At 43.5% G+C, this 115,482-nt stretch overlaps 1 protein-coding gene across 2 annotated transcripts; it reads left to right on the top strand.

The window, feature by feature from the left end:
- The first annotated feature begins 33,598 nt into the window (after window positions 1-33,598).
- Window positions 33,599-113,476, top strand: SEMA3G (semaphorin 3G). 2 transcript variants are annotated; one of them, XM_079968047.1, is made up of 16 exons: window positions 33,599-34,093; window positions 67,120-67,280; window positions 73,576-73,638; window positions 85,878-85,997; window positions 89,990-90,080; window positions 91,799-91,915; window positions 92,369-92,511; window positions 100,552-100,666; window positions 101,864-101,933; window positions 102,693-102,837; window positions 104,136-104,367; window positions 105,291-105,382; window positions 106,031-106,072; window positions 107,353-107,578; window positions 109,076-109,215; window positions 111,551-113,476. In XM_079968047.1, the coding sequence occupies exons 1-16, from the start codon at window positions 33,976-33,978 to the stop codon at window positions 112,004-112,006; spliced, it is 2,331 nt and encodes a 776-aa protein (XP_079824173.1). In that variant the 5' UTR covers window positions 33,599-33,975; the 3' UTR covers window positions 112,007-113,476. The 2 variants fall into 2 exon arrangements, with proteins under 2 accessions (XP_079824173.1, XP_079824174.1); XM_079968048.1 differs by lacking the exon at window positions 33,599-34,093 and having other exon boundaries at window positions 67,139-67,280; window positions 85,882-85,997.
- Window positions 113,477-115,482: the final 2,006 nt, after the last annotated feature.

Raw genomic sequence — 115,482 nt, forward strand, 5'->3', positions numbered from 1 at the left:
ATACAACTCCATTCCTAAGGTATCAGTAAATCTCTGAAAGATTTTTGATTTCTAGTCCCATGGTTCTCTTAATGGGATGCAGGCTCCTTTAAAAGCCCCAGAAAAAGTCAGGGGCAACAGTTTCCCTCCCATGAACCCTCCCAGGCCGACTACCTCAGACTTGAATTTTCTGATTAAGAATTTCAGGGTTACTAATTCAACCTCTTTTTTGGAATAGAATGTTTTGTTTTTGTTTTGTTTTTTGCAAAGACCTCTGGATTTCAGTGACATTTTGCCCTTTTGGGGGAGCAAAATAAAGACTGCTTCCCCCTCTTATTTTAAGATTTGGGAAATGGAACAAGTACCAAAAAGGCAGGTCCTGAAATAACAGTTTAATTTTTCAAAATAATCATATTTAGTATGGAAGAGGAACATGATGGAAACAAAGTATTGTGTGTGTGTGTATTTGTGTGCATGCGTGTGTGTGCACACACGTACAGTAGCATGTCATATACTATGGTGAAATCTACATACATACAAACATATAAAAAATGTTCTGGAAATGTTTTTTAAAGCGTTTTTAAAAACTTTGAATTTTCCATAAGGCTCACCATTACCATCTAGTGTCCCATTGTATACTGCACTTAAAACACACTTAAAACATTTTATTCACAGCTGTATAGCTGAGTCCTATGTCTTTGGGGATAATAAAGGCTGTGGACAGTATTCAACTACCGCATTCCATCAGTGCAAGGATTTCCACTTGTGCAACAGGACTCTCTCATTGTGTGTCCTGTGTCCTCCCCAAATATGCTCCAGAGGTTTGATGGGATAAAGCAGATTTAGGATGGACAGAGGGAGGAGAGATGGAGAAGCAGAAATTCTTGCACTGATGGAACATTCACTTAGCGTTACGTTGGATACAATTCCATTGGATCTCATAAAGCCTCATTCCCCATAATGTAAGCTTATGCCTTGATTTTCACTACAGTTCGGTTTGGAGCATGTGAAGCAACAGGAAGAAAGAGAAAGCCCCATAGCATTTACAGTGTGGCTTTTTCTCACAATTGAGGAAACACAACCAGTTGACAAAATTGTATAGGTTATTGGGTGATAGAATATTGAGCCTTTGCAAACATCTTCCCCCTGATATAAATGCTGTGTTTGAAATCTCACATTGGTTATATGGTTTTGATTAAAATTTATAAAGTGACATTTCCGGGAGAATTAAAAAAATTGGTTTTGCAAAATTGTAAACACATTTTATAAAACACCAGACTAGCTGTTTTTATTTATTTATAAAAAACCCAAACAATTTTGGAATTTAAAGAGTGGGGGAATGTCCATTCTGTGTTAAAATACAAGAGGGATTGTATTAACATTGCATCAGTCTGTTGAACTGAATGTTTGACAACCTGTTTGCTTTTGTCTAGAACTTCACAACCTCTCCTCAACCCCGTAAAGTATGAGTCATCCATAAACTGTAGCTGCATGTGTTAGAATTTCTTTAACACACCATTTCAGTGGCACTGTGCTCAGAAACCTTTTGGCAATTACCAGCATGGGATCAAATGCAACACATGTACCACTGTTTTCTTTTTGTTTTAAAGTACAGTATCTTGGCTTTATTTGAACTTGAGGGTTCAAATTTCTCCCAAGAAAATTGACCCAGCTGATCCTATGCATGCTTACTCAAAAGTGAAGGCTATGGAGTTCAACGAAACTCATTCTCAAGGATTGCAGCAGGTCTGAAATATCAAATCTGTCTCTACTTTTAGCTTTTAAAATCTTGGCTCTTAAATTACCCATATTTATGAAGAAGAAAAAACCCAAACCTCACATATGCTAGAAAGGCAAGGAACAGAAAGTTTAAATTGATTCAACCTTGAAACGTTTATGGATGCAAATTAGATCAGGAAAAATGTAATCTTGTTACAATTATCTTGTTTGTTCCCAATTTCATTATTACATACAAAGGGGACCATAGCTAGTGAAATTTCTTTTGCTATGATAACCAATAAAAGAAAGCAAAAAAAATCCCCGCAACATTAACTCCTTCAGTGCTGTTTTTTGCTGTAATACCTGAGAAATAAGGAGTTATGACTTACAAAAGGTCATCGTAGCTGTGGAGAACTCCCCCCCCCCCCATGGGCAATGTGAAGGGTGTTAAACAACTTCATAACACTCCTCACTATAATTTACTGTCTAGAGCAGAGGTTGTCAATCTTTTGGGGCCCTATTTTGAATTTTGAGAAAGTTTTGTAGGTGCCTGCTACAAAATGGCTGCCATGGGAGCATATAACTCAAAATGTCTGCTGTGTGGGTGTGGCATAACAAAAAATGGCTACCATATCTAAAACAGTAGAAAAAGAGATGGGGCTATAAAATGGTGAAGGCATACCCAGTGGCAGAGCAACATGCTGCAACCCCGGAGTGGAGAACAGGGGGGCATGGTGCGCATCCGGGGTTGTGCTGTGTGTGGTGTGCGTCCCAGGGATGTGTGTGTGTGGCTGTGATGGCACCCTTTCCCCAAATGGTGCCGGGGGTGGTGCGCTCCCCCACCCCCTTCATACGCCAGTGGGCATACCCCCCCCACACCATTAAGCTCCCTATCAGTCCTACCCCCATCAATGGGGAAAAGGCACCTGCGTCAGCCATCATTGCACTCACTCACAGAGAGAAGCTCTTTGCACCTTTCCTTTGTTCAGGATGAAAAGTTTGGTGGGTGTCCAGTCCTGACATCCAATGAAATGTGAGCATGTTGAACGGAGCATGTTCCGTGTAGAAGCCAAGCCAGTGCAAACAAGATGTGAGCAGGAGCAGCAAAGAGTCTCTCACACATTGTGGATTTTTGATAAGTTATTTAATGGGAGCATTCACGGGTGCCATACAAGGTACTGGGCAGGCACACTGGTGCCCATGGGCACCACAGCGGGCACCCTTGGTCTACAGCTATCATTGTCCTGCTCATTAAAGTTGTTAGCTTCAGAAATTGATCAAGTTCTTGTACCTGTTAAGGGCGGCACAAAATGGAGAATTCTGCCAAACTAAGAATGGTTGTGGTTCTGATGACATCACTTTGATTCCAAAGGGTTTACCTGGAAAAAGTGTGCTAGGCCACTCCTATCTGTGTGCTGACAGGGCACAAGAAGTATGCCAGAGTCTCTTGCTTGCCTGAAGAGGGAGAGAGGTGTGTTTGTGTGTAGAAACTTCTGACTCTGCCTGGCCAGATTGCGCCAACTGTAATGTTCTGTTGTGGGTGCTGTGTATGTAGGCAGACCCTCCATGTGTCCCTATTTTCCAGGGGTGCCCCTGATTTAGAGAAGCTGTCCCAGTTTCTGGTTTGACCCTGGAATGTCCCACTTTTCCTTAGGATGTCCCTATGCTCATTGGAGAAATGTTGGAGGGTATGTGAAGGAGCAGAGAGAATAACAGATAACACTTTGCTTTCTTTGGCAGATCTTGTATACCTCTAATATCACTAGTGCTGCCAATGACATTGATTGTAAAGCCATTTCCCTTCTCGGGGTAGTGGAGTTGCAGGCTGGACACGAACCCACCCCATGTGCGGGGTTGTGGCTAGCCCCCTCGTCATAGGGAATCCCCTCCGCATCACGCCCCAAGCCGACCAATCCAGTCGGCCAGGGGGCGTGGTGTGCTCTATTTAAGCAGCCTGCAGGGTGGGAACTCGCCCCTTTTTCTGGTTCCTGCTATTTCAAGGGTATTCCATTAAAGGAATCTGGGGGCATGGCCCCATCGGAAGCCCAGGCGGGGACTATGGCCATGGCACGACCCCTATTGGTGACCCTGGGGGAGTTCCTAATTGATGTGCATCAACTGGGCTCCCCCTATTGGTGGTTAACCCTTCTGAGACTTCCTGCAGGTGGGCAGGAGTCAGATATAGTCAGTTCGGTTCCAATGCCTAAGCCATGGGTAGGCAAACTAAGGCCCGAGGGCAGGATCCGGCCCAATCGCCTTCTAAATCTGGCCCATGGACAGTCCGGGAATTAGCATGTTTTTACATGAGTAGAATGTGTTCTTTTATTAAAAAGGCATCTCTGGGTTATTTGTGGGGCATAGGAATTCGTTCATTGTTATTTTTTCAAAATATAGTCCGGCCCCCCACAAGGTCTGAGGGGCAGTGGACCGGCCCCCTGCTAAAAAGTTTGTTGACCCCTGCCTTAAGCCAATGCCACTTACATTCTGTAACCAATTAAGTTGTGGCCTTTTTTAGCCCATTAACCTAAAATACTGGTGTCAAGTGTCTTTATTCCAACAAAGGGAAAGGTTTGGGGCCTTGCCTTGCAACTGCGCTTACTTTACAACCGCCAGATCCCATATATTGCACACAGCTGCACCAAAACTTCCCCATGGGGGAATTTGGCCCTTGGACTGCAAAAAGTTTCCTCACCCTTAATGTTCAGAATCAAGTACCTAGCGTCACATCTAAATTGGGTCACTGGTTTTTGCAGCTGCAGTGTGAGCATGCCAGCTCAAGGCCGTACCTTGCTGAGCCAGGAATCCTTGCACAGTCGCAGGTCAGACTAGATGTGGCACAGGTGCATGGGATGCTGCTGCAGGGGCAAGCTTTTGACACATGGCTGGAATCATGTTCAAAGTGAGCCTTAGCTGTACAGGTTTGATGGGGTTGAGTACTAGTGGGCAGAGCCGAAGCGGAATGGGTAGGAGGGTCACATTCTTGCTGGAAGTGGGGAGAGCAGGGAGGCATTTTGTCTCTGGGGCCCGGCTGGTACCGTCTGCGCAGCATTGGCAGTGCGTGAATGTTGCTCTAAATGAAGAGGCCCTTTCCTCTCTCGCTGTGATTCATTTCCAGCTGGAGTTCAAGCCTAAGAAACATTATCCAGAGATAACTCTGTTAGTGTGTGATTTATGGGGCTCCATTCTCTTCACTGACCTGCCTTTGAGCACCTAGATGGAGTTGAGTGTATTGGTTGGGAAGCTGCTGCGCTTAGAGGAATTCTGCATATGTTTGCACTGATAGGCTCGAGGGAAGGAGCCTAGGAGCAATGGACTCATTTCTTGGACTGCTGCAATTTGTTCTATGCCTGTAGGATGACAGCCAAGAAAGTTCCCCCTCTCCTCGACCTTAGCCAAGATGCAGATGAAAAGCTCGTGCACCTCCCAGCTGAGAGCTATGGAGTGGAAAATCTTAGGAGGAAAAATGTGCCCCCCCCCCGGCAGCTTGCTCCAGTGTTCAGGTGGGCACCCAGGAGCTGGCTCAAAGGCCTCTTGTTACCCATCCTACTGGTCCCTATACCTAATGCAGTGAGAATGGGTTGACCTTTTGACAAGCTTCTGACTTGGGCCAGTGTGTAACAAAAACCACCAACCAAAACATTACTATCAGTTCCAGCTAGCCTAGCTACCAAACAACATCTGGAGGACATCAGGTTGCAGAAGGCAGTGTGGTGCAATGGTTAGACTAGTACTTGAGAGACAAGGGTTCAAATCCCCACTCAGCCATGAAGCTTACTGGGTGACCTTGAGCCAACCCACAGTCTCTCAGTCTAACCTACTTCACAGGGTTGTTGCGGGGATTAAATGAGGGGGAGAACTATGTTTGCTTCCTTGAACTCCTTAGAGAAAAATGGGGAGGGGTCTATAAATGCAACAAACAAACACAACAAGCAATGCTGGGAATTCTTATTTTAGTGCTTAGAATCTTTTGTTAGAAGAAATTAACCTGGGGTGAATTTATTTTTATTTTTTAATCCAGTTCTTCACATTTAAATGGTTGTTAACCTGGTCTACATTTGTTCTGTAGATAGGCCTAGAGAATAGCACTTGGCTCTCAAATGTCATGTCTCCTTCTATATATAACCTGTGTGTGAGAATGAGGGTGCCACTCCTATTTACATTTGATAGTCATACTGAATTATAGCATGAACAAAACCAGCTTGGAGAAAAATACCTCATCAGGTTGACTTAAAACATATTCCTTTTTTTGGCCATCCTTAAGCCATTAAACCCCTAAATTAAATATATTGAAAGCTATGGAAAATTTAATGCACTCTGGAAATATTATAAAAGTATAGCCAAATCAGGGCTCTGATCGTTTTTATGTTTCTGAAAGAGTAACCAGCACCAGGAAGAGACATACTTTATAATCTAGATACGTGATTGATCTGGAGTTGCTTGCTGAACAAAGGGATTTGAAGCCTTCGACAACCTAAACAGGAATGGAAAACCAACTGCTAACAAGAAATCACACACACATCCCTCATCCCCAACCATTTCTCTCTTTTAAGTTCTCTTCAAATCACAGTCCCCTGTCTCTTTTGAAACAGCCAGCCAGCCAGCCAGCAGGATCAGAGGCAGTTTTAGCTTGCTCTGTGCAGCTGGGAGAGCAGGATGGATTACAAAGGCAATATTAGGAAATTTGAGAGGAAGGTGGTGGCGTTAGGTGTGGAGAAAGCAGCCTCTTGGAAGGACGACTCAACTGGGGCATTGCTCCCTGCTTGGGAGGCTGACACACCATCACTCAGTGTCCATCTAAGATCTCACAAGCCAGACGTGAACCTCATGCTTTTGGCTTCTATTTTAATTAGGAATCTTGAAACCCTAGAGTGGGGAGCTTGGAAGGGGATCCTCTAGTATTAATGAGCCTTTCATGAAGTCAGTGGCCTGGAGAACTTGCCCCTAGAGAGAGGGAAAGGTCAGAGAAGCCTTGAGTGTTTTAGGGAAAGGGAAGCCTTTTGTTTTTCCCTTTGACCTTGCAGGCTGGAAGCTTTTAATTATGTCTCTGTTTCCCCTCCTGGGGCTCAGCCAGTTAGACATCTAGCTTGTCAGGCAAGCAACGCTGGCCACCTTCGATAACGGCACTGCCGCCTGATGGTTGGGCACAGCATCTGGGAGAAAGAAAATCCAATGCCGCGTGCAGCTGGTAGCTTGACAGAGAGATTTAGTGGGAAGGCTGGGGAACCATAATCATGGTTTTGTCCTGCCATGGCCTCTGGTTAAACTAGGGTTGCCACATTTCAAGAAGTAAAAAATTGGGACACTAAAGAGTTGTTGAGCTTCAAAAACCCGGACATTGTACTGATTTTCCAAAATTTCCTCCGGACCTATGGCAACCCTTGCTAAACGGGTTTTGATGTTTTTTAGCTGAACTCTGCAAAAGGTGAAGCTGGCTCCCAGCAGTATCACTGCAGACATTTTGCTGCAGACAGCATCACTCCCTGAGTGACTGAAAAGTTTGCAGACTTTCTGTGGATAATGCATCAGTTCAGTCAGAGGTCTCCCTGCAACAAACACAGTACAGTACAGTACAGTACTGTATAGCAATTGCTACATCCACCCTATTTATACCAGTGGTGTGAAGTTCCAAGGACACAGTGCTTGCTTACTTACTAGGTTTAATTTCCTTTGGAAAGAGGTCACTGGATGTTTATTCTGTTTTGTAATATCTGAGTTTACTTACTCAAATGGGTAAGTACCCAGAGTTTACCCTTCAATAAGTTGGGGGAAAACCAGGCTCCAAACTGTCCACTCAGGGTTGCAGATTATTTGTTCTAGTGTTTTTGGGTGAGTAGCTCAGTTGATACTTTTTGCTACCTTGGGTTAAGAACTTAAATCGTTCTGGAGGTCCGTTCTTAACCTGAAACTGTTCTTAACCTGAGGTATCACTTTAGCTAATGGGGCCTCCAGCTGCCGCTGCACCGCCACCCGATTTCTGTTCTCATTCTGAAGCAAAGTTCTTAACCTGAGCGGAGTCTGTAACCTGAAGCGTCTGTAACCTGAAGTGTCTGTAACCCAAGGTACCACTGTGCTTTCTCAATGATTTAATCCCCCCAGTGCTCATAACTATTTCCAGTGTGCTCCTGAAATGCACACAAACATACAAACAAACACATTTCTTTTGATCCATCAGATTTGCACAAAATCAGAAAACTGTACAAGCAAACCACATTGAAAATTTCTACATTTGCAGCAATCTGAAAAGTGTGTAGTGAGAATTTACCATTACTTTCCTTTATTTTCTGGCTCTGCTTGTAACTATTTCCAGCTCCCAAAGGAAGGACTGTAGCCGTATATATTTTTGCCCTTTAAGCCCTCAGATAAGCACAAACCCGAAAACCTGCACAAGTAAATCTACAGCTGCCTGACTGTGTGTCTTTGCACATTTCTTGGGTGGGGAAAGCTATTTTTTTGAAACAGACATGCCTTATTGGTACATAATAAAATCAACAAATTGGAAGGCAGGAACAAACACAAAAGAGAATGCTGACTGGTATGAATGGGAAAGGCTGATGGTGCTCCTTGTATACAAATTCAAATACATGCAGGTGTGAACAGTTCCAGTCTAAGTAAAATACAAGGGATGGGAATGGATTAACAGCTAAATAATGCCCAAATGTGGGAAAGTCCTAGGCATGTAAAAACTGGGACCAGTGGGTCCCATTCTCCCCTCTTTACCCAGACATTTTCCAAAGTTACAGATAGGTAGCCGTGTTGGTCTGCCATAGTCAAAACAAAATAAAATTTTTTTTTCCTTCCAGTAGCACCTTAAAGACCAACTAAGTTAGTTCTTGGTATGAGCTTTCGTGTGCATGCACACTTCTTCAGATACGTATCTGAAGAAGTATGCATGCACACGAAAGCTCATACCAAGAACTAACTTAGTTGGTCTTTAAGGTGCTACTGGAAGGAAAAAAAATTTTATTTTATTTTCCAAAGTATCACTGTTTCCTGTGCCTGTCTTTAATAGCATTCTGTGTATCTTAGAAATCAAGCATTTTTATTTCTTCAAAGGTTTGTTGTTCAAACTGTGTTCGTTGTCTTGTACTCCCAGCTTGTTATATTCGAATTTGTTATGAATTTATGTAGCTGATATGTCATACTACTGATGTCATGTGTGGCCTTAATTCCTTAAACCTTATCCCTAAATTGCCATTCTGTTATTGGCTCATAATTTAACACAAAAATGGTCTAATCCCTTTTCTGTCCATTTTCTGCACAAGTCTTGTTTTCCAACGTTGCTAAATAATTGGTGACACATCAGGGGACTAAGCAATGCTATTGATGGCACTATAATACCCATTTGGACATTCCAAATCATTTTGGTAAGTTGGTGGTTCAGCTTATGCAGTTGTTTCTATTGCTTTCCACTCACAACCAGCTTGCCACCCAACCCCACCAGCTGGTAAGAGTAACAGGGATGAATCATCTTCTCCAGATATCTCCTAGCCTTCTTGGGCCATTGACCTGTAGTTTTCCTAACAAAAGGTGTGCCAGCAATTTCAGCACTGACTATTAGGGAACCTCTAGACAAACTTCCGGGTCTGTTAGCCTTCTCTTGTCCAAACACCCATTTGTACAACCATGAGCAAATTATGTTTAGCTCTTTATTAGACTGCCCTTAGAACAGGCCAACCTAGGAGACTAGCCAGGACTGTGTGTGCACAGGCAAGGCATGGACCTTGTCATTTATAAAGGTATTGATGGTATAACTAAACTCCACTTGCATTTTAGTTTTGAGGTTGTTTGTAATGTTGCCACGACGGTGAGATTGAGGTACTTTTAAACAAGTTTGCTGCAGGAATTGTGATGAAATCTGTTAATATAAAAAGGCATGGAGAAACTTGATTGGTATTCTATTTTTTCCCCCTTCCTTTACAGAACCCTAGCATTCTGTTTTCTGCTCTTCTGGGCCTTGTTGCCAGATAACTCACTGTGTCATCACCAGCCATGCATGGAAAAGTTAATCCAGCCCATTGGAAGGTTAAGCTCCAGAGCTATAGCTGTATTGGGGATAAAGATGTCAACATCAGTGACTTCACTTGATTCCCACCATTTGGCACCCATTCTCTTGGAGCGTTGCTCTTGGATTTGGCCAAGGCAGTAAAAAAAAACCTTCACTGACTCCTTCTCTCTGCCAACAGCTTCTAGAGAATAGGCCCCTGAGAAGACATTGGTAATGGAGTATGACACATGGCAGGGGGGACTAATAAACAGAATTTCCCACACTATTTATTTATTTAGATTTATAACTTTTGGGAAAGGTTTTTTAAAAAAAAATAAATGTAAGGCTTGGGCAGGTAGCATCATTTAAAACGAAAATGATTCCATCATGCTGTGTTCTAACTATTGAAAAACAGCCAAGCAAGGCAGTCTTGAAGGGCCGGTGAAAATTCTCAGTCTCCAGAGGACAGGAATTCCACAGCTATGAGAGCAATCATGAATATGTCCCTACATGTCCTGGTATTTTGAGTTGGTGCATGAATAGAATAGTCAAGGGGACACTCTCGACTGATCCTGGAGGGTGGTGTTTTGTTTTGTTGTGTCTTTTTGCAGGGATAGTGGAGAATAAGGGGTCTTTTAGATGTGGTTTAGTTTTTTAAATAGCAATGCCAGGGTCCAACCCTTCCCAAAGATCACATCTGCTTATCTGGAAACATATTATAGGGAATTGTACTTTGCGTAGGTGGCTCAGTGCGTCAGATTGTGATGCTGATGATGCCAAGGCATGGATTCAATCCCTGTATGGATCAGTTGTATATTCCTGGTTGCACTAGATGACCCTGCCAGCTCTACAGTTCTATGATTCTATGAGAAATGGGGCACATCCACACTTTCACCTGACCCATATTCTTTATTGTACTGTGTACTGATGAATTCCCTTGAGTCGGAGAGCTTTTCCACGGCTGTGCCTTGCAAAAAGCTGATCCTACTCACTGAATCAGATATTTAACAGAGGAGCAGAAAATCCAGAGACAGCTTTTGCTTTCTGATTCAGTGGGTAAGATAAGGTTTTTTGCAAGGCACAGCCGCAGAAAAGCTCTCAAACCTTGGAGAATTAATCAGAACACAATACAATCAAGATACAAGTCAAGCAGAAGTGTGCATGAGCACATTGTCTCATCTTTATTGCTGCTTTATATATTTCAGGGCTGAGCTTTCAGGGCTGAGCTTTAAAGGGTTGGTTGCTAGGGTATGACCTGGTAATACAGGTGGAGGTGAGCTGCCTGTGGCTTCTCCTACCCCAATCCCCTCTCAGTTTCTTCCTTGTCCCCTGCCAGCAGCAGGACAGGCCGCTTGCTTCAGCAGGTGGGGAAGCAGGAGAGAGATAAGGTGAGGAATGGTACAGCTGAAGCTATGCCTATATTGTTGCTCAATTTTTCAGGACTTTTAAAAGTATATGCAGCATCTGTGGGTTGTGACTTGGCTGTCCTAATACAGTGGTACCTCGGGTTACATACACTTCAGGTTACAGACTCTGCTAACCCAGAAATAGTGCTTCAGGTTAAGAACTTTGCTTCAGGATGAGAACAGAAATCGTGCTCCGGCAGCGCGGTGGCAGTAGGAGGCCCCATTAGCTAAAGTGGTGCTTCAGGTTAAGAACGGACCTCCGGAACGAATTAAGTACTTAACCTGAGGTACCATTGTACAGTATTGTGTGTGGTACAGGTTGACACTGGTACCTTGCCATTTGTTTGTAAAGTTACAGGGTGGTACCCTGTAGCCCTGTACAAGAACAGAATAGATCAGTGCTCTACACCAGCTTCAGTTTCTGAATTCAGTCATCAAGAGCAACCCCAATGTAGAGTGTGTTGCAGTAGTCTAGCTTTGAAACTAGGTATTTTTTGTGTGTAAAATTATTCGCCAGATCTATGTCTGATACATTATGGTTACTAAATAATTCACCTTCAAAGGTTGTTTTTACATTTAATTAGGTGCTTTAACATTTTTCTGCCTGTCAGTAGTGGTATTCCAATGAAAAGTTTTGTTTTAATTGGAAAGTGTGTTTGATCTGAAAATGGCCCTCTTCCACTTTCTCTTTCTACGGTGAATTAGTGATATTCCAAAGTGATACATTCCAGACTAAAAGGCATTCTTGTGCGATAAGCTTTCAGCTGGAGGGAGTTACCAGACTCTCCTGAGCCCAAAGAATGACTTCAGCTGATGAGTGGGCCATCGTGCTCTTAGTGCTTTGACAGAAACCACAAAAGTGGATTCAGCTTAGAGAGAGCTGTGGAAGCAGATCCCCAGTCCAGAAAGAAAAATAAGAAGCAACACTAGCTCTTCAGCAATGCCCTACAAGCAGAGCCGTAGTTGGGTGATCTTGCGCCCCTGGCAGAACCATCCAGATTGTGCCCCCTAGCCATGGGCAAATTAGCTCTTCTTTCCTCCTCTCCCCCAAACCCCTTTCCACCCATTCAATTCACCCTCTATTAAAAACCATTTCTTATAAGGAAATTATATTTATGGGCATATTTTTAGCTGATTTTGCGCCTCCTCCATCGCGGCGGCCCCTAGCGGGGGTCCACCTCACCACCCTCTAGCTATGGCCCTGCCTACAAGTGGGGCTCACTCACTTGCTTTCTCGATTTCTATGTCAGCAAGAGAGAGGAGGATATGGGAGAAGTGACCTGCTTACAATTTCTTTTATATGTTATTGGAATTGTCTTTTTTTTCTGGGAGGGCTCCTGTGTGGCAAGCAGATATCCAGCTTGTTGTTGTTGTTTTGTTGTTGCTCACATTATCTGTGCCTTTAACAGCTGTAAGGAAGGCTACAGATTTTCCCCACTCACTCCATCTTCACGTTGGAATGTCCTTTCTGCTGATTATATAGCACTGAAAGGCAGGTTTCCCGTAAGAAAGGATGATAGCACTACCGTGGTACCTCGGGTTAAGTACTTAATTCGTTCTGGAGGTCCGTTCTTAACCTGAAACTGTTCTTAACCTGAAGCACCACTTTAGCTAATGGGGCCTCCTTCTGCTGCTGCGCCGCTGGAGCACGATTTCTGTTCTCATCCTGAAGCAAAGTTCTTAACCTGAAGCACTATTTCTGGGTTAGCAGAGTCTGTAACCTGAAGTGTATATAACATGAAGCGTATATAACCTGAGGTACCACTGTAGTAGAGGAAGCACATTTCACTATTGTGGAATCTCTATTGAGAATGCTTCATTGCATTCCCTCGTAGCCCAAATTGTGCACAGTATACACAGTGCAGCAGATATGGAAAATGTCCTACACAGAGGACCTTGGCTGCATACACACCATACATTTAAAACACATCTAATGCACATCCCCACCCCCACCCCCCGCCAGGATCCTGGGAACTGCACTTTACTCACAGTGCTACAATTCCCAGAACCCTTAAGAAACTACAGTTCTCATGATTCTTGGGGGAGGAGTGCTTTAAAAGCATGGTGTTTACACAGTTCTTCTCTGTTCATTCCAGAGATTGTAATGAAACACAACTTTCTTTTTTTAATAGTCCTTGCTTCTGTGTCTTTGGCTGCAGTGTGATCTGCAAATTTAGCAGGTGTTGCTAATCTCCATTTTACTGACAGCTTCACTGCTGATAAAGGCTCAGGATCTGACAGTCCTTGTTAGCTGGCAACTGCTAAACCAGAGGTCAGCAAACTTTTTCAGCAGGGGGCCGGTCCACTGTCCCTCAGACCTTGTGGGGGACCGGACTATATTTTGGAAAAAAATAATGAACGAATTCCTATGCTCCACAAATAACCCAGAGATGCATTTTAAATAAAAGGACACATTCTACTACTACTACTACTACTACTACTACTAATAATAATAATAATAATAATTTATTTATATCCCACCCATCTGGCTAGGCTTCCCCAGCCACTCTGGGTGGCTTCCAACAAAATATTAAAATACAGTGGCCCAAACATTAAAAGCTTCCCTAAACAGGGCTGTCTTCAGATGTCTTCTAAAAGTCTGATAGTTATTGTTCTCTTTGACATCTGATGGGAGGGAGTTCCATAGGGTGGGTGCCACTACCGAGAAGGCCCTCTGCCTGGTTCCCTGTAACTTGGCTTTTCACAGTGAGGGAACCACCAGAATTCCCTCGGCGCTGGACCTCAGTGTCCGGGTAAAGGTAAAGGTAAAGGGACACCTGACCATTAGGTCCAGTCGTGACCGACTCTGGGGTTGCGGCGCTCATCTCACTATATTGGCCAAGGGAGCCGGAAACATGTAAAAATGTAAAAACACGGTGATTCCTGAACCATCCGCAGGCTGGATTTAGAAGGCGATTGAGCCGGATCTGGCCCCCGGGCCTTAGTTTGTCTACCCATGTGCTAAACTGAACAACAAAAGTGGTCAACCCTCGATGCTTCAACTTGTGCTCTTATCAAATGCTTACCCCGTGGACATCCCAGCCAAATCAGCCTGAGCTGCTGTTATAGATGCTGAAATGTTCTGGGGTTTTTTTCTGGGTTTGGAAAAGCCGAGAACCCTGGCTTCCAAGACAGCACCAAAGCATGCTGCCCGAGTGGGTGAGACACTTGGAATCCTGGTGGGCGGGGGGCAAAATGTGCAATTATATTTTATCAAAACTTGCAATTGCATGCAGTCCAGCACTTTGAAGGAAGCAAGTTGTTGGGAACTGCCTACCCTGTCTGTGCAAGCACTGAGTAGCCTCCTTGTGAACTCTGGGTAGATGTAACTAATGTCCAAAGAGACGGAATGAAAGATGTTGGGATTGTTTAACTATCTTGGTTTTATCTCGATTCTTTCCTGCAGTCTCTGGTCGAGGTCAGCATTCTAGTTAGCCCTGCGTTTTGCAAATATGTTTTATTTCTAATTTTCTGCAACATTCTATGACTATTAACTTTTTATAAACACATTTCCATCCTTCTCAGAATCCTTTCAGCCGGAGAAACTAATACTTTTGTTTTTGAAACAGCTGCATAGGTTAAGACCTCCCCCCTCCCGCTTCCTCTTAAAGGTTATTTATTTAGACTACGGCCCTGTAAGCAACAGGGGATAAAAGGCTTACACTGGCATTTTGGATTCTCACCATTCATTGTCATGGATGGATCTGGAGAACTTTGAGTGAGTGGGGGAGGGGAAGATAGGATGGCCTCCATCTTGGTAAAGAAGAGGTCGAGGTAGGCCTTCTTTGTTGCCATGACTTTTGCGTGTGTACTTTCAAGCTCTCACTGTGATGACACACAGGCTGCTGAAGTGAAGCAAATGAAGCAAAACACGCCACTGTTTCATTCAAGAAGCCAAATGAAGCATGCCTTCATTTAAAGAAAGCAAGTTCACGAGGGCTGCCAGTGTTATTTCCTCACAAGGTGATATGAGGATTGGCATAAGATTTTTTTTTTTGCCAGAGCCATAGCAGTAAATTGTGCCTCCTCCCCAGGAAAAGGTGCATAATATCTAAGGCTGGCTACTTTTTTTTTTTTACACCGGAGCAGAGGACCCCATAAACACTTCTCTCCCTCCTGGGAGAGAAACATTCAATAATTTGCTGCCCTTTCCTGACACTCCAAATCAGCTGCCTGAGGTGGCCACTCAGTCTACCTGTCTGTGTGTGTGGGTTTGAGTGAGAGTTATCCTGCAAGGTTGGAAGGACAAACACCCCCCCCACCCACTCCTCAGCAGTCTGGAGAGCTCACCACCCTTTCTGCCTTAGGAGTACACGGCTTGTAGTTGCCAGCCTCAGCTAGATTCCTCCTTGGATGTATGGACTGCCTATATGAATCTATATGTTTAAATCTGGTTTGGTGGACTATTTTTTTATGTTAATATCAACCGGCGAGTTCTTTCTTTTCTGTCTTCCTAGCTATCTTTTTGTTAAATTTAAAAATAACAATTATTTCAGAAAAAAAGAACCCAGTGTGTGAAATCTCTTGCCACCAAGAGTGCTGGATTTCTAGTAGTCACAAAGCGATTAAAAGCCCAGGAACCCTGCCATGAGAGGAGGAGAAAAATGCAACCCCCATGCTCTGGAATAGGCTTCTCCTGGATTAGGGATATGAAGTGGAAGCATATGGGCCATTTCTCTGCCTCCTGTGTGGTATTACTGTAGCAAATGCCCTGCAGAGTTTTCTCACTGCAGAATTTCCATTCAAGATGCTATTTTTGCCTATTCTAGTAGTCCAGGCTTTGCCAACCTGGTGCTCTCCAGATGGTTTGGACTACAGCTCCCATCAGCCTGCCCTAGCATGGTTGTGCCGGCTGGGGCTGATGAAAGCTGTTGTCCAAAACCTCTAGTGGGCACCAGGTTGACAAAGACTGGCCTAGCCATTCATAGAGGGGACTTTTAACTATATTTATAAGGGGGGTGTTTAGCGATAATTAACCTGTCAATGCAATGTCTAAGGAGAGAGTTGTTACAGGAAGCCACCTCTGCTCTTGTCGGAAGCAATAAAGACAGGCCCCATACATTCTGACAGTGCTCCCTTAGTTCAAGTTACTGAGACCTTAAATTGGTGGAGATGGGACTTGGTTTGAAAGAGTTGCCTGGCCCATAGAAACTCAAAAGAGAGGGGCGAGGTTACTTGATATAGCGTCCTGCTAAGTCACTGCTAATATTAGTTTCTCTTACCCAGCTTCCCTCACCCCTCACTTCCCAAGATAGAGATGACCAATGCAGTCAAACTCTTTTAAATTCATTTCGAAGCCTAACACATAAACATACCCAATGCTTGCTGCCTGCCAACTGATCATAAAGAAGAGCACACAACCAAGAATCAGTGGCAAATACAAGTACAAAATAGTATGCCCGTAAATCACTTGGACCTTGGACTCTTTAGTCTGCTAAGTCTCTCCAAAGGTTTTCGTGCGTTTTAGGCGGATGCTTTGTGTGGTCTTCATGGCACCTATAGGAAATAAATGGAGTAAAGAAAGAAAGTGGGCTCACCTTGAAGATGGCACCAGATTCTGTACTTTCTTCTCCTACTGCCTGCCTGTAGCTTTTAGATTGCCATTGGTTTAGTTTTGAACCAGTTTTGCCCTTTTAAAAAAAATGTTTCATTAGCCACATGCCCAGGGAAAATTCACCATAAAAGATACTGATTTGGGCTTTTTGCATAATTTGTAAGAATTTGCTCATGCTTATGCCTAGCAGCCACTTCTTCCTCCTGCTGCTTCTGTACCCAGGTGTGGAGAACTTTTGCCTTCCAGGTATCGCTGAACTACAACTCCCATCACCTCTGGCTATTGACTCTGCTTCCTGGGGCTGATGGGAGTTGTAGTTCAGCAACATCTGAATTGCCAAAGGTTCCCCACAACTGTTCTACACTATAGTGCAGCTGATGCAGTTAACTGGAACTGGAATTTGTGGGATGTGAGACACAAGAGCAGTCAAGTACAACATCCCTAGAGTGTACATAAAAGGGAATGTCTGGACCAGCCAGTTGGAATTTCCTGTTTCTCCTGTCTGGGACAGACTTCCTCTGCATGTGACTAGAGGTGGGCGTGGCCTCACCTGTGCAGGTAACAAAAGCATAGGACTGGTCAGCCATCTCTCTCTCTCTCTGACTACATTCGTCGAAGAAGCAACATCTGCTTAGCCAAAGATGCTCTCTTGGCTTCCTGCCAAGAGAGGACAAAGGGACTGTCTCCTTTTCAGTTTCCAGGTGTATGTTACTTTTCTAAGCTAAGTCTGCCTTCTGGGATCCAATTGTGAACAGAATGTGAGTGAGTAAACTCTTTTTATACTTTTATAGAAGACTGTGTCGTGTCTTATCTTTTATGAGGGAATAAGGGGGAAAAACCAGGACAGTTAGAGGCTTTAGCGATCCTGAGCAAACGCATCTGCTGTGTCAGTTTAAAAAGGGGAACATTACCCTGCTAAATTGTGGAACAAGGTAACACAAGTTGGAAAGGCTATAATCAAACAATATATCCTCTCCTACATCCCTGAACATTCCCACAGAATTAAAATAGAGTTTCTGCTTAAGCTACTTCCATCTGATTAGGAAAACGAAGCCATGGTTAAGCTGAGGTGCGTATGTTTCAAGTAACGGTTGTGCTTGCTCAGATGACAGCTTTAATGAATTGGAGTTAAACAATGTCAATGTCGGTTTCTGTTCCCACAGTGGGGGCAGGAAAACTTGAATTGCTGGTCCCTAGTCATGTATTATTATTATTGGCAACCACCACCATTGTTGAACCTTGCAGCACTCATCATTTTCAAAATTATTATTTAAGTACCAGCCTCCAGAAACTGGAGAGAGCAGAGATGGCAATCAGTGAAAACATGCACTTGGGGGTGGGGGTGGAATTGCTATTTAAAACCAATTTCATCAGGTTTGGGCTTCACGCTTTCATGATAGTTTAATGCAGGTAAAGTGATCTCTTTTACTAGACTGACATGGTTTGATTATATTTTGCCAGCTTTATTCCGCCGAAGCTGGTCTAATAAAAGGCATCATCTTTCCTGTTTTATGCTGAACCAGCACCATCTTCCAATGAATCACTCACAGGACGAAAGCTGAACTAGACATTACATGCAAATACGTATTATTTACTCCCAACAGCCCTCTTCCATCCATTCCTGGAAAGCAGCTTGAGAAGGATGATAGTTTGAAAAATGGGACAGGTTAAGAGTAGAAGAGGAAGCTTAACCTTTCCCCTGTCTACCAGTTGTGTTCTCCAGATATTCCCTTCCAGCTTTTCCCTGAATGGGCAAAATAACTGGGGTCAAGTATGTGTTGTTTATTTTTTTTATAATACATGGAAGATGGATCTCCCTCGGGAGGTTCTGGACTCTCCTTCCTTGGAGGTTTCTAAGCAGAGGTTGGGTGGCCCTATGATTCTATGTTTTTCTGCTTCAACAATATTTTATTATGTTCCTATCATTTTATAATTTTGCATAATGTTTTATTTACAAATATGTTTTATTTACAAACAAAACATTTAAATAGCTACCTTTCTGCCGGTAGGACAGGGTGAGGGCCACAGGAAGGAAACAAGGTCGGAAGGGGACCACAGTAGGAAAAAGGTTGGGAAACATTGCTTTACTGAACCAATCATAGCTATATTATAAAAGTTGGAAGAGCGGGTGGATAAGGGGCTGAGAAAGGACCTTTGTTTGGCATATCACCTTAAATGGATGAATGAAAAAGAAGCAGCTTGTGAACCAGGCCTCCTTTGAAGAGACAAGGCAAAAAGACAGGGATTAGAAGGGATTGCCTCTCGTCAGCAGATCAGTCATAGTAAAATCAGTTCTAGTCGCTGGTCTGTATGGATGGCCTCTGACTTACAGTGCCCTTGAGGTCAAAGTCTGGCAAATTAAGTGCTTTTTAATTCATAGAGTTATAGGATTTGGTAAAATCCCTTTCCAGGACTTCTGCATTTGAAGAGGTTCACACAACACACACTCAACTGGGGCACTTGGCCAAGTCTTCTTTTCCCTTTCTATGCCAGCACAGGAATGTGGGGATGCAGAAGCCACACAGAAGGTGGAGGCCCAGGTGGGAAGAACCACAGCCGGCTTATGTTGTTGACATGGTTCTTTGTGCACAATCTGCCTTTCTCTCATGGTTTCTGCATTACCAGAGAGCTGCATAGAATGGAGCTACCGTATTTTTTGCACCATTACACTCACTTTTTTCCTCCTGGAAAGTAAGGGGAAATGTCTGTGCGTGTTGTGGAGGGAATGCCTACAGGCGGCATGCCTACGGATTTTCCTCCTCTAAAAACTACGTGCGTGTTATGGTCGGGTGCGTGTTATAGAGTGAAAAATACGGTACTAGGAAATGGCAGCCAGGGCACTCTTGTAACTTAAGGGCTGGTCCTAAGAGAGTGTCTTAAGTGGAGAGTGAGTTATATTCCTACTGTGTGATTTTTCTTTGTACAAACACCATGGCTAAGCGTAGGTTCCTTAACATTGAGATGCATCACATCTGTCAAAATTGCAAGCATGCACTCTGGGGCAGGTGGGTCTCCTCCCATCTCCAAAGGCATTGCCTGTTTCTAGGTGACAAGGCTGTCCCCTTCTGGTACTGCTGGCTCCTGTTCAACCTTCCCATTCAACTGAACAAAGCCCTCCCTGTTATCCCCTGAGGCTCTCTGTTCTGCAGGAAGGTTGAAGAGGAGAGCCAGCATCCCTAAACCCCCTTCTAAAGTGGCTGAAGTCAGCTGAAAAGGGGAGATCCCCACTCCTGGCATCTCCAGGTTCTTACAATTCAGATTCCCCCTCTGTTTCTTCTTCTTTTTCCTCCTCCTCCTTTATTTGAGCCTGCTACTCCAAACCGGATTTTTAACAGTGCTCAGAGGCTCATGGCACTTTGTTGCACATTATACTGTACCCACTCATTAAATCCAACAGATCAGTCAGGCCAAATCAGGGTTTCCCAAACTTTGGTCTCCAGCTGTTTTTGAACTACAAGTCCCATCATCCCTGAGCACTGGTCCTGCTAGCCAGGGATGGTGAGAGTTGTTGTCCAAAAACAGCTGGAGACCCAAGTCTGGGAAACCCTGGACTAAATGGAGAGAGGATTACAGTTTCTTGGATTCTCCTAACTACTACAGTATGGATTGATTGTGCTTATAACTCGCCATTCACAAGATGATCCTATGGCAGATTAATTGTATTAAAAGAAGAAAATAAAAGCACAAAACAAGCAATGCCACAATAATTAAAAAGCCGGCAAGAACAACAGTGTACAGCAGTGCAGGATGAGTAAATGTAAGAGAAGAGAAGAGAGAGAATGTGTGTGTGTGTGTGTGTGTGTGTGTGTGTGTGTGTGTGTAGTTATGAGTTTCAGAGGTGGATGGAAGTTGAGACCCTTCTAGCCCCTGGACCTAGTAAATGTTAAAATATAAGCCAGACTAGCTTCCTGTGTTGAGGTGATTGCTTGGGTGATGGGCTATTAAGAGAACTAAGGATAGGGGACTCTGTGCAGGATGAAAAATGGGTGGGGGCTCTCCTCAGAGGTAATTAGAAAGACAAAACTTGAGTTTAGAGTTTAGAGTGATGTGACCTAGAAGAAAAGCAGGAGAGAGAGAGAGAGAGAGAGAGAGAGAGAGAGAGATGCCGAATCTCTGAATCCAAGGCTGTGGCTATGGGAGAAACAAGACCCTTTTGGGCCATTAATGCTGTGAAGCCCTCCATCGTAGGCTCAGGTTGCACATATGTTCAAATAAGCCACATATCATAAAGACACCACAGCCTCCACCGTGCCACATTTCCAAAAGGAAACACGAACCTCGGGTAAGTACCAGGAACCCCTGTCAGGAACTGTATAAAAGTTGGTTTCCTTTTATTTTTTTCTAATTCTATTTATTAACAGATATAAATGTTACTTGTAGTATGTAAGATTTTCAAATAGGCGACTCAGGATGTCTTGAATTGTCAGTCTCTGAGATTGGCTTTTTCTTTTTCTTTTTCTAGCAAGAGTCAAACAGATTAAAAAGTTATTGTCTAAAAAACAAACTTCATTGTGAGTTCCTCAGTGCAATCAACAATTGACCTCATGTTGCATGTTAACAGCTATATAGTAAACGGAAAACAAGATATGTTTTTGTGTAAGAGCATCAAGCCTCACTTTGCTATAAATGAACTGAATTGGTCTAGCATTGGGTAGTTATGAAGTAATTCCACTGCAGGGAGTTTGTGAAAGCTGACTTGGTGTGGCTGCTCCACTGCTACAGCCAATTATTGCGCCAGCTGCTTACCCAAGTCTTTCCTGGCTTGTTTCTCTGACCATATTCTCCTCCACTTGGCATTCAACTGAAGTCTGCTTAGGAAAAATCTGTGTTCGGGGAAGGCTGGATAAGCATCTCTCTAGAACAGCAGTGGGGAACCTCTAACGCATAGGCTTAATAAGACCCTCCGTTTGGCCCAGGAGGCCAAGCCACACCCACTTCTCTCGCATTGACATCATATATGACACTAGATGTGGGGCAGGTAAAAAGGCCTCCGTGCACAAGTTTGGTGTGAATAGGATGGGGCAGTGCTAGTGGATGTAATATCCCTCTCCCACCTAGAGTTGTTGGAGAATTCAGATGCAAACAGAAACGGGAGCGGAAACTGCCCATGCTTGCTTATTTGTCCCATGTCCAGAATGGAAATAATCCAGCAAATATGACCGCTATTCACTGTTGTTGCTTTCAGTCCACAAATGGTATGTAATTGATTATGTTCAACCCTCCCTGCCTTTGCCTTGTGCTGCTTTTGCATTGAAATAAATGCAAAAAGGGGTAGAAGAACATAGTTAATAATGCAAATTATGCAAGTTACATTGTTTTGCCACAGCAGACAGCAAGAGGAATAACATAGGTTTTAGTGTAAGGCAGAGGTGAAGTGTAGATGGGTTCCCACGAGGCAAGACACAGTGATAACAGCAAGAATCTTTATTGAACTAATAGAACTGGACAACAGGGGCAAAGCAACTGCTTATATACATTCCTGAAGGCCTGGGCCACTCGCAACATGATTGGCTGTCCAAACTTCCAAGATGCGAATCATGACTCAGATTTTAAGGGCCAATGGCAGAGGCTCAAATCCTGAAATGTTCTGTGATTGGATATCATGTATTGAATCAGAACACAGGGGCTGAGAATCCGTAGTCCAGACTCAAGCTCAGGCAAACACAGACCACTGAATACATGACGTTTTCAACCTTTTTGAGTCCATGGCTTTCTTGACAAATTACATTCTTTCTACGGCACTCCCGTGGGGCTCAGGAACCCAGTCACCCCTTGCCTGCAGAACTGGCAGTCTCTCACCCTTTTCCAAAAACCCTCCCTTCTGGAGTGTTCCCTCAGCCTCCTCTCCTCTTGCCTCTCTTTGGGAGTCCTCAGGGCAGCCGCAGCTGCCACCCCTGATCTCTGAGCTGCCCCACCCCACCCCACCGCAAAGAGAGGTGTCTCCTCACACTGCCCCACAGGGGCCTGAGAAGTACCTCGTGGCCAGCGCCAGAGGCACCATTCGTCTGGGGAGCTTGTAGCCAGGGCTGCTGCAACAAACAGCTGTGCAAGCCTTTGGGAGGCAGAAATACAAGAGGGCATCAGAGGAGGGAGGGAAGGAAAGGGGGACAGAGGCCAATGTTGCCAGTGGCACCCCTGACCATCAATCAAGTCACCCCAGGGTGCCACGGCACACTGGTTGAAAACCACTGGTGTAAGGTGAACTGCAGCAGAATAGACACATTGCTGCATGTGACAAATGCAGCGTGGAACAGAAAACATCTTATATCCCTTCTATCACCATCAATCTTTTCACTGTTTCTACAGTTTCCTCAGAGCTACTGTTGTCCTGCAGCATTCAGCACAATTTTTTGTAGAGTAGAATAATAGGATACAGGCAAAGTTGATGTCTGAAATCAGAGGCACCAGGACCTCTGTCTTTCTAGAAGCCTGATGCTCTGAGCTGGAAATTCAAATGTCTTGAATTAAAGACCAGGGAAGCAGTCTGTGGTTATTTGGTGGTGAGAGTAACCAGATTTTGGCAGGCACACCAGCTTTTTAAGAAGACATTCCAAGCATGATATTGCATTCCTGCTAGAGCACTTTGGTTAATTACTAGTGTTTTCCTCTCCCACTTCCCCAAGCTCTTAGAATTTAGACCTTTCTAAGGCCAGTTTCCTTGGGAGGAAAGAGCAGTGAAGGCTTACAACATACTTGAGAAAATCTGCTTATGCACATTGTGGAGACTGAAAAGGAATGGTTGGATTCAGGCCCCAACATTCAACAAATTCAGAGCACACCAGACTCCTCCTGACAAATATTTTACTATCTGCACTCCAGAGAACTTGTTCAGAATGACTTCCCCAGACCAGGATCGCATTATCAGTGCTTGTGCCTTCCAAGAAACCCATCCATTCAATACAGTAACTGACAAATGAGCCTGGAGGGAACATTTTTACCTTCCTGTGAAGGCAAGAAACTTAAGGGGATGGTTTTAGTCCAGTGGAAAGAATGACTCTGACATTCCTGGCCATAATTCAAGAAATTATGCATTCTTACTTGGAAGTAAGTGTACTTCCAGACCAGCCTTTCTCAAACTTGTGTCCTCAGATGTTGTTGGACTACAACACCCATCACCCACTGGTTCTGCTAGCTAGGGAAGATGGGTGTTGTAGTCCAACAACATCTGAGGACACAAGGTTGAGAAGGTCGCTCCAGACTATTTTGTGGGAGGGGTTCAAGTGCATACCTGAACTTTAGGTTTGCTATTAAAGCAGATTAAAGTGATCTGTGGCCCTAGCATGTGCCCATTTAAAAAAAGGTGGAAAGGTGATGGGCAAATGCATAGAGAAATGTGAGGTGAACAGGTGATTAATGGATACAACACCCTGCAAGCAAATCAGGATGAATGCTCGTTGTCATAAAACCACCCCCTACACAAATCAGAATGAATGCTCAATAATACACTATGCCTTTGAAACAAAGCACATTTTCCATCAAAGAATTTGGAGCACTGCAGTTCCCCCTTCACAGAGTTACAATTCAATTCCCAGAAACCCCAAACAAACTATAGCGCTTCAAATCTGTATTGAAGGTATAGTGTGTGCACAGCTGAAGTCTAACTACCACATAAACAACGTGCAAGCAAATTCCATTATGTTCAACTGGATTTTCTCCTACATAAAGGAACACAGGATTGTAGCCCTAGTCACACAGTCACACAGATAACTGAAGCTTGACTGATTTTCTCCATGGGACTTAGTGGTGAATAGATATCACTGGATTGTGCTCTCTTTTTGAAGGTTTTTTTGGGGGAGAATCCTGCTGGAGAGGGATACATATTCCTGTCCCACCCACATAAAGGGGGCATGCGGGTTTTGAGTTTCTGCTCATCATTTGTTGCAGCACCATCAGACTGATTTTTGCCTAGAATGAATTGGCTTGAGATCTCTCCCAATGCCACACTCACACATTTAATTTTTCTTTCTTTGCTTCTGTGAAGAGGAGCTCGGTTGCTTGAGCAACTCCTATCCCCCCTCTGTCCCAGAAATGCTTTAGAAGAGAAAATTAGTTTGAAAGAATGATGGCACAGGGTGCTGATGACAGGAGCCTGGTTAATTAAGGGAACCCATCAAATGCCCCAAAGGGGAGAGGGACAAAGGTCATATATTTTCTATATCCCAGGAGAAATATGATCCTCCTTGGTGATGTTGTTGTGGCATGGGTCTGGGCAACCTGGATGAGGTCATATACAGCTTTATGTGAGCAATGGAGTTCGGTGCTCAAAGCAAATGTAGGGAGGGAGGAGGATTATATGGGATTCGCAGAGCTTGGCAGGGATTCAGATTCAGCTGGTTATTGCTAACTAATGCTGCCTTTATTAAAAGGATTTGTGGGATGAGGGTTAAGAGCTTGGCCAAGAATATGCACATAAGCTAGAATGGAAAATAAACAATTCATGGAGAGCCCAAGTTAGAGAAAAAAAGTGTGAAAAAAAGGAGGTGAATGGCAGGATGTAAGAAGAGCAAGCTGAGAGTAGAATGGGAGCCAGGATATCAGGGCTGTCTCTGTGTTAGTGATACTATGTGATTGATTAAAGGGGAGACTGATCTCTTTAGGCCTGTTGGTGGCCAGTTCTGCGATCATCAGAGTCCCACAGGATGGCACGAAATGAACAGAGGGGGAATGTGAGGAAGAAGCTTGAGGTGAGGGGACAGCTTTGTTTAGATTAATTTAGGGCTGATAGGGGAGTTCTGAGGCTCCAATACTTTGGCCACCTCATGAGAAGAGAAGACTCCCTGGAAAAGACCCTGATATTGGGAAAGATGGAGGGCACAAGGAGAAGGGGATGACAGAGGACGAGATGGTTGGATGGTGTTCTCGAAGCTACCAGCATGAGTTTGACCAACCTGCGGGAGGCAGTGGAAGACAGAAGTGCCTGGCGTGCTCTGGTCCATGGGGTCATGAAGAGTCGGACACGACTAAACGACTAAACAACAACAACAGGGGAGTTCTGGATGAGGATCATTTTTAGTATGCAAAACATCTTAAATTTGTGACCCTAAAATTCTCACTATGCGTTAGAATTCATTTAGCACCAATGGTGTGCTAGATACCACACAAAACCTGGGGCCCCTTCCGTCGTAATTTTTATTGCGCATTCATGATGATTTCTGCACATGATGATACCGGAGTTGCCAAGCACGGTCCCACTTTCAATATTGTTTGAACTTCCAGAAGTTCTGGGGTGGTCACACTACTTCATTTCCAATCGGTTCATATCCCTTAATTCGCTGCTGAAAACCTGTAATTGTTTATATCACAGATCTATCGGTTTATTATTATTATTTTGTTTTCTCCGGACAGCAGCAATCTAGTAGCATTAGGAAGCAGAGCAAACCAAAGCTGAACAAATCCACAACTAATGCGCAGTTATTGTGTCAAGAACATGTTGCAGAAGACACCCGCAACCAAACACCAGACTGGAGTGACCTATAGTGTCATGTACCCTATAAGGTAAAGGTAAAGGACCCCATGGCGGTTAAGTCCCGTCAAAGGTGACTATGGGGTGCTCATTTTGCTTTCAGGCTGAGGGAGCCAGCGTTTGTCCACAGGCAGCTTTCTGGGTCATGTGGCCAGCATGACTAAACTGTTTCTGGCGCAACGGAACAGCGTGACAGAAACCAGAGCACACGGAAACATGTCAATAGCTTAATACAAAAGAAAAATGGAGGCAGAAGAGGACGGTGCTTGACAACAGTCCTGGGAATACTGGTTTAGGTTTGGATCAATATCACCAGTTAGCACGAAATACAGAAAAATAGGCAAGACTGTGGTGGACAAAGGAACCAAACACTGGGAGAGAGAGAGAAAGAGAGAGAGAGAGAGAGAGAGAGAGAGAGAGAGAGAGAGAGAGAGAGAGAGAGAGATTGGAAAGGATAGTCAAGTGCCTGGGAGTGAGGGGGTGAGGGATGGGGTGTGTTCCAGGCATAGGGTATGTCTGTAGCATCTGTCAATCAGCAGGGGATGTAGCATCTTGGGGTGTAGACGTGTCACTGCTTGCTACAGTAGAGATTTTAATGGCCTAGGATCATATAGTTGGAGGTGGTCTTGTATGACATCTAGTCCAAAAGCAGGAAGAGCCTGTTACAAAATGTTCCATGTCAGAGGTTCCCAAACTTTGTTCAGCAAGCTTTGTTCTGGTGGCCTGCAAAATGACCATAGATTTGTGCCTGAATAGAGGAGGTAGAACATCCATTCCATTGATTTGAATTGTAATTGTATTGCTGCTTTTATTTTTTATATGGTATTTTAAAACAATACAGTATATAAGAAATAAACGAAGAAGTCAAAATAGAATTAAAAAATGTACAACATATAGCACAGCAAATTACAGTTGCTACAGCAGGCAGAAAAATAATTAAGCACTTTTCAAGGGGTCTGTGGTAGAGGAAAAAGTTTGGGCTCCACAGTTCCATATGATTCTGAGGGGTCAGATTCAAAGGAGTTGGCCCTTTATGTCATTTGCACATAATCATCTGCTGCAACACACTGCCCCTTAGCTATATAAATTGGTATTGACTTGAGCAAAGGCAACTGGTGTTAAAAACAACATTCTCTTCTTTTGAAAGAAGTACTTGGGTATCCCTTTGGACTGTGAAAACTCTTTTAGGTTTTAGGGTCTTTGTTTTTTTATTTATTTTGTGAGCCTGGTCTTTTATTGTTGTCATTGTTTATTAAATTTATATACCACCCTTCATCCAAAGAGCTCAGGCCAGTTCACAAGATTTTAAAAAAAGAGTATTCTTCTTTGAGAAGTATTGGCATCAATGCCACTGCATCTTTATGTGCATGTGAGACACACATAAATAGTTTCTCTTGCCCCAAGGAAGTGCCAGTAGTGCATTATTTCCATTTGGCTGTTGCTACATAATGTACCAACCTGAGAGCTTCCACAGCCATAAAGGTGTTTTTTATTCCCCTCTCCTCCTTCCAATATGAATGGTGGAGCTGTGGATGGCCTCACTGCCCCATCAAGCTCCACTGCTGTTGGACAGGGGTTTAGATTGTACTCTTAAACCCCACCCCACCCTACTCCATTGACCTAACTAGAACTTACCACTGAGTAAATGTGCTTGAGGCACAGAATTAAGGATAAACATCAGAGTCACACGCACAAGCTTTTGTGAACTAGGGTCCACTTCATCAGATGCATGATGTGTTATCCTAAGCTGACAGGTATGTGTGTGTGTGGTTGGGGAGTCTGCAAGCAGTGAGGTCAGAGGGAAATGAAATGCCAAAATTACAGACCTGGACAATTACGTTAAAGTTTAAATGTGTGCAGAATTGGTACAGTGGACTATTCACAAAGCAGTGTTGGAGGTAATGCAAACATTCTGGCTTTGGTAAGCTGACCTCACTGCTTACAATTTGCCCCCAGCCCCTTACAACCCTACGGATATATATACCTGTCAACTTAGGTCCTAAGTCTTAGAACAACACTTCATCCATCTTAAGAAGTCGACTCTAATCCACGGAACTTTATGCTATAATAAATGTGCTGGCTATTAAGGTGCCACAAGATTCTTTTGCTGCAGGAGACTAACACAGCTGCCCAACAACAACAACAACTTGTATTTTATTGGCTGTATGCAGCCACGAGGACCAGCGAACAGTAGAAAAGCAGCATACACATGTTATAGATGTATGAAATTAAACATCAAGATTTATCCCACCAGATCTTGGTTAAGTACCAGCAAGATCACACAGTTGTTTTCCTCATTCACTTACTGTTTAATCTTGGCCAGGGAATATAAAGTAAAAGTTATCTGCCAGAGTCTTTACTGGGAACATTTACTAGCTATATTGGCAGACAGGAAGTTTCCTCTTTCGACTCATTTTCATACACTTACTCCAGGACAGCCTGTTTGTGTTTATTTGACAAGTACAAATATGTTAATTATCGGACTGTTCACTGCAAAAGCATACAGCTTGCTCCTTTTCTAGAAGGCCAAGGGCTACTGGCACACACTGAAGTTGTGCAGTTGTTAACATGGCTAAGGTCTCCCCCTTTCCACAAGCTTTGATGCCTCTCTATTGCTCCTCCTGTCTGGAATACAAATCCTTTACCTCTCTCTCCTTCCTAAACTCTTCCTTGGGGATCCTGGGGCAAGCCCCGAACTAATTGAATTCAATTAGCACTCCCTCCTCTATGACATGCTGTAATTGATTGCATGCTGGACCTCCAGTATTCCCTTGCCTGGTCCTGACATCTGTTTAAAGCCTTTTCCTTCCTTTAAAGCATCTATGTCTCCTAACATCTATGTAACGCAGAACAGAGAATTCATGCTTGGCTCCTAGTGCTTGCATGAACATCTCAAGTTATCATTTGAGACACAGGCCAATCCTTCTTTCATTATATATATATATATATATATATATATATAAAACAATTGCAGTTAAAATCTGACCCTTCTTGCAGGGAGTTCAGGTTGATGTAGATGGATCTTCCTTGCCCATTTTATTCTCACAGGTATTCTGTAAGGTGGCTAACCCCTTTCAGCCTAAGGGCCATATTTGCTCTTGGCCAATCCCTCAGGAGGTGCAAGCCATCAGATGGGGCCAAGACAAAAGTGGGTGTGGCCAAAGTGGGACAGAGAGACCAACGTTCCAATGCATGTGTGTGTGTGTGAATAAAGTATTTGAGGGGGCTGCCCCCCCCAAGGTTGATGGGCATTGCCATTCAAATGGTGTGTGTGTGCCATGCCATATGATTATGTGGGGCAGGGCTTATCTGCTCCACCCTCAATATTTTATTCAAGTTAGCACCCCTGCTGGAGGGTCAGTGGCTCCCCACTCCTGCCATATGGTAAGTTAAAAGGTAAAGGTTAAGGGACCCCTGACCATTAGGTCCAGTCGTGACCGACTCTGGGGTTGCAGCACTCATCTCGCTTTATTGGCCAAGGGAGCCGGCGTACAGCTTCCGGGTCATGTGGCCAGCATGACTAAGCCACTTCTGGTGAACCAGAGCAGCGCACGGAAACGCCGTTTACCAGCAACGAAAGCTCACCCTGTCACAGGGATTCGAACCGCCGACTTTCTGATCGGCAAGTCCTAGGCTCTGTGGTTTAACCCACAGCGCCACCCGTGTCCCTATATGATATGTTAGCTGAGAGCTAATGACTGCTTCAGGACACCCAGTGAGCTCTAGACTTGAGTGGGGTTATGGACCTGGATCTCCCCAGTCTTACTAATATTCTTAACCGCCGCATCAGACTGGTTCTCCGTATTCTTGCTGAAACTGAACTAGGGTCAAAGAGAAAATATGTCTTGGCAGAAAAAGTTTTTAATATATTCCACAATTATAAAGAGATGACCTGAACTTTTCCAACAGTTCCGAAGTCTTATTTAAAACTTTTCTTCCCTTGTCCATCCCCCCATCCCACCAGAATAGAAAGTGCAATGGATTTCCTCAGGCAACTTTAAAACTGGCTGGCCTGTTTCTCAACATTGTTCTGGTGTAGCCCTTCTAATTTCATTCTTATTTGGAGCCTGGCAGTGCAGATGTTGGACCCATGAATGTTAACATGGGGCCCAAGTCCAAATTTTATCTTAGTACCACATGGTGTCTAATGATATTTATAGTAACTTGAAACAATGGTAAGTATTGTCTCTTTTCTCCCTCCCCCAAATGGCAGCAAAGGGCTTTGTAGATTGCAATAAATTAACCAGTCCCACTGCTATATCAGATTGGCATGTTTACTCAGAAGTAAGTCCCACTGTATTAAACAGGGTTTGCTCCCAGGAAAGTGTGCATAGGATTGCAGCCATGTTCTCTGACAGATGGAATAAAAGAACCTGGTGGGCAGGGAGTTTTGTTCTGGGGTGACCAGATTCAATAGGGGGTCAAGATTTTTTTTGGCTATAGCAGTTATGCGACATGGACAATTTCTGGGGGTGTAGTTTCTTATGTCATTGCAGCATTAAGGCACATACCTTCCAAAATTCTTCCTTCTAAAAGAAAAAAACACACACACAAACCAAAACATTTCTAACAGCGCAAAAGACCTATTCTATATTAACCCAGGCAGTTGCAGATATCCCTCAAGCTGTATGATGAATATACAGGAAACTAAGAAGTACAATGCAAGAATCCTTAGACAATTTGCACAAGTGAACAATTTGCCCCTGAACTTTCCTTGCTATTAATGTGAATGTGTGACTACCGGTAATGCAGAACAGAGAATGCTTTAATCTGAGTGGGCATTCTGGCCAATTAAAGTTTAATGCCAGCAAAAGTATTAGAAGCATATTCAATCAAACTCTCTTAAAGCCACATAGTTGAAAATGCTCTTTGTTATAACTAGATGAATAATTTCAAAGATGCGCTGTGGCTCAAAAACATTTTATATAACTCCCTGTGCTCACAGAACCAAAATGTCTCAAGACCATAAGAAGAGCCCATCTTGGTCCAGTATCCTGTTCTCATAGCAGCCAATCAGCTGCCTATGAGAAGTCCGTAAGTTAGTAGCCATTGACAGACTTATCGTCCATGAGCTTATTTAAACTGCTTTCAAAGCCGTCCAAGTTGGTGGCCATTGGCACATCTTGTGTTAGTGTTTTCCATAGTTTAAATATGCACTGTGTGAATGAGTACTTCCTTTTGTCTGTCCTGACTCTTCCAACATTCAGCTTCACTGAATGACGCCAGGTTCTGTCATTATGGAAGCAGGGTGGGAAGTGTCTCTGTTCACTTTCTCTGCCACCATGAACAATTTTATACACATCTATCATTTTCCAGTTACCGGTACTTGTCATTTTTTCTAAACTAAAAAGAAAGCCCAAAATGTTTCAGTCTTTACTTGGGGTGGAATTGTTCCAGCGCCTTGACCATTTTTATTGTCCTTTTCTGAACCTTTTCCAGCTCTACAGTATCTTTTTTAAGGGGAGGCAACCAGAACTGTATACATCAGAGCTTTCCAAACTGTGTGTCGTGACATGTTAGTGTGCCAGCTGCAGTGTGTAGGTGTGTTGCACAAACACTCCTGGCACTCCTACTGGGGCCGGAAAGTGGTTAGCTTAACCTCCTGTTTGCTAGTAAGACTGAATTACTGTGTCGTTAAATGATGCATGTCTAAAAAGTGTGTCACCAACATGAAAAGTTTGGAAAAGCTCTTGTATACAGGGTATACAGTATTCCAAATGTAGTTGCATGTAGATCTGTCCAATGGCATGATGATACTGTCACTTTCATTCTCAAACCCTTTCCTAATTATTCCAAACAGGGAATTTACGTTTTTTTCATCGCTGCCACACACTGGGCTGACATTTTCATTGAATTGTCCATCACGGCTTCAAGATGTCTTTCCTGAACAGTCATCATCAGTACTGTATGCAAGTATATTTTTGACTCCATAAGCATACATGTGAAATTAGAGATTTACTTATTTATTTTGCTCAAATGTGCATCACTTCATGCTTGTTTCTACTGAGTTGCATTTGCCATTCTAATGCTCATTAGCCTGGTTTGGAGTAATACTTTTGAGCACCTCATAGTTCCTTTTTGTTCTTACCACCCTGAACAATATGGTGACATCAGCAAACCTGGCCATCTCACAGCCTAACACTTACTGGTAAGTCCAGACCATTTACAGGCAAGGCTTCAGTTTCCTGAAGGAAGCCTTCTTGCCTCTAACGCCTTCCTTGGCACTGCTTGTTAACCACACTGGCATCCTCTTGGCCTTAGTGGTACCTTCCCTGATCTTTGGTATAACTAAAACAATTTCAATAGACTTGGGTTCCTTTGGGAGAAAGGGTGGGATACCAATTCAATAGATAAAAGCAAATGTAGTATCTGTGGCTAATAGGTTAGGGTTAGAAGCTCAGGGTTTCTTTGTCGTTTTCCATGATCTAATGCTTTTAGAGGCTGAAGGAAATAATGAAGAAGATGCTGGAATGGAGTCTTCTGTTAGAAACCTATGCTGTTACAAAATCTTTAAGCGTCTGGGCTTGGCCAGTGTCAGAAAGAGGATGATAGTCTGCATGGGCCACTGGACCTGCAGTTCGTCATTTCTCCACAGTCACTTCCTTTAAAAAAAATTAATGTGTTCAAGGTAGTTTACACCATGCAGCTTCATCCTATGCAAAGTGGCGACTGGTGCTCATTGGGGCTGATGGGGAAGAAGGCAGTTTTGCTTCCATCCTCCTCCCTGATGCTACACACATGTAAATTGCAGGCAGGTGGGGCCCATCTGAGATGGTGGGGCAGGCCCCCATCTGCCCAAATGGACCAGCCTTTATTGACCAATGCATATTTACTTGGAAATAAGGCCAACTTGTGGTCAACGTATGAGTCAGGCATCCCTGGTAGTGGCTCCATGTTCTTCCATTCTGTTGCTTTGCTTTGGTGACCAGGCTGGTCAGGCTCAAAAATGGGTATCAATATGTTTTTTAAAGAGCAAGCCACTCTTAGGCATCCTATTTCTCTGCTCCGTTTTATCTGGAACAGGCGCCAGCGCCAGCTCAGGATGTGCGTAAAGTGAGATCAGTGCAAGAAACAAAAAGGAGCAGGTAACGGGGGCAGTTCAAATGGACACATCTGGCAGCAAGGAGAACCTGAGAGACACTGCTGGACTGTGTCCATTTGGCTAGAGTGGGGAATCAATATATTTATTTTTCAGATGGGGGAACGGGTGTGGGGAGTGCATTCTTTGGGATGGAAAAACCGTTGCAGGCATGGAGAGGAGGGTGTAGTAGGGAAATATTACAGGAGATTAGATCCCCAAACCCAGTTCCAGGTATCAACTCCATCCCCCTTTCGTGAGAATTGACAGAAGTCAGTCAGCTTGGAGCTACAGAAGGGGGACATTTAACTTGGCGGTTGCTTTCCCGTCTCAGCGGAAGGTGAGAGTGGGCAGCACTGAGGAGAAATGTAACACATGCACAAATACATCCACACCCTGAGGGGTGCCTCGCTCGGTGGGGCAGCTTAGTCGCCTCAGGCGCGTGCGGCTGGCGGGAAGTCCTTGAAGGCCGGCCTCCCTCCCGCGTCTTTTCCCCGCCTCAGCTCTCTGGGTCTCTGGCGATCGCCTTGCTGAGAAGCTGGGTGGAGCCCTGCCTGTATAAAACTTTTGCAGGAGACGCGCGGCCGGCTCGAACTCCTGAGGGCGCGTCGCGCTCGTTTAGTGTGTAGAGGGAGAAAGCGCGCGCTGCGGGAGCCGCCACTTCTAGCAAGCCGGCGGCGGCGCACTGAGGGGCGTCCCTGTCGCGAAGGGAGAAGCGGGGTCAGGGTGGCAACCCCTCTGAACTGACGGGAAGGAGCGGCTGCCTCCCTGCGAGAGGCAAAGCGAGGGACCATGAAAGGTGGATACATTTTGGCTGGCCTGGCGACTTGGTGGTGGCTCATCTGCAACCCCTTTGCCAGCTGCGGTGCCACGAAGGGCAGCGTGCCTCGACTTCGCCTCTCATCTAAAGGTAAGCTTATGATTACCTATTCTAGCACCTCACTCAGTAGAAAGCATTCCCCCCCCTTTGAAAAAAAAATCATATTTGATGCCCGCCTTCTTTTCTTATTTAGCCTCCAAATAATCTTTGGAGGTGGGACTTTAATGTTCCCATTTTACAGATGAGCAATGGAGGCTGAGAAACTGCGGCTCGAGCGAGTCGCATCCATGGGTCAGGAAGTCGAGGGAAGAGTTAGGCTTTGAACCCTGTTTTTCCAAAGAAAGCCAAGTCTGCCTCCACACCTGAAGCTTCTGTGTGTATGGGCGCTTTCAGAAGACCTGTTTCACTCATAGCGATTTGTTTGCAGGGGAATCAGGCAACAGGGGTGGTTTTAAGGAGCATTCATTCTGAAATGTTTGTGGGGAGGTTAGAAGATGTTGTATCATACCTGAAAATAATGGCAGTCTGGAAGCGCTGTGTGTATGTATGTGTATACGTGTTTCCAGCTTAAGTTGGTTAACAATGAGAATGTGAACACACAACCTTGGCCAGTATTTTTCTGCTGTGTGTTGGTCCTTCACCTGTACCACAGCAAGTACAGGAGAGGCTTAGAAGTACTTCTTTGTTTTCATACATGACACCAATCCAGCATGTTATCCTCTAGAACATGCTAACAGCTCTCTCTGTGTGTCTCAGTAGTTCAGGCTGGGATGGTGCCATGTGCACTTTTTTGTTTGCTGGGTACTTTATTGGCTCCCAGTTGCCACATGGAGATTCTTTGGACTGAGTTCCACATTCTTCAGAGAAGTGGCGGATGATAGAATCCATTGAAGAGCTTTGATCATGACTTATTTCCTGAGTTGAGTAAGAGAAGGTGTAAGAACAGGGATGGCAGGTGAGGGATCTTGGCATTGGGTGGGAAGCAATGCCTGGCTGGGTTGTCAAAGTGTGTAAGTGTCCTAGGGATCAAGAACAGGAAGCTTGTGAGAATGAAGTAATATAGGTGGTCGTGGAGAAATGGGGGCAAAGTTGCATACATGTCAGCATCCGTATTTTCTCCTCTGTGTGCTATCTCTTGCTATGTATGTAGCACACATTTGAACAGATCATTTCCAGGAACACTCATTTATGAAATGCAGCACATATAACGCATGCCAAATGTACATGAAAATCCAGCAGAACTGCCAACTGAATAGGAAGGAAAAACCAGCCAGCTTTGGTCTTGCGCCTTTAACAGCAGCTGCTTGTGCAGAAATCAGCAGGTGAAGCTTTTTACAGCATGACAATGAACATTATCTCTTGATAATAACTGCATAAAGTAGTTATTGCTAAAGGGATCAGCTAAACAATTGGAAACTCCACTGAATTCACCTGAGCAAGCCTAGGTGTAAAACTTGCTGCTGATTTTTGTTTGGCCTCTCTGCCCCTTTTCGCTATCAAAGACTACTATAATCACTTCCAGTATTAAATGCGATATGGTGAATACGAACTGCAGGAGCAGAGAGTGCTGTTGTGCTCATGTCCAGCTTTTGGGGTTCCCATAAGCACCAGGTAGGCCACTGTGGGAGCAGAATGCTGACTAAGATCCAGCTTTAGTCTGATCCAGCAGGGCTTTTCTTATGTTCACTTTGCCAAAGCACATTAGGCAGTTGACTATGTACTGGTGTACAGTATTTATTAGAAGTTTGCAACATTTTCTGATGTCATTGTGTGGCTTCCTTTTCTCTCTTGTGTTCTTTTTTCTTCTGTGTGATTTTTAAAAGAACTGTTAGGTGTGTTGTTTATGTTGCTTTATTGCTTTTACTGATTGAGATGTTTTGCTTTTAAATGTTGTAATGTTGAAGGGACCTCTCTTAAAAGATTGGGTATATATTTTTTTAAAATGAAATGAGATGAAAATAACAATATATGGTCCTCCCCCCCCCCAAGTAGCAACCTACCACTCTTACAGAACATTAAATGCAGCTCATGGCAGGTTAAAAACTATGGGTTGTAGCCAGCTAAGTTGTTCTCTTAGTGCAATGTCTTCTGTTTGCACAGCAGGACTTTTTTTCTCTCTCTCCTCCCTCTTTTGCCTCCCCCAAATCCTGTTCTGGGGGTTCCATCAATCCCCCAAAGCATATTTGGAGGGGGGGAGCTCAGGCAGAATTCTTTTTGCTTATGCAGCAGTGGGGAACCTATGGACCAACTTTGACAGGGAATGGGGAAACCCTCCCATCAATCACATGATGCCATTATAATGCAGGCTGCTTTGACAGGTGTGCCAAACTGGATCCCTTGGTGGCCAAGGTTAGCCCATGTGTCTAAGGTTTCTTACACTGTGCTAATGGGATGGCTCTGCTGGACACAGCCTGATGGTTCTCTTACTCCATCTAGCCAGTGCCTGCACTCACTTGCAGTGCCTCTTCAAGGTCTCAGCCAGGAAACAGCCCTGCTCTCTGAGAGCCTTCTGAACTGGAGATGCCAGGGTCCTTTTTTATGCAAAACATGCACTCTGCTGCTGGGCTATGAGCCCCCACCACCCACCCTCTCTGTGTTCCCAGGAGAAAGTTGTAACAACCATAGCCTGCTTTTTTTCAGCTGTCAAGGCTCTGTTTTCTTTAGCCAGCTTCGGGGCAGGATGATCATATCTCAGAGCAGGTAGCATGAATAAGAGCAAGGGAAGATGCTCCAGGTGTTCCATGTGCTTGTAATGTTGCCCAAACTGTCTCAACCAGGGCTAGCACTTCCAAGATACAGATTGCGTTGTTTCCTGTTGCTCTCACTCTCAACTGGGGTGATTCCGGTTGAATCTGTCAGGTCTGCAGAGCTTGAACTAGTAAGCTTAGGAGTGGCTAAAGCACATACATATTTGGAATGCCTGCTCTGCAAATGTCAATTCTGTTTCCTCAGCAGTGTAATGCTATATGGACTAGGGTCGATTGCATGTTAGAAATACACTCCCCACCTAGCCATTCACTTGCCATCTCTAATCCCCCAAAAGTTTGGCTACTGTCAGATCTACAGTGAACTACTGGATCCAATTCAAGTGTAAGCACACACAGCCATAAAAAGTACCTAAAATAGTGTCCCATCCTGTGTCAACCATCTTGCACGCTACAACCAATGTGGGATGCCCTGTAGGTGCTGCCACTGCTGGATGCCTCTCAGTTGCCAATTGATCTATCTCGAGCCCTCCTCTGTAGTGGTTACTCATTTGTAGAATGCATTGCCCTCCCCGATGAGGTGCATCTGTCTGCATCTTTACTAACATTCAAGAGAACTTTAAAAACCTACTTGCTTACTGAGGCATTTGATGGCTGAAATACACCGTTCCTGGAGACCCTGAGATTATTAGCTGGGAGGATATGTGATTGTTCTCCCATGTTTTAAATGTCTTTAATTTGCAAACAATTGTATTGAAGCCCTGCTAATGTGTTTTGTTGCATTACAAAGATGTGTACAAATGTGACATGAAGGCTGGCAACGTTACCGCTGCTGTGTGGGAATCCCTTTCAGAAGAACACAGGGCCTGAAGACAGGTTGTGCATCTATAGCAGTGGCCAGAGGAGGAATGACTGCTGGGAGGAACGTAGAGAGAAGGAGCACCATGGTGCATGTGCAGCAACACAACCAGACGCCTTAATCTGCCCCAGCTACAACAAAACATGTCTCTAACATACCAGTCTCTACAGTCACAGTAGGTGCTGTAACCTTCCAACAGTTTGATTTCCTCCATTGCCTCCCAAGACAGACGGTTGCTAACTTTGCAGCTCCTGGACAGGAATTCCTAGTGTTTTCTGACACCAAAAGCTTAGCAATGTTTTCACAAGAAAGAGGAAAACCCAAAGACTTGAGAACTGTAGTTTGGACAGCCCATATCACAAAGTCACTCAGTGTCAATATTATGGTTGGGAACCAAATGAGTCTTTCTTGAGAATGGAGACCTTTGTGTAAGAAGATGGGTAGGAAGAAAGTACAAAATGCAAGAATCAGAGACATACATTTGGACTTGCGTCTTAGCCAGAAGGTTTGTTCCTTTCTGCATTTATTTTGTTGCCTGGCTCCTATGGAAGCCAGGGGTCAAATCCACATTTGATTCTCATTGGAATATGCATAGAGGCCCATGCTTGTGGGTAGTTTTGGAGTATAGCATCTCATTGAGGTATTGATAAAATGGCAGCTGCACATACTTAGACATAAAATTTCTCTTTCTGACTGGATATTCGTTGCTTCAAGATCCAGCTGCATGCAATATGAGAGACTGTGGTCAGCAAGCAAAGTCTCCTTAGCCTCAAATAGGCTAAAGGAAATGGAGGAAAGTCTGCCTTTAGGAGCAGCTGAGGGAATGCAGGAAACACAAAACAGAAGAGTTGGGCTTGTGCTGCCTTAGATTGAATACTCATGCAGATTTTCACCAGAGGCAGATGCGGTACTGGCTGAAGCCCAGACTGATGTATCTAATGATCTGAGAGCCTCAGGACTGGAAATGGTAAAGACTCTGAATCCTCAGTTGAGTTATTCTTTAAGTACTTTGTAGTCATGGACATTTGCCTCATCATAGAAGGGAAGTAAAATGAATCACGCTAAAAAATAATGCAAGCATTCAATTTCTGACAGATTTGGTTTTCTAAACTTGCTTGTCAGACAGCATCCATCTACCATAGGGGGTGTTGTAAAACAAGGAAAATATAAATCTGAAAGTGTTCAAGCAGCTCCAAGCTAGGAGAGATTGTTTGAGAACAGTCCGCATCTTGGACTGCTTGAAAAAATAAACCAACCTAAATTTGATGTTTAAATATAGTTCCTCTTTCAACACCTCTCCAACAGTTGTCATAGCTGAATACCTATAATTTACATTGCAGCTTATGAATGCTTGCAGAAACATTAATAGGTGCTATTACTGAAAACTGGACTGCAAATTATTTCAGCGATAATCAAGGCACTTGGACCAATGCCTAAAAATGTGAATGAGTAGCTCAAGATAACAATGGGCACAGAATTCCAGAGGGGCAGCCATGTTTACCTGTTAACAGCAAACACACATCACACACACAAGTCTTTTGTTTAAGGTGCCACCAAGCTTATTAATGGGTAAGCAACACAACTGCAGGCTTGTACCCAAAAACTGGGCTGTTAGGGCCTGTGAGAATTCCAAGGAGGGGAGATTCCACAGCAAATAACAGAACCCACAAATATCCTGGTCTTGATTCTTGGCCTGCATTTGTTGAAAACTGGATAAAATTAAAAGCGTTGCTTTTTAGGGTATGAATAGGCCATGTCTGCACCTCCCTTAGCTTCTGGAATAGGAAACATAGAGGAGGCAGCCGCAAGATACACATCAGAATGCAGGAATGGTGTGGCATAGGGAGAATCCTGCTCCCCCCTTTCATTCCACTGTGGACCCCATGTCCAAATGGCATTGTGCCCATCTGATATCTAGATCTGTGCAGATCTTTAAAAAGGAAATGTACCACTTTGGAGAAAGCAAAATTGTTCCAGCCCTTCAAAATATCCTGCGTTTGTTTTTTGTTTTTTCAAGCCAAGTATTCAACTGAAGACTAATTCAAACATTACTTCAGTGGTATAGTTGGCAGCTGCCCTTGTGGATCTTTCTGTGTGGCTACAGTAGATTCAAAAGTTACCATAATTCATGGAGCCCAAACCAAAATATTTTCATGTTGACATCTAGCATGATTTCCCTCTATATTCAGTCTTCTGTTTCAGGGAGAGGAACAGTAATAACCATTAGAGATATTTTATAGAATAGCACGTGGCCTGTTCTAACCAACTGCTTTTCTCTAAAATGCAAGGCTTGGCTCACTAAAGGACCAAAAGTGTATGTTTTAAAGCTTCTCTTCAAAATCCATTCTCATTAAAATAACTTATGTTTATTAGGAAAACACCATAGAGATACAGCTGAATGAAAATATTCAACATATTAACATATGCCTGTGTAACTATTCAGCACTTTCACTGATTGTTAACAATAATCACTGTGGCAAACTCTGGAGATAAGCCACTTTTGGCTTACAACAATGGGAGCGAGGTAATGTGACTGGGTGCTTTAAAACTTAGATGCTCCCTGTCAGTAACACTTAAGAGGTCTATGTTGTAGTGTTTTCTAATATCCAGCAGCAAGGTTTCTTAATAATGTGAAAGGAAAAGCTTTGACCACTTATCCCTTAACCAGAGGATCAAAGTAAGGCTGAGGCACGTTGTAAAGAAAACTGGATTTTTATTTATGCACACTCAATGAGGGTTAAAGCTTTGTGGTTACTCTTCTAAGGCACAGCACTTTGTTTCAGTCAAAATCACTTTACAGAAGAAATTAAGAACCTTACTTAAAATGCCTACTTTAAACTTGTGCCTCCTAGAATGACCATTTGATCTACGAAGGTGGTCAAATGCCCCCAGCCCCTTCTAGAAACTTTTCCTACCCTTGAGGGAAATCATTTGGTTTGTCCTGCCCAGCAAGCCCCAATCTACCAAGGTAATTCCCTAGCCCAAACACCTTCCAAGCCTTGCCCAGGTTCTATCATTTAACTCTCTACCCCTTCCTGTTTGACTAACATTCCACCCAGCCCTGATTGGCTTCTAGGTCTCCAGGATGATGACCCAAAGTGTGCCCGCCACAATTCAAGGTTCGCCAGACATTTTGGGCTTAGGGGAAAAAATGTAAGAAACTTGTGGGCACCTCAGAATTCCCATTTTGCAAAATAAAAACTGGTGATGCTCAACAGTGCCCCCCCCAAAGCGAAACACTGACGTCCTCACTAAAGAAAGTAGATAACACCCCTCCAACCAACCAACCAACCAACCAACCCCCCATTTAGATTGGAGGAGGCCGGGCTCATGGAGTTTTTAGTACTGGGGTAGCCAGTGTGGTGCTCTACAGACATTTTGGACTACAACGCCCATCAGCCCCAGCCAGCATGGACAATGATCAAAGGTGATGGGAGGTGAAGAGGCAAAGAAATGCAAGCTATGAGCACAGGCGAACGCGCTGCTTACTGGTGGTGGTGGTGGATGGTGTCACATGAATAAGAAGCAAACCTGTATGTGAAGGACATGTTAAAGCTCTGGGTTTTGGTGGCATCTTCTTGAAATGTATCTGAGCACTTCTGATCTTTTTAAGGTGCAAACATACGTGCTTAATTTCAAATGTAACAGCTACCAATTTGAGTTAGACCCAAGGCTGAGACGAGAATTCTGAAGCCATGGTAATTTACCATGGAGAGAGGGACATGTGGAAGGGGCAAGATGTATCCCAAGCATATCCCAAAGGTCTCTGAGTCGTTTCTTTTCATTTCAGGTACGGGACTGGTGTTGAGCAAGGTTTAAATGGTGCATGCACAAATATCTCTGAAACCACAACAGATTTTAGATCAGACCTCTGCGGGGGTTATATGTATACAGTGGTACCTCAGGTTACATACGCTTCAGGTTACAGACTCTGCTAACCCAGAAATAGTGCTTCAGGTTAAGAACTTTGCTTCAGGATGAGAACAGAAATCGTGTTCCGGCGGCACGGCAGCAGCAGGAGGCCCCATTATCTAAAGTGGTACTTCAGGTTAAGAACAGTTTCAGGTTAAGTACGGACCTCCAGAATGAATTAAGTACTTAACCGGAGGTACTACTGTATCTGTTTCATTGCAAAGGCTACTGTCTTCTAGAGTTTTGAAAAAGCATGTCTGTGTATTAAAAGAGAAACCTGTGTAGCTTATTTCCTTTATCACACACTCATTGACCGATTGCTGGATGGCCCTCTGGTTTCTGGAAGTAAGTCTAATGTTTCATGGAACCATAAAAATCAAGAATATCCAGTCAAGCTGTGCATGAATTGGAGGGTGTTAGGCTTCAAGCACAAATTCACCTGAGTGCTTAGCATTGTCTCCAGTACCACACAAGCAGCGACTTCCTTCTCTCTGTCCCTCATGCACACTCAGAATCTCCCCTGTGGTATCCCCCAACCCCCTGGAGCAGATTTTGAGGGTGCGCAGGAGACTGCTGGGGGAAGGGGAGGAATGGAAAGCCCCAATGCAGAAGTCTGTTGCACAAGTGGAACAGCAGCACTGAGTACAGTCTTGACTCTCTCCAGTGCTAAGCTGTGGGGAGGCCTGTGCCAGACCCCACACTGAGCAGGAGGATGTTGAGTGGCTGTCTTTGGAGATGGTGTTGCATGGACCACTGTTTATCACATCTCACATTCAAGAAGACCTTTCCATTTTTCCTTCTTGCAAAGGAGCAGGACCAAAACATCGTTGTCATCTTCCTTTGACACAGTGAGGTGTCTTGCTCACCCCTCACCCTCTCAGTTTCCTTTCCCTTGTAGTTTATTTTTAAACAGGTCATCCTTTCATGCTTTAGTTTATTTGTTGAGTAAAAGACTCTCACGGTCAGGCTTGCAGCTCACTCCCAGCCCTAATTCGCCTGAAAGTGACACAGCAGATCTTGTGGAAGAGTGTCCAGGGTTTGCAAATGTAATCAGTGCCCAGATTTCTTTTAGCTAAGCAACATGAGCCTTCTCCATAGCAACATATATGTTCTTGAGATAGCTTTAGAAATAACCTTTCCTCTGTTCTGATTGTGTGGCTTGAAAGTTTCTTTCACTATCCAGGGTTGTTCTAGTGTAAAGTATAATGTGATGTGTTCTTTGGGAAAGGGCACAGAGGAAGCTGAACAAATGATTTCTTTTTAAAGGCTTACGGTTTGCAAATAGATTGTTTCATCTAAGGAGCTGACTCATTTTTGCACACATTTGAGGTGGCCCATCCCTACTGCAAAATATAATTCCATGTTTACATTTTACTCTTGCCTTTGGGAGCACACAGTGCACAAATGTTGTGATCACGCAGCAGTGATGGAGGGAGAGAATCAGGTTTGTGCCTTGGGAATAATGCAAGAGAGCCACCAGCTGCAATGCAGGAGGCAACCTGAGAGTAAGAGAAGCAGCAGAAGGAGAGAATTGGCTTAGGAGTTCTGTTTTGGAAGGCTGAGCTTGGATGGTGTAAGGAGGGATAATAAAATCCTCAAAGAGCAAGAGCTGGCTGTGTGACAATCCAGAGAGGTGCCAAGTGAGGCAAGTGTGTCAACAGCCAGGATTAACTGGAAAGAGGCAGAATCCTGTCCCGCCCTTTGGAGGTTTTTTTTTTTTTTAGTATTTCTGGATGTTATTTTCCACTTCCTGAGACCAGCTGCATCACATAGTTTCCTTCACAGTGTGTAGGTACATACAAGGAAGTAGTAAGCTTACTCTGATAAGAATAGTTACCTTTGCGGGGTGGGAACTCCTTGATGTTTGTTTTGCACATGAGAGACACCAAGGCTACATGCTTGTTTGGGAAAACTCTGCTATTTGAGGGGGTTCCTGCTTTAAGAGAAAACCAGCTAAGCAGTCCTTGCTGTATATGCAATAGAAGGTTGAGTCTTTTCAAAAGCAAATTTCACGTTGGATCTGGACCAAAACCTTAGGGAGCCACCAAAGAGAAAGTGCTGTTGTGTATCTCATAATCACTAGAGTGGGACTCTGCTAATAAAATACGCATATTATTATATGCTTATCTTGCCCTTCTGCCAAGGAGCTGAGATGCACATTTAGCTAAGTTATGCCAGGTGATGTGATTTGCACCTGTGTGTAGCACCTCCTGGTCAGCTATCACTTCAGTCACTGCTTTCCTTGTGCAGTTTTCCTAGAGGCATTTTTATTTATATTTATTTCACATTTAAAGTTGATGCCAGAGCATCCATTGCTGAATTACTAAGGACATGCTGAGTGCTTAGACATTGCTATCTTCACTGACTGTTTTAGGATAGCCTTCCCCAACTTTGTGCCTTCCAGTTCTTTGAACTGCAACTCACAACAGCCTCTGACAGCGTGGCCAATGCAATTTGGAGCCGTAGTTAAAGCATCTGGAGGACAGCAGGATGGAGAAAGTTGCTCTTGGGTTCTGTTCTGTAAAGCCACTCGCTGCCAGTTGCTGTCCAGAGCCAATTTTCTCTTGTTTGAAAAGTTCCCAGGCCATGTAGATTCCAGGCTTTGCAACATTTTAAGCATTTAATGAGGAGGGCAAGCTAGGATTATGCTTCGAGTGCCTACAATTCCACACTATTCTTTTCTTGAACTTTTACCCTACAAGAATTTCTGGGGTGGGTGGGGGTGGTTGCAGGCCGGTGCAATCCTTCCAGTGCTGGCAAGGCAATCAAAATGGCTAACCCCCCCCCCCATTGGGGAGTGAAACATGCTTCACGGCTGGTTGTGAATGGTCTTCTGATAAAGAATCTTAAGGCCCATTGACACTTATCTGGTGCGCAGGGAAACAGCTGTTTGGGGCAGGCGCTGCTGAGGCTTTTGCAATGGAAAAGGAGAGGTGAATAGGATATTCATTTGCTTTTGCCAGACATGGAAATTAAAAAAAAAAAAAGGGATTTTGAAAATTCCACCCAGACTCTGGAAGTAACAATTTTTCTTCTCTATGTAGGATTTATTCATTTTAAATGGTTTTTATTGATATATTAAACAGGTGACAGTCTATTTAACTCAATTCTATTAGTTAACTCCAGACCACGCAGGAGTCAAGCAGGAGTAAAGCCCTGATATTCATGGCATGAGAAGCTGCTGCCAGCTTGTCTTCAAATCCCTTTTCATTGATTGTTGTTGTGCCTCTGAGTGTGAAGGCAAGTTGCAGTGTTAGCAGCTCCGAAGTGGCTTCCCCTGGTTCGCAAGCCTGGATTGTGTGTATGGAGGTTCTGGGCTGCCCAGATGACAAGACTCCCCTCTTAGCCTTCCTGATGTGGTTCAAAAGAAAGCAGAGCAATTTGAAAGCACCTTGCAACCAATTTAGGGATAAATTGCCACCATACTGCAAAAATAAAAATAAAAAATGTCCTTGGTTTATAAGTTCCTCTCAATGTTTCTGTTTCATGAGTTCTCTGCAATGGCCAATAGACAAATGTTTTTTACAATATAAGTCCAAGTTTAGGCCTTGCAAGGACTTTCACATTTGAACAATCAATAGCCTTGCTGCCACCAGCATGGATGTCAAGAAACCTTTCATTAATTTTTTTTCATTTATTTCTTTAATGGAGAAGGACACCTAGTGAGGTGTAAAATCCATTGATTGATTCATGCATTATTTTAGGTATTCCTTAATGTACTACTCCCCAGAATATCTGGCTATCTGGGCAGCCCCACAAAAGATTGTGATCTGTCTCTTTGTGTCCACATCCCTTCCAACATAATGGAGCAATCCCAGATGTCATATGGGAAAGCTGAACCAGTGTCCTATACTAAGGTTACCAGATTTTTTTTCAAAGAATCCGGGGAAACTTTTTTTTTTTGAAAGAGAAAAAAAGTTATTTTAAAAAAGTTTTTGTTTTTTTAAAAGAAGTAATATATTCGCTTCTGTGGTCTCTGTTGCACAGCCTTCCTCTTGGCCCTGGCCTGCTCTCTTGGAGCGCAAGCTGCCGTGGAGTAGGCTCAGGCCGGGCTTGGGTTCGTCCACGTGTTGGTGCTCTCCTACTTCTCCTCCTAAACGGCAGCAGCAGTGGCACAGTAAGGTCAGGGCTCCCCTCTTTTTTCTCCTTCCTCTTTCTCTCTCTTCCTTCTCCTTCCCCCTGCATTGGCTTCGGGATTTTCCTGGCCCCATAGCGCCACTGGGCAGTTGGCCAGGTGGCCGGGCGCTCTCACACCTGGCTCGATTTGGGTCACAAGGGGGGGTGGTCAGCGGTTTCCCCAGTTGATGCGCTCTCCCGATTCCCTCTCAGCAATGGCAGTGGCATTCCCAGCAGCCCAGAGCCAGCCTGGTAGCGTAGTTGGCTCTGGCTGGCTTCAGGAGCTGCCTGCTGCCGTGGCGCCCGCCATTTTGCCTCGCCGGCAGTCCCCATATGATGTGTCTTGTGCTGTTGAACCAAATCACTCAACATTCATTCCCTACTAATAAATTTACAACACTTAAAATATAAATCCGGGGACGTTAAATGAAATCTAGGGAGATTCCGGGGACAGATTTGTAAATCCGGGGACTGTCCCCAGGAAACGGGGACCTCTGGTAACTATATCCTATACCAGCTGTGTATAACTTTAATTGTATTTACCCTAATAAAGGAAGGTATAAATTAGGCTGGTTTAGTTGACCCAATCTTCTTCCATTGCAATTCACCAATATTTTGGCCCAAATCTGATTCCCAAACTCATTTCAGTCCACACAGAGTACCTATCAATTTGCCAACTAACCCAATATACATTTTTTACTTTTACAGATAGGAATAGATGATAATATTAGCTTTTCAAATTACATAAGCATCCTGCAGGGATGCAGTTTTATGTTGGGAATCTAGTAGCAAATGGTAAAACTGGTGAACTTGTACCCATTCACATCCCAGGTCCCTTTGTCTATTATAAGTTGTTCTTCTGATCCCATTTTTCCATTCTTGAAAAAGCCTTTTCAAGCCAAAAATAGCTCTTAGCTTTCCACAATACTATACCCTTTCTTAGATTCTCACATTTCACTACAGGGTGATATATCAAAGGGTATATATATATATATATATATATATATATATATATATATCTATCTATCTATCTATCTCAAAGGGCAGTGAACGCACCAGAGAGGAGGATTTCTGCCAACCCCTCCACACTTGGAAGGTGCTTCTAGTGAAAGGGTTCTGCATGTGTTTTATTGAGAAAATCATGAATCTAAAGGAGCGTTGCACCCAGATTATCTTCCCACCCAGCCTGGTTGCTTCCAAATTGATCCAATATTTGTTGGCTTTGGGGAATTGATTTAATTTAGAATAATATGTAAAAAAGGTATAATTAATTGCTCCTGGTGATAGGTAAGGCTACTTTCCCCCTGTTGTGTACAGATTTATTTATTTTTTGTGCTTGTCCTGTTTTTTCCATAGCACATTAGCCAAAAGCTTTGAATTTCAATTTCCTGCCACATAAAATATCTGGTTAAGGGCTATTAATGATTCAGCCATTTTATGTGCCTTTGGAGCCACAAGTTCCTTTCTCTTGGATGCCAATATTTTATTGGACCCCCATGTTTTCATATTAGTGGTTGGATTTATACATTTTAAAGCTCTTTCACTGGAAAAAGTGCTGTGTAGTTTGCACTTGGAAGTTTCGACTCAGGGTGCTCTTTGTGTAGACTCAGCTGAAAAGAACAGGGCAAGCAGGGCAAACTCCAAATGCTCTCTCCATTCGATGGGACGTGACAGTGTACATCATGGGTTAATAGCAGCACCTGCACATCACAATCAGTAACTTGACTCAGAACTTCAAGGGCTGCAAGTACTCTGCTTTTCTGGTGGTTGGTTTTGAGGATGATGCTCTCATTTCCCTAAGAGGCACAACTGTGTACCTGGACAGCATATTTTTATCTATTTAAAAGATAAAATTCAGCAGAGCTACCAAGCCCTCAGTCAGATGGGGAAGAATTCAAACCTTTTACATGTGCAGAAGGAAAACTTTTAGGACATGTACAGTTGAGAGGCCTTTTTTATATACAAATATATATATGTATTTGGGAATAAAACAGTGACTCCAAGGAACGTGAGGAGGATATGGTAGTATTCCTACTGATCTCTTTCCCAGAAGATAGGCTTATAATACACCAAGATGGAAATCCAGGAAGCTGCCAGTCAGCTGAGTCAGACCCTTGGCCCATCTATTGGACTAAGCCAGGGGTCTGCAACCTTTAAGACAAAAAGAGCCACTTGGACCCGTTTCCGAAGGAAAAAAAAACTGGGAGCCGCAAAACTCGTCATTATAAAAATAACTTTTTTGTCACCTTTTTTATTATTTCTTTGTTTGACCCCTCAGAATTACTCCTCCTCATAGAAATAAACGTTAAATTAACAAGTTACCTTTTTTTGTGTGTGTGTTCTTCACTCCCCTTCAAAACAGTGACCAGCGTACATGCCCCTTACAATGTAGCGGGCGGGCGGACGGGAAGGTGACGTCGGGACGGTGCGTGACTAACGCACGCCCCGCCCCCATGCGGCGTCACAGCCAGTACAGCGCCCACCACAGTGGGGAGTGTTGGGGCACACAATGCGCCCCCTCGCCTCGCTAGTATCCGCCCCGGAGCCGCGGCAAAGGTGTAAAAGAGCCACATGCGGCTCTGGAGCCGCGGGTTGCCGACCCCTGGACTAAGCTGACTGGCATCAGATCTCTAAGCTAGGGTTTCAAACAGGGTTCTTCTATCCCAGCCCTACCTCTGGATGCCAGAGATTGAAATGAGGACCTTCTGCATGCAAAGCAGATGCTCTGCTACCAAGCCCACAGCTCTTTCCTAAATTCTTCTGATGAATGCAATAGGAGGCAGGTGGATTAATTTATTATTTCTGTAGTAATCCTAACTTGAGTGAACTACACACCTAAATATTGCTGACTAACGATACAGTCATACCTCGGGTTGCGAAAAATGCATGTTGCATGTTTTCGGGTTGCGGACCGCGCCAAACCCGGAAGTACCGGAACGGGTTACTTCCGGGTTTCGGCGCTTGCACATGCACAGAAGCACAAAATGACATCATGCACAGAAGCACCAAATCGTGTCACGCGCAGACGCGGCGTTGTGGGTTGCGAACGCTGCAGGTTGCGAATGTTCCTCCTGCACGGATCACGTTTGCAACCTGAGGTATGACTGTACACTGTTTCCTTTTGTTCTTCTGATCCTAATCTCTCTAGAATTCCCACCTGTTCACAATCCAGCTTCATCTGTGTACTTCATAGAGCTTCTCAAAGGCGATAAGCAATCTTCAGTGGATGAACTGTAGCGATAGTGTAGTGGAAGATGAAACAGAACCGGCAGGTGGGGGGCTCTGTCGCTCTCTAGCCTGCCTCTTACTAAAAGGCAAGACAGTGTAGGTACAGTTTGGGTACAGCATTGGAAGCAATGGATTGGCTCCACTGCAAGCCAACACTGCACTGAGCTCCCAGTGCCTTGCCCCTGCCTTCTAGATAAGTAGCCGTGGCCCAATGCATGTGATTAGAATTACTGATTCCCATGAGTTTTCATGCTTGGCCTATGGTTTCCCAGACTATGTGAAGCCCTTGCTCAGGCAATCACCCATCTGTCATGCCAGCAGCAGATCAGGCTATATGTTCATGTTATTAGGTGAAAAGGGAGGCTCTTTAATCAGAGCCAGGTTCTTATCTTTTCCCAAAGTGCCATGGTGACACAATAATGCAGCAGGGAGAAGTGAAACCTTCTCAAAAGCTAAGAAGAGATTTTGCAGAAGGGATGTGTCAGCAGCACCACGAAACTAGAAGAAGTGGCTCTTTACTTAGTTGCTCAGGTCTGTTGAGACCTGGCAGCAACAGGCCTGGATAAATGTGAGTGTGAGTCTGTGCTGCCTATATGTGGAGGAACTCTGGGCAGAAAGCCCAGGCTTTCCTTGCTTACTGGTAAATGGAGTGATGAAGAGAGAAACCATTCTTTTGTTTGTCGTAGAACAGTGTTGATTTTTTTAAAACGATATTTTTATTGGTTTTCATTATAATAAAATAAACACTAAGAAATAAAAAATAAAAATTTGAACAACTGTATCATTTTGCAAAATGTTTGTACATTTAATACAGTACCGAAATATGGGATTTCTCCAATCCCCTGACTTCCCTCTACCCCTATGTGGTTCCGTTGCTTGTAGAACAGTGTTGAAACTTCAGGCTCCGGCTGAAGCAAAAGATTTGTGGGCCTCTTATAGCTCAGACATCAAACACTTCTTTATAGTCCAGCCTTTAAACATCTTTGATGTTGCCTTTGGTTCAGTAAGTCACCCAGACGAGGCCCTGTTGATCACCAGCAGGAAAACACAAGTGATAATTGCTTCACAGTCTTATATTTATTTTAAAAAACATTTATAGACTACCTTTCATTGTAAATAGCAATGCAGATTACAAGAGAAAATGAATACATTAAAACAATCCATTTTTTCAAAAGGAAAAAACAGGACCACTACTGATAGCTAGGCACTCCAGTAGAGCTGGTACTAAAAATCAGTGCTCATGCATGCGTGCCCTTTCAAACATGCATGTTTTTGCCAGTCGGAGGAAGGCAATCACAACAGCTGCCTTGCAACGACATCTTTACAATCACCCAATCAATATAACTTTCCCCCAACTGCTTAGCACTTCTAGTAAGGGGAATGTTTTACTAGATGTGGCCATGGCTGTAGTGAACGAAATGTGCCTGGGCCTTGACGTACATCCTCATAATATTATATACTAATAGTAAACTCATTCTCTGCATGCAGACTTCATTCACCTGAAACAGCACAACTCATGTCCAAGAGAGAGACTGCAGCAGGCTTGGGGGAGTCCCAAGGTTTGCTGAAGTGCCAGCAATATTCAGTGGGGAAGCCCAACCCAGTGAAGACTTATCATGGTCAATGGTCATAACGTTGAGTGATGGGAGAGGATAGGGTGGAAAACTGGTGTGAGAGAATAAAATACAGTCGAACCTTGGATCCTGAACACCTTGTGAGTCAAACGTTTTGGTTTGTGAGCATTCTTTGGAAGCCAAACATCTGAGGCAGCTTCTGTGGTTTCTGATTGAGTGCAGGAAGCTCCTGCAGCCAATTGGAAGCTGCGCCTTGGTTTTTGAATGTTTCTGGAAGTTGAACGGACTTCCAGAACAGATTCCATTTGACAACCAAGGTACGACTGTATCCTGAAACAAGACATGACTGGCTGAGTAGGGCATTAAACAGAAGCACTCTACACTGCAACATTTTGTTACAGGTCCCACTTGTATATCCTTTTGTCCTTATTTAATGTGGCACAACCAGATTTTGCTTGATGCACCCTGAACTTGAATTCCCACAGAAGGATTCATCCATATTGGTAGAAAAATGTAACTTCTAATGAACAGCAGATATTAAAGCCACAGATAGATGAATCTGTGCAGTAAAATGTTTGGCTAGGATGCTGGAACGCATGAGCCTTTAAGCCTGCTCCATTCAGGCTCTTCTTATGTTCTTGGTAGACCGACCATACTGCTCCAGAAGCTGTAGGAATTGGTAGTAAGGAATTTGCACAACTAACCCTTTCCGAATGTAACCTAGGTAATCAAGTTCAAGAAACTCTCCAGACTCAAAATTCTGGTGTATGGTGGCTGCAGTGAAGTCTTTGGTTATAAATGTACCTTTTCTCAGAAGATTATGTAATAGATGTGTTAGGGCACTCCATGATGCCATCATTCTTTTCCCCGAGAGAATGGATTTTTGAGTGTTATTGCACTCTGGAGAGGGATTGGGCATAATCCCTGAACCTCACTGTTGCAGCTGACCCTCATCCATTCTTCTACTGCATTAATCTCTTTCTATATGAAAACACTTGAGCAGGAGGAAAGTCTTGCCAGATCAACACAAACCTCCCTATTCAAGGAGAGGAAGTTTTCTGAAGCAACAAAAGCATGAGAGCCTGTGCCAGTGCTATTCTGAGACAGGAAAGTATTATTTCTGTTTAATAATAGGAAAATATATGTCTTCTTTTGAAGTGGCCTCTTCTGGTGCTTATTATTGCTGAGAGTCCTATTAGTCTATAGGAGTAGAAAGACAGCCAGCTGCACAGTGGAGAGCAGACAAGACACATGTGTTTGCCCAACTCTCGTATTTTAGCCCTAATCTTGTACATCTAAGGGCCTTCCCGGACAATGGATACTTATGATATGGATTCAATACAGATATCCTTCTCCCTTGTCTAATGCCGTTATACAAATCTGTGTTGGAACTGCATATGAAATACTGTGTACAGTTCTGGTTGCCTCACCTAAAAAAAGATATTGAAGAGTTGGAAAAGGTCAAGCAAAGGGCAACCAAAATGATCATGGGGCTAGAACACAACTCCCCTATAGGGAAAGGTTGTAGCGCTTGGGGTTTGCTAGTTTAGAGAAAAGGTGAATGAAAGGGGACACCATAGAAGTTTATAAAATTATACATGGCATGCATAATTTCCCTCTCTCATAACACTACAACTTGTGGGCATCTATCTGATGAAGCTGAATGCTGGAAGATTCAGGATAGATGAAGGAAAGTATTTCTTAAATACTGTGTTACCCTGCAAAGGGGGTCTGGAAATACACCGGTCCTCTTTAGCCAAATAAAGACAGCAACGTTGTGGAAAGAGTTCAGATTTATTACAGATTCCAGTAAGAATAATTGATCCAGAGGAATCCTCCAAATTCTGGACCTTGAATACAAAATTCGAGATGCATTTATAACATTCTCTTTGCATGGTTAGCTTGTGTGAACAATCCCTTTCAGCAACATGTTTGGATAATAGAATGCGTGGACAGCTTGTGGACTCCGCATGTTCACTTCTAATTGGTTTACAAAAAAGTATGCTCGACTAGCTGCACCATGGCAATAGATAGTTCTGAACAAAGTTTATGAATTCACTATTTTTCTGTCTCATGCAAAATGTTGCATTTTTGGTAGTTTGTTACATGAAGCGGTCAGCTTGGAGCTTCTAGTCTTTTCAAGGCCACTTCACCTTTCTGGTATGTGAAGCTGATAAGCGAGGCCCTGCTTGTTAGCAAAAAGACAGGTTGAGTTGCATGAAAAATCTCTGCTTAGCTAGGTATATACTTTTATGCAGGACAATGACACAGATACATTGTGGTTGTGACTGAGAACATGTTTATGCAGGCTCAGCACTTAGCAGGCTGAGATCAATTGTGTGTCAGAAGCATGTTCTGTGACAGAGGACGAGAGCATGTCAGTATAAGGGTACTCTGTACTTCACTTTCCAGCTAACCTGAAGGGACTTGGCAGAACTCCTGCGTTTCTAATCGGCACAACCTCTCCTTGGTGTCCTGCTAGCTGCTGATAGCGGATTGTAAGCTATTGTTCAGTACAAACTGAGTCAAAGCAGAAATATTAGACCTGTGAAAGCAATGTATGCTCAGAAATGCCTGTCTGCTTTATTGACCCCAGTGGATCATGACATTCACCTGTGTCCCAGGTAATGACACTCAGGTATCAGAACTTGCTCCCACGGGAGACACCGATGGCTGCTAACATAAAAGAGGTTTAGACAAATTTATGGAGGGGGTGTGTCAATGGCTGCTAGCCAAATTGGTCATTTTTCTACCTTCACTGTTAGAGGTAGAATACCTCTGAATATCAGTTGCTGGGGAGTGTGCTTTTGCCCCATAGACAACTGGGTTGGCCACTGTGAGAACAGGATGCTGGGTTCGATTGGCCTTTGGCCTGATCCAGCAGGATTTTCTTATGTTCAGGTTTCTCTTAAAAGAAGAGCAAGCTTTAGTAGCTTTAAAATTCATCATAGTGCTGTGCACTTTTAAAAAAAATCACAGTTCTTGGAACAGTTAGATACTGTAATTGTATTCATAAGGGTTTTGGTTGCATTGGATAGATTGCTAAGAAATCCAGGTCCCAGGCTGGTTTATGTTTCTTATTTTTTTGCCCTTCATTTGTGCATGTGTGTGTTCTGTGTTAATCCATGGGAATGAGGAAGGAGGGAAGTGTCCACCACACTTGGAAAACAGCTGCAAGATATGGTGTGTGTGTGCGAGCACGCACACACACACGCATTCACACAAAAACACACACAGTGCTGGTCCACTGCCCTTCAGTCCTCCAAGTGCTGAGACTGGATGCCATATGCACAGCAGGAGAAAGGTCCTTGCCAGGCTGCTGGCAGCTGCTATCTAAGAAGTTTTGCTGGGAATGACTGGAATCAGTCCCTAGCGTATTAAGAAGGGTTACACTTGTCTTCCTGGCTCCTGTTCCTGCCAGTGGGAACTGACATTTTCAGAGAGGGGGATAGGCTGCTTGTTTGTAGGGCATGACTGGCTAATTTGCTTAATTTCACATTAAAGGTAGTGCCCAAATGAGCAGGGCTTTTGGTCTCTTCTGTGCAGAGGACATTTATTGATTCTCTAGCTGTGCTTAAGTGTCTGGTGGGTGCCTTAGTATGCTGTTTGTATTATTTTGCATTTGTTTTATTCTAGGTGTGTTTGTATAATGTGATCTTTCTGCCTGAAGTGATTTGTTTATTTTGATTGGGTGTTTGATGCTTCTTGCTCTCAAAAATATAGCCAATTTAAGAATATTTCCTCTTTGCCATACACACACTGCATTTTATCATTCTGCTACAAATGTTTCGCATGGCCTCTTTCTGATGGCTAACGCCTTCTACCCCTTGTCATCTCAGTTTTAGTTTTTTTCCGTTTAGTGCTGAGCTTCTCAATTCCAGCCCTCTGTATTCTGACATGGGGAGGTTCCATGTGGCGTAGGACTGCAAGGTGATGACCAGCTTTACAAGTTATGATAGGAGGGGCTAGTAACTAGGGATGATGGGAATTGTAGTCCAAAACATCTGAGGACACCTGGTTGGCAAAAGCTGGTGCAGAGGCAATCTCTTATGATAAATAACAAGCAGAGCCATTTTGAACCTTTGGGAGCAAGGCAGAACTAAATAATATACCAAAGAGCACAAGACCATGTTATAAACCACTTGAAAGGAATATTCTGGCAATGAAATTCATTTCAGTACTTTAAAGTTCTCCTGAGACAGAAAGGCAGTGGCCATGACGGCAAAGGACAGACTGTTCTGCCCAGTGAGCTTCCAGCTATACCACATCTGGAAATAAGAACAATTGCCATGCATTTAAATTTGCTGATGTCCACCCCAAGGGCCTTCTAACAAAATACCATACAACAGTGTTGTAAAAATAGGGGCAGCATGCCCAAATGCTCTCCCTGGAGAGCAGAAGTCAGGCAGAAAGTGTAATGCAGGAGTCCAGCATCTGTCTGTAGGTAATGAAATGGGTAGGGAATGCCAGATTTTGAACTTGACCCCAAAGCCAAGGGCACAGCTATGGGTGAGAGGATGAGAGGGATCTATCCTCCCCCAAGCCAGCATGTATGGAGTGACATTTCTTTGTGAGGAGCACTCCCTTGTCTGTATGGAGGCTCTTTGCACATCATCCTGAGAGTGTTGCATGGTGTTCTCTGTAACTTTTCCATTTCTGACTTCTTTTTTAAAACCACCTGGAACCTAAGATCTAAAGGGCTGCAATCAGGAGAAGCGTAATGGTGGTAAGAGACAAATGTGTTTTAATACTGGCCTCATTGGCCATTCTCCCTCTCAGAATTAACTCTCTTCCAGCTGCTTTTCTCCCAGTAAGGAAAAAGAAATGAGTCCCCATCTGCTTAGGGGTGCAACAGTCCCATGACCACTGGGATGCGGCTTACTGATGTTGTTATATTCTTCCACACAGGGGAATAGTCCTCCTCCTCAGCTGATATGGTGAAGTCTAATGATGTTATGGCTGCTGACTGACTGACTATTCCACTTGGTTCTATTGTTTCCTTTCCCACGTTTCCTTCTGTACATTTGTAAATTGCCCAGTTCCTGTAGCTCAGGTGGTGCCACAGAAGTAAAATACACCACATTACAAATGTAGCTACCCCATTTTTGCATGAGGGGGCTGTTGACTCATTTTAAGACTGAGGAAGCGGGCAGCTTTTCACTTCACACAATCTGTGCCACATTTACTTCTTTTCTTCCTTGATGTCAACACACACTTTACTTTATTTATAACCCCTTAAGAGTCCTCTCTCATCATCCCATCTCTGGGAATTGTTGTTTTTGCTGCTTTTGCTTCTCCTTCACAAGTCGCTTGTTTGTGTTCCCCCTCCCCACTAGCAATCCCATTCTGTTGACAGGATACTGGTTGTGATCCCCAACTGGGTTATAAATGGTTTTCTGTGTCTCTGGTCTCTCACAGGATCAGGTGACTTCGGCCCTCTCAGAGCCCAGCCAGATTCTCTTGAGAAATAATTACAGAGCCTAATGCAAATAAGCAAAGAGTCAACTGGAAATAAATGACACAGCTAAAAAAAACAAAAGTGGGATGTGGGGTGGGAGGGGATGTTGGGCTTTTAAAATAAACTCTATCAAAAGCAAAGGAGAGGGATTTTAAGGGAAGGATTTGGGAGGGGATTAAGGACTTCGAGAGCTAAGAAAACTTATGGGGCAGTAGAAAGAAGCTGCTAATGTTGGGGGTTCGGCCTTTTGCTGACTTAACTCACAAGATTGTTGTGAGCATAAAACTTGGAGGGGGAGAACCACCTGGAGGTCTGGGGAGGAAAGGTGGGATATAAATGCAGTTGTCAGTATTAATAATGACAGGATGATGGTCTACCAGGATTGCACGTTGAGCACACTGCTTTATGGAAGTGAGTTGTAGGCAACTTAACAACCATCAGGAACAATGGTCAATGGCTTCTGCAAGCACTGTGTGAGGAAGATTTTGGACATCACATGGCAAGACAGAGTTTCAAATATGGATGTGCTCTACCAAGCCCATATTTCCAACATGTTCACACTCAGGATCAAGGGGTTGAGCTCCATGTTGGGCAAACGATTCCTATATTGCGGGTAGTTGGACTAGATAACCCTCATGGTCCCTTCCAGCTCTACAATTCTATAATTCCTGTCTCATAGAATCATAGAGTTGGAAGAGACCACAAGGGCCATCGAGTCCAACCCCCTGCCAAGCAGGAAACACCATCAGAGCACTCCTGACGTATGGTTGTCAAGCCTCTGCTTAAAGACCTCCAAAGAAGGAGACTCCACCACACTCCTTGGCAGCAAATTCCACTGTCGAACAGCTCTTACTGTCAGGAAGTTCTTCCTAATGTTTAGGTGGAATCTTCTTTCTTGTAGTTTGGATCCATTGCTCCGTTTCTGCTTCTCTGGAGCAGCAGAAAACAACCTTTCTCCCTCCTCTATGTGACATCCTTTTATATATTTGAACATGGCTATCATATCACCCCTTAACCTCCTCTTCTCCAGGCTAAACATGCCCAGCTCCCTTAGCCGTTCCTCATAAGGCATCGTTTCCAGGCCTTTGACCATTTTGGTTGCCCTCCTCTGGACATGTTCCAGTTTGTCAGTGTCCTTCTTGAACTGTGGTGCCCAGAAGTGGACACAGTACTCCAGGTGAGGTCTGACCAGAGCAGAATACAGTGGCACTATTACTTCCCTTGATCTAGATGCTATACTCCTATTGATGCAGCCCAGAATTGCATTGGCTTTTTTAGCTGCCGCGTCACACTGTTGGCTCATGTCAAGTTTGTGGTCAACCAAGACTCCTAGATACTTTTCACATGTACTCTCAAGCCAGGTGTCACCCATCTTGTATTTGTGCCTCTCATTTCTTTTGCCCAAGTGCAATACTTTACATTTCTCCCTGTTAAAATTCATCTTGTTTGTTTTGGCCCAGTTCTCTAATCTGTCAAGGTCGTTTTGAAGTGTGATCCTGTCCTCTGGGGTGTTAGCCACTCCGCCTAGTATGGTGTCATCTGCAAATTTGATCAGGATGCCCTTGAGTCCATCATCCAAGTCGTTGATAAAGATGTTGAATAAGACCGGGCCCAAGACAGAACCCTGTGGCACCCCACTAGTCACTCTTCTCCAGGATGAAGAGGAACCATTGATGGGCACCCTTTGGGTTCGGTCAGTCAGCCAGTTACAAATCCACTGAGTGGTAGCATAGTCAAGTCCGCATTTTACCAGCTTCTTTACAAGAATATCATGGGGCACCTTGTCAAATGCCTTGCTGAAATCAAGGTAGGCTACATCCACTGCGTTCCCTTCATCTACCAGGCTTGTAATTCTGTCAAAAAACGAGATCAGGTTAGTCTGACACGACTTATTTTTCAGAAATCCATGCTGACTATTGGTGATCACAGTATTCCTTTCTAGGTGCTCACAGACTGTTTGCTTAATGATCTGCTCCAGAATCTTCCCTGGTATTGATGTCAGACTGTCTGGGCGTTAATTATTTGGGTCCTCTCTTTTCCCCTTTTTGAAAATAGGGACAACATTTGCCCTCCTCCAGTCTGCCGGGACTTTGCCTGTTCTCCAGGAATTCTCAAAGATGACTGCCAGTGGTTCTGAGATCACATCTGCCAGTTCTTTTAATACTCTTGGATGCAGTTCATCTGGCCCTGGAGACTTGAATACATCTAAACTAGCCAAGTATTCTTGTACTATCTCCTTAGTTATTCTGGGCTGTGTTTCCTCTGCTGAATCATTTGCTCCAAATTCTTCAGGTCGGGCATTGTTTTCTTTATCGGAGAAGACTGAGGCAAAGAAGGCATTAAGGAGTTCAGCCCTTTCTGTGTCCCCTGTATGCATTTCACCATCTTCTCCTCTGAGTGACCCCAATGTTTCTTTGTTCTTCCTTTTGCTACGAACATACCCATAAAAGCCTTTTTTGTTGCTTTTAACCTCTCTAGCAAGCCTGAGTTCATTCTGTGCTTTAGCTTTTCTGACTTTGTGTCTACACGTGCTGGCTATTTGTTTGAATTCCTCTTTGGTGGTTTCCTCCCTTTTCCATTTTTTGTACACATCCTTTTTTAATCTTAACTCAGTTAAAAGTTCGTTAGATAGCCACCCTGGCTTCTTTAGGCACCTTCCATGTTTCCGTCTCATTGGTATTGCCTGAAGTTGTGCTTTTACTATCTCCCTCTTAACAAACTCCCAGCCATCATGAAACCCTTTTTGCTCCTTCTTCAGCTGCTGCCCTGCAAGCTCTGATAAGCTCCTCCCACAGCTAATCACCTGCCTCAACAGAAACCCTGCCCCCTCTGACCCTTGCACAGGGAGAGCAGCTAATCAGCCACAAAGAAACACACACAAGAAAACCCTTTTTGCTCCTTCTTCAGCTGCTGCCCTGCAACAGCTGTCTCAACAATGTCTGCACTATCTTGGTTATGTCCACAGAATGGAAGATGGCAGAATCCCCAAGGACGTGCTCTACAGGGAGCACCAGGCCTGTTGGCAGACCAACTCTGCATTACAAAGATGTTTGCATATGGGACATGAAAGCTGGCAACATCAGCCCCGCCATGTGGGAATCATGTGGGAATCCCTTGCGGTACCTGGAGACAGTCAGGTCGTGTATCCACAGCAGTGACTAGTGGAGGAATAAGTGCTAGAAGGAGTGCAGTCAAGAAACACCATGGTGCATCTCTAGCAGCACAACCAGACACAATCATCTGCCCCAACTTCAACAAAGCATTTCTCTCCTGTATTGACTTCTACAGCCACAACAGGCACTGTAACTCTCCAACGGTTTGACTTCACGCCCTTAAGGTGCATTCCTCCACTGTCTCCCAAGATGCCAGCAAATATTAATATAATGTGTGAAGGAGATTTGCAGCATGCAGCACACCTACTGCTACCTAATCCACAATAGCATGTTGTGGTTTTTTGGCGGGGGGAATGATTATTTGGGTTTTAATAGTTGGGTTTGCCGAGACCCCCACTGAGTTGTGACCCATCCGCTTTTTCCTTTGCTGCTTTAATAGCCTGCTCTCCTGTTATATCCTAATCTTGGTTTAACAGACATGGAGAGGATGGGAGCAGTGTGTCTTACAAGTCTTGGCAGTGAAGCATGAAATAACTTCCCTTTTATTGGAAATTATAATGTGGAGACTATCAAACCCATTCCAGATGTGTGGCGAAGAGGGCCTGTTTACTGTGAGGAGACTACACAACTGGGAGTTTAGGGAGAGGGGCCCACATACAGGCACGTTAGTGAGGGGGGAAATTCCAATGGATTGGAGATTGGGGCGGGGAGCAGAATGGCCCATTCTTGCTTGCTGCCCTAGTCTGAACAATCGTGTTCAGTAAAAACACAACCTATGCAGGAAGGCAGCCAAACCAAGAAGGAGGAGCAGCTGTTGCAGTTGTAGGCTCTGCCTTGGCATCTATGGAGACCAGTACAGGAGGGCTGTGTTCCAGCCAATCTATGGAATGACATCTCCATTTCTTCTTCCGCTCAGTTGCAAGTCCCATTTGACTGTGGGAAAGCAAGTGGTCGCCACTACAGATGGCATTCACAGTTTCAGCTCCGCAAATGGCTTCCGTTCTGAGCCCACTATCTGCATGCCTTCACATTACGATGGGGATTACAGCCAGGGCGAAACACCCAAAGTGTTTGTTTTATTGTTTGCAGCTGCAGCTAAGCAGAGAAGGGTCTAGTATCTGGCATGCTTTATAGGAACTCCCTCTCTGTGTAAAGCAGGGTTTTTAGCTAGCGCATGGCCTTCGGTTGAAGCGGCTATAGAATTCAGCCCCAGCAGAAGTTGCTGGCCCATAAACTTTAATGGCTAAATAAATGGCCAGCCTCAAATTTAGACATCTGAGAGTGGAGGCTCTCAGATATTAAACCCATGAGGATGCATGCACAGGTGTATTTGTTGACAGACATTTTGATCAAACGCATGAGCGGCGTGTGGAAACAAGTGGTGGGCTGTAGTAAGAATGGTAAAGTACTCTTTGCAGGGTGCCAGACATTATAATCGTTAGGGCCAGTGTGGTTTACTAGTAGACAGAATGTTCAGCCTGGACCCAGATATTGGGCTATTTAAACTTTAAATCATATACTAGTCATGGACTAGTGAAAGAGGATTATATTGAAGAGGTTTTCAAGTGTTGGATGTGCTAAGGACTGTAATGCTTCCTATCTACTACAAGCATCATAGAAATATTTGCTAATCATCATCTAATCTCTTTTAAATCCATTTGTGTCAATAAATAGCCTCTTCCTTTCTCTGGAGTAAATGATCAATGTCCCTGCTTTCCGATATATGTGGCATTTTCCCTTCTCATGGCATCATATCACCTTACAAGTGCCCATTGAATGGTTGTTGAAAGGCTTCTTGATAATGAACCATTTCAAACCACACTGGGAGTCACCTTGGGTCATTTATGCATTTTATCTCCCTTGTTCCTCCCCCAAATGCCCAGAGGTTCCCTTTTGGCCTTACATTTTTTACCAGTGGGGTGCAAATCACTCCTGAAATGTTGCTTGTGAATGATGAGCCACCTTGGTCATTAACTCTTCATACTCTGGGCAAACATCCTCTGGAGGTTGGCTTTAGATTTGATTAGTTGCTGCTTTGCCTTTGCTGAAATTTCTTGCAGACTGGACAAGGAGGTGTGCAGAATTACTAAGAGCTGAGCCAAGATGATGAGGGAGAAATTAACTCATCCACAAATGATTCTGGAATGTGGGGAATATAGTCAGGTCAGGATTTATTGGTGGTTTTAAAAAAAAAAAATTCCTGGCCATCCAGCATATAATTGTTCAGCAGCATCTCCCACACGCTATTCCCATTCCCTCCCTTTCTCTGCTGCTCTGATTTATATTTCTGCTTTGTTCAGAAGCCTTGCAGTAAAAAGGCATTTTAAAAATTTTCTGCTGAGAAATATTAGTCTTAGAAGATGGATAGACATAGCAAAGAACAGCTACTTACTAAATTAGAGAAAGCAGCTGTGTATGCAAAACAGGTGTGCCCTAGCAAATGCAGACTAATGAAAAGTATTTTGTTGTGTCTGGGAAATCCAATGGACACAGAAAATTTGGCAGCGTGAACAAGCAATGCCTAATATCATAGGTAACATTCCAACACTATTTCATGCACAGATCCTGCCCATCAGTGCTAATTTGACCTGTCAGAGGTATTCATGTATCTGATTTTGCTTCATGTGAAGTTAGAAATATAGGCTGCTGCTACTTCTTGTAGCTTCAGCCTAGCTAGAACTATGAAGGAACAGCGGGTGGAAGTCTCGGGAGCAAATTGGAATGCAGAATCACCAAGGATCCTTTCTGTATTGACATGTATGTTAACATCTGGGGAATGATTCAAAATCACAACCACCTGACGCCACCCTTGGATTTGGGAGTTTTGCTATCTTTACGGGTGAAAGATAGACTCCTGCACGTGTGCCAGGCAGCCAATCTCTCTGGGGATTTACCTTCCCAAGGTTCATATTTTATCATGTTGTACAGCGGAACAAATCAGTTACAGGAATGACACAGACCATCTGACCTGCTGGGGGCCCCTCCTGTCTGTGGAAGACCATGTGGCTTTCCGAACCTTCCTCCCACACACACTGGCCTCTTTCCCCTTGAGGGTGTGTCTATTCCTAACTTAAAAAAAAGCCCACCCCAAATAATTTCTTCCACTATTACAACAGGCAAGAACATGAGGGAGTGCTAATGCAGTGAGGTCACTATTGTTTTGTTATAGGTCAGATTTAGAAAACGCAGCGCTTAAACCGCTAGCAATGAACCCAGGGAACAATTAATAATTTGGGTTGAATTCTCATTCAAGTTTTTTTACCTCTCCAGTTTGGTTCTAGTACACACAAATTTTCCTTTAATTGGTTTTTTAAAATAGTATATTTAACAAGGAAAGAAAAAAATTAGTGAGAAAAAAGAAACAAAAAACATAATCTGCTTACATTAAAAATACAATAACTGCTAATACATTATCTTAATTTAAACATGTAAATCAATATATACCATCCAAATGTCCAAATAGGTTTCTACATGAAGTTGAGATGAGATGCAGCTTTACTTAAATTATCAATCACATGGATGCCCAGAGAGTGCCTAATCACTCTGTCTGAGACAAATTTGCTGGGATTGTTGTTGGCTGTGGAATTTTATTCCGTATCATTGTGTTTTTTATGTTCTGAGACACTTCAACCTCAAGCTCCATCTTGATTTCTGTTTGCCTGTTTATACTTTCTGCTGAAGTTGTTGCTTGTTGGCGACAATTGTAGCTTGTTGCTTGTGGAGGCAGCTCTGAGGTCACAGCCTGAGACAGCAGATTTTTTTCATGTCCTGGCCCTGCATTAAACAGCACCTACATATGAAACCACAGTAGTAAACAGTGTGATCCTATGCATGCATATACTCAGAAGTAAGTCACACTTTGTTCAATGGGATTTATTCCTGAGTGTAAATTGGCAGCCTAATTTGGCAACTGCATTATTTCACTTTGTACTACATTTGCAAGGACTTTACCTTTGCTATTTTAACTACTATTTTTCCATCAAGAGAATCCATTTTTGTAAGCTCAACAGATGAACTTTGCTTGGCCAAATCTTGCCTGTGTTGTTGGTGCTATGCTTAGGCAGACTGAGGTTGTCGCTTCTGACAATTGTTGTTGGGTGTAATGAAAGGAAAGCAGTTTGTTAGTTAACTTTCACTGTGGTTTATTAGTTGCTAGTCATGAAAGATGCTTATGATATCAAAATAACTCAGCTGGCCTTACGATGCATGTCTTGACCTGGATGAGTGGGTGGGATTCATTTGCTGCTCTGCAACAGGCAACAAAATGACTTGGGCTAGTTTTGACCCTCCCTGCACATATCCCAGGTGAATGAAGAAGGAAGTGGTGATTGCAAGTCTTTGTATATGCCCACCCACAACTTCATTGGATGGGTGTGGATGCACCCTTCCATCGCTGGAACTGCCTTTGTCTCTTTTCATCTGTTTTCAAATTGATTCTGCATCTATCTACAATGAGCTTTAATTTTTGGAATGAAACCAGTTTCTTAAGAAGTGTTTTTCAGGGCCAAAAAATGTGCAGTTGTTCCAGAATGTGTGTGGACTTTGTAGAAAAATCAAGCACTCAGGCCCCATTGATTCCAGAATAAAATGTCATGCGTACACAACCTGTATGTCTGTGATTTTAAGTTCTGCAAGTTCCCTAAACTGCCAGTATCAAAATATGTGTTTCCCAGAAACTCAATACATATATTATGGCATTGAGATAGCAAAAATCCTAGCATATAGGAGCTGCAGAAACAGAGTTCTATAAGCAATTGTTTAAGCATGTTATTTAAACTGGGCAATTGGTCTCTACATTTCCTCTTCCCACAAGACCCGAAGTAATAATAATAATAATAATAATAATAATAATAATAATAATACCTTTATTGTCGTTGTACAACCTGTGCACAATGAAATTAAACAAGCCTCCCTCCCCCCCCAAACACTCAGTCTTGTTGCACTCTGTGTGCTTATTGAACAACACACCACCTCACAAGTCAATTCTGCTGTGTTATTTTCTGTTCAACAGCATAACAGCCCATGGATAGAAACTATTCTTTAGTCTGTTGGTATAGCTGACCATACTTCTATATCTCTTGCCCGAGGGTAGAAGATTAAAGAGGTGATGGGGTGTGAGTCATCCCCAAGAATCTTTCTCGCTCTCCTAAGGCAACGATCGCTTACAATGTCATCCACTGGACTCAAGGGACAGCCAATGATAGCATGTACTGTATTTACCACTCTCTGCAGTAACTTCTGTCTGTGGCTGTCAAGTCAGCATACCACTCTGTAATACAATATGAAAGGACACTTTCTATTGTGGACTGGTAAAAGGAGTTCATCAATTGTTGTTTAACATTATTCTTTCGCAAGACCCTGAGGAAATGGGGTCTCTGTTGGGCCTTTCTGACCACCTGAGTTGTGTTGATTTTCCAAGTGAGGTCCTCACTAAGGTGAACTCCCAGGAATTTAAAGGAGGAGACTGTCTCCACACAGCCCCCCCACTATACAATGGGGCAAGTTCCCCTCTCTTCCTCCAGAAGTCCAACACCATCTTCTTTGTCTTACTAATAGGTGCAAGTTATTATCTGAGCACCAGGTAGATACTTTTTGAACCTCTCCCCTGTACGCTGTTTCATGTCCACCTGCAATTAGGCCCATTATGGTAGTATCATCTGCAAACTTAATAATTACTGTGGATGGATCAGATACAATGAGTACAGGTAGGGACTTAGCACACATCCCTGTGGGGTGCCAGTGCTAAGCTTCAGGGAGGTAGATGTAACAGTTCCAATTCTCACTGTGTCTGATCCCTCAAAAAGTCTTTAATCCAGTCACAGATGGTAGAAAGAAGGTCCAGATCCATCAGCTTTTTAATAAGAATGTCCAGGAGGATGGTATTAAAAGCCGAGCTATAATCAATAAGCTACATTCTGACATAATTCTCCGGTCTCTCCAGATGACTTGCTGCATGGTGAAATGCTGTATCTATGGCATCATCTGTTGACCTGTTTCTCCTATAGGCGAACTGATGTTTATCAAAGTCCGGTGGGAAGCTTGACCTAAGATGCTGAAGAACCAATCTCTCAAAGCATTTCATCACTACAGATGCCAATGCAATAGTTCTGTAGTCATTTAGGCAGTTAGTTGCTGTTTTCTTGGGGACTGGGACAATGGTAGCTGCTTTCAAGCATGATGGAACACAAGCTGTTTGCAGAGAGATGTTAAAAATCCCTTTCAGAACCCCTGCTAGTTGATCGGCACAGTTTTTTTACTACAATCCCCAGCACCCCATCTCTTCCCCTTCTATTCCCCCATTGCATGGCTTTCCTACCTTTCCCCCACAGTGTTTCTTGCACTGAGACCTCAAATCCACCCCAGCTTTCAGCAGCCGCTGATAAAAACTCCATTCTGCAACTGTCAGGGAGTTATCCCTGTCACACTGATGGACTGTTTTATAAGGCATTTATCTTTTAGCCTTTTATCAGCTGTAAAGAGACCTCCTGTCTTCACTCCCAGCTAATGACAGCCTCCTTCACTGGTGTTCCTAGCTGCAGAAATTGCTTGCTGACCTGGGACTCCACGTCCGGGTATAAAAAAAGAAATGGCCCTCACAAACTGATGAGATTAATTTCCAATAGTCCAGAGGATTCATACGCAGACCACTTGTGCCTCGGTGCCACAAAAAGCTTGGTCAGTGTGCCAAAAGGTTGCCTTTGTCTTAAGAGCTCCCCTGCCCCAAGCCAAATTACATTGCTGTGATTCAGGGTAAGGCAGCAATTTGAGCTGAGGCTCAAATCTGTTTCTCCTGCATCCATTTTCATGGATCTCTCTTTTTAAATAAGGAAAACAAATCAATTCAACTCTAGAAGAACCCAGTGTAGGTCAACAGCAGAAACTATGCTGGTAATGAGAGAGGGATTTGGATATATCTTTGCTCAAAACCCCTTTTCATTGGCTCATGGTTTGGGGAGTTCATGGAACTGAAATGGACATCTAGTTATGGCATTTGCATCTTGGTGCAACTAATGTGCTGGTCATTTGCTGCAATCTTAAGCAGGTTTACTCAGGTGTTAGTCCCATTGAATAGGAGGCACTGCTGATCTTCCACCTATTTTCAAAGTATATTTTTATCACCCCTCCCTCCTTGTTCCTGATATAGATATTCACTCACCCTTTCTTCTCTGTTGGGGTGGGAAAGGGCAGGCAGGTGCCATTTTGTGGTTTGTGTCAGGTGCCAAAATGTCCTGAGCTGGCCCTGGTGAGGGTGGTAGACTTTGAGGCAAACAGAATAGCCTATTAATTCCCTCCTCTCTGTGATACTGAGCTGGGTGCTTGTGATGAACCTGTAAGGATGGAAGCCTATTCTGCTATTTAGTAATAGCTGGTTGGGTTAACACTTTTTAGGTGATGCATCACATCAATGTGTTCAATCTGCTCACTAGTTTGATTTTCCTTTTAGAGCAGTTTGATGTAGTTATATATTTTTTGTATATGTTTAAAATCACAAAACGCTAATATAACAAAATGATAGGGCATTGCTGCAAAAGGAAGGGGTCGTTTTGCGATGTTTTTATCGGGCTGGTTTTTTTTAAAAAAAAGTGTCACGTGAGCTTTACGCATTTTTCAACCTCAGGAAGTTTTTTAAAAACTAATTTTGAGATGATTTTAAGGTTTCGTTTTATTTAACAAAATTTATATGCCACTTCAGTGTAGAGAAAATACCTATGTGGTTTGCGAAGAATATAAAATATACATTGAAGTTATCAATACAAATCAGTTTTTTTAAAAGGTTTTCTAGAAGGAATCAAAATAAACAAAAATACTGTGTTTCTAACTGCATATTATCCAAATCTTACATTTGCAGAAATGCAGAACGCAGTGGATAAAATAAAGCGAAAATCAGCCATGAGTAAGCCACATTGAAAGCAATGGGATTTGTATGTTACACAAAAACACAAGCACCAAGAGGGCACTGAGTGCACTTTAAAATGTCATGCATTTATGACCTTAGTCCTTAACTATCTTTTGCTGAATTTGCACCTCATCCTTAAGTAATGGCTTCCTCAAGTGAAGTAGGCACACAGAGTACGTGTTCAGACCCTCCTTTTTCAGTTTTTTTTTGCCTCACCTTCAGTTTTCCTTTATCATTTATTCCCTGCCTTTTAGATCTTTTGGCCACTAACCGCTCAGTCCTGTTCCTTGGGCACCGAGGAATTTTAGATTTCCGCTCCTTGTACCTCGATGAATACCGTGACCGCCTGTTCATTGGAGGAAAGGACACGCTTTATTCTCTTCGGCTGGATCAAACCAACATGGATGCTAAGGAGGTAATGTTCTCAATGTATAATGCAGATCTAATGTTTACTATAATCATGTATGTTGAATCAAAGTTTATAGGGCACTTTCCCAAAGCCCTCAAAGTGGTTTATGTACGTGTATCTTTACAATACAGCGGTACCTTGGTTTTAGAACAGCTTAGTTTATCAACAACTTGGATTAAGAACGCTGCAAACCCGGAAGTAGGGTTTGTGAACTTTTCCTTGGAAGCAGAACATGTTCCGCTTTCTGTTGAGTGTGTTCCATTTGTAAATTGAGTCCCCCGCTGCTATTGGAAAGCACGCCTTAGTTTAAGAACGCTTTGGTTTAAGAACGGACCTCTGGAATGGATTAAGTTCGTAAACCAAGGTACTACTATACTGAAGGTATCTGAGCATTCTTATCCCCATGGGATGAGAGCTGCCATACCTTATCTGAAGCTTCGTGAGGAAGTTCAGGGGGTAGTGGAAGGCCACCAGCGCATGCGCTTTACTACTTTACGTATGTTAGGTGCATGTTTGTTATACACGAGATAGGAGGGTCTTAGTAGGGGATACTAGTACTCCAAGGACCTGAATGATGGGAAGCAAGCCCTGGGAAGTAAGTAAGTGAATTGATTCAAATAGGGATTATGCTCTTCGAATAAGGTTGGAATAGTTTATGAAAGGTGGTATACAAATTTCATTCATCATCATTCACAGGCTTTAGTCAAGACAAATGAGCAAAGCCCACCCTTTGGGAGGAATTCAGCATTGCTGCTTGGCTGATGGAACAATCTACCCTCTCCTCTCCCAGTGTGCTGCTCCGTGGGTTCTCCTGCCAATTGGAGGGGGGAGCAGGAGGCCCCCAGAAGTCCTTGCGTAGGTTTCTGCTGGTGGGACTGGTTAGTTGACTCCGCCCATTGATATTGGCTGGCTGTTGCTGGCACTACCTGCGATAGTTCAATTGGTAGAGCATATGAGACTCTTAATCTTAGGTCATGGGTTCAAGCCCCATGTTGGGTGAAAGACCCCTGCATTGTAGGGGGTTGGACCCTCATGGTCCCTCCCTCCCAACTCTACAATTCTATGATTTTACCTTTAATTTGGCTGCGCTGTATACAATCCAGAAATGGGATAACTGACAGCAATCAAGTACTGACTAACTAGTTTGGCTGTGTGTTCTTGTAGTCCCATAACACTGCCCACCTGCCTAAGCCTCTGTTTATAATCTTTAGTTGTACATTTCCACCTTGGAGTCAGTTTAAACACCACATAAGTCTCACATTGTATATCCCCTGCAGTTGCGCTGGTGGAGTAGATTCTGCATGCATATGCAGAGGTGCAGTTAAATGGCTTTAAAATGTTCTTTCCATCAAGTGGAGCGCCTTTGTGGGTAATCACTTTCCAGTGGCCTCCGTAAGGATACTTAAAGCATCCCTCAGAGGAGCCGTTTTTCCATAGAAGCTGAAACTCGAGATGAACAGAAGGCATTCAGTAAAGCCCAGGCCTTAAGCAGACTTATTGCCCAGGGCAGAGAACTTCATTAAATAGAAGCCAGAAATGTGACACCAGCCAAAGTTTGGGGGTGGATGGGAGCCTGTGTAAAGAATGTTCCAGTCCAAAAGAGATCATATTGCAATTATATGTAATTGGAAGTGTGAGAAGTCTAGACATATGATCAGGTTATGAGCAATTAATATAAGTCTGCAGAAGGATCCGACTGTCATATATGGTAAATTAACTGCTGAGTCAAAACCGAGCAAAACTGTGACAGGAAATGAGATACTTGACAGGATGGATGTCTCTCGTACCTTTTCGTGTGTGCAAATTGCTATATGGGAGTCATTCTATTCCTCCTTCCAATAATTCTGTGAAGCAGGCCACTTTAATACCATCATTTTACAGGTTCAGAACTAGGGCTGGAAGCGTTGCGTTGTAAATTTAAGCAGGGAAAACAGGTAGAGAAAAACGGGACTCGACGTCACCAGTATTCTATCGACATGGCACAGTATTCTATCGCACATACAACGCATATAAATCGCTTTTTCTTTACCAGTCTAGCTGAGTCCTAAGACTATAATGAGAGAGAGAGAGAGAGAGAGAGAGAGAGAGCGCAACATTCCAAACATTAAACAATCAAGAAGAAACTTAGAGGTCAGATAAAGTTTTTCATTTTTGTACAACTGAAAGGCGTGCAGCCACTTATTTTAAAAAATCAGTACTTTGCGGGGATGGGTGGGTTATGTCATTATTATCTCCCTCAAATAACAGTGGCTACTAGCCATGATGGCTCTGTACTGCCTCCATTGTCAATGGCAACATGCTGCTGGGGAACACAAGTTGGAAGAGTGCTGTTGTACTCCTGTCCGGCTTGTGGGGTTCCTAGGGGCATTTGGGTTGGTTGCTGTGAGAACACGAAGCAGAACTAGATGGGCCTTTGGGATGACCCCACAGGGACCTTTTAATGCTCTTATATTCAAAAGCAGGCCCCAAACATCATTGGCACTACCAGTGCCAAAATATACAAAACGTAGTCCCCCCCCCCACTCTTTTCTTTTTTTTTTTTGTCATTAAAGTATCTCTCCACTAACTACATGTTACATCCAGTACTTGTTCTGAGCTTAACTCCAAACACTTGTTTTCCTTTTTGTACTGCCATCTTATCTTGGGTGGCTTGAGCTGAAGCACTGAAATGGCAGACCCCAGGATTTTGTAGCTGAGTGTTGCCGATTGTATGTGCAAATAGCATGCCTGCTTCCTCCCGTCTTTAATTTTGGAAAACTAAGATTGGCATTTGGCGTTCTAGAGCAGCTACAGGCTATGTTGCCCTATTGCTAATGATTTTCCTCCTTCTCAACTTTTTCCAGTAAGGTAGCGTCAAGGAAGTTGCTACTGGGAGGTGTATATAATTGATTCTCATTTCCTTCTCTTCCAAGGTCGGGGAGGAACTGATTCATACACACACACACGCTTAGTTCTTTAGGAAGTGTTGGCGTTTGACATTGGAAAACATGATACATGTTTATTCTACCATTTAATTTAAAAAAAATACCAGCTGCTTTATTACTTCAACTCCCATTGAGCTAAATGGCTCTAGAAACTTTTCACACAGCCTGACTGATTTTTAGCTGCCTAGTGGCTGTACCTCCTGCTAATCAGCATAAGATCATGATATTGATTAAGCCACACCATTGCTCCCTGCCACCCTCTGGCTCTCTTCCCTCCTCCTCCTTAGCACAATCTTTTTTCACTACATTATGTACCAAGACTGATAGGTTCGGCTGAAATGCCACTTGAAAGAAGATGGTGCAATATGGCAGAACTTCCCATTGAGCCTATCTGTGAAGGCCCTTTTCTGAACATTTGGTTTTCACAAAGCATTCTGTCTTCTTGGCACCACTTGGGGTAACTAAACAATACTGTGCCCGTCATCTGTAACTATTGGCCATGGAGGATGGAGCTGATGTTATGATCCAACAACATCCAAAGGGCACTGAAATTACCCTTACATTCTTGCCACAGCAGGGCTATATGTACTGTAGCAAGAGCACTCCCCAGTCTATTTAATGCATTGTCACGAATGAGGACCAGTCTCCCCAAATAAAACAGAATTGCATTACTTTTGATATGCCAAGTGTATATGCAATATTAGAAAAAAAAATACTGTAATGTAAATAGAAATACAATGCATTTCATCGTAGTGAGGAAGACTGTATCTGCATGACTTCAGTCTGCTCAGTCTGCTGTCCATATGCTAACTGTTGATGGACAACTTCAAAGGTCCTGTTTCCCCTACTTACAGTTATTTGTCTTTGAACTGGGCTTGGACCAGACAGTCCTTCAAACAGAGGACTTACTCAAATCAGAGGACTGTCCTAAGGAGGAGAGTTTGACTTTTGTTTGAGTGCCTAAATAGAGTTAACTTTTTATAAATATTTTTTAAAAGAATGCTGAGCATTGTAGTTTTTAAATATGGCAGCTGGAAGACAACACTTTGGTTCTTTTCTTAGAAGTTTTGTAGACTTTTGTTTCACTAATCCTCCTGCTCTGTGATACCCCACCCACTCCAGTCTCTAGTTGGTAAAACATGTAGGGGCAGGCCCATGAAACGTTCCATAGGATAAGAGTGCATTTATTATAATAAATCACACAGTTTGGCTTCTTGATGCCATTTTGGAAAGGAGATTTTAAGTACCACTGTGTTCAGCTGACATCTTAGCCAGCTGCAAGTTTTAGATTTTGCTTAGAAAGAGCAAGAAGATCAAACTTTTGTTTGTGTGTCGCTGTGTCCTTGAGGGTGTGAGACCACACAAAAGGGAAATGGAAGGTCAAAGGAGACCCTTCTCCTCTACATCTTACAGAAAATGAATGTCTCTCCAGAATTCTCTGCCAGCACATTAGTCTGTAAAACAAACTTTATAAATCAGTCCATGGCTTGCATAAACAGTTGCTAGGCTTATGGTTAAAGAGCCAAGTTGTAAGGCCAGGTTAGGGTTAACCAGATGTCCTTTATTTGAAAAGATCTCTCTAAATTCTCTCCTAATTCATGAAACTGCAACTCTTTGTAGGATAATGGATGCCTTTTGCTTGAGATAAAAATGACTCCAGAGGCTCCTTTATTTTTGAAATATTAATCTGGCATCTTATATTCTTTATTACCATATTAAATGGAGTGAAGCATCCATTACAGGCAAAAGAATAAGATTTAGCTTCCTTCTCTAAGGAAGCACTTTATTTTGTTTCTTCCTTTTATGTTTTCTTCCAGTTACTATCTTGGGTGATTTTAACATTTCGCCCCTTCTCTTGTTAGGACATTTTCTTTTCATGAGTATGAACCAATAAATATGGATTTCTTGTCTTCTCATGTTGCTCTTCTCTAAGCCCCCATTCTGTCTTGTTTCTGTCCTGATTCTGCAGCTTTTCATTTCCCCCCAACTTTTTATATCATTCCTTCAAACGTGTTACTCTGTTCTACATTCTTGTAGGTCTTCCCTTCCTCCACCTTTCTTCATATACCATCTTTACTCCTATCCTTGTGCTTCTGAGCATACATAGCCATGGCATGCCGTAAATAATATTGTGGAGATAATATAATAATAATAATAATAATAATAATAATAATAATAATAATAATACCATATGATCTTAAGGCACTTTCGAACGACGTTCATCCTGATTGGTTTGTAGGGAGATTAGACAACAATGGCTGTTTTAAGGAGCATTCATTCTGATTTGCTTGCCAGGGAAGTTAGATGAAGTGGAGTCAAAGCAAGAGTTATCCCATATTTTCCAATGCATTTCTCTGCCGTTTCCCTTATCACAAAAGTTCTGATATTGGGGGGGGGGGGGGGGAGGCAGGTTTGTTGCAAGATGCCGTCTTCCAACTGTGCAACTTGCATTTGCCAGTATGTGATTGAATCTCACCTGGAAATAGCCACAGTCTGGAAGTGAACTTATTCATTTTAGGTTTTTGTTTGTTTGCTCTGTCTCCTGCAAAGGAAGCTTATTTTAACTTCCTTTAAGTATTTGTTGAGTATTTGTTTAAGTATTTGTTGAGTACAACAGAGGTGAAAATGAGCACTGCAGCTGCCTGCCTGTGGTAATGACTTGTATTGGTTCCAAATATCTGTGATAATCAAAGCTTCTTGAAAATGAATTAATTATTATTATTATTATTATTTACATTTGTACCCACTTTTTCCTCCTCCCCATTTTATCCTCACAACAATTCTGTGAGGTACGTTAGGCTGAGAGTAAGGGCTCATCCTGCTTGCCTCACCACTTTCGCCCAGGAAAAACCGATATTTACCACTGAATCAGAGCAAACACCAATTGGGTTTTCTCCCAATTGATGTTTGCTCTGATTTAGCACTAAAGAGAGGGTTTTCTGGGGGAAAGGAGCAGGCCAAACAGAAAACCACTTGGACCTGTGCCTAAAAAGCATGGGATAAGCAGAAAACTGTTGGGAGCTGAGCTTTCTGGGCATGGAACAAGCAGAAGTGTTGATGAGCCCTAAGAGACAGACCGAGTGAGCTTCATGGCCGAGGGGGATTTGGACTCTGGTCTCCCAGTTCCTAGTCTGAAATTCTAACCACTATGCCACAATGGTTCTCAGAGGTTAAAATTCCTTCAGGTAAAGTCTATGTACAGGACAATTTTATTCCTGGCAAAAAGTTCAAGCATAACAAGGAATTTAGTTGTTTGTCAAATAGCAAGAAGGAAGAAGACCCTGCACCAAGGATTTTCTTCTCGTCCTGAGGAAACTCACTCCCCAGTTCCATGTCCTCAGAATGTCTTGCACTTACGTTTTTGCCTTATGTTGCAGATCTACTGGCCGCCACTCCCTGGACAGAAAGAAGAATGCTTTCGGAAAGGAAAAGACCCAGTGGTAAGTCACCCTGTAAAGTATCCTGATTAATTTCCTATGAGTTTCGGCACTACTCTGATGACATGTTTGAAATGAACCTGCGACTTCTGGGAAAAGGCAGGCTGCATCCCTTGCTGACATCATCTTAATCAGTTCATCCTACTTCCATTTGGGGCAATTCCTCTATCCCTCTTCCAGCTTGTTGATGCTAGAAACAGGTTTGATGAGAATCCGCTCTTCTCAAGGGATCCAGGGAATTGCAGTTCTGCTGAGTCAGTCTAGGGATAGCTGACTAAGATTTCTTAATACCCCATCAAATGTCAGTTCCCAAGATTCTTACTAAGTCACCTTGGCAATTATTATATAACACTAATAAAAGTTTGGAGAACAGAAGGCTAGAGGCATAATACATATTCATGACTGTAATAGAATGGGATGCTGGTGATTAGTATTCATAACCTTGAAAGAAAAGTTAAGAATTAGGTTGTTTTAAGCTCACTAACCCCTTCATGGATCACTGCCTTGCCGTGGCGAAGGGGCTTGAAGAACTCAGAGAAGCTATGAACTATGCCGAGCAGGGCACCCAAGATGAACAGGTCATAGTGGAGAGTTTTGACCAAACGTGATCCACCTGGAGGAGGAACCGGCAAGCCACTCCAGTATCCCTGCCAAGAAAACTCCATGGACAAAGACAACAGGCATATAAAAGTTATGACGCTGGAAGATGAGCCCCTCAGGTCGGAAGGCGTCCAACATGCTACTGGGGAAGAGCGGAGGGCAAGTACAAGTAGATCCAGAGCTGATGAAGCGGCTGGGCCAAAGCCGAAAGGACGCTCAGTTGCGGATATGCCTGGAAGCGAAAGGAAAGTCCAATGCTGTAAAGAAAAATATTGCATAGGAACCTGGAATGTAAGAACCATGAACATGGGTAAGTTGGAGGTGGTCAAAAATGAGATGGCAAGAATAAATATTGACATCCTGGGCATCAGTGAACTAAAATGGACGGGAATGGGTGAATTCAGTTCGGATGACCATCATATCTACTACTGTGGGCAAGAAACCCGTAAAAGAAATGGAGTGGCCCTCATAGTCAACAAAAGAGTGGCAAAAGCTGTACTGGGATGCAATCTCAAAAATGATAGAATGATCTCGATACGAATCCAAGGCAGACCTTTTAACATCACAGTAATCCAAGTTTATGCACCAACTACTGGTGCTGAAGAAACTGAAATTGACCAATTCTATGAAGACTTACAACACCTTATAGAAGTGACACCAAAGAAGGATGTTCTTCTCATTATAGGGGATTGGAATGCTAAAGTAGGGAGTCAAGAGATAAAAGGAACAACTGGCAAGTTTGGCCTTGGAGATCAAAACAAAGCAGGGCAAAGGCTAATAGAGTTCTGTCAAGAGAACAAGCTGGTCATCACAAACACGCTTTTCCAGCAACACAAGAGACGACTCTACACATGGACATCACCAGATGGGCAGCATCGAAATCAGATTGATTATATTCTCTGCAGCCAAAGATGGAGAAGCTCTATACAGTCAGCAAAAACAAGACCTGGAGCTGACTGTGGCTCAGATCATCAGCTTCTTATAGCAAAATTCAAGCTTAAACTGAAGAAAGTAGGAAAAACCACTGGGCCGGTAAGATACAATCTAAGTCAAATCCCTTATGAATACACAGTGGAAGTGAGGAACAGGTTTAAGGATTTAGATTTGGTGGACAGAGTGCCTGAAGAACTATGGATGGAGGCTCGTAACATTATACAGGAGGCAGCAACAAAAACCATCCCAATGAAAAGGAAATGCAAGAAAGCAAAGTGGCTGTCCAATGAGGCCTTACAAATAGCGGGGTAGAGAAGGCAAGCAAAATGCAAGGGAGATCGTGAAACATACAGGAAATTGAATGCAGATTTCCAAAGAATAGCAAGGAGAGACAAGAAGACCTTCTTAAACAAGCAATGCAAAGAAATAGAGGAAAGCAATAGAATGGGAAGAACCAGAGATCTGTTCAAGAAAATTGGAGATATGAAAGGAACATTTCGTACAAAGATTTCCATAATAAAGGACAAAAGTGGAAAGGACCTAACAGAAGCAGAAGACATCAAGAAGAGGTGGCAAGAATACACAGAGGAATTATACCAGAAAGAAATGGATGTCTCATATACCCCAGGTAGTGTGGTTGCTGACCTTGAGCCAGACATCCTGGAGAGTGAAGTCAAATGGGCCTTAGAAAGCACTGCAAATAACAAGGCCAGTGGAAGTGATGGTATTCCAGCTGAACTATTTAAAATTTTAAAAGATGATGCTGTTAAGGTGCTACACTCAATATGCCAGCAAGTTTGGAAAACTCAGCAGTGGCCAGAAGATTGGAGAAGATCAGTCTACATCCCAATCCCAAAGAAGGGCAGTGCCAAAGAATGCTCCAACTATCGCACAATTGCCCTAATTTCTCACGCTAGCAAGGTTATGCTTAAAATTCTACAAGGAAGGCTCAAGCAGTATGTGGACCGAGAACTCCCAGAAGTGCAAGCTGGATTTAGAAGAGGCAGAGGAACCAGAGACCAAATTGCAAACATGCGCTGGATTATGGAGAAAGCTAGAGAGTTCCAGAAAGACATTTACTTCTGCTTCATTGACTATGCAAAAGCCTTTGACTGTGTCGACCACAGCAAACTATGGCAAGTTCTTAAAGAAATGGGAGTGCCTGATCACCTCATCTGTCTCCTGAGAAATCTCTATGTGGGACAAGAAGCTACAGTTAGAACTGGATATGGAACAACTGACTGGTTCAAAATTGGGAAAGGAGTACGACAAGGCTGCATTTTGTCTCCCTGCTTATTTAACTTATATGCAGAATTCATCATGCGAAAGGCTGGGCTGGATGAATCCCTAGCCGGAATTAAGATTGCCGGAAGAAATATCAACAACCTCAGATATGCAGATGACACAACCTTGATGGCAGAAAGTGAGGAGGAATTAAAGAACCTTTTATTGAGGGTGAGAGTGCAAAATATGGTCTGAAGCTCAACATCAAAAAAACGAAGATCATGGCTACTGGTCCCATCACCTGCTGGCAAATAGAAGGGGAAGAAATGGAGGCAGTGAGAGATTTTACTTTCTTGGGCTCCATGATCACTGCAGATGGTGACAGCAGCCACGAAATTAAAAGACGCCTGCTTCTTGGGAGAAGGGCAATGACAGGCCTAGACAGCATCTTGAGAAGTAGAGACATCACCTTGCCAACAAAGGTCCGTATAGTTAAAGCTATGGTTTTCCCAGTAGTGATGTATGGAAGTGAGAGCTGGACCATAAAGAAGGCTGATCGCCGAAGAATTGATGCTTTTGAATTATGGTGCTGGAGGAGACTCTTGAGAGTCCCATGGACTGCAAGAAGATCAAACCTCTCCATTCTGAAGGAAATCAGCCCTGAGTGCTCACTGGAAGGACAGATTGTGAAGCTGAGGCTCCAGTACTTTGGCCACCTCATGAGAAGAGAAGACTCCCTGGAGAAGACCCTGATGTTGGGAAAGATGGAGGGCACAAGGAGAAGGGGGGCGACAGAGGACAAGATGGTTGGATAGTGTTTTCGAGGTTACCAGCATGAGTCTGACCAAGCTGCGGGGGGCAGTGGAGGACAGTGCCTGGCGTTCTCTGGTCCATGGGGTCACGAAGAGTCGGACACGACTAAACGACTAAACAACAACAACAACAACAAAGCTCACTAAGTATGTGACATTTTATGAAGGCTTTATCACATTTTAATTGTAAGAAAACTTGCCAGTTTTAATGAATATAGATTGGGAACCAATCCTTCAGGCATTGCGTTCTTGATGCGTCCATACATAAGCATCACGTCTTTACAGATCTTACCTGTTCGGGCTGTTAGAAAAGAAAGCTCATCACATGGGAAGGTGAGTAGCTTGAGGGACAGTTCAATGTTTAGCTCCCACCGGTTGGATTTTGGAAGCATTCCCATGGATAAGTGCACATGAATATGTTTTGTTGGAATGAGTCATCCATGCAGCTTGTAAATTGCTTTCGAATATATGGGGTGGGGTGGGGGTGGGGTTATAGAAAGGTGAGTGACTACATGTATAAAGGAATGAACTTGCTTCAAGGCTCTTGGTTACATTGTTTTGTGAACTGAAATCTTTTTTGTGTGTGAAAGCGCAATTCTAATTTGAGAATAACTGCCTAGGCATCTCTCTCCGCCCTCAGCCCCATCTTGATACCATATATCTGAAAACTGGTCCGCACCTGCACTTCGATATTCATCTATGAAGTAAAAAAAAAAAAAAAAAAGAATTTTTTAAATGATACTAGGAAATAAATATATTGTATGGTCCAGTCTTCCCCAGCTAAAGCCAAGTTCACATATCCGCTCACTGCTAGATGCATCAGTTAGCTTACATTTTAGACACAATTGTTTTCGCAGGCATGGGAAAGTGGAAGACTTCTTAGGGAAAGAAGAATCTTAAACAAGCAGCAGGAAACTTTCTGCAGTGTTGGGGTACCAGTTATAAGTGGGGTCACCTGAGATGCACCAAAGGGTATCACACACTGAACTATACAAGGTGAAAGAGAGTGACAGTTGTTTTGTTTTTTTAAAATATTATCAAATTTTCAAGCAATAAACAGAATCATATCAAGAAAAATACAAGTGCATTAGAAAATTAGGAGAACACAATATTTGTAAAGCATGTCTAGTGTAACCCCATATCACAGATTTTGTCACTGATGCATATTACAAAAGGATATCTCACTCAAACATAATATGACAAGTTTCCCATCTCCAAAGTTAAGAAACTACAGGAAAGGCTGATTGGAATAACCATTCTTATTAAAAGCAGAGGAAAGAAAACTTCAACCTGCTGATACCATCATTACCAGAATGATGGGTTAAACAGGCTGCCAAAATCCTCAGGGGCGGGGGGCGGGGCGGGAAGGAAAGTTCATATAGATGTACCAGATGTATATGAACTTGGGTAAAAATGACCAATGTGTTGTTGGGCTAAGTTTGCTTTCCCCCTCAAGAGACATTACAAGGGAGATATGATTACATAAGGAAAGCTCTGCAGAATCAGACCAAATGTTCACCTGGTCCAGCATCTTACTTCAGCATCGCTCTAGGTTGATTGTTCTGTCAGCACAAGCTTTCCAGCTTTCCAGATGGAACAGTCTCCCTTGTCTTCCCCCATGCCTTGTTCTGGGTGTTCTCCCACCCCACAACCCAGCTTCAGGGATTAAAGGGGGTTCATGGGCGGAGGAGAGGGGGACAGAGACCCAGAATCCTTTGAGGGAAAGAATCTGCTTTGCATGTGCTTTAAAGGTGTGGTATGTATGGTGACTACACTACCTGAAAGACCATAATTTCCTGCATGAAGATGCCCACTTATTATAGTCATCAGGGGATGCCAGGACAGCTCCTTCTGCCTTCATTGGATACATTCAGATGCCAAGTTAAACAACCCCACTTGAAGGTGTGTGTATGTGTGTTTTAAAAAACCATATATTGTGGTACTGTTCATTGTTCTTGCTTTTTTTGTTTTATTTTCTTATTGCTGGATTGTGTTTCTTTTGTTTTAAGATATTTTGACTGCAATCCACCCCGAATACCTTATTTGAGTAAACATGGGATATAAATGTTTTATACATAAACAAATACATATGTGGTATATTTATATTACTTTTCTCATAGCTGCAGTGTTTTCCATTCCCTTACATTGCGGGTGAGAAATCTTTTGGCTCTCCAGATGTCATTGGACTACAACTCTCATCAACCCCAGCCAACACAGGTCCAGGTGAGGGATGCTGGACATTGTAGTCCAGCAGTATCTGGAGAGCCACAGGCTCCCCCACCCTTCCCTTGCATAGCTCACCCTCACCACAGCTCTGTGAGGATTACTGGGAGGGAGCTGAGGTTGAAATACAGTGGATGGCCCACAGCCACCCACTGAGCTCACAGTTCAGGATTTGCACCCAGTCCTCTAAGTCTGACTAGGCAGCCACTTGTGTGGACAGAGGCCGGGAAAAATGTTAATGGGAGCTTTTCCCACAGGGCTCCTTGCACATTTTACTTTCTAGCTTTGCCTATTCTTTACATATCACTTCACAGTCACGCAAGTAGTTACTTAGAAAACATGCTCTGAGACAATGGGGACCTTGAGAGGCCTAAGAGGGGATCTGAACCCCTTGCTGACAGTCCATCCCAAAGTAATTGCTCCCAAGAGTGGCCATCACTCACTTCGGTTTCCACATGTTTATTTTGCAATCTGTCACCAATGGCTGCCCCTTTCGTGTAGCCTTTTAAAATTCCAGCTCCTTGCTATTTTAGTGGGTAACTTTTGCAGAAACAAAGCAGGGAATCCTCTGAAATGAAGCATTTAGCTACACTGAAGGGCACTACAGTATCCGGGTTCTTAATATGGGAACTTGACCCATGCCGCACTGCAGGGAACAGAGCAATGGAAGTAGTCCTTAATTATAATGCCTTTTGGGAATACACTTACCGCCAGAGGTCCAATTATCTTACGGAAGTGAAATGCCTTTGCCGGCGCCATCCCACAAAGGCACCCAACTAGAAGGTAAGCATCATTGCCGTCAGCCATTCTGCCTGTTGGTTATACTGAATTTTCATAATTCATCCTCATCACTGCACTGTGAAGATTACTAGGAGGGGACTGAGACAGACAGACAGTGGCTTCCACAAAGCAATCCACCAAGCTTTGTAAACTGTAGATTTCTGTACTGTACCTTTCTTTGATTCTTCTATCGATAACACTTTGTGACTTTGTTGACAACACTGCCCGTTCCTTTTCTTTTCATTATTTATTGCCTCTGTGAGCTGGTACATGACACCCAGACATCATGCCCTCATTTATAACCACTGGTTGGCTCTTCTCCCTCAGTTCTCCATTGAATACTGAGAGGATCTGGAAACTAAACATTATGAGGAACAATTGAGGAAGTTGAACATGTTTAGCCTGGAAAAGAGGAGAGTGAGAGGAGATATGATAGACATCTTCAAATATCTAAAGGGCTAAGCAAGCTTGGTTTCTTCTACTCTGGAGGGTAGGACCCAAACCAATGGATTCGAGTTACAAGAAAGCAGATTCTGACTAAACATCAGGAAGAACTTTCTGACAATAAGAGCTGTTCAGCAGTGGAACGGGAGTGGACTCTCTTTTATTGGAGGTTTTTAAGCAGAGGTTGGATGGTCATCTGTTATGGATACTTTAGTTGAGATTTCTGCATTGCAGGGAGTTGGACTAGATGACCCTTGAGTCCGCTCCAACTCTAAGATTCTAGGATTCTAGGATTGTAGAATAGAGAAATCAAGCCAACTGACTGAGTGAATGCTAGTTACCACAAGTGGCTGCATCATGGGCATAACATTTTGCATGTCTGTTGACAGATAAGGAGAGGGACAATAAGTATTCCTTGTTTTCAGGTGCTACTTTTGGATTTCCCCCCCATTTAACTCTGGTGCCCTCTTGCCTGAGAAAAACCAGTTGCTCCTGAAATATGTTTGTAAGACTAGGAGTGTCAGAAGGCTTCTCTAAGCACCATAATTCAGCTAAATGGAAACAGAGATTAATCAGGGTTGACAGAATTAAATAGACTCATTAGAACTCCTCATGCCACTAGAAAAACAGTAGTAGTAAATGCTAAAAGAAATGGAAACAAGGACTTCAGAGCCAGCTTTCTTATTATAAGGGGAGGAGAAATGGGTGTATGAAAGCAATTAGATTATCGGCAGTGAACTCTGGTTGTTTATCTGGACTAAGGACCTTGGTAATTTGATGCTAATTTGATGCTATTTTGGTTTAGCTTAACATAGCAAAAGGTATATTAGGACTCCATTGGAATATTGGTCTAGTGTTTCCAACCTTAAGCTTAAAAATTTGAACTCTTTTAAAATCGCTTATTCTTTCATGTCACAAGTTATTAAAATTTACAACATGAGGGCTCTTATCCTGCCCCATTTCCAGTATTTTCAATTCCCCCCCCTATTTTTCCCCAATATGTTAGAAAAGATGGCAATCCAAGAAAGAAGTCAGGATGTGAGAGGTTAATTTATAACTCTCGTTTTTGTACAAAAGGTGCACTATCTGAATACTTTAATGTTGTTAAACCTGCCAGCTTTTAATAAATCACAGTTTATGAAACATTGGGAAGGATCATCTTGACTTTGCAAAATTTCACAATGTGAGGAAGAATGTATGAAAAACATGAACCATCACACCTTATGGAGGTTGTTTTGAGAAATAATGAATTTCTTTTGACCACATTCAGACTTCAACCTTTTTTCCTTGATTGTGATTCTGACTTTTGTGAGTGTGACACTTCCCTGCCATGAATTAGACTTGTGCTTCACTTGCTATTAATCCCTGTATAGTCTTAACTGGGTACCAACTTTGGCCTGGCTTTGAACCCATGTACTAAAAGCAGAGGGTTATGTAACCCATTATTTCATTCCCTTGAGGTTTGTAATTTATTACCTAAAAATAAAAAAAATAAAAATTGGTACAGCTAAGATGGATAATCAGAGATAGGATATAGCATGTTCTATTTGATGGGGTGATGCAGAGTAAGAAGGCTAAGATAGGAGTGGGAGTCACTAAGCATCTGTTTTTCTACAGCAATAGATCCTTCTGTGTGTTGTGAGATGGATAGATCTTTAGAGGCCATCAGAATCTGGAGGTGCCTTCAGCAGTCTCTCTGACTTCTCTGTGCTTATCTGCCAATGCTAGCTGCTCCGGAAAAGGGAGCAATTAATCCAGGTCAGACTTGTGAATGGTCATTTGTCATCCTGCTGTGTAACTAACTAAACTTCCTTTTTAAATGACTACTTTGTCCAGATCAACGTTGTATGTCTCCTTCATTTCCTGCCATTGTCCCTCCCACCACCACTATTACATTTTGCCCTGTATCTCTATCAGAATTTGAGAGCAGCTGAAATTAGGTTCCTTGCTGATGTTCCTTCTTGGGGACAGAACATAAGGAGAGCCTTGCTGGTTCTGGTCCAGCATTCTGTTTCCCAGAGGGTCCAGCTAGATGCCTATGGATGCTCCTAAGCAGGGCCCAAGGGCAACAGTCCTCTCCTGCTATTGTTTTCCAATATCTGGTATCAGAAGCATGGTGCTTCTGGCTCTGGATATACTAGTATACATCCATCACGAGTAGGTAGCTATGGAACATTTCTGTTATGAAAGGTTTTGGGATATTTGCAGGAAGCTATGGGCCACACATGGATTGCTGCTTATGCCATGTGGCTGGCCTGATGGTTTTGAGGAAGCAAGTTTTGAGACAAGACTTACCGGTATTTTTGCAAAAGCCATGTTGATTGTTTTCCAGCTAGACTTATCCTTCTGAATGCCTGATAATTGTATATTTAATTAAGCTTTCTACCAGTTTATCTAGAGCAGTTGTAGATATCTCACCTGTAATTTCTCAGATCAACCTGGACACCCCCCTTTTTTAAAAACGATGTGTTACTTTGACCACTTTCCAGTCTTCAAGTACAGAGGCCAGTCTTCGGTACAAGTTACATATTTTTGTAGGTGATAAGCAATTTCATATCTGAGTTCTTTTGAGAACTCTCAGATGGATAACATCTCGATTCAGTGATTTGTTAGTTTGTGAGACAGGCCTAAAACATCATCTCTTGTCACTACTATTAGCCTCAGTTTCTCAGACTCCCTTCCTGAAAATGTCACTTTCGGTGTGGGTATCTGCCCCATGTTCTCTACAGTGAAGATGGATGCTAATAATTCAGTTTCACTGCAATCTCCTTATCCTTCTTTAGCACACTATTTGACTTTTTTTATGTTGTTGCCAAACAGCTTCCCTAACCACTTTCCTGTTTGTAATATATTTGATTATTTTTATTGTTGGTGTTAATGTTTTAGTAATATGCACCTCCAATACCACTCTCTCTATCTGCATTCCTTATGGCATTTCTTTTGCCGATGTTTGTGTTCCTTTTTGTTCTCATTTGGGTAAGACGTCCATTACCTAACATTACCATTACCTTTACCATTACCTTTGCCTCAAAGAGCAAAGTGGAGGTGGATTTCCTGGGTGAGAGGCGGTCTGGAAGACTTAGTGGAGTGATGAAGGGCAGTGAGAGCCGTTACATTTCTGTGTTAAGTGTGAAACGCCATATCATATAAGTTAGTTTATAATTTAAGAGACATTCCCTTATTTTAGAACATTGGCTAACCCTTTCATACTAAGTTGTGGACAATGGCCCACATTCCCACGGAGTTGTTGGAGCAGAGGAATGACCAAGACTGTTGTACAAACTGATGACTGAATTTGCAGGTTAAATTAGGGTTTATGCCAGTCTTCATTCTGTGTTTTATCCTCAATGACACAAAATTATTACATATCAAACTTTAAAATCACATACAGACTCAGAGACATGGCCAAATAGCTATCTAGCAAAGCGAGTGTAAACTGGCAATGCTTGGTTGGGGTTCTGTTCTGCATCTTGGTTTCTGATCAATGGTCTGGAGGCAGCTAGTGGCCTCCTGCAACGAACCCAGTACCTTGGCTCACGATCAAAGATCCCATATTTCATGGAATTGGAAGGAGTCTCAATGTTTGTGCATGCCAACAACCTGTAGTACTGAAGTGGTATTTGTCATTCCCAAACTGTTTGTTCTAGGGCCCATTAATTAATACAGAATCTGCTTTCCTTTAAACTGCCTCTTAGTGTTAATGTCTTTGCAGGCAGAGGGCAATTATTCCCTGTCCTTTTTGAGGAACTCTTTTGCATCGTGTTGCCCTTTGGAGGACATCTGACTCTCAGCAATTTTATTATCACTCTTTTGATTTTAATAGTAATTTTATGATTTAATCCATAAATCATGTATATAGTGTTCTTAAATGTAAATAGCTATTAAAGTGACTTTGATACAGATCAACAGCAAAGGAGTTCAGAATCAAACTGGGGGAGAAGCCTCGTGGATTTCTTTTAAAGATTGATTCTTCGACAATTTTGTGGTTTGAAGTAGGGGTAAAGAGGTTCTGTGTGGTTGTTTTTTTTTAAAAAAAGTTGAAGTATTGTCAAGCCTACTTCTTGGAATTTCTAAATAAAGATGCTGTTTCTAGCCCTATTGTGACAGTTTCTTCCTGTTTTCTGCTAACCTAACAACACTGTTACGTAGCATATATCTTGGCTCATACAGGAAATCAGGGCACAAGGCAATATGAAGACCTCACTTCCTGGCCTGAGTTGACCATACAATGGGATGGAAGCAGAGGGGTCACACGTGTAGTCTGATGAGGGAAAGGGCTTGCATTAGCTAGAGTGGAGTGGCAGGGAGTGTGGGATACGTGCCAAACGTATTTTTAAATTAAAAAAAGCAGGAATTTACTGCCCACTTCCACAATAACAAGGAAGGCCTGATGCCTAGCTGGACATAATACAATGGGGATTGGTCACGTGAGCTTGGAGAGAGGAATGGACCGTGTGACTGTAAAGGTATTTGGCATTGTTCTGTGCACTTGCATGTGGAACCAGATTTTTTGCATCATTGTGGTCCTTAGAGGATTGGAAAACGCTTTAGGGTTTACATCTGCATGTATCCCTTCCTGCTATTTGGATCCTAGGCGTAGGGTGGGGAAAGAGGTGGCGTATCCCAGGGCTCAGCATTGTTGCTGACTTTGACCCAGGGGACAATGCTGGCAAGTCCAATATGACACCTGCTTTCATTCTGAATTGTTTTGGCTATGCTGCCTCCTTTTCTGCCATAGTCATTATTATTTAATTAGTTAATTAATTAAACTTTTTTAAAAATTCCACTCCAGCCAAAAAAGGCTCCCAGAGCAGCTTACAAATCACAAAAACACAGAGAAGAAGTCTGCTGGATCAGGCCAATAGCCCATCTAGTCCAGTTTTCACAGCGTCTGACTAGATGGTTGTGGGAAACCAGCAAGCAGGAAGAGACTACTCTCAGGCTTACCATCTAAAAAAGACATGAGAAAAAAGGGAGAAAGCAGTAAACAAGCTCAGGTTAAAGTTCTTAGACACAGGTTGCTCTAAGAACCAACTGGTCTCTCAGCTGTGTTGATGGAGAGACCTTGTATCCCTTTTCTTCCCTCTCCTGCTGATTAAGCTCTGATCTCAATGTCCATCTTGTCATCACACCCACCCACCTTTAACCAACTTTGATCATTGCTAAAAGTCAATTTCTGTGATGCACGTGAAGCATCATGAATCCCAATCGTTGTTTCTTTTCCAGACAGAATGTGCCAACTACATCAGAGTGCTTTACCCTTTAAACCGGACACACTTATTGGCCTGTGGAACAGGGGCTTTCCACCCAATCTGTGCTCTTATCTACGTGGGACACCGAGGAGAGGTAAGGAAGGATTCCCTTTCCCCCCTCTGCGATAATGTTAGCCCTGTGACACGATAAATGTATGGTGTGGGAAGATCTGGCATGTAGAGGAATGCAAAGACATGTGGTTCCCATCACCAAAGACTTAAGAGCAGGGCAGGTACCAGATAGATCAGGATCTGCTGGTAGATGAGCAGAAGCAACTCTCAATAGTTTAACAACAGTAAGTAAAAGTTTTAAGTGAAATATCTGCCGTAGCCGGTCTTGAGCTATTTGCTTATCTCTTAACCTTTGACTATATCTTTGTTCCAATGTGCTGGCCACTATGAGAGTTCTGTGTTAGAACCCTTAGCATACTGTAACTCAGATGTAATACAGCATCCATTTTATGAAGTGCTACAGGTAATTGACTCTGTCACTGAGCCCATATCTTATGGGATGTCTTAACTGTTCCGTAGGTAGACTGCTGCAGAAGAATATAGAAGAGCTCTGTGGAATCAGGATCTAGCTCAGCATTTGGTTCCCCAAGTGTCAAAGTAGGTGCTTATGGGGAAACACATGCTGGACTAGGTAGATCAAGAGTTGGGGGATGGGGGGAGTTTTTACAGCCAATATCTTTACTTAGCCACCCACCCTGTGGGACACCTTTGACAGTCACCTAATGTCATTATGACGTCAGGTGACACCTTCAGAGGGACTTGCTGATTAGCGCTGAAAGTGACCCCCTATGATTAGCTGATTGCCTCTGGCAGGACAACTTCAAAGGGCTCACTACAGGCCCCAGTTTATGTAACTGCATTCAATTTAGATTCAAACCATGCCTGACAATGACCATTATTTTCTTTGCAGAGGAAAAAATACTTGAATCCAAACTGTGCCTGGAAATGGACTTTAAAGCAGCTTGCAGTGAGCCCCTTTGAAGGTGCACTGTCAATGAAAGCATACCTTCAAACGGGTTTTCTGACAGCCCTTTGACCACAGGAACCCACAGACAACCTGCCCCAAATGCACTAGGGAGTTCCCCAATGGAAACTGCTTAGTGCAATCCTACCCATAACATAGAGAACAATGAAATTGGTGGGATGAGGACAGGGCCATGGGATCATCCTCTCTTTCTCCCTCAGTTTCATGAGGTTTGAATGACTGAAGTGTGCTCTAGGCTTAGGAACTTTCTAGCTTTGCATTTCCTCAACAATCTTTCCCAACCATACATTTATATTGCCCTATTAAACAGAAAGGCTGATTTAAGTGCTTGTATTTCTTTAAACAGGAAAAAAAAAACCCTTGTTACCCAATAAACTGGACTGTAATATCAGATGCACTTAAGTCTTCTTGTTGTTATGGGTTAATGTGGCTGGACTTGTGGAATTTGTCCAACCATGTAAGCATCCAGGAAAGAAATGGATTTTGGGTCTATTAATCTGTCAGGCTGATTGATGCTCTACTGTGTATCCGACCCCAGCTCAAACGACCTCTCCTTTCTGGTTGTTTTTTTTAAAGAGAAATCCACGCCCCCTTTATTTTTTGGACGCTCACTCCAAGCACATTCTGTTAGCTATTTGAAGGGATGGAGGAACAAGAAAGATGGCTGTGTAAAGAAAGAGACAGAGAGCTTAAAATGGGGAACAGAGCCAAGAACCAGGGAAGAGGCAGGTGAAATTGAGATCTCAACGACTGTGCTCAGAAGAGAAGCAGCATGTTCTTAATAATTTGCATTAAACCACCTGTCTCTTGGGGTTGGCAGACAGACGTGAACACCAGCTATTTCTCTCCCTGTGCAACAATGCTTGGCTGCCTCATGTGAGAACTACAAGTATGGCTGGCTGATGGCATGACTGGGAGAGTCCAGAACACCAATTTTGGACTGCGGTTTTATTTGTCTGGTGTTGGGAGCTACTAACCATATTGCTAAACTTCCTACTCCAAGCAAGGAAGGCCATTGTGCATGAGACATGGATCTCATTTACTAGCTCAATCCCTATGGTTCTTTTCTGGACTGATTCCTGACGTTGTACAGTCTTTATGGATTTAGACAGTGCTTGCTTCCTGCTGGGATTTATATATATATATAATATAAATATATATATATATATATATATATATATATATATATATATATATATATATATATTAATTTTATACACACACACACACACATATATATATTAATTATAAAATATGTGGGTGGCATTTCCCTCCCTCCAAGCTTTTGATTTCCCTCTGAGCCGTTTCTCATAAATCAAGCTGGCCTTAGCAGGAAGGTCATTCAGCTTCACCCTGTAACCCCTCTCGCTTGGGAGGATTGGACTCGCAGAAGCTTTTATTGAGTGCATGAGAGAAAGGACCCTTTCAGCACAGCTGTTCATTGTGAGCAAAAGGGATGATCGGACTGTCCCTCTGACATCTCACCCCATAACCATATCCGGCAGTTCCTTCCCCCTTTGCTAAACGCTCATGCTGATTTAGCCACGTTATTGAGAGGCGTAACAAAATACAATTGGGGTCCTGTGCTGCTGCTGCTGCTGCAGCAGCATGTCAGAAATTTAACAAGCCTAGCCTTGGCCTTATATTGGCCTGCAAACTGCACTGGGGAACAACCCTATGCTTGGGTGTGCGTGGACAGTTGCATGATGAAGACATTTAATTAGGCAGCTTGAAGAGGCTGCTTTGTCTGGCCAAGTGGATAACTGGCAGGAAGGCAGGAAAGCACAAGCTGTTCCAGGCATTGCAAAGCAGGAGGGTGAATAATACAGATTCCCAGCATCCTTAGGCCCACTGTCTCATATATGCCACTTTTTAATTTTTTTATTCTTATGATGGTCTGTGGTGCTGGATCAAAAGTGTCATAACTGCTTACCATCTGAAAATCCATACAGAGCAAAAGCCTTTCACCAAAAACTTTTAGACAACACAGCAGGTTGGTTTGGGAAGGAACTCTTTGTTCATCTGGGATCCAGGGTAAGAATGTTCTAGACTAGAGCCTTAACTCTCTCCCTGCCCCTCTGCTACCATCAGGGGTTACATAACTGCAGTCTAGATTGTAAAATCATTTCCTGGCATACTTGAGAAATGAGGAGATGGTCTTCTGAGCTCTTCTGAAAGTCTTACTGACTCAAAAGGTTCCTCTTGTTCTGGCAGTTTTCTCTGTTGCTGTCTCTCCAAGTCCCAGCTGTTAACATCATGGGCTTGCCTCTCAGTTTCCTGAAACTGTGACTGATTAAACTTATCAGAAGAAGACAGGAAAGATGAATAGTGCTCAGGCCTCTGTTAATAATTTTCTGAGTAACCAAATCTGAAATAAGTACAATTCCTTATTGTAAAAACACACCAGAGCCAAAATGATTTCAATAATAAACAAATTAAAGGGCTATCAGTATTGAGAAATATACAGATTTAACATGTTCACACTGAGAACATAACTACATGTGGTGTTGATTGTATTGCTTACAGTCATGCTGCCATGATCTAATTATTTACTTAGAGGTGCACCCCTGGTTTTTTAATTGAAACAGGGGTGTATGGGAAAGGAAAAAATAATCGCTTCGCCCTTCAATGTCAAAGAAAATGGCCCAATGGGGGCTTTTGACTAGTGTGTGTGTTGCTACTGCTGCTGCTGCTGCTGTTGCTGTTGCTGTTGAGATTGCAGTGGAGAGGGAAGAATTAAACTTCTCCTTTCTGCACATGGGCGCTCTAATTAAAAAATCCAAAACAGGGTCAGTGTAATTGCAAGTGACCAGCTGGAGTCATGTGAAGTTAAGGCCCTAATTTTTGCTGAATAATGTCAGCATCCATTTTTCTTATGGTTAGATAGAAAACTTCATCCTGGTCACTCTATGCTAGCATCTCATGCTCGTCCTAAGATATTTTCTGATGCATCTGTCCAGGCTCTCTTCATTCCTTCCACATGAGCACTCTCTCATCACCTCTGAATTTCAGACTACCCACTCAGAGAGCTGTGGCTCTTTTAAGCTGTCTTGATGCCTTATTTGTCATTTGTGCTCTTCTCTCCTCAGCATGTGTTCAGCTTGGATCCTTCCAGTGTAGAAAGTGGCCGGGGCAGATGTCCTCATGAGCCCAACAGGGCATTTGCAAGTGCTTTCATTGGTAGGTGCCAAACTAGATCAGTGTGAGTTTTGTACCCTAGCAGCAGGGTTGAATGTCCTTATTTTTATGTTTATATATTGCTTTCTGCCAAGGCATTCAAGGCAGTTTAAAACACTAAACAAGGTTACAAAATATTAAAAAGCAGATTTGCCTTCAGCGTTTGGTGGTTTCCCAGGAAGCTAGTAGTGTGAGCTCCTTGCCTGGTCTTTGCCTCTTCTGTTCTTTCCCTCAGAGATCATGGGTCTAAGTCGGCCCAGGGAAGTTCGTGGAGCGGTGGCCCAACCATTCTCTCAGGCTCTTTCATGGCCAGCTCAAGAGCTGGGGACATGGTCTTTAACCACTATTTTAGGATAGGGAAGCCTCTTTGATCATGTGATTTTACTGCTTGTCAGTTCTGACAGAAAAGAAAAGGTTACAAGCAAGCTACTGTACCTTCATAAACCCACACTGCAGCCAGCTGCTCTCCGAAGTGAAAACTGGAGGTAGCTCAGGTTGTCCAAACCAGTTTTAAAAGTGGCCAATAAATTGCACCTACAACCTAAAGTTAATACAAAATTCAGTAGTGAATTTTTTATAGGAAAGCCTTTATAGAACCCCCTCCCCAAAGATAGGTTTGGGGGGTTGAATGTTCATTGGAGGCATCCATACTTCTCCTCAGTTCAGGGTATGTTTTGTAAATTACCGGTATTATTATTGAGTTTTTTACCTGCCTTCACCATAAAGTGCCAGGGTGGGTTACAGCAGTTGATATGTGGTCCCTTTCATAGGTAAGACTATGCCCCCCCCCGCCCCATAAAAAGTGTGCCTGCTTCTCAACTATATTTCATCTAATGAACTTGCAGTATACCCCAATCATGTGTGTTACATACCAACATTTCAACAAGGAAACTTGGCATGTGAAAGGAGGGTAATCTGTCAGTGACCGTACTTGCATGCTTGTGTAAGGCATTTTCTGAACTCTTTCAAGATCTCTGTGCTGATGTGTATATAATTCAAAGCTGTGGTCTATTAAACTATGGTTTATTAAACCATAGTTTGGTGTTATGTTTGTACTTTCACTAATGGCTTCATTATTGTTTGTCTATTGCCAGTGAACAATGATCTGAAGTCTGTTGTTTAACTATGGCTTGGCATTATGTGTGAACTCAGCATCTTTCCACACCATACCATAGTTTGTTTGGACACCTCAGACGCTCACCAAGAAAAAGGACACAAGGCACAAGTAGCTGGAAAACTGACCAAATTTTGAAGAAGCAAGCCATGGTTCCTTTGTCTGTCTGGGGAACAACTCGTGGTTAACTCATGACTTTTTCAACCATGGCTTAGTGTTATAATGTGTGAAACAGGCCAAAATCTCCTCTTTTTGATGTAGTTGTATAAAACAGGTTTATGTGACTTTTCAGCCAAGCAATTCCTGTGCTGTGAAGATTGGTATAAGGGACTTGCCAAGACTATGACCTTTGAAAGAACCAGTGCCCAAATCAACACTCACCATTAATTCATTAGGAGATTTTAGGCAAAGCTAGCCTCTCTCTGCCTCCCATCTACAAATACTGATGTACTTTATATGATGGTTATAATATAGGATGATAATAAACATCATGTATGGGAAGCTTTTTGAATATTCTAGTGTGCTTTATAATGCTACGTATTGTTTTTCTTGTTAGTGCATGACTGTTATGCAAGGATTGATTGTTTCTGTGGGGCTTCTTTCCCAGGTGGAGACTTGTATACAGGACTAACAGCAGATTTCTTGGGCAGGGACTCTGTGATCTTCCGAACTATGGGACACCGCTCCCCTCTGCGCACTGAGATGGACCAGCGGCTGCTTAATGGTAGGAGAACAGGATGTGAAGTGGAGTGGAGGCCAAAGGCTACAATAAAATTGTACTTAGAAAATAAGAACAGGGAGTTGTCTGTATAACTAAGCCTCTTTGGAATATATGCCCATTAATAAGAGGACACCTTGTGTGCTGCTTCTTTTGGTAACCACTTGTTATTAAAGTGAGCTTATTAGTATTTAATTGGGAATGTTTTATATGGTTTTATGTAAACTGCTCACAGGTTTTTCAAATTGAGTTGTACACAGTATAAATCTCGTTAAGTACAACTAAACAAATCATGCCAAGAGGAAGCCTAAAAAGGTTTAAAAATAAAATAAAATAAAATAAAATAAAATAAAATAAAATAAAATAAAATAAAATAAAATAAAATAAAGGTCTGTGCCATGCTTCAAGCGGTTTCTGGTGATTTCTTTCTAACGTGCCTGTACAATATTTTTCTTACAGCCCCCAAGTTTGTTGCTGCTTATCTGATCCCAGACAATGATGACCGGGAAAATGACAAAGTCTACTTTTTCTTCACTGAGAAAGCAGCAGAGTCGGACAGCAAAGGCCGGGCCATCTTTAGCCGTGTGGGGAGGGTGTGTGTGGTGAGTTCATGGGGTCTATTTTGTCTGTAGAGTGTGAGGAGCATCGCACGAGGAACTGAATGTATGGAGACCAACAGCTTGGTGCATTACTGACTCCAAAGCTATATTATTGGACATATGTGCTTACATGTATGTATGTGTGTGCCTGCATGTGAGTTCCTCCCACCATTGTCACTTGAAATGTACTGCATGTCACAGGACAAGGCTAGTCTACTGTTCATCCTAGGTACACTAGCCTGGAGCAGCCCTCATAGTGTAGAATCAAAATAAAATGTGATCATACACTGGTAACACCAGAGAAGCTCCCTGATTCTTTTGCAACAACATAAGGCTGCATTTGACTCTCCTGTTCAGAATCTCAGGTTTTTATATGTCCCAGTGGCTTGATTGTGGCTAAATCCCATTACCCATCCCTTGTGGCCCTTCGATTTCAGAACCAGCACACTCCCTGGAAATAACAGGCTATTACTGTACTAGCCATAGGCTGCTAATGTAAAGCCAGTGGAAGGGGTTGCATAAGCCTTGGATTGGCTTAAATACAGAGAGAGAGAGAGAGAGAGAGAGAGAGAGAGAGAGAGAGAGATCTTCTTGGACAAATTTAGGTACCTAAAATGAGGGCTTTCAGGGGACCCAACACCTTCCCTGATTCATGCATACCTCGGCAATATTATTTATGCTTTCAGCTTCAGCTGACTTTAGGTTCATCACCATTTTTTGTATCATAATCATGATGTCAGATCAACCAGTCAGATTTGGTGACATGACAATGTCCCTAGTACTAGAAGGGCCACTCTGAACTAAGAAGGACACTGAAGTGCAGCCATTTGGGGCTGCAAGGTGCTCATAATGGATTGGAGCCCACTGCCTTCTATGTGCAGAATCTCCCTGCAGCAACAACAACAACAACAACAATAATAATAATAGCCCCCTGCCTGCAAAGCTCTGGGCCCAAATATTACAAGTTTGCAAATCTATTAACCAGGGTTGAGCCCACTTGGGCTGAGCCCTGGAATCGGATCTGCTTCCGTACTGCCTTTGGCTCCTGATCAACAGCTACGGTATAGGAAGTCTGTTTGGCATGCACAGCATTTTTAAGCACTTCAGTCAAGACAGTGCCTGGCTTGAGAGGGCTGCATAAATCTCTTGTGACTGCAAATGTTTCTTTTGAAGCCAAGGTTAGGAACATGGAATTTTTTTCTTTTTGGTAATTCTATATTATGTGGTTGGGGTGGGGGAAGCATGGTGGGGGGATTCCTTCAAAGCCTTTGAATTCTTCAGCCTTTCATCCACATGGAAACTCCCCCATTTTCTGTACATGTCACTTCCAATTCCAACCTTCCTTTTCCCCTAGATCTTTTGCACCACAGCTGCTTTGTGCTCACTTGCTTTTCCTCCAAAGGATTCCATCAAAGGGTCTGATGGACCATCCTGTGTGTATCTTAATTTAGCTGAAGACTTGCATTGCAAGGAAATGGACTAAGAGCAGAAATAATTTCTCTGTGCCCATTGCCATCTGTTTTATAGAAGAGTTGTTGCATTCATTTCTTGGAGATTTCCATAAAGGCACTTTCTCATAGGGTCAAGCAGAGACTTCTGCTGAGCATGTGTCAGAACAGAGAGCCTGTGCCCTTTCCTGAAGGTATCTTTCTCTCTCTGCCCTCATTTTTAAAGGCTTGAAGTTAAATAATTTATACTTGAGAGCCATTATGGAGCTGGAACTCTGAGGTTTTAAAGACTGAGTTATGCTGCTTTGAAAATCTTCAGCTAATTTTTTTTATTTATCCCTGCTGCTTAATTTTGTGCTGTGTTTATACAATATTATTATGGTTTGGAGGGATTGTATTTTAGTTCTTCTATTGGAAAGCTGCCCAGAGAACTCTGGCTATGGAGCTGCGTATAAATGTCATTAATAAGAAAGAAACAATTGCTTTGAAACTGTTTTAATTGTCATATCCTGCCCAAATGGGTATAGAGACATTTTTGTTGGTTGGGCTGAAACTGGAGTGCTTAACACTAAGTATCCTTTTGAATTATGCTAACTTTATTTAACTTAATGTTTTCAGAAAGGACAGAGGCTTGAAGGAGCTCTTCATTTCATTTCATTTTGTCTTAACATTTCAACCTGTAAAATTGACTTAAGTTCCGTAGTAGCTCCTTGCTAAAGCAGCCTTGGTTTTTAAGGTGCTAAACTAGAATAAGCAGCAGATTTCTTTGCAGGACTGAGCTACGCAAGATGTTAAAGATGTGGTTTAATAGCATGTTTTGTTTCATTTTGTTGTCAAGCAACAACCCTGCAAATAACATTAGGCTCCTGTTAGTATTGCTTAGGGCTTTTCATGAGGTCTTTATTATGTACCACATTTTAAGGCCAGTGTTGTTATCCCAGTATTGAAAACTGAGGGTGGGGCAGAAGAAACAGAAAGACTGAAAAAGAAAAAGACTCAAGGCCACCTATTGAGATCATGCCTGGAGGGAGAGTTGTACAGTACTGGAAATAATAGCAGAACCCATGTAGAGGTGAACTGGTTCCCAGTGTGTTTGGAGATAATCTATTTGCAAAGGGACTTACACACACACACACACACACACCCTTTCTGGAAAAAACCCCTGCTTGGGACTGTTTCTCTTGCAGCTCACTTAAGGGGATGTTCTTGTTTGTTTGTTTGTTTTGGTCCTCCTGAGGTTGTTTTTGGCCTTTTTATTGTGTGGGCTTCCAAGTTCACAGCAGGGGTGGGAAGACTTTAGGCTTGCAGGGTGAAAGCATAAGAAGAGCCCTTCTGAGTCAGGCCAATGGCCCATTAGTCCAGCATCCAGTGGCCAAGCAGATGCCTGTGGGAAAACCACAAGCTTGACCTGGGCACAAGAGCACTCTATCCTCCTATGGCTTCCATCAGTTGGTATTCAGGAGCACTATTGCCTCCATGCCTCTTCTTTGTCTTTTACTAGAACCCTGAGATCCACCAAATAGAGGCAGGGGGAAATTAAAGAATTCTGATGCCTTGCATTGCTCCCCAAACCCCTGATGAAATAATGAGATGCACATTTGTTAGGTATCGCTAGAGAAGCTAGCTCCAGAGGCATGATGCTGCAACCAAGAAGGCCCTGCTTCATTCCGGGTAGGCTTGTCTAAACAAGAATGTTTTTTAGCAGGTGCCAAAACCAGAGTGAACCTCCCATGGCAGTAGAATGAGGAGCAGAATGCGTTTCTCTGAGTCATGGCAGAAAGGGGGAAAGTTGTTTTATGAGATAAGAAGAGAAAAAGAACCCTGTTGCACCAGACCAAAGATTTACGGGAAGCCACAGGCAGGAGATGAGCACAGTTGCCTTTTTCTAATCATGAGCCCCAGCAACTCCTATTTAGAGGCAGAATAGCCAACACGACAAGTAGCCTATTTTATCCTCATCCTCCACGACCCAGATAATTGGTAATTGACCATTGACCCAGGCTGTTTACTCAAGGCTGTTTCACATTCTGCTATACTGAATGTGAACAGCTTGAAAATGTTTTCTTTTTTTAAATCTGAGGGAAAATATAAAATGAAAGATAGACTTTCCAATTTCATTTGTGTTACGGAGAACTGTTCTTAATTCGATCTGTTTTGGCAGTGGGGGTGGAGATAAAAGAAGGGAAAGCTGGTTTGCAGGAAAGAACTGGGGAATAAATAACAGGTAATCACGGAGGGAAAAATCCATAGGAAATGGGGGTGTTATGGATGCATCTTGCTTGTTGAGAGAGGCCCCCTGTCCCTGACCGTTCATTGGATGTGCATCATAACAGCATCATACCCTAGGAATGTTGATGAGAACTACACCATATGGAACAGAGAAGGTCTACCCCCTGCTTTGCTTGCCTTCTCTCAGAGTGCCATTTGGTTGGGATTGCTCCAGTACTTTTGGATGAGGACTCCAGCAATATGCTCATTTGCTCTTACCCCTCCTTTTGTCTTGTGGGATTCCACAGCTGCTGCATTCACTGTTGGGAGGACACTGCCAGATTAACATCTAGATGATTCAACTGCACTGTGCCACATCATCAGGCCTCATGGCTATTGATTCTCCATCGCAATACTGATGGGAAAAAACATTATTGTTAGCCACCTAGAGCTGACCTCCACATGGATATGTTAGCCAGATGTCACATTCCAAAAGGTTATGATTATTTCAATTGCAGTTATTTCAACCTTGAGCATTTGGCTTCTGGGAAGCCTGAGGGTTACCCTGTCAGGGACTGGTTGGATGCGGAGGAATGGTGGGAGGGACCAGTTGGGGTCTTTCAGTCTCGGCAGATGATCCATGAGGAATATCTACTAGGGATGAATTGCTGTGCTCATTAGGCCAGACACTCTGCCAAGTCTGTGCAGATTGTGTTCTTGCTAATAAAGAGTTAACTCCAACTTGAATGGTGTGATTTATTGCCGGCTCACTCCTGACACACCCTAATGGAATGAAGGGCCTAAGAGCTGGATTCAGTTCCTGCTTCTGCCACTGAAAAGTAAACTCTCCTCTGCTGCAAAGACATAGGGGAGAAAAAAATAATCAGCTGGAAATTATCGTGGAGGCACTAGCCTGTAATAACTCAAATTCTTTGGAACTAGTACGAAACAGTACACTGAGGATAGAGAGGGGAGCTGGCAGCTTTCCATGCAAACAGAAAAGTTCTGTTGGCTGTGAATTCCTTGCTCTCCTCCTAATCCTAGAAATAAACATTTAAGACATAGCGATGAAGCAGTTATTTATTGGATTAATCAATCCCTACACAGAGAGGGATTCTTTGTTTGTTTGAGACGCAGAAACGTGGATATAGTCCGACTTCCAGAGCTGGCAGGTTGCCATATGAGTCAAAGGAGATGCACTACTTTGTTGTCTTATCTTCTTTGGTGTCTGTTGCAGTCACAAAATACGCACAATGAAAACTACTTAAGCTGCACCACCGGTTGGATCTCTCAAGAGCATTAACACTTTGTGTCCATGGGATTCAGGGCTCAATTAGCAGCTGTGTTTAGCTTGCGGGGCTTTGGGTAAGGAAAATGAATGTCTTTCTGAGAAATTTTTCTTGTAATCCTAAGATTAGCGAGTTCTGGCCCAACTGCACTAACCGCTGCTTAGTTTCCAGGCTCAACCTTTTAAGCTCTATACGGCTCAGAACCCCAGTCCCTAAAGGTCTGCCTCTTCCCATATGTACCTGCCTGGAGACCACAATTCCAAAATCAGTGATCCGAGAATGGGCCTTTCCTTTCATTTGGAACACTCCCCCCCCCCCAGGAGGCACACCTGGCTCTGACTTTACTATCATTTCAGCACTGGATTAAAAAGTTTTCATTGGGCATGTGGGCAGCTTTAATAATATGATTCTTACAGTTATTCAATCAAGCTTTAGTGTGTGCATTTTTACAATTGTTGCACTGATAATTGTGCACTGTTTTTAATAGGTTTGCATTGGGTGGGGTTCCCAGAATGAGTCCCAGCAGCAGCAGCCCTATGTAAGGTTTTATACGTGAAATGCGGCTTTCTCCCCTTCTGTGCCCCTTGCACCCCCAGAATTGCCTTGGGAGAACCCCCAGAACTGGGAAAGGGGAGGGGGAGAGGTGAAGTTGAATTGCAATTTTGGTGCTCTTTCCAAGACTGCAAAGAAAGGATTGCAAGTGGAGATAAAAAGATTGCTCAAGCAGCAGGGCATATTGAAGGGAATGCAATAAGACACTGCGTACTAAAATAGTTCTTCTGTGTGAAAAGTATAGAAGAAGAAGAAGAAGAGTTTGGATTTGATATCCCGCCTTTCACTCCCTTTAAGGAGTCTCAAAGCGGCTCACATTCTCCTTTCCCTTCCTCCCCCACAACAAACACTCTGTGAGGTGAGTGGGGCTGAGAGACTTCAAAGAAGTGTGACTGGCCCAGGGTCACCCAGCAGCTGCATGTGGAGGAGCGGAGACTCAAACCCGGTTCCCCAGATTACAAGACTACCGCTCTTAACCACTACACCACACTGGAGTTGGAATGGCAGCAGATAACTGTGAAATAAAGGAGCACCAAAAATAGATGGGAACGCAGTATCCTTCAGCATGAGAGTCAAGAGTGTAAAAGCCAAAAAAAGCTTATTTTGGTATGTGTCTGAAATTGTAGTTGCAGTGGGGTTACAGAAATGTTTATTGATGGTTACATGGACTGAACTGGACATTTCTGCAACATGGTTAAAGCGCTGCTACCAAAAGCTGATGATGTGAGGCTGCAGTCGCAGAATTTATTCCAGGCGTCTTAGAATGCAACCTGAGTTGCAGTTCCTAAAATCAGCCTCATCAACAAGTGCAATGCAAATCCTAGCAGTCCCCTTCAGAAAGAAAAGAGAAAGGGGAATTTTCCATTCAATTCTCTGCTTGTGTGGTACCCACACTCTTGGGGGGCAGGGAGAGATATAAAACATATGTCTTGGGATAATGAACAAAAAACTGTTCAGCTTCCAGACATAAATGTTTCAGGGGAAAAAGCTGAAAATTAAAATGCAAAAAGGCCTCACACACTTTAAAAAAGAAAGAAAAGAAAACATGGTTGATGAACCATGTGATTTAATATTAGAAATGTGTGCTAAAAGTCCAGATTTCGTTCAAAAAGCTGATACCACAGGACTGCCTGTGTGTATCTTTGAAGATGGAATTTCACAACTGGTGATTTACTACTGAAACAGTCCTCCTTTCTGTGGTGCACTTGCAGAGCCCATCTCAGCAGGCTCATGCTATATGAAACAGGGCTTCTCCAAAACTTAGCGCATGCAAAAAGCTACAGTATTGAATAAAAAAAATAACTGCTGGTCACTGCATAAAGGTTTGACTTTTCCTTGCCCAGAAGCAGTATTTTTGTTTGCTAGTCCTAGCCATGCAAGAGAGGTTTCATAGCACATCCTAAAATATGCCCCAGAATTCTCTGCAGTGCACAATAATTTCATGGTCTGCATGGCCTTTTCAGGCAGTAGCTGCTGGAGGGAAGTCAGTGCTGAGTGATGAGGTGCTGTAGGACAGAGCTGGGTGTCCCATGTAGTCTGCTCTGTGCCCTCTAAGCTAGCATGCCTGCTGCCCCATCACCACTGATGTTGAAGTCCAGTTTGTTTCTGTTTGTGGAAAGTAGGGGCAGAATCTGGTTCTTTGCTTCAGGGAGCAAAATGTCTTGGACCAGTCCTAGTTACAGGTAGGTAGCCGTGTTGGTCTGCCATAGTCAAAACAAAATAAAAGAAAAAAAATTCCTTCCAGTAGCACCTTAAAGACCAACTAAGTTAGTTCTAGGTATGAGCTTTCGTGTGCATGCACACTTCTTCAGATACACTGAAACAGAAGTCACCAGACCCTTCTATATAGTGAGAACCACCCTTCTGAGTAATACCCCTCCCCACCTTCTCACTATATAGAAGGGTCTGGTGACTTCTGTTTCAGTGTATCTGAAGAAGTGTGCATGCACACGAAAGCTCATACCTAGAACTAACTTAGTTGGTCTTTAAGGTGCTACTGGGAGGAATTTTTTTTCTTTTATTTTGTTTGGACCAGTCCTGTCTCTCAGAAGCCAAGGCTGTGTACCTGCTTACTCTGTGTTCAGTGTGCTCTCACTGCTGGTTTGGGAAGCGGTTTACACACAACGTTAGCCATGATCCATATCCGTTCTGTATCTGTCCTGCCATTTCTTATGGAATACTATATTTTTATGTGTTTTTGCCCAAACCACCTTTGATCTGAATTGAGAGAAATTATGGCCAGCTGTATTTTGAGCTAATAATGTATGCATGGACCCAGGCCAGGTCTGTATGGAAAAAGGGTTTCCCTTGTGTTAGAATGCTTGAAAATAACAGATCTACGGAGCAGAAATTAGAGCAATCTGAATAGAAGCCAATATCTGTCCTTCTCTTGGTTCTGAGTTTTTAGTTTTGCTTTTGATGCCTCTGGAAGGATTCCTAAAGCACAGCTTAAGCATGTCTTGTTTGTTTATTTGTAAAGAGACCTCATATCAGAAGCATCAGCTGCCTCCACTTCTGAGGATCCTTGTTTACTCTTCTCTTTTCAGAATGATGCTGGAGGACAGCGAGTGCTAGTCCACAAGTGGAGCACCTTCAACAAGGCCCGGCTGGTGTGCTCTGTCCCAGGACCAGATGGCATTGACACATACTTTGATGAACTGGGTAAGAGAAACAAGCTCAGGATTGGTTGCCTTTCATAGGATTAGCTCCTCAGTTTGTCAGCTGGAAGCCAAGCCTTGAAAAGTGGGGTTTAATCTGGCAATATGAGGAGAATGGGGGGGGGGTCCATCTCAGTGAACAGTCAGGGGGCACCTCATGGCTACAGCACTGCTCAAGCTAAGGAAATATGAAAGTGAGCAATGCTTTGGATGGGAGACCATTAGAAGTCCCATCTCCCAAGACATGGGCCATGTTGTCTGGAGCTAATGAGATTTGGAGTCTAGCAACGTCTGGAGAGCCACAGGTTCCCCACCCTATGAATAGGCGATGAAGGTAACATACTTTTGCGTTGGGAAATCACTAAGATCAGGACTGGCCCAAGACGTTTTGTTGCCTGAGGCAGGGCAGCAAATGGCACCCGCCCCAACCTAGTCAAGGTGGACAGTACCTAAAGCTTGCCAGGATTGCCAAAATACTCCACAAGCACTTTTCCTTCTCTCTGTGACTAACAATATAACAACAAAATGAACAGTAAACACTTTGCTGCCTTTTTGTAATGCCCCAAATCATCTGCCTGAGCTGCCTGCCTCATTCTGCCTAGTGGTAGGGCTGGCCCTGTCAATTGTATGTTGGGGACTACAAGTGTGTTACAGCCTGTGAGTGTCTTCTGGATGGGCCACCAGATTTCAGGAGTTGAGTGTTGAAAGCAGTGTGTGATGAAGTGGATGTCAAGGTCACACAGTTCACCTGAGTTAGATACTTGGAAATCACAGTGGTAGTGCCAAATCACACATACACACACCAATCTTTTCAGCTGTCTCTTTGGTACCAGCATCCATCAGCCCCCAGCTACTTGCATACCCTAAGCACTGGTGGAGGAAGAGGAGTGCGGGGGAAGCGCACCGCCCCCGGCAGCGCGATCCCAGTCCGGTGCCATCGCAGCTGCCCCCCCTCGCCCACACTGGGTGCCCTGCCCCTGTGGGCGGTGCGCCCTGCCCCCAGGACACACACCAGCCCCACCCCCGCCTGCTCTCTGCCCCCTGGTGTCAAAGCATGAAGCTCCGCCACCGACCCTAAGCAATCCAATTGACTAAAACGGGATTTTAGTTTCTTGGAATGTGTATGTTGGTAGGCCAGTGATCAAAGTTAGGTGCATGGGAGAGTCCTTTAAATGCTGTGAATCAAACATCTCTTAAACAGAGGATGTCTTTCTCCTGAGGACCAAAGATGGGAAGAGCCCTGAGATCTATGCACTCTTTAGCACCATCAGGTGAGATTATTTTGCTTCTGTTCTTTGTTTTTTGCTTCTGAGGGGAACCTTGAGATGTCTAGCACTATATACCTTGACCGAACAACTCTCATCCATACAAATCTTCTCTGAGGGCCTCTCCAGGTTGGTGTTATTTCTGTGAGCCTATTCTCCCAACATGTTGTTGATGCAATAATAGTGCATTAGTAGTGGATTTATGACGGACTGTGTACATATCATTCCTCTTTGTTAGTTGTTCTCTGATGCTTTGCCAGTGTTCTTTGCATTATTGCCATCTGGAGGGGCACTCTGGTACTATTGGGGGACAAAAAAAGAACATGCCAGAACTTTTGTGGTATGAAAAGTTACAGGATTTTACCAGGAAGTTACGGGGCATGCACTGATCAGAAATGAAGCAGGTGCACCAAGTGTGGAAACCTGGATTGCGTATAACTTCCCCTATATCATCAGTAGCACAAATCGTCTTGTGTTTCTCTAGTGAAGGACTAGTTATAGCTTGCCAGTTTTTCAGTACTTATACTGTTAATTGAAGAATGGAGGCCATGTGCTCTGATATGGAATTCCTAATATCTGATTATATACCATCCTCTTGGATGATTTTGAAGCATTTACAAATGGAAATGTAAGGCTGTATTTTACCTCACTCCCTAATACACCTAAGCATTGAATACACACAATACTAAATATTAAGACAGTGTTTGGAAAAAATGTTCTTTCCCCAAATAGGTTCTTACTATGGCTAAACCTCTCTCATTGCAGCAATGTCTTCCAAGGCTTTGCCATCTGCGTATATCGTATGGCAGACATCTGGGAGGTTTTTAATGGACCATTTGCTCATAAAGATGGCCCAGACCATCAGTGGGCAGCTTATGAGGGCAAGGTGCCTTACCCGAGGCCAGGAGTTGTAAGTAATTCATACCTGAACTATGAAAACAATCTTAAAAACTTGTTTAGAAAAAGAACGTCCTAATCACAGTTTTTTTACTTAATAACTAATGCTGATTTCGGATGTTATCTGGCAGTGCCTTTAAGACCCTGGCTGTATTTCTGAAGTTTGTGTCTAGCAGTATTTTATGGGGTAGGAGATGTTAGGGTGAACTGGCAACTCCATGCAAAGCAAACAAGTGGCCTTTCAGGAAAAGTCCCCTGTTGACATGCGTGGAATATGCCATTTAGTTGGTTTTTTAAAAAAATAAAAACTATCAACTTCCTTTTGTGGAACAGTGTTAAGGCTCATGCAAAGGCATTAATCCAAGTTGAAAAGTTGCAAGTGGGTGACGTTCTGATTGGGAAGCAGACATTTCTGAGGGGTAGCACAAATACTTTGTCGCAAGTGACTGAAGTGTCCTCTGCAACAGAGAGACATCGCAGAAAATAAGCACATAGTTCAGGTAGAGCAAGTTCCGAGAGCAGCCAAGGGCCAGTATCCCAGTGGTTAGAGCACATGCTTTGTGTGCAGAAGGTCCCAGGTTCAGTCCCTGGCATCTGCAGTAGTGCTGGGAAATTCCTCTCTCTGAAACCCTGGAGATCTTCTGCCAGTCAGTGTAGCATTTCATCCGCTTTATCCAGTTGGAACCATTGGGTCTTGTGTTAGATATATTTCTAGTACTTAAGACAGAAGCAAACAGTGGACTCTTCCTAACAAGGTCAACTGAGACCTGTGTTGATTTATAAATGAATTTCCCAGGGGCTTCTGTCTGGTACTGGATGCTGAACTAAATGAACTTTTAGGGATGGTATTCACTAAAGCAGTCAAAAACTCTGTAGAGAACCTTTATCAGCCTGAGGGCCGTGTTTCCTTCTTGGCAACTTTCTGAGGGCCACATGCCAGGGTGAGTGGGACAAGAGTCAAACGTGGACAGAGCAGTGAGTGACCTTTATTCAGTAAGCTAGTTCCTACAACCCCCCACCCCAACTTCCATCCAGGCAAGCTAGAGTCGTTTTCCGAGTTCAAAGACACAGTCCAGCCAGGCAAAAACACTCAAGGCAAGTGAAAGGTGTGGCTGGAGAGGAAGTGTGGCCTGGGCCAAGGGCCAGATAGAGGGGTATGTCCTGAGGTTCCCCACCCCCGCCCTAGTCAGAATCATTCCTATAAGTCAAGAATCATAGGAGACTTTTCATTGTGATCCTGCTCTGAGGTGGATAAGCAACAGGAACAGAGCCCCATTTGGCTGAAATGCTGTTCTTTCCCCTCCGTTCCAGTGCCCCAGCAAAACCACCAATCAGCCAAGCCGGCAGTATTCCTCCACCAAGGACTACCCTGACGAGGTCCTGCACTTTGCCCGTGCCCACCCACTGATGAGCAGATCCGTGTACCCTCTGCATCGCCGGCCTGTGCTGGTGAAGACCAACCTGCAGCTCCACCTGCGGCAGATAGTGGTGGACCGTGTGGAAGCTGAGGATGGGCAGTATGATGTCATGTTCATTGGCACAGGTGCAATTGCGTGGAGCGTTAGGGCTTGGTGATGTTGGGGGTGGGCATCTCTCAATGTGGAAATGAATATTAGAGGCAATCTCTTGGAATTTTGCATGCTCTGAGGCTGAGCTTGGGTATGGAAAACCAGGTTTGGGGCCAGGTAAGTATTTGTGATCCCTGGATCAAATTAAACCTTTTTGTATATGAACTGAAACCCCAGGGGCCTCAGCAAAGTTTCCTGCTGTCTTACAGAATGACTCTTGAAGCTTGCCAGCTTCTCTCTTTCCTCAGTTCCCACCCACATTTACTCTTTGTAGGTGATTGCTGTTTTGGAACTTGCGTTTAGCATTCATCCATTATTGTTCTGTCCTAGGCCACTGTATCAATGAGCATTCTTTCTGTATCCATGTTGTGATACACTCCATTCTTAGGCGAGATAAAGTACCTACTTGACTAGATGCAAGGAGTTGAAAAGTTCCTTGAAATACCAAGGTGGGGGAAGAAGAGGGCAAAATACTTTTGAAGGGGCTCTCCTCTTTCAACTTGTCCCAGTGAGCCAATGAAGCTACCCCTCTCTCAGCTGAGAAACAATTTCCCTTAAACTAGCATAGGCTTCCCACAAAATAGCTCATAAACAAAAAGGATTCAAGGACAGGAGAAGTGAAGAAGACATCCATGATCACACATGTAGGCAGTGGTGTAAATTGGAGTCAAATCCCATCTCTCTCTCGACTTCCAATAGCAGCTTTCTTTGTGTCTTTTATAAGTGCTTTCTGTGGGGATAACATGGTCCCCAAGGACAAGCTGTATTTCTTTGTAAGTTTCTGTCCATGGTAGAGATCAGTGGTCAAAGAGGAGCAGGCTTTTGGCTCTGACAGAATGCCTGGTGGCCACAGAGGTAGTTGCCTTTGTTTCACAGTTCTCCCTTTGCTGCTTCCTAGATGCTGGCTCTGTACTGAAGGTTATAGCCCTTCAGAGAGGGAACTTTGCAGCAGCCGAAGAAGTCATTTTGGAGGAGCTTCAAGTATTTAAGGTGAGGTAAAAAAAAGAAGAAGAAGGCAACGTGTACAACCTGATCCCAGAACAGATATGCCAGTCATGACTGTATTACACAGACATGTAATTAGCTAAGTATTCTTCTTTGTTCACGTGTAGATTGGATGTATCCAGGGTTTTTTTTAGTGGGAACTCACGGAAACTCAGTTTCAGCACCTCTCGGGTGGGCGCCATTGCCATTCTAAGAGAACAAGGGAGGTGTTCATGGTGAGTTCTGGCACCTCTTTTGCTAGAAAAATAGCACTGGATATACCTCTCTTGCACATTCATGGATGCATATTTGTGTACTAGCAGATATTACCTGTCTAATTTTGTGCTCATGTCACAGAAGAAGTATATTTGTTATAGTCCAGTTTCCACACAGACTGTCCTTTTTATCTTATGCCATATGTCATAGGACACGGCATGTCAACATTACTAAAGCTCTAATCCTGAACAATTTCTTTGTCTCTCTGTTTGTGTGTGTTCCTGTGCCTTTGTTTTTGTGTGAGAATAGGGGGGAGCTGAATGACCCTATATGTCTGTAGGAAATGCAGGACAGAAATGTGAAGTTGTGGGGAATTGGGGCAGGGATCAGTTCTGCGGCATGTTTTACCCTAGAGGCCATTTCTTTTTCTCCCTTCAGGCACCGGTCCCTATTACTGAGATGGAAATATCTGTCAAGCGAGTGAGTAATGAATTACTTTTTTTAAAGTACAGGTGTGGTGGTGGAGAAGCCACTGTGCAGGAATGCCTTAGAAATGCTGGCCAAGCCATTGGCTACTGCAGGCTCTGGTGGTGGCAATCCAGCACTGTTACCAAAATAAAACCCTATCTATTAAAGACCAAAGACCCCCACAGCAGATCACAGATTCCCCATCTGATGTCGGTTTTGACCCTCAATTCACACCTAGGTGCAAGGTTCATTCACAGCCATACATTATGTGTGTAGGAGGCATCATGTATTGGCAGGTGAGGTGGGTGGGACACTTCTGGAGATGCTCATAGGGTTCTCATTAACAAGGCTGAACAGAAATAAGCATGTTTCACTACAAAGATGGACCTCAGTTTTAGACTGCTATACCAGGACAGCAACCCAAGGGTCAATGTGAAATAATTCCGCTCTGTTAAACACTTGGATCATTCATAAACTGCAAGGTCCTTATTTTAGTACAATCCTACCATGCAGAACCTCAGTCATGTACATTTTGCTTGGTCTTTGACCTTCTTCACCACCAGAACTTTTTTTTTGTCCAAAAAGATAAAATTCCTCTACTTCAGTAATGTTTGTTTAGATCTGTAAATAGACCCACCCCCTGGACTTTAATCTTCATCTATTATTTAGTTCCCAGGAAAGCTAGCAGAACTGGTGAGAGCTTTCCTACCCTTCACCATTTCCCATAAATCACGCTGCATTAGAGTCCAAGCATGCAACGCACGCGTCCCTCTTTACTCCTTGTAACTTGAAAGGCTGCCTTTCACTCCCTGTATACCTGACAGCGTACTTCTGTCGTGACCTGCAACATTCCTTGTCTTGCTCTCTCACCTGAATATTGTATCTAGAACTGTCAGCCTGTTTTGCAATCCCCTGGTTGCTTTAGATTTAGTTCAGGCAAATCTTAACCTAATTATTCTCTAGTGTCCCAGTAGTGAATTTGAAAAGAGTAGCTTTTATGGAGAATTGTCTTCAGGCAATATTGTCTTCAGGCAATTGGCTCCAATTGCAGCCCAAGTTTCTGTTTGCCAACCTGCAGTCCAAAATATCTGGAGGGTACCAGGTTGGCAAAGGCTGTTCTACTGGGTGCAGGAGATGAGCTTCTTCTGGAGAGAAAGGAGTGCATCAAAGCTACACTGCAAGGGTTTGCTCCCTTAGCTCTCATAGGAATGCTGTTGGAAATGTTGGTTGGAGAGTAAGGACTCCGCAGTTTAGTACGGCTCCAACTCACCTAGCCTCCTTTGTTTTGACAGCAAATGTTGTATGTAGGCTCCCGGGTGGGAGTTGCGCAAGTGAAACTGCATCAGTGTGAGACATACGGGACAGCCTGTGCGGAGTGCTGCCTAGCACGGGACCCTTATTGTGCCTGGGATGGCCTCACCTGCACCAGATACCAGGCATCAGGCAAGCGTCGTTTTCGTCGGCAGGACATCCGGAATGGGAACCCCATGCACCAGTGCCTGGATCAAAACTTGACAGGTGAGGAAACATGCGAGGTACATACCCAGACCAGTAGCTGTGGGCTATGAAGAGAATGGGGCAGCTGTGTACGCAATACACTCTGTTGCAGTGCAAGCTGAGTAGGGTAGCCCAGTGGCAATATGTTTGCTGTTGTGTTGCTCTCTTTTTTTGCCACAACGTGCTCATTAGATCAGAGGCCATGAGAATCTCACAAAATTACCGTCTATTTATTTGGGAGGAGGTATACTTTCGTTTCATTTATTTTGCATTTCTATCCCACCTTTTTCTCCAGGGAGCTCAAGGTGGCATACATGGTTCTCCCTCTCCTCATTTAATCCCTGCAAACACCATGTTAGGCTGAGAGCAAGTGATTGGCCCAAGGTCACCTAGTGAATTTCATGGCTGAGTGGGATTTAAGCCCTGGGGTCTCCCAGGTCTTAATCCAAAACTCTAACCACTACAGAACACTGCCTTTCTTTCAGCCAATCTCCCAGTCCCCTACTTCAGGTACCTTCACCACCCCCCCAATCTCCCATGACCTAGAATCTAATAATGTAGGCAGGTATTCTAAGCAAGCTGGTGGGGGCGGAGGCAAGCATTGTTTGAGTGTTACAAGAAAGCAGTCCAGCCCAGGAATTCAGTTAAGAGAAGTGTAAAAAGGTGAGGCTGTGGGGCTGAGTAGGATAAACATTAAATATGTGCCAGGACAGAAAATTAAAACTCTAAATCAGATTGTTGAAGCTAACATAGATGATCACAACATGATGAATGACTATGGGCAAGATGCCATGTTTTATTTTTAAAACTGCAACTGTAGCAAAAAAATAAGAAGAAACTATGCCAGGTTGTGTTCTATGTTGTTTAATTTGGGTGATTCTTATTTGCAACTAAAAGCTAGAGGGGCCAATGAGGAAGAGTCCCTGTAGGTAGGGAATGCTGAAGGCAGTCACTTCTAATAGGTGAGAAATCTGGTGGAGAGGGCTAATATTTTACTGCCAGACAGGAAAAAATGGTGCTGGTGTGGGACATGGCTGGCAGGGCATCCTGATATGATGTCTGCTATTCCAGACACTTTACGGGGAAGTTTTAAAACACCAGGCTTGCCAGTTTCAAGAATTCTTAACGAGGGCATTGTCATAAGCCATACCCACAGCCCTTGAAAACACGGGGTGGTGGTGAAAATGGCAACAGTTTGGGCAGCTAGCATTAGCTGAGGCTTTCATTATGTTATCACGGATGTGCCTCAGAGGAGCCTTCATGCACATAGAAAAAAATAATTCTTTTAGTGTCCCCAGGTGTACAGGTCAAGCTTTTGCTTGCATGTGACAAACCTTTCTGTGCCAAAGAGCCACACAAGTCCCTGGCTCAGCAAGGCTTTAAACCCAGCTCCCAACCCCTCCCCATGTTCAGCTGCAGTATTCTGCCCTGTTACGCAAGCCATGGCCCTCTGCAAGGAGATGGGCTCTTTCTGCTCAGCTAGCAGTCTCTGATATGGGCACCCTCCTGTTTCCATAGTGGATGATTTCGACAGCACGGAGGAGAAGGTGGTCTATGGGACGGAACACAACAGCACCTTCTTGGAGTGCATCCCAAAGTCGCCCCAGGCTGCAGTGCAATGGTTTGTACACCGGTCTCCAGAAGAGTTAAGAGATGAGGTGAGGCCAGTCCCGTTCTTCACTTTCTCAATGCTTTTGCTTCCTTTTCAATAGGATTTTTTTTAATAAAAAAAATATCTCGCTAAATGCATTCAAATTCTAACCTTGTTCTTCCTGCTTTTTGGGGGGGGGGGTGTTCACTACCACTGTAAATTCAACGGTTAAAACTTTTTTTCTGCCATGAAAATGTGCTAATAAATATAAACAATTTAAACAAGTAAATACCTAAGCCCATTCTACCCATTACACAGAATGAGCTGGGAGACTGAGGTGGAAGAATTTTGCATAGGTACCACTTCAGGCTGCAAGTAGGGCATGTATCTCCCCACCCCCCACTTAAATGCTTCCCCCACAAACGGTTCCTTCTATGTGCAAACTAGTCCTTCAGGTAGAGGGATATACAAAACTTCTGCCTGTGGTGTTTGCAGCCTGTGGGTGGTTTTTGTTTTTTGTTTTAATGGGAGAAAGCATTCAAAGATATGCTCCCTCCCTGCATTCTCTATTCAGATTTGATCTCAGTTACACACACACAGGCTGGGAGGAGCGGAAGGGAAGTACACCTGGTTAGTTTCACAGAGTACAGATGACCACGGATATTCATCTGAAGTGCCACCAAGGAGGAGCTGGCTTGTGTCACATCCTGTATTAACATCCAGTTAATACAGACACCTCCTGCTCAGATGTCAACAGATTCTTTAGGACCTTTTCTTTTTGTACTTCCATCTGGCCCCTGTCATCTCACGTGCTTTCCCCCCCTCTAGACCCTCGCCTCACTTCTTTAACCTTTCCTCATTTGGTTTCTTAGCCTTGCTTGCTGCATGGATCTCCGCTAGGAATTCTTGAATTAAACTGAAAATGGAGAAGCCCACGCTCCTACTGTGTGAGGTCTCGCCTCTCTCTTCCCAGAGTTAGCAGGCTAGTCTAATTCCCAGGGCTGAGAAAGATGTGATAATAGTGTGAGGTTTCTGAAGGGGAACTCTCTGGAGCAAAAGGGGCAGTTGAAGGCTGGCCTGGCCAGTAAACACAGCTGGTAAGTTCCAGTCCAAGACTGGCAATTGCTAATAAGGACAGCTCTGGTGTCATAAAGAGAGCAAAGTGGTGTCAAGACTCTCTCCTACCTCCCTCGAAACCCCATAGCTTTGTTAAAGGACCACACAGAGCATTGGAATGCGTCGTTCCTGCTTGGTTCCTTGTTCTGTATGTAAGACAAATAAATACAAATCATTCCATCGTAAGGTGGGGGGGAGGAGGAAAACATTAAATGGATTCTTATGCGCCTCCACCCTATTTTTTCAGTGTAGACTTTGAATGCAGAAGCATTTGGAGGCAAGGCTTGTGTCATAGGACCTGCCCGGAATGGTTTTACAGGTGAAGGATGTTCAGAGGAGAACAAAGGCTTCATCAAGACTGAGCCTGTTATGTCATTTCTTCATGCACTTTAAAAAAAAAAGAAAAAGGAAATGAAGCTTATCCATCTAGTAGTTTAGGTGGTCCTCCTGGGTGAAGGAATTAGCTCTGGCAAGTGCTGCTTCCCTGAAAAGGGTGTTGGTTGCTTATCGCATAGGAATGAGACCCCCAGAGACAGTTACAGCTTAATTGCCAAGAAGGGATAGGCAGAGACAGGGAGGCTGTATGGATGGGGAAAGTGATAAGATGAGAAGAGTTGGTTTCTTTACAGAAAATGGTTGTACATCCAATCTCAGCCTGTGTTGAGGGAATCTGACAAGTGCAATGCTGTGGAAGCTTGAGACAATGGCAGGAGAACAGCTGGGACTTGTATTCCTTAGCAGGAGGCAGGACTCCAGGCTGGGACAATCCTGCCTGCTCCATATGAAAGGAGGCTTGCAGCTTGATAGGCTGTTTCAGGAGATAATAATACAGAAGTAAATGAACTTTAGCTCAAAGAGCAATGGAAGAAAACATCGGAATTGTACTGACTCTCCTCCTCTGGGTTTCACAGCAACTCCCCCAACTGCCACCAACCCTTGTCTCATTCTTCAGCAATCATGGAATTTTTGGGGAGATGTAATTTTGCACCCATTACTGCAGGGATCTACTTGATGACAGAAGTGCCACTATGAACTTCAGAAAAATACTGACAACCCTTTCTCTTGATTCCCTGAAATGCCTTGAATACAGAGGTGCAGATCTGTAATTTTAGACTCCTTTCCATAGTGTTGTGTATTACTTCAAAATGTGCCCTCCTGCCCATTTCTACTGAGGAAACCCTGAAGTCATTCCATGATGGCACCCCTGCTTTAGTAAGCTACAGGGCACCACCACCCAGAATCTAACCTCCTGCTCCATTTCTTTTCCCTTAACCCTTTTTCTCCAGGTGAAAACAGATGATAGGATCATGAGGACAGAGCAAGGACTGCTCTTCCGGAAGCTTTTCCGCCAGGATGCGGGAACATATTACTGCAAGGCTCAGGAGCATGGCTTCACTCAGACTGTCACCAAAATCATGTTGGAGGTGATTGAGAGTGAGCAGCTGGAGCAGGTCTTTCAGCGGGAGCAGGAGGAGGAGCCGCCTCGCCCGCTGTGCCGGGTGCCTGATCCCCGCATGCTGCATGGGCAAAGGATGTGGTTCAAAGACATCATGCACCTCATCGGCTATTCCAACTTGCACCGGGTAGAGGAATACTGTGAGCGCGTGTGGTGCGGAGACCGCCAGCTGCGGCACAAAGGCAGGCCCCCCAAGAGCAAGAACATGCTGGATAGTGGCAAAAAGGGGAGGGGCAAGCAGCACGGAGAGAGGAACCGGGTCCCTAGGCAAGCGGCTGCCACATAAGTGGAAAGGGAGCCGAAACATGGCAGGAGGAGAACATGAGAGGAGGAATGTCGGCATGGACCAACCTTCCTCCTCGAGAATGAAAATCAGCCCCTCTAGGAACTGTCCTTATGATAGGAACTTGTCCTTTTGGAAGGGGCCGCCTTGCTGATCAGCTGAGCCTGGAGACATTCCTTGCTGGAAGCACATCACTTCCCTCTATCACTTGCATTGGAGACAAGGACTCAAAACACCAGACCCATTTCCTTCCTACCCTGTCTTGATGTATTTCAGTTGCACCTTGGGGGGTTGGTTGGTTGGTATCAGGTCTGGGAAGGTGTGGGTCGGCTTGAAGACACTATTCTCTCCATGCAGTTGTTGTGTATATTCAGTTGCTGCCCCCAATGTTCAATATGACTGAGCCACAAAATGCAGAGACATAAGGGCTGAGGATCTAACCACGTGGCAAAGGAAAACCATCAGCAGAAGTACCGGAAGAGAAGCCAACAGCACTCTGCTTAGAAGTCTGGGTGGGAATAGTGGTGAGTTCCTGCTGGGAATGGGCAGGATGGAGGCAGGCAGGTCTCTCCTGCAGGTGACAAGTGACAGGCACATTTAGCTGCACGCAACATGTGACAAAAATCGCCTCTCTGAAGAGAGCGGATGCGGATTCCAGTGGGATCCCACCTACCCCCAGCTAAAATGGACAAGGAATGAGCTATGGATTGTAATTGTTCTTTGGTGGTAGTGAGGCAAATTCTGTTTGTCAGTCTTAGGGATTTCATCTGTCCAGAGGCAGGAAGCAGTCTAAAACTTTTGGGGAATTTTAACTGATGCGGCTTAATGTGGTCATTTGTGAATGCAAAGCCTACATTGACCAGAATGCTAATTCTCCTTGCCAGTGGCTCTCTTCTGCTTGAGCAACAGTCTTGATGTTAACACTAATAGTGCAAAAAGAGGCTCGACGGGAATTTATAGGCCAAAGAAAACGTTATGTTGCAGCTGCACTACAACATTAGCCTGCTACTACTCAGTTACAAGGCTGGGCCTTTCAGGGCGGGAAGTGAGTGGCAGGAGAGGAGCTAGGCACATCCTTCCACCTGCCTCCTTCCTGCCACTATGTGTCCCCTTCCAGGAGTGTGTTGGAGCCGAGAAGAAGCCACCAGGCTAATATTTATACGTGGCTGCAACCATGTAACACGTAGCTTGGCCCTCAGTTGTACATATGTGAGTTTTGCAGGCTGCCTCATACCACCCAGAGCAGACTTACATCTTTCCCACCTGTGTCTTTTGAGCATTCTTAGCTGCATTCGCTGGGCCACGCAACATCTCTTCAAGCCTGTGTCAGAACTTTGGCTTTAAGTGCTCTCCGTCTTTCATTCCTGTATCTCTGAGGCTCTGTTGATCCCCTAGATGAAACTGATTAAGCGCCAACAGCTGAATGAAAACCACCAGTTTGTTCAACAAATAAATTAAACCCTTATGCAGCAAGCTCAGGCTTGGGGGCAAGTCTTTTCTCTTTTGTTTTCAGTGATTCAGTGTTCAGCTGCACAATGAATGGGTCTCATAGCAAGCTGTGCCCAGGACTGAAGTTTATTGCTTAAACTTCTTCCTACAATGTCACTCATTGTACAGTCAAAAGTTGATTGTTTTCTCCAAACACATCGAACAATGCATGTGTCGGAGGGGCCAGAAAATAAAGCTCAACTATCTATGGTTTTGTGAAGAGATTAGAAAGGTTAGCAGTGCACAGACGCCTCCTGAAATAAGATGTCCTCTCAGTGACCAGTTTCTGGAGAAAGCACTATTGACACAGTCAGTTTGGTAATAAATGGGCAGATAAAGACTTAGTAAAACTTAGTTGAATACCACCCAATGTCATCTGTCCCCGCCCCCCTTCTGGCTGTCTCCAGACAGTGTGCAGTTGTAACACTGGACTGGATGAACTTTCCTAGGAAGCAGTACCCACCTCTTGCCCTGAAGAGGTGTAAGTCAGGGTTTGTGCAGTGGTCTCCGGGCAAAAATTCAGAGTTAACTGTGTTATCTCTGCCCACCTGGACTCGTGATAGATCAGCTCAGGGACTGGCATACTTTCCTTGTGACTTGCTGATGTCATGATGTTTCAGCATACAAAACTGGGATAAACACACGCTTCTCAAAAACCAATAAAAATGGCAAAACACCAATTGTTTTATATACTATGCACATTAACATCCTGGTGTATACACAGTCTCAGTTTGAAATCCACTTCCATCAGTCTCCGGTACAGCAAATGAATATTTGGTATAGTGCATGCTGATTTTAAAAGATGTCATTTACATGAAAGGGATCCACCAGAAGTTGGCAGGTAGAACAATTGCATCAACCTTTCATGCCAAAAGATGCCCATCAAGGCAGGGAGAAACAAGAAGTTCTGTCTACCAAGCCCAGGTTCTACCTCTCCTTTGCGACTGGAGTTTAAAAGTCCTCAGAGCTGCAGTACCCTTGTGCACATTGAAGGCAGTTAAATTCAGATAGGTCAAGTTAGGGATCAAGAGATGGGATGATAATACAACAAGTAGCAAATAAGACATGGGAAGCATTATTAGGAAGGATTAGGGAGCAGTTGCTGATGAATAAAAAAGAGAAAACATCTGTGATAAAGGCAAAATTAATGGTAAGTATACTTCAACGTAATACCAATATTTCCTAATGCAGCTTGTACTGTTACGTGTCCCAGGATTTATGGTGGGATGAAGAAGGAAGGGATAACAGAATGGCATTGAGTTCCTCCTCGAATGTCCTCTAATTGCCCATTGCAAATGGAGTGTGTGCTTTGTTCTGTGTTCAAAACACTTTTCATGCATCACCAGAGTCCCATTCAAAAGATGTCTCTCAACTTTCTGTGCAGCAAAGACTTCTTGGTGAAAGGGTGGCTTTGGTATTCCTAGCTTGGACACGGGAAGAGAAAAATGTTACTTCCAGGAATGTCATTGTATCTGTGCATGTCATGAGGCAAAGCTCATACTTCCTTGAGCCCCATCTTTTGTGTCAGGACAAGAGGAAAGGCCTGTTTTCTAAGCCTGGTTTAGGGATAAATATTAGGGTCAAATAGTCCTTTCACTCCATATGACCCATTCAGAGCAGTGTAGAAATGGCATGCAGTGCAGTGTATCTGCTGGGATCCCAATTAAATGGAGGGAAGTAACTGTGGTTCATCTTTGGAAATACAACATTTGGTCTCAGGAGGAGGTGCGGTTCACTGAGGACAAGTACGGACCCTGTGAATGCCACAGGAGGGGGGGGCGTGTCAGCAAACTAGTTCTAAGTGCATACAAAGCAGGGTGGGCTATTGGTTGGAGTAAACAAAACAACACTGGCAGCTGTCTCTCCATGGCCGAGGGTCTACTCTGGGTAAAAGTTGAATACAACCCGGTGGTGTGAAAAGTGATTGGGGATAATAACTTTAACAAATGCATCTTGCTTTCTGCAAGCACTTTGAATACACCTTTCCTGTG

Source organism: Podarcis cretensis, assembly GCF_951804945.1.
Source record: "Podarcis cretensis genome assembly, chromosome: 2".
In the NCBI taxonomy this organism is placed as follows: domain Eukaryota; kingdom Metazoa; phylum Chordata; class Lepidosauria; order Squamata; family Lacertidae; genus Podarcis; species Podarcis cretensis.

Coding starts and splice junctions, on each gene's coding strand:
- SEMA3G (XM_079968047.1), top strand. CDS start 33,976: ATGAAAGGTGGATACATTTTGGCTGGCCTGGCGACTTGGTGGTGGCTC. Junction 102,838..104,135: donor CTTACCCGAGGCCAGGAGTT/GTAAGTAATTCA, acceptor CCTCCGTTCCAG/TGCCCCAGCAAAACCACCAA. Junction 104,368..105,290: donor TGTCATGTTCATTGGCACAG/GTGCAATTGCGT, acceptor GCTGCTTCCTAG/ATGCTGGCTCTGTACTGAAG.